Source organism: Varroa destructor, unplaced genomic scaffold (genome assembly GCF_002443255.2).
Source record: "Varroa destructor unplaced genomic scaffold, Vdes_3.0 BEIS01000003.1, whole genome shotgun sequence".
NCBI classification, from domain to species: domain Eukaryota; kingdom Metazoa; phylum Arthropoda; class Arachnida; order Mesostigmata; family Varroidae; genus Varroa; species Varroa destructor.
In genome coordinates this window covers 1,928,070-2,046,334 of record NW_019211456.1, presented here as the reverse complement: position 1 = coordinate 2,046,334, position 118,265 = coordinate 1,928,070, and the positions used below count along the sequence as shown (strand labels likewise).

The 118,265-nt window shown below is 38.2% G+C and overlaps 12 protein-coding genes and 4 long non-coding RNA genes across 36 annotated transcripts; 9 read left to right on the top strand and 7 right to left on the bottom strand.

Moving 5' to 3' along the window:
• Positions 1-943: 943 nt before the first annotated feature.
• LOC147756377 (uncharacterized) lies at positions 944-8,781 on the top strand. The gene is made up of 2 exons (XR_015325301.1): positions 944-1,613; positions 5,119-8,781. It is a non-coding gene; the product is annotated as an uncharacterized LOC147756377 (long non-coding RNA).
• On the bottom strand, positions 6,790-27,928 carry Glg1 (Golgi apparatus protein 1). 2 transcript variants are annotated; one of them, XM_022795976.2, is made up of 20 exons: positions 27,064-27,204; positions 23,731-23,926; positions 20,629-20,753; positions 19,519-19,692; positions 18,846-19,158; positions 18,542-18,722; positions 17,899-18,180; positions 16,723-16,924; positions 15,835-15,997; positions 15,420-15,560; positions 14,901-15,026; positions 14,501-14,719; positions 13,808-14,014; positions 12,833-13,015; positions 12,356-12,538; positions 11,965-12,114; positions 11,716-11,772; positions 11,241-11,394; positions 10,762-10,862; positions 6,790-10,055 (listed from the first exon to the last, which is right to left on the bottom strand). In XM_022795976.2, exons 4-20 carry the CDS (start codon positions 19,626-19,628, stop codon positions 9,888-9,890), a joined length of 2,940 nt encoding a protein of 979 aa, XP_022651711.1. In that variant the 5' UTR covers positions 19,629-19,692; positions 20,629-20,753; positions 23,731-23,926; positions 27,064-27,204; the 3' UTR covers positions 6,790-9,887. The 2 variants fall into 2 exon arrangements, with proteins under 2 accessions (XP_022651711.1, XP_022651710.1); XM_022795975.2 differs by lacking the exon at positions 23,731-23,926 and having other exon boundaries at positions 27,064-27,928.
• A 120-nt stretch (positions 27,929-28,048) lies between these two features.
• LOC111246422 (uncharacterized) lies at positions 28,049-31,510 on the top strand. Of its 2 annotated transcripts, XR_015325300.1 has the most exons (5): positions 28,049-28,169; positions 28,389-28,520; positions 28,979-29,058; positions 30,247-30,694; positions 30,887-31,510. It is a non-coding gene; the product is annotated as an uncharacterized LOC111246422 (long non-coding RNA). The 2 variants fall into 2 exon arrangements; XR_015325299.1 differs by lacking the exon at positions 28,049-28,169 and having other exon boundaries at positions 28,178-28,520.
• Positions 28,821-34,720, bottom strand: LOC111246421 (eukaryotic translation initiation factor 3 subunit D-like). The gene is made up of 9 exons (XM_022795977.2): positions 34,004-34,720; positions 32,876-33,115; positions 32,523-32,678; positions 31,881-32,004; positions 31,577-31,710; positions 30,960-31,208; positions 30,250-30,441; positions 29,913-30,059; positions 28,821-29,311 (listed from the first exon to the last, which is right to left on the bottom strand). Exons 1-9 carry the CDS (start codon positions 34,262-34,264, stop codon positions 28,961-28,963), a joined length of 1,854 nt encoding a protein of 617 aa, XP_022651712.1. The 5' UTR covers positions 34,265-34,720; the 3' UTR covers positions 28,821-28,960.
• Positions 34,721-40,041: 5,321 nt separating this feature from the next.
• eIF3d1 (eukaryotic translation initiation factor 3 subunit d1) lies at positions 40,042-45,472 on the bottom strand. Its single transcript, XM_022795971.2, has 8 exons — positions 45,106-45,472; positions 43,480-43,722; positions 42,937-43,095; positions 42,499-42,756; positions 42,061-42,309; positions 41,566-41,763; positions 41,202-41,348; positions 40,042-41,051 (listed from the first exon to the last, which is right to left on the bottom strand). Exons 1-8 carry the CDS (start codon positions 45,229-45,231, stop codon positions 40,689-40,691), a joined length of 1,743 nt encoding a protein of 580 aa, XP_022651706.1. The 5' UTR covers positions 45,232-45,472; the 3' UTR covers positions 40,042-40,688.
• Positions 45,473-45,678: 206 nt separating this feature from the next.
• Vps60 (vacuolar protein sorting 60) lies at positions 45,679-50,024 on the top strand. 6 transcript variants are annotated; one of them, XR_002671662.2, is made up of 7 exons: positions 45,679-45,953; positions 47,058-47,281; positions 47,614-47,742; positions 48,169-48,297; positions 48,466-48,597; positions 48,803-49,008; positions 49,610-50,024. XR_002671662.2 is itself a non-coding variant. In XM_022795973.2 (6 exons), exons 2-6 carry the CDS (start codon positions 47,102-47,104, stop codon positions 48,899-48,901), a joined length of 669 nt encoding a protein of 222 aa, XP_022651708.1. In that variant the 5' UTR covers positions 45,679-45,953; positions 47,083-47,101; the 3' UTR covers positions 48,902-50,024. The 6 variants fall into 6 exon arrangements, 3 of the variants coding, with proteins under 3 accessions (XP_022651708.1, XP_022651707.1, XP_086841844.1); XR_002671660.2 differs by having other exon boundaries at positions 49,223-50,024; XR_002671661.2 differs by having other exon boundaries at positions 48,803-49,391.
• Positions 50,025-50,244: 220 nt separating this feature from the next.
• LOC111246419 (ADP-ribosylation factor 4) lies at positions 50,245-55,114 on the bottom strand. The gene is made up of 4 exons (XM_022795974.2): positions 54,517-55,114; positions 52,872-53,040; positions 52,331-52,550; positions 50,245-52,082 (listed from the first exon to the last, which is right to left on the bottom strand). Exons 1-4 carry the CDS (start codon positions 54,581-54,583, stop codon positions 51,993-51,995), a joined length of 546 nt encoding a protein of 181 aa, XP_022651709.1. The 5' UTR covers positions 54,584-55,114; the 3' UTR covers positions 50,245-51,992.
• A 3,352-nt stretch (positions 55,115-58,466) lies between these two features.
• Positions 58,467-64,642, top strand: CstF50 (cleavage stimulation factor subunit 1 Cst50). The gene is made up of 9 exons (XM_022796562.2): positions 58,467-58,626; positions 59,112-59,337; positions 59,596-59,769; positions 59,954-60,128; positions 60,258-60,391; positions 60,602-60,777; positions 60,922-61,111; positions 61,356-61,506; positions 61,674-64,642. Exons 2-9 carry the CDS (start codon positions 59,112-59,114, stop codon positions 61,771-61,773), a joined length of 1,326 nt encoding a protein of 441 aa, XP_022652297.1. The 5' UTR covers positions 58,467-58,626; the 3' UTR covers positions 61,774-64,642.
• A 184-nt stretch (positions 64,643-64,826) lies between these two features.
• xit (ALG6/ALG8 family glucosyltransferase xit) lies at positions 64,827-72,163 on the bottom strand. Of its 3 annotated transcripts, XM_022796561.2 has the most exons (9): positions 72,029-72,163; positions 69,626-69,704; positions 69,100-69,293; positions 68,774-68,945; positions 68,308-68,520; positions 67,455-67,559; positions 66,770-66,913; positions 66,293-66,600; positions 64,827-66,046 (listed from the first exon to the last, which is right to left on the bottom strand). In XM_022796561.2, the coding sequence occupies exons 1-9, from the start codon at positions 72,103-72,105 to the stop codon at positions 65,746-65,748; spliced, it is 1,593 nt and encodes a 530-aa protein (XP_022652296.1). In that variant the 5' UTR covers positions 72,106-72,163; the 3' UTR covers positions 64,827-65,745. The 3 variants fall into 3 exon arrangements, with proteins under 3 accessions (XP_022652296.1, XP_086838704.1, XP_086838703.1); XM_086982578.1 differs by lacking the exon at positions 66,293-66,600; XM_086982577.1 differs by lacking the exon at positions 67,455-67,559.
• Positions 72,153-79,891, top strand: LOC111246645 (uncharacterized). 4 transcript variants are annotated; one of them, XM_086982584.1, is made up of 3 exons: positions 72,153-72,292; positions 78,168-78,326; positions 78,644-79,891. In XM_086982584.1, the coding sequence occupies exons 2-3, from the start codon at positions 78,208-78,210 to the stop codon at positions 78,966-78,968; spliced, it is 444 nt and encodes a 147-aa protein (XP_086838710.1). In that variant the 5' UTR covers positions 72,153-72,292; positions 78,168-78,207; the 3' UTR covers positions 78,969-79,891. The 4 variants fall into 4 exon arrangements, with proteins under 4 accessions (XP_086838710.1, XP_022652302.1, XP_022652300.2 ...); XM_022796567.2 differs by lacking the exon at positions 72,153-72,292 and adding an exon at positions 72,471-72,770; XM_022796565.2 differs by lacking the exon at positions 72,153-72,292 and adding an exon at positions 72,471-72,944.
• Positions 72,965-77,696, top strand: Impbeta11 (importin beta11). The gene has a single exon (XM_022796560.2). The coding sequence runs from the start codon at positions 73,023-73,025 to the stop codon at positions 76,077-76,079; it is 3,057 nt and encodes a 1,018-aa protein (XP_022652295.1). The 5' UTR covers positions 72,965-73,022; the 3' UTR covers positions 76,080-77,696.
• Positions 79,892-81,304: 1,413 nt separating the features above from the next.
• Positions 81,305-87,153, top strand: LOC111246846 (uncharacterized). Of its 5 annotated transcripts, none has more exons than XM_086982579.1 (6): positions 81,778-82,256; positions 82,470-82,519; positions 82,785-82,899; positions 84,405-84,548; positions 85,089-85,303; positions 85,711-87,153. In XM_086982579.1, the coding sequence occupies exons 2-6, from the start codon at positions 82,514-82,516 to the stop codon at positions 85,918-85,920; spliced, it is 690 nt and encodes a 229-aa protein (XP_086838705.1). In that variant the 5' UTR covers positions 81,778-82,256; positions 82,470-82,513; the 3' UTR covers positions 85,921-87,153. The 5 variants fall into 5 exon arrangements, with proteins under 5 accessions (XP_086838707.1, XP_022652857.1, XP_086838705.1 ...); XM_086982580.1 differs by having other exon boundaries at positions 82,700-82,899; XM_086982581.1 differs by lacking the exon at positions 82,785-82,899 and having other exon boundaries at positions 81,305-82,256.
• ACOX1 (acyl-CoA oxidase 1) lies at positions 86,682-96,057 on the bottom strand. 3 transcript variants are annotated; one of them, XM_022797116.2, is made up of 12 exons: positions 95,113-96,057; positions 92,304-92,448; positions 91,537-91,693; positions 91,051-91,171; positions 90,639-90,823; positions 90,290-90,510; positions 89,655-89,880; positions 89,260-89,444; positions 88,962-89,131; positions 88,448-88,551; positions 88,204-88,293; positions 86,682-88,006 (listed from the first exon to the last, which is right to left on the bottom strand). In XM_022797116.2, the coding sequence occupies exons 1-12, from the start codon at positions 95,237-95,239 to the stop codon at positions 87,749-87,751; spliced, it is 1,989 nt and encodes a 662-aa protein (XP_022652851.1). In that variant the 5' UTR covers positions 95,240-96,057; the 3' UTR covers positions 86,682-87,748. The 3 variants fall into 3 exon arrangements, with proteins under 3 accessions (XP_022652851.1, XP_086838702.1, XP_022652853.1); XM_086982576.1 differs by lacking the exon at positions 95,113-96,057 and adding an exon at positions 94,099-94,144; XM_022797118.2 differs by lacking the exon at positions 92,304-92,448 and having other exon boundaries at positions 95,113-96,055.
• A 150-nt stretch (positions 96,058-96,207) lies between these two features.
• Polr3G (RNA polymerase III subunit G) lies at positions 96,208-98,938 on the top strand. Of its 2 annotated transcripts, XM_086982582.1 has the most exons (6): positions 96,213-96,362; positions 96,527-96,695; positions 97,189-97,354; positions 97,518-97,618; positions 97,892-98,019; positions 98,177-98,938. In XM_086982582.1, the coding sequence occupies exons 3-6, from the start codon at positions 97,208-97,210 to the stop codon at positions 98,437-98,439; spliced, it is 639 nt and encodes a 212-aa protein (XP_086838708.1). In that variant the 5' UTR covers positions 96,213-96,362; positions 96,527-96,695; positions 97,189-97,207; the 3' UTR covers positions 98,440-98,938. The 2 variants fall into 2 exon arrangements, with proteins under 2 accessions (XP_022652858.1, XP_086838708.1); XM_022797123.2 differs by lacking the exon at positions 96,527-96,695 and having other exon boundaries at positions 96,208-96,362.
• Positions 98,101-101,778, bottom strand: LOC147756376 (uncharacterized). Of its 2 annotated transcripts, none has more exons than XR_015323030.1 (2): positions 101,394-101,778; positions 98,101-101,012 (listed from the first exon to the last, which is right to left on the bottom strand). It is a non-coding gene; the product is annotated as an uncharacterized LOC147756376 (long non-coding RNA). The 2 variants fall into 2 exon arrangements; XR_015323031.1 differs by having other exon boundaries at positions 98,101-100,999.
• On the top strand, positions 99,072-104,770 carry LOC147756375 (uncharacterized). Its single transcript, XR_015323029.1, has 2 exons — positions 99,072-100,969; positions 102,472-104,770. It is a non-coding gene; the product is annotated as an uncharacterized LOC147756375 (long non-coding RNA).
• Positions 104,771-118,265: the final 13,495 nt, after the last annotated feature.

Here is a 118,265-nt window from a genome sequence, read left to right as displayed (position 1 = left end):
AGAACAAGACTGCCAATACACATCATAACTTCTATCTAACGCTAGATCATGACGTACAAAAGCTGTATGTACCATAACCGCTAAATTCGGACAAGTTTCGTCAGCCATACATAGTTCCTCATCCTATATCATTAAATTTCCACGAGCATCACACATGGTTATCATAATCACCATGGGTACGGGCCCGTGTTTGCGGCTACGCACGCGTACGCCACCTATGCAAAAAGTTGTGGGCGCAACAAAGAACACTTTGTTACTCTGTCACGATCCTCCGTCAGAAAAAGGCTTACAAGTTAAATTACAGTTTTATTTCCTATTAGTATTATTTTTTCTACCTCATCAAAAAATAACAAAATTAACATATAATATAATGCTGTCGTTTTTGAATATTTATGGATTTCATTAGCCGTTGATTTGGTCTAATATTCCATTTGTCAATAAGGCAATGCGCCATTTAGAATAGTCTAGAATAGGCCTTCCAGCTTTTAAGCAGAGTTAAAGGTCTTAGAAACAAACATATTTTCCTTAAATATCTCCGTTGGCCATGTTAACCACTGTTCTTAATTGAAGCAGGTAAATGATCTGGTGTTTCTGTGATCTTACCTGGAGTTAATTGTTTTGCAAAAAATAAGTTGTGTCCTTGCATATCAGAGTGACGGGCTATGTTGTTACACATGTGAGCATCAATATAACATTGACTTGATAATTCCATCACTCAACTCCAATATGAATTGACAAACCCCTCTTTTTCAACGAATACATCTCCAGAACTTATGTGTAATCTACTCGACTCATTCAAGCGCCAACCTATTGCGTTATATATATATATATATATATATATGTACATATACATATACATACAAGGAAGAGTATTGCAAAAAAATCATTTGAAGATGTCATAATGAAAGTGGACTGCACGACGCCTCGAACTGACCCGTCGAATAGTGTTATGGCAAAATTAGATGAAAAACAATTCCTTTGCCCAATTAACGAGAATACATACATATATCGTACGCTAAAAGGCGAAGGGAAAAAGATGTGGCAAAACGCTCTGACCAAACAGAAGAATCAGATGGTGGCAAATCATCGCATACACTACTGAGACAGCAAGTAAAGGAGTAGAGGAAGAGATACGCATCCGGGTGTTTTTCTGTCATAAATGTTTTTATTTCAAGTGCTTAATATGCCGCCACTAATGCGGCCACAGAGTCGCTGCGTAGGAAAAAGTTGAGCATTTGGTTGAAAAAGGCGCGGTACGTCAAGCGGTACGGTCCCAGCTATGAGAAACAGAAGACTACAAGTGGAAAATAACGTCGTAGCACAAAATAGTATCACAAAAGACACTGCACAAACAACCGAATAACAACAGAAACATTTCGGATAGTCGTAAAGTTATGAATTTGAACGCAATCACACGTTCTGTAGCTGTCACCATACAATAGATTTTGGTCCTAGCCAACACAGTCGTAACCAACTAGCCCGCCCACTATAAACGTATGCGTGTCCAGAGACAGATAACACAAACACACATTAGTGCTTGACGCACGTGTTACATCAAATCATGGCGATTGAATGTTCCCGATGACGAATGTTGCACGCTACCTTTTCTATTGGTAAGTTAAAGGTAGTTCGTCAATAGCTTTTGATAGGCTAGTAATTCCCTAATTCTATAATGACTTAATCAATGCCAAAGAACGAGAAGGAGTTTGCGTTTTGAACTCAATAGAATTTCGGTACTTTAAGACGTGGGGAAGGGATTAGGATGAATGGGCCTTTTAGTAATTTCAACTTGACAGAAATTAATTCCTTCATTTATTCTTTAGCAATAAAATAGGGTCATGATAAACAACCCTGTGCTGTTTTCAAGGGCGTCGGATAGAAGGCTTATAACTGGTAAAAATTTCGTGGCACCTTATCGACACTTCTAGGTGTCCATCCGGGTTAGCGACATTTAAATATTTGCTATTCCACTCTACTCTAGTGTAGTAATAATAAGGCAAAACGTGTTGATGATAATGGTGTGCTACATGTATGCGTCTTATTTTTGTACTCGTTCAGGATATTGTGCAAATATGTTTGTTCTTGGCTGCTTATGCTAGGTATATTGGAACACATATGACTCTTATGTCACACTGTTAATTTAGATAAGTAATAGACGTAAAAACTTATATAGTCTACATGAAGACAACTACCGAACTTGGTCGTAATAACGAACACATAATGTCATAGAATGTGTATATATACACATATTTGTGCATCGTTTCTGCGGAAAAGCGCACGTAGGCCAGGCGACACTTGTCCCTTCTGTTTTTCGCTGTGTTTCGCACACATAATTTTCGCTGTTTGACTTTCAATGCGCAAATGGTGGCCCCGTACGTGACAAGCAAAAAAGGAAAGTTCCCGTAGAAATGTCAGGCCACATGTAACGATATATTTACAGAGACCATCCATCTAAGGAAAGAAAGAATAGAAATTCTCCTTTCCCTCTAACAGGCAATAGGTCATTGTAGACCTGCTCTTTTCAAAACCTTTTCATTGACGGCAGCGCTGCTGTAGTTTCCTCTGTGACGACATCCGGCTTTTATTTAATTTGCTCTTACTATCTGGCAGTCTCCATATCGTAGGATAACCTTTTGCCTTATTTGCTATCCCTCTCAATAAACATGTGAAACAATAAATAATGCGCGTTGCCAACTTCGAGTTTACCATGTATTTTTGCGTCCTTAACCTCAGCAGTAAACAAGTCTCGCGCATTGATTCTTTATCTATCGGACTCAGTACTTTATTAGTGTACCTAATAGCTTCTCTACTTTATAGAACTGACAAGTGATTGTTTGAGCATCTTCAACTTCGATTTAATCATTACGCTTTATAACCACGCTTTCCAATTTTACCCATCAGCATCGATTGCTTGGCTTTCGGACCTTCTAAGAAGCCTTTTCTAGAAAAGCGGTTTCTCACACAACACTATTAGCTACAACTCGTTTCTACATCATTTACGCCTCAATCTTCTTTTTCGGGAAGACGGGAGAAGAGTTTTAGAGGCGCCTGCAATCGAATTTCGCTGCGTTCAACTCAGTCATGCGCCGGACGAAAAGCCATTAAGAGCGTGCAGTGCTTAATTCATTTTGCTAGCATGCATGTCGCAGACGTTTGTTTGTCAATTACGCAGTCTGAGTAAAATTTACGCACGTTTTGCATTGAAAGGCAATAAGGAACAATCCGCGATGTTTTTAGGAACAGACATAGCCATCCAGATCGGCTCGCGTACGCTAAATCGGAAAGTGGCACAGAATTCGCACAGATGTGAACTTCTGAAAATAAAATCGACAAATTGGCCGAAATAATAGATATTTTATTCCTCTTTGGATATAAAAAAATAGACCTCTTCTAGTCGTCACTTTTCAGTTTGATGCTTTAATCCGTAGGATCGAAGTCCGACTCGGCGCGCTATGAATATACAAGCAGAAGCGAAAAGCTACGGTAAAATCACGTACTTGTGTATTTTGAAATTAATCGCTCTAAAACGAATACGCACTAGATTTTAAAACGTTATCTTCTGCCTCGTGAACGTAGCATATGCAGCCCGCACAAATTTTGAATTTTGTTTTAATACATGGCGATTGCTCCAGAGTCTCATATCCAAAAGCATTGATAAACCGGTTCGATAACCTCAGCGTTGCTTATATTCACAGCCGACTATCATTGAATTGTGATCAATATTCAAGACACGAACAATCAAGATAGACGAAGTGAAAATTTTAAAGACGATCAGCTGGCGCCCCGCAGTCTGTTGTGCACCGGTAGGCAAATGCAGTTCTGGAGGGTCATGAGTTGTGATTAAAAAAGACAGCGCTACTTTTGCTGACGAAGCCGGTTAGAGTTTTTTTTGGCGTTTTCGTTCAGAAGATAAAAAGATTGTCACACGGCATGTTTTAGAATTTATTTTTTGATAAATTTAAGCCTAGAGTCGCGCTCGATATCAAGGCGTCTAAGAACGAGCATATGTTTATGCAGTACATTTTATGAAGAATAAACTAATTAACATTATATTATGAAAAGTAAAATCGTTAACTTTATGTTGGTACAAATACACTTGCTAGCATTGTAAGCATATGGATAGTTAAATAAAACTGGATGAATTGTACCCAGACATTTGCGTGTGAGCGATATTATTTGCGCTTGCTATCAGGCGCCTGTCGACAGCTTTTCTTTAACAAGATTATCAATATCGTACACAAGTGACTGAAATAAACAATGAAAACGTGATTGTACGAAACGAGGTCAGTCAGTTCGGCAACGTCTGAGTAACATACTCTTTCTGTTTCTGGTTTTGCAGCTACGAGTTGCTATGTTAATTTATTAAGTGATTAAGAATATGTCAATCGGGTTAAAAAAACTTCAGGCGATTTTACCTTTTTTGTCTTATAGGTTTGTCAACCTAATAAGTATGACTAAATCGTAAATAGGGCCGCAGGAAGCGGTTTTCTGAGGTCGTTGCAGTTGATACGATATGAGGAAGTACGTAACAAATCTAAAAAAGGCAGCATTCATCTGCACAACATTCACTATTCGTAATAATAATTTCTAATAATTCAGTTGTTCATTCCGTCACGAATAGAAACGTTTCTTTTGCGGGAAATTCAATGGAGTCTATTACTAGCGGAATTTAATCCGAATGAAGGGAAGAATATTTACGTTTTTCAATACGTATTTTGTTATTTTTCGTAGCGAAACAATAGATTGGCTAAGTCGTTAAAAACCTTGGTATATTGCGCCAGCTAGCATTGGGTATATATATGTCCTTTCACCAACCTTCCAGGCTTTTCGGTATCACTAGATCGCAACGAAGTATTAAGCTAAAACAGCGGGTTTTCACAAAATATTGGTTTTTAATTATCACATTTATATTTATGAACTTGAGACTTAAGTTGACTATTCCAAACAATGTTGTGAGTCAACTCTACGATTCGATTTTTCGTAAATGTTAACAATGCTAAGAATCCTAAGTATATGACCGACTATCTATGATAGAATTCCACGGTGATTTAGCAAAAATGAGGCGCTCACATTTATTTCGTAATAACTTGATTATCATTTTTCCTCCGTTTGAAACAGCCGAAAAAATTCTGCTCGCAATTATTGAGTGGTCTAACAGTCGTGGCGTCGCTCCAAGTTGAGGGTAGGTACACGTAATCGGAATCGTTTGCACTTAAATTCATCTATTTCCTATATCTTTTCTTGCAAACCAGTCGGGCTTGAAAAATCTTCTTTAGCCAGATAGACGTAAAAGAGTGCAATTCAACCACGAAACACGAAATTTACTTTTAATTGCAACATTTAGACACTGCGAATAGTTGTTTATACACTTAGATAATTTACATACGAAAAAGGCAATCCCTAAAGTTACACAGATTAATTGAATTAGGTGTTCTTTTAGAGCATGGCTGGGGAGTTACGGGACAGAATGTCACTTGTCAGCTTTAGTTAATGGTACTCCAGTCGATGATTTTAACAACATAAGTAATTATGTAAATTCTTCTAAATATATGTGACGATAATAATTATACACTCTCAGGGTCGAAAGGCCATGCCTTATATAGTCAAGCATGAGTGATTGCATCGATCACATAGTATCATATCTAGTATCAACAGTACAATAAATCAAACCGTTTTAAAAATACTGACTTGATAGTTTATTTAGTATTTTATTTGTTCCCAACCAAAACATCCGTCGATCACTAACATCTGATAGCAAAAGTAACATGTGAGTAGAACAAAACTGTAACGCCGACGGGAGTTCTGGTTCACATACAGCTTTTTCAAAACAGACAAGACACCAAGCCAGAAATAACGGCCAAAATTTGTCCGTCTCTCTCGCGATTTTGTAATAAAAGATTTTAAAGACATTTGCATTTTCAAGATGTTGCCACGGAAATTATTTAACTAGTATCCAACCTTGTAGGAAATGAAACTTGCTCCGCTAAGCTGGGTACTTTTTTCAAAGTCTGAATGTACTTATTTCTGCAGTTTACGGTTTTGAGAGATCTGTTGTTCTTTGTTAATGAGATGCAAACCTATGATATACGGCCACGAGACTGTGCAGCTCTATTAATGGTGGGATAGAAAGAAAGTTACTCTATAGAATTCTTAATGATTTTTGCGTGTGATCAGAGATATCTCCAGCTAACGAAGCTCAGGTGCGCATTAGATCAGGAAACTTACGGTGCAATTATGCTCTGAACAATAGAGCTCTGAATCAGCTAAACTTCGTAAATGATTTGGGAACGTGTGGTTCTTGCTAACAAAAAACTAATGTGCGTACAGATAACGTATGCGCCTCTGTCCGCAATTTGAGCGGGTAGCGTCTCTTTTCTATCAAAAAAATTTTCATAGGACTTTTCGTAAATTCAGTTTCGGTGCAAGTCGAGACGGATGCTTATTGAGATAATTTTTGCATACGACAGGACCTAATTTCCATTAAATGCATGAAGTAACTTATTTGAATAATTCAAGCAGGCAAGACGTTTCGCAATAAAGCCAGAAACACAATGTCAGCGCGTGATCAATCTCAATCCAAAACGCATGTAAAACAAAAGTGAATCACTGTCTCACTAAGTAGAATAACGCGATAGGTATTAGCAAACCATCTCCCTTCACTGGTTTAATAAACATTCTCAGAAAGAAGCAGACGACGAAATTTGTATCAACATATTCTGAGACCATACGTTTTGCTCACGACTAAGGCGCAGATAACGCTTTCCTATCTAAAATAAGTAGGCTAAATACTATTTGACAGTTCCTTAGCATAGACAATATAAGTTTATTATTAAATGCTCTTTCATCGCTCCATGTTGTTGTTTTCTAATAGCATTTCATCCTGACATTTACCATTTTTTAACATTATTTGTTTACCTATCACCATTTCTTCTATACAATTATAATCTTATGTACATATTTCAGTAGGTCCACTATAAACATAACGCCATAAAGAATTTTGTATTATACAAGTAGTTTTGCCGTATTGTACAACTTATTCGGTCATACTCACCGGTGAAGACTGGTCTAAATACGAATTTTCACTACGTTCGTATATATCCAACTGAATAATGGGTTTGGGTTCCGTCGCCGTGAGCAATTTTACTTGGCCGATAAAATGAAACGCTTTCGTAAAATTATAACTACGAGCCAATAGAATAACTAGTGTTTTTACGATAGCTACAATATTTTATACATTTCAAATGTAAGGGCGCATCTAAGCTCCAATAATTTATTTTTCAAGATTAGTCCTTAAAGGTGAAATTATAATCGTACACGTATGCGTATTGGAGTTATTTACCAAAATATCCAAGTAAGTTCTTGCTTTCTCTTTGTCTGTGTCAATGATTGACCAACGTCGATGAAGACTGTATGTTAGATGTTCTTTACAGTAGCGTGCTGTGTTTTGTCGTCCGTCGCATCCTTTCTTCTAACATCAATAGACTATTTTATTATTCTATACAAGGAAAAGTAACTCCCGACCGCCAAAACCACTGTGATTTGAACGTGCGAAGAATCTTTCAACGTAATAAACCTTCGATTTGTTTCGTCTCTAAATGATGAGGGCTTAAGTTTCTAAAAGATAAATAATTTTTGTTTAGTAGTTTGCTGTTACGTCAAGCTTTAAAAGCCGATGCAATTAACGTACCCGGCCGCATTTGCTAGACATCTTTTTGCGTTACTTTTTCTTTACAGTTCAATGATAGATAAAGGTTGCTAAAGCAAGCCAGTCAAGTGGAACAGCCATGTTGGTCATCTTGATTACGTTACAAAAGTAACTATTGCGTCCCTGATCACTAACCAAGCGTTTAGTCCGTTATTTTGCGTATTACCGGTAAGCCTAATAATGACATATGACAAGGTGTTACACTGAACATGGCTTAAACTATTTAATATAAACCGACTAGCACGAAAATTAAGTCATCTTCACCACCCCCTAATATATTCAATCACGGTTCACGGTTGTCATACAATAGAGCGTATTCATCCCGTGAGATCACTGAACAACATCTACACGTGAACAACGACTGATAAACAAAACTTCTAGCCGTTTACTACCAACGCTTAAGTTTTAGATGATCACGTCGTACTGCTTCTACAGCGGGCTAACCGATTTTCACGTTAACCAAAAGTATAGTAATTATACGGAAGGGAAGAAATGTTTATAACCACTGACCACAGCCGATAGCGGTACTTCTTTTTTAGAGTGCTGTTTTGCACTTTTACATGTCATCATCACGATTATGGTATATGTGTATATATATACGTACATTTAGTTCAGATATAAATTGTAATTGCCAATGGTTATCTGATCGAACAATATACTCGCCGCCTGTGCAACAAGACTATTTGTATATCATGCTAGAGCCAGCAACGCGCCACCCTGTTCTATACAGGAATTCTTACCTAGCTCTCTAGAGACGGCAATATAGAAACGTCTCGCATTAACACAAACTAATTATATTGTTATTGACTCAGCTACTCTCCTAAGGCATGTAAATTATTATACCAACGCTTTAGATAAAAAATGCTTTAAATCGCGGTTAACTCTATTAAATTTTGACGGCCAGTTAAAGTTCGACGTGCTATCCCTAACTTCCACGTAAAACGCAATTTGCGTTGAGTGTGTAGTTCTTTACGACTAAAGTAAAGAAGCAAACATTGCTCTATCTCGCTCAGTCACTCTCTCTCTCTCTCTCTCTCTCTCTCTATATATATATATATATATATATAATAGGCACACCAATTCAAGATGAACCTGCAATTCTTCTATTGGAAAATTATTAGAGCGTATGAAAATGTTACAACAGTTCCAGTTTTCCATATGCTTTGCCTGGTAACATTATCCTATATTTCATTTTAATATAAATCTGATTGTTTCCCCATATAGTGGTACCCGCACCTATTATAGTTCACACGAACCTGACGAGACTTTACATCTTAGTTCTTTCTACGCGTAGCTTCTCGTTCCATTCCTTCCAAGTTACGCTTCCAACCTTAAACCATATCTGACCCACTTACTTCCGCTTAAGTCACCCTGACCTTATCAATATCATAGGAATTGTCATGATTATTCCCGGAGGTATATATAATAATTTATGTTCGACTCGAAGTTGATTACTATCATCTTCAGCGTTTTTAAGCCCTGTGCTTTTACATAAAGCACTCTACCTCAACGATATACAGCTAACCACAGCCGTACTAACTAAAATCTGAGCAATCCTAAATCTGCGCGCAGCCTGCCTGTCATACTTCCGACATCTTTCTAACATCTGTCAAACCCTAACGGTAAGACAAATGCGCTTAAAGATATCGAAGAGCAGCTTTGAAGCATCTAACAAATACATTCACTTGTCTTTTAAAAATACTTGTTGGCAACATTTGTTTGCCTTACTCACATTATTGATAATAATTAGCATACCTTTGTAAAATGGATGGTCGTCGCAGAGGTTTGATCCAAACGGTTGTCGAATTAATTATTTTTAGCTCCTGTTGACTGTCTATTATACTGATTTGACCTGTTTTCCCTGATATAATCGTCATACATATTTAGCTACGCTTCTTTAATGAATGGGATAACAATAATATCATAAAAGTCATAAGTCGTTGCACGCTGACGTATGCAATTATCGGTAAACACTGGTTCTACAGAGGCATTTAAGCTTTGTGTTGAATAGACGTTGAATTAACTGACAGGTTATGAACAATTAGGCGCGCAAATTCGAAATTGAACAGACTCAATTGCTGATGCAGTGATCGATCTTTGTAGTTTACATCTTGAATCCAACATCGCACAGTTATTGTGCGCGTGTCTAGGACTTACGATAATGCCTCGTTGAGTTTTTATTTTATTTGTTTTTTACTTGAGTAGGCACACGTTTCGTAATTCTCCCGCAGACAAGACCAATGCCGAAAAGCACTATAAAAACAGAACTGAACAAGACGAGAAAATAATTTCTGGCAGGACTTTGCTGCATTTGAGCCATTACATCCCGAAGATTCTCAACCGGCGCCACCTTTAAACGAAATAAAACGCACAGAATTGAAGCAGGATACAGTTGATTTTACATATTGCAGTTATCACAATAACGAACGTAACAGAAAAATTGCTGCGCCTATGTACGTATGATATAACTTGGAAACACGTGTTGGTTACATACATAATGTTATACTACATGGCAAGTGCATTTACTAGGTTTCCTCGTATAAGACTAATGTGTAGAAACAGCTTCAACGAATGAGAAGAAAGACGATCTGGTATTGTGAGTAGAGCCAGAGGGCAGTGCTTGGAGATACATAGTCACGACAACTTTAAGCTTTTATAGAGATAAACGTCGAGTTGTGTTAACTGTAAACCTCCTTCTGATATTTTGTCTAATAGAAGTACAAAATTTTTGAAAAACTTCAAAACGATCTACGAAGCAACCATTTCCCACATCCCAGTCCGCCGTACAATAGCACATCAAACGGATAAAAATATGTATTATATTGCAAACAAAAGGCAATGTGTTAAATTCGCAGGGACATACATATAGACCCTATCAAATCATTTTCATTCCCAGGCCTCCAGAAAAGCATTAATAGGCTTCTTAGCACTATGCAACAAAAGTTCTCCGAATGTTGTTTTTCATCATCATAACCACATGTGATACAAGAGAGACTAAATTAAATTTAACTAAACTAAATTAAATTAACTTTTTTTAGTAGAATATATCTCTTTACCTGAGCCGCATATTCAAACATTTCAATGCGTTTCGAGAGTAACGTTCTGCACTCTGGTTCTAATTTCTTCTCTTCTAACTTCGCCATGAGACAGGACAACACTGAAATACAATGAATAATTACTCTATATATAATTGCTAACTTGTGCCCTTACGCAATTCCTTGCTCGGTTGGTCACTAGGATATTATTTTCGATTAGTTTAGTAATTCGCTACTGGCAATGTTCTGCGACGGTCAGAAAATCTGATAATAAATGCATGTTATAGCGATTTCATATTCTGATATCGCGCCTGATACGACTGGTACCCAAAGCTGCCATTTAAAAAATATTTTTTGAGCCACTTTCTCCATTGCGAGTGCTTTGATCAGTTAAATCCTCTGCGTTATATTTATGGTTACGCGCCATTTATGCTAAAATGCAGCCAATATCTGATATTTCGGCGAATTCACAATTCACGTAATCGGCTCTTTATACGTACCATGTCCATGGCCTGGGACGGCTAGATAGCAATGCTTTGCAATGTCGGCACTGCATGCTTTATGTAGTACAGGGTCACTCTGAACATCTGCCTTGCCTTCATGTATGAGCCGAGCAACAGCGTTTCTACATTCTTCACTGTGTATGGCCCGTTCCTGAGTGTATCAACAACAGGTAAGGACTGTACCTGTGAGTAACTCGAATCTGTGTGTTTTGAGCCTACTGGCCAGCATGATATGGTCGTCAATCTCGTCATTACAGCACAAACATATCATTTTGTAAATGGTTACAACATAATTTTTCACAACACATTATACCGTTTATATTTTTGACGACCACAGCTCAAATTCGTTATTATCAATATAAGTACGTTCAGCAGTTTTCGCGAAGTTAACGGTATGTATAATAAATAGTTTATCAAATATTATAAAATAAATATGTCTACCACTATGTATAAGGGGGTTCGTAAAAATTACCTCGAACTGGCGTTTTAGACATTCCTCTGCATCATCAAAATCGCATGGTCGTTCCAGCTGCAGAACGAGATAAAGGTCAATTAGTGAATGAAAAACAACAAACAAGCTTGAAAGCCCAACGTCACAGACGTTCAGCACGTAGCTGCCAGAAAACGCTACTGAGTGATTTATGCAAATTATTACTCCCAAGATCTAAAATTAATAGCTTCAAAAATTGAATTTCGATTGATGAAGATTAGATGGACATACCGTCGTCTTGCAGGCCTTTGCGACAATGGGATCGAGCTGAGCTCCTTGTCGCATAATCGACACAACCACAGGTTCACACTCATCGCTCAATCGTTTTCTAAGGTAATTTTCTCGAAGACACCGCACCACCTGGCCTTCTAATTCCGTATCCTGTAATCCAGTTACACTATGCTGAGGATGACGTCTACTTAATTATCAGAGGCAGCAAAAACTATCATTCTATTGAAGAAGATATATGGCTGACGTATCAACCGATAGCGGCGAAGATGCTTGATTATACAGCTAGCTTGATTTTCTATCATTTCTGTCAGGACCTGCTACGACATATTTACTAATTACAGGCTAGAATATCGTATCCAACAAGAGACGTATCTATAAGATCGCAACTAACTTTGTCTTTGTGTTTCTGAATGATCCCAAAACAGAACTTTTCAACATCTCGCTTGCAATGCTTCTTCAATTTCGGGTTGAGACGATAGTCGCCATTGCGTTCAAGTAACCTTGCGTGAATGAGGGCCCGACAGTTGTCTGAAAGCGCGGGCTCTCGGCGGTACTCGGCGAGACAGTCTAATGCCTATAAAATAAATCAATATACGCGCGAGATTCCTCATGTAAAATGACCAGATAATCTAGCGAAAAACATAATGTAATGCGGAAAAAAAATAGTGTACGGAAATATATATTATTGCTTGAAAATCAATTTTTATTTAAATAAAAACAGTTCCGTGTGAAGCTGTTAAGTAACAGCACTGCAATGGTTTTTAATTACACTCTATTGAAAATAGCGGATAAGGACAGTAGAAAAATAGACATTTTTTTACATTGTATAATATCGTCGCTTCATACTAAATTGTGGATCGAATCAAACCTGTGAAGTGTCGGTATCGAAACAGAATCTCTTGATAGCTCTTCTACACGTGTGAAATAATTTAAAATCGATGGAGTTATCTGCTTGCATTTGATATTCTCGTCGAAACACAATGCGATGACATGATATAGATAACTCTTCCCGGTGAGAACGCAGGCACTCCAACATACGGCCTTCACCAGGCTGAAACAAACAAAATATGATACAAATTGTAAATACTCCGACCAAATGCCGTTATAAAAAATGAGTTCGTTTAAAAAGCAATGGCGGCTTTTATTTATTGCTTCATTTCTTTATTTTTCGTTTGTTGCTGATCATGTGTTACGTATCGTTGGTAAGTTCTGGCTCTACGAGTTTACCGTCGTTATTGTTTTGTCCAAATCATAATAATTCACCACCCTACGCTTGGACTACAAAAGTGGGTATGGCAAAACAGCACTTTCGGAATTTGCTATTCATTTTGCGCTGAAATAAAAAAACTTCCAAAGTCGTTAGATCTGGATAGATGTGACGTGTGTGATGTGTATTCTGTGGCTAAAAATACTATTCAAATGTGACTTGCTATATTCAAACATAGCATTTTTGGCCCAAATAAAATATACTAAGTTTTTTTTTTAACTTATCGGGTTTACATTATGTTATTTTTAAAAGAACAAAGTTGTCAAATAAGTCAGTTCGTTCTAACTATAAAGTTTTTTCCGTACGCGAAACAAATTTCCTGGATTGCTTCCACAACATTTGACATCGGCAGAAAATCCACTTGTTTTTGTCCACATAACCGTTCTTGGGGTCTGAAATCTTGATCTGCTAAAGCAACAAAGAACCTTCTAAGGGTATATAAGAAACAAAAGCCTCCCAAGAATATAATAAACGTAATTTAAAGCAACACGTTAACAGAAGTATGGTTATCGATAAAAATTTATCATTTTAATTTATAGTGGAATGGTTATAATTTCGAAACAAAGATCGCCATACCTCAACAAATTCACATAGCCGCTTCTGGTCACTTGCACATTCTCTATCTAACTCTGGATCAAGCTTGATGTTCTCATCACGTAGAAAGAGCTCCACACGAAGTTGCTGCCGACAGAGGAGCGATATCCGAGGCTTCTCTCGGCCCTCAATTACGTCTGATGTAAGGAGAGAGCTTAAACAGGTTACGACCTCAGATTTTGTTTTCACCTAAAAAAAGACCGCATGACAAAGAAATATAGTAAAACACAGCCCTTTTTTTTGAAAAAAAACTTTTAGTGTTATCTGAAAGATAGAAACGTGACTAGAAAAAAAAAGTGTCATTTCTAATGTGTAAATGCGGCTAAAAACGTACAGTTTAGTTTTATAGTATGTAAATACTATACTACAGAATACGCCCAATCGGGATTTTCGTCTAATATAAAGTGCACTAGTTTTCTTAGTCATAGCGGCCTGAGCTCAAACGGGTTTGCTTCTTAATCCCAAACTCTTTTCGTAAACGCGGCCATATTGGACTGACCAGGAAACAATAATTGTTTTTAACAACCATTCGGCATGATTCCAACTTCACGGAAGTTGTTGGCAACGTTCAACAGATCGGGCATTTTTCGTAATCAACACTGAACGATTGTTAGAAGATATATATAATTATTTTTGCCGTAGTAAAGTGAAATAATCCTGTACGTGTCATCTCACCGTTTTACAGTTCCTGATCACATCAGGCTTACACGCTTCCTTGAATTTCGCGGAAAAACGATAATCCTTAAGAGAAACGAGCTGGAAATGCTCAATGGCGACTCTACAATGAGGATCATTTTTGACCTGCGGCTCGTTCTTGTTCATTATTAAACACTGGATCAGATCACCTTGGTCAACGTCGTTAATTAGCGAGTCCATGCAAAGCTGTTTCACGACCTATGTATACGTAGGAGATAAGAAAATCGAACTTAATAAGACACTGTAGTCAACAAAAAGTTAATGGAGGTGTAGATGGCGGCCGCACGGTAACACGGCCGAACAGTAAGCGCATAGTAACACGTAACTATAAAAAAAAAACTCCAGCGCAAGACCAATCGTTGCAACAGTGCCTACGTACCCCATGGCAAATTTTAAACAATGGGTAGTTAAGTTCCAGGTGTTCGGCTTGTTCCTCCGTAAGGTTCGCAACTGCGGCTCGACAATCCGGCTCCAACCTCTCAAGATTCGTTTGAAGACAACTCACCTGAAACAATGCGTGTCGATACTTAAGACGATATTTTCGACAGTTTATATTTCCTAGTGTTCGTGATGGTGGAATAGTTACGTGTTTGGCTACAGAACTTGTGCACATGTATGTCACCTAGTCTCACCTTTCTAAGACAATGCTTAAGGACAGTACTAGATGCATAACTCAAAATATTTAATTACATCCCGTGGAATTGGAGAAACTCTGGCCACCTCCTACTCATTATTAAATGCGACACACGTTCTACGCTGATCTGAAAAATGACATGATATCGTATTTCCTAAGAGTTCATTATGAGAACAAGCGACGTTGTCAAGGTTTAATGTACAATCAGGAAACAAGGTAAAGCCATTAGTATAATCACAATGATAAGAAAAACGGTTTATATACCTCCTGCCCCTTTTCGAGGTTACTGGAGCACAGACTAGCGAGGTCGTTTAAGCATGGTTCTTCTACCTCTGGCTGAAGGTCGACGCTGGCTGCACGCTGTCGCATGACCCGACGCACCTCAAAAAGGCATGGCTTCGATAGCTTAAAGGGGATGAAACATCGAATGGGTTAGTAATATTTATAAGATGCCGTCGCTTTTATGCCACAATCTATTATCATCCGGTGAGCTCGAAATCCAATTAGAAAAAGTAGCTATTCTTAAAAATTTCAATCTTTGAAGTCGTCATGGAAACACTTTTTTGATGGACAAAATAGTAATTAAGCGTCATTTAAATACAGACGAGCACTGGTATATAGACACCGTCAGCTTTGTGAAATATAAACTGTAGATGTAAATTGCGCTATCGACACACACAGCAACGTTCTTATCCGAATGGTAGGCGTAACGGTAGAGGCATGGTAAAACAATCGGCCCCCTTTCAGGATCCATTTTGTTTGGATTTTGATGCCATTCTGCTTTCGCGTGACAGTTCTTAACGGCGTCAGCATGGCATGCTTCATAGAGACGCGGATCTAACCTGGAATACAGAAACACACAAGAGAATAGTTACATTATTCTAAACTCACATGCACACATGGCCTTGCCTTAAATAGAGCGCACTAACCTAAAAAAACAGTAGATTCTATATTTAAGGAATTTCTAATTGCATTACCAACTGCACTATACCAGTGGTTAGGTGAGCTCAAACGTAACCATCTTTTTTGTGATGGGATTTGCATAGAAGTGAAATCATACCCTCATTATATAGGGTCGAAACGCAAGAAAAACTCTCTTTTTATTTGAAATCAACATCAAGGTTGCCTTGACGCATTCAACAAGATCTATGCAAAATCGACTTTTTACACTATAATTGTAAGTAATAACTGTATAAGTAGTAATTGTAATAATTTTAAATATAATTGTATAAGTATTACAACAGAACACTTTCATTAACAGGTTAGAACCAAGCTGAGGCGATTCCTGCTTCTTTCTGTTCAAACAGCCTTGCTTTTAACAGTAATCAAGGCAAACTACATCTAGACATCGTGCTAAATATCCTTATATATATATATATATATATAAACATCGTGCTAGATATATTTTCATGGTATGGAATATTAAAAGTCATAGTAAGCGCTGTTGTTATCAAAATTACCATAGTAGGAATACAAGGATGGGCGACCAGCTTTATTCTTTAAAAACTCAAGTAATTTTCCTTCTGCACAAATTTTCGTCTTATAACTTTTTACGGGGGTGACTTACTTGAAGTCTCTAGCAATGAAATATTGGATCTGTAGAAGAGCTTCGCGGCAATCTTCGGTCATATGATTCTTTGAGTCGAGGTGATCCATGAGGCATGATAGAACCTGACCTTTTCCCGGCCGAACATCTTTGCATAGTACATCTACCACTGGCTGACAGGACTCTTGAAGCACAGGGTCTACACGCCAATCGTCACCAACGTCTACGCATGCATGTACAACAAATTAAGGTTATTCGTACTAGACGCGCAGGCGAAAAATACAAGATCGAGCTTTCAGTTGAACTTGGACAAACTCTGTGAGGCTATTTATCGTAGCGGGCACCCGCTGATTCGTTACCTTTGGCACCAGAAAAAGCCAGTTCTTTCTGGAACTACCTAATAAGCTCATCAAGGCGAAAAACAGTGGGACCTTTTCGTAGTTTCGGCAAAGGCAATCTATTTTCCAATATTTTCAGGTAAAACAAAGATTAAAATCTTTCTATTTTTGACTGAAATCGAGGATTTACGTTAATGGATGTTTTTTGAGACTTCTGAAAAATCCGAGGCAAATTTCCATGAAGCGAACCCGAAGACAATAGAATTCATATTTAAAGGGGTTAAAACTTTAACGAAATGGCTTTTCAAGCCATTTTTGATATCCCAGGATTTTTTTTTATACAGAAATGGACGGCCGTGTCAAAGTTGCAGAAGTCAACTGCAAATTGAGTAATCCAGATAAGTTCCAATGATTACTCTATTCGAGACTTTCGATGTCAAATTCGTTTTGCATTTGTCGATTGTTTGCCGTTTTCTATTTGGGCTTTTGGTTTGCTATCAAGCCAAAATTTCGCTAGAATTTCTTGTATGCAACATATTTAAGCGATCCATTAAAGAATCTATGTCTGTCAGTATCGCTGGAGATATAATTATAATAGAAAGTGATTTGCACATTGAAGAAGAAATATTTAAAAAATAACTAGTGAGTGCGTTAAACCCCGAATTGAAAATATAATCATAGTCGATGGTGGTGATAAAATAAACATCGTCAGGAGTGACGATGACAAAAGATTATTTTCACCTGGTCTTGATGTGCTAGACAAATATAGTCATAGAAGCTTGATGAAGACACTCACCGTCTAAAAGAATCGTTATTGTACTGCCGCGAGGCTTTTTAATAATACCGTTTGCTCACTCACCTGCTATTTTTAACATTTTTTCCAGTTCTCGCCTGCATTGATCGCTAACTTGTCGGTTACTATTTATTCCACCGAGGCCACCGATTAGGCCATCGTGTGCATTTTTGAAATGTTTCATTAGACAATGGACTGTTTTTCCATCCGTTTCGAGTTTCTTCTGACAGAAATATGTAATGTCGTTTTCACAAGCCGCAGCCATATCCGGCGTAAGCTGGTAGGACTCCATCAGAAAATGCCGATGAACCAGTAATTCAGCTTTGCACTCGGCCGCTACAGGATAGTCTGTAATTTGTAAAAAGTATATTTCTTTTAGTTATTGTGAACTTAAGTATGTGACAAATATTTTCAGGTTCTAATTTTCATAATGCCCCGTATATATTATACGCAAAGGGTACAGTATGTGTTCTATATATGTGTATCACCTTAGACCAAATTAGGGTATTGTAATGAATTCAGTCAATAATATGAAAAATTGATCACTTATATTGTAGAGAAGAACGGTAGTTCATTACAAGGACAAATTAGGTTGAGTTACCGTCCAATAATAACATAATGCACGCAGGTTGCAAATTTACTATCAATTATTACGATTCTGTTGTTTTGACTAAGAAAATTATGGTTGGCAATGCTGGCGGACACACACCATTATGTATGGAGTTCTCGAGACAAAGAAGGATCTGAGCGAGTCGAAACTCTCTGCGGTGAGAAGTGTCCTCGCGACATTTGTACTGACGGATATCGTCACGACACGCTCTGGTCAGACCCCGACTGACTCGATAGTCCTCTATAGTCAGTCGTTCCCGTTCAAGGAGCTTTTTCGCACACTGAAATATCAATAGCGAATGCACAACATATGCCTAATCCTAATCTAGAAAATATATGATATAAACAATTTCAAAAATATATACTAAACCTAGTTAATTTTTTTTTAACCAATCGATACGAACCTCAGGAGTCATATCTCTTTCTAGCCGGTGCTTCATGAGGCACTTGTAGACTCGACCTTCTCCAGATGTAACATGTGAACAAAATCTCTCGCGGTCGTCTCGACATGCGAAAAACAGAGGCCTATCCAAATGAAAATCTTCTCCCTGTATTTTCGAGATTCGCAGGATTTCCGTGCGACATTCGTCCTCCAAATGACCGGCCTGCTTTTGCAAGCACTCAATAGTAGCACCCTGACTATGAGGTAATTTTGAATCCATTGCCAAGCGTCCACAACGGAACTTCTCAACGTCGTCGTTGCACTCTTCAGCAAATCTATTTTTTAGCGGGAGCAATTAAATAGCTTGGTTAAGCCTTGCAGAAAGGGATACTTAAACGGCATAAGATACTTTTATATGTTGCTCTTCACATGCCGAATCACGTTTATCGACGTTTCATTTAGTCAACCAAGCTGCCTGACATGTAATTATTGATACAATCGTCTTGATTTCGTTTGTTGTTTATTTGATGGAAAAATGACATAATGCATAAGTATGCCAGTCTACAATAAGTGCAAAGCCCACCGAACTGAACCAAAAACGGCCGAGTTCAGTTTATTATAGTAATTCACTAATAATATAAAATTAATCAATTTATTGCATAACTTATTATCGATTTGTAATTAAGAATACGAACCTCTGTATAAGTCGGTAGTCGCTGAAAACGACGGTTTCCATACGGTACAGAAATGTGTGGCAATCAGGATCGGTGGCATTTTGCGTATGTTCAAGAAGACACAGAAGCATATTACCTCCACCTCCGTTTAAGCTGTTTCCACTTCCAATAGTTTGACGACCACATTCAGGATAGCTGCAATTATCCCGTTGCATATTATTTGATTTCACTTTCGCAACTTCAAATTTAAGACGAATAAAACCTCATATCCCATTAAGCAGTCTTATGTGTTGAGGCTAAGTAGTTCCCATTAGACTAATTCTAATAGTAGATATCAAGCACTCGTTCCAAAAATAATATCGTAAACGGGAAATGATTATATATATATATATATATATATATATATATATATAAGGAAAGAAAAGTATTTTTCTTCCTGTGAAGAATGTAGAAAACTGTTCTAATAATTCTGATTCTACCGGTGTGTTAATATGACGGACAAACTACGAATCAACGGAGGAAACTCGTGTCTAGTGGAAACTGACTATCCTGAGGACTTCATTGAGTAAGTACATCGATATAATGCCTGCAATCGCCGCTCCGAACGAAATGCTTGTTACAATTTATGGTGTCTATGTCACTAGGAGAGGCTGTTTTTGGTGGAATTTCTTATTCAGTATAACACTGTAGCAAATACGCATGTCTGAAATGCCTAAAATTTCATTTTTTTAACCATATTACTAAACCATTTCCATATGCTCTGACGAAATTGAGCTTCATAATCACGATTACTCAACTCCAATTGCCACAGTCACTCCTTATATTGTAACAGGACTGTGTTTTTCGTATTTATGAACAATATTGAATTATTTGGCATAGTTCTAACAGTTGGCTCCCAGCATGAAATTTTCGTCATGAATTCCAACCTGGATCACCACGTATTTCTAAGTATAGCAGGCAAAACGCGTTACCTACTCCGCTATAACGGAGACAGTATTAGTATATGCCAGCATTGAGTTCATTCCCAGGACTTGGATGATGTTAAACGTATTAAATGACTATTTTCTACTACTCGATGAAGCCTTGAATGAGACACGTACAAATACACTCTCACAGCGTTTTAAAACTAACCTTTGTAGAAGGGTATGGCATTTCGATTGAGCGATGTTATTGAATCGGTCGCTTTGAGTGATTTCCCGTTTATACTTCCAAAGGAGATGATGACACCTCGCTGAAAGGCCCGCATCTTCTTCCACCTGACAAGATAGCAAACATCAGTGCACATAATCTGGTTGACAACACGTAAAATTCTTCAATCATAGTCGTACGAAATTAAAAAGAACGCTAATTGATCAAAATAAAAAAGTTAAACGACCTACAAATGTTCCTTTCCATTTTTAGATTGATTGTAAGTCCTTCGAGCACTACGCCGTTAGCCTAAATGTAGATACTGAATATGCACCTTACTTTTAGTTTTATATCTCAAACAGATAACCTAAGGAAATTTGATTACAATGCGTGACAAAAATGACATCAATATTAAGATGTGCCAGAAATACAAAAAAAAATGTTTATTTTTTTTGCATTTAAATGCTATTTACACAAGTTGACCGAATATCGCATGACTGGGTGTGGAACGACAATTCCTGATCAAAAAGCTTTGTCCCGCTGATTTTTGTGTCGATAAGACAGTTATCATTTGAATATGGACATGACGCGAACCACAACATTTACGATACCGTGTTCGCTACAAATGCAGAGTATGCTGACGACTGTTATGCTTCAAATAAAGCCTTTGACCGGCCTAAATTCAAGCCATTCAAGCCTGTTTCATAAGGAAACGCATTTCAGAGTGAAGATCATAATAGATGATTTAAGCACGGTCGGCATCATCCATCTAGGAGATGCACTATACGCGCGTAAAGCAGGTAGTTGACAAATCTCTTTTCACTTTTCAAAACGAAGTGATTTCCGCTGGCAAATCTAATAATTTTATGCTCGTCTGCATGTGCAAACTACGCTTTACAACCGCTTTTGTTACCTTCGCAAAGCTGATCGTTCCGTTTGAAGAGTAACGTTATAGATCCTGAACGAAAAATAGGCTGATTTGAAATACAAGCGTGACGTTAGCTGCGTAGTTTGAGAGACTTTGTGGCTGCGTTTTAAAAAATGCGTTTCTTTAAATTTCTTTGAAATTTGAGTTTCTTCAACTGTCTGAAAACTCTTCACTTTCTTAGCAGAGCTGAAATGTCTTTTCAAGCAAAACTATGGTTAGAAAGGAAGAGCATAAAGTAAGAAGTATGTTGAAGCAGATTCATTATTGTATTAACAGAAAGGGTACATAGCAAGATTTAAACGAACAAGATTGTGATTTGATATTGCCACTCAATAATTTTTACAGCTTCTATTTAGCTCTCAGTAGCAGCTTGATCAGCACAAAGGTTACCTCATAAGGTATTAGGAAAAGGCAAATAGACTAACTGTTAAGGCAAGTACGTTTAAGCGACATGAATGCCATTGCAGCTTGTATTTGTATAAATAAAATACGTGAGTAAGCTATGTAAATGAAATGAAATTGTCTAATGAATTCGAACCAATTCCCGCAAAATCAGCTAATCCCATAGTTCTGCTTGCTCTATTTGCTAGACAAAACAAGTTATACAATATAGCTACGACAGTTATCGTTACTCATTACACTACTTTTTGATGTTAAGCAGTTGTCCGTGGTTTAACACCAGAATGCTATTTGTAAGCCAAATTTGTAAATCTATGAACACTACACATTTTTCGTGCTGAAGTGTCTTAAAACTCTCATATCTGTTGTGTGTTCCACGAGTTTTTAAAAAGCCTTGTTTTCGTTAAAGCTAATTAATTTGTGTATTCTTAATTGTAGTTTATTTATAGTAGCAACAATTCGCAGTTTCATCAACACATTAGTTTAGTCCAAATTTCTTTGTAACTTCCAACAACTTTTATCTTTCTGTCTTCCCAAGTACAAATCGAAACGTCTGCAGAACCACGGAATTATTAGTTCATGTGGCAGTATAACCTAAGAAATTTATGCGCATAATGTACTACATGATCATGTTTTTAATATGAAAATACACATTATTTTTATGGCAGTCTGTATAGGGTGTTGTTCGTTTATCTTAACCATCGTTCACTTCGTTGATCCTCATTATTTTTTAGCTACAAAGCTGAATTTAGAAAAAAAAACTCGGTCACGCTTCCATTATCAATCATATTATCAATGTCTTACAAATGGCACTTTATATATCCTTTTAGTGTTGAAATCTACCGGAAAGCGCAGTAAGATTCTAGGTAGCACGTTTAAATGCTTATACCGCGGCGCCGGAATGGGTTTGAAATCAAATTGTTAGTCAATCGCCTAAAGTATAAAGACGCTCGATTCCCCGCATTGAAATAGTTAGTTAATTAAAATATTTCTGCGGAACAGAACTAAAGTACGGCTGTATACAGATAATGCGCATCAGATAGTGCATACCCAAAATCCATAAAGCTCTTTACCGTTTACATAATTGCGGAAGTTTAGCAAACTCATCTACGACTTTTATCTAGGAAATGTAAGCGAATGTAAAATACGGAAGTGTCATCTATGTTAGAGATTTACCTCATACATAAAATCATGCCGACTTTCCAAACCTAACTTTTCTCCATAAATATTCGTATCGTACTTAATTATTTTCAATCATTTTTTTAGCAGTCACGCCTTGGCAAACTTAAAATCCCACTAGAAAACGGCGTGATATACTGGTCTATATATGTTTTCATACTACCTTGAGAATCAAATTGTCGTTAAGTATATTCGACGGAAAAAACAGGTGATCATCTCTAAATTGAACAAGGTCAAAGCAATATTTACGCTGTTTTTGTATGTTTTTCAATCTTGCATATCTTATCACCATGGTACGAAAAAAGGAGCGATATTCTTCATTGTTTCATTGTGAAGTCGACCCATATACGATGGTTGTGCTCATGAGGCATTCAAACCCCGTGAACGTGACGTATTTCTCCATATACAGACAAAAAATGTTCCCATTTACTACCAAAAAAGGCTTCGTCTAACAGAGAATGTAGGCCTCCATTTACAAGCGGCATTATCAATGTCGTAGAAAGCGTTACAAGTCGCCTGGGTAATGGCCTGTCTCGAAACCCGAAGCCTCCTTTCTTAGGACACCACTTTCGTGTGTTTGGTAATTTCCAAGGACGTACATTCGGGGCATATTTCACCAGCGGTCTGTGCCAATTTTATTCCGAAAAGCACGCATAAAAGAATCGTCCTGTCGGTCTCCACTTTTTTCCGACACGGCTCCGCAACAACGGCTCAGATTCGAACGACGCTGTCAACACTAACGGATAACCACGACTTCACTGTAGGCGTACGTGTAAATAAACCGTCTGTCGCCATCTAGAACGTTTTTCAGAAGCAAGCCAAATCAAAAGCAAAAAAACAGAACGAAACTATGGGTTTATTATATATTGGACTGTTGAAAAAGCATTGACCGTTTTTCTAATCTGATGGCTTTAAAGTTCCATGTCTTAAATAATATAAGTCACATTGGGTCGATGTGAATCTTGGCTGTCGTAGATATTCTAAAGTAGTTAGAATGCCTTTATTCCGATATAAGATAGAGCGTTTGAAGAAAAGTACAGTTTAGATAAAAATTCGCTATATTTCGTATTTTATTACAATAAAAAAGCATAAACTCTGCTCCAGATCATAAACAATTGTAATGTTTATGGTCACGGTGCACTATCGAAAAAAACGGACCAAAAATAAGTCGCTTTCGTTCTGTGAGTTTCGATGTGAAAGATGCTTTTCATAGTGGTCGATCAATTACGAAAGAAGTTGATGGAATTATTGCGAAAAACGAGCAAGAGCGACGCGTGAGTAGCAATGATATCACCAAGGAACCAAACATCCATTACCAGTTTTAAACTACTCGAAAAAAGTTGGCTACAAAAGATATTATATTTGAATGCCACACAAATTGACGCAAAAGACTTTACCTGATCGTATCTTTGTGCGAAAATTTCTATAGAACCGAAACGAACTCGAATTATTTCTAAGCGGTTGATCACGAGTATTGAAAAGTGGATCATATATGACAATAATGCGCAAATGAATAAATAACGAGAAAATGTGCTCTACAATCTGTGGTAAGGCCCATCCTTACACCGAAGATGGTAATGCAAAGTGCTCAATTGGATTGAAAAGGAATCGTGCAATATTATGAGTTACTATAGCCTGGCAAAACGATCGACTTGGATTTCTACTGTCAACAACTAATGAAATTGCAAGAAGACATTGAAAAAAAATCGACTGGAACTAATGAACAAAGAAGGCGTCGTGTTCTACCATAACAATGTCAAACCACATATATTTTTAGCTGCCCAGCAAAAATTAAAAGGACATCGATAAAAAAAATTCTAACATATTCCTGGGTCCCGCACCATCTGTCTATCAACTTTTTCGATTTCTACGTCACTCTTAATGGTGTTAACTTTGTGGCAATAGAAAAATTAAAAAATCATCACCATTTTTCACCTAGAAATCATAGAATTTCTCTATGAGATGACGATGTTACCAAAAAAGCGGCAAAAAGTCCTCGATGAAAATCATGCATATTTTGTTTAATAATATTATTTTAAAATATAAAAGATAAGTTTCAATTTGTGGTTAAAAACGATAACCATCACCCTGTTTTTATGTATATGTATATTTGAACTTTTTCAAAGTAGTATTTCCATCTTAAATAAGCTCTCACTAAATAATAAACATGTATAGTACAGTATAGATATCCTTGTACAATAGGGCAATTATGATCAGGTATATAAAACTAGAAACTATATACTAAAAATTGCTTTAAGTAAAAATCTTTCGTTTTGGAAAAGGAAAGTTTTGGAAATTGTGGATATTGTAAAAATGATTACGAGGACGAATAAGACTTACTTAAATCCTTGTAGCAACGCTTGTAAGCTGTAAAAATATTACCTTGTGGGTAGCAGTATTCATTCTTATGAAGAGCAATTCCTTGGGTTCAACAAAACTATACTGGTTTTCTTCGATTTGGCTTTGGCAATTGCTCTTTTTTTCGAATATTTTAGACAAAAAGGTATTTTTTTACCCTGCAGTATTAATAGTGTCATATACAGATATGACGTACAGTTTTCATTGTTCCAGTTCGAGTGATTTTCGTTACAATTGAAAATAATAATGGGGTTGCAATTTTAATCAACTGCTGTCAGCAACACAACCAGAAGAACAAAGTGTAATTGGTGAGCATCGTTTAAATTAAAGCTAAATAATTGTTTTGGTTGAAACATACTTTTTACGATATTTCAAGCAAATCTTTTATCACTGTTGAAGTATATACATATAATATTAGTCAGCTGCTACGCTCAACAGGCATTAAAAACGTCGTATTTTCACGCACGGCTGTGTAACCCAATAGTCCTCAAAAATATCTCAAAAAAAACAACTGTTGACTTCGTCAACATACACTACTTGTTCAAGTGGGAAAGGACGTAGGCAGACCTGCGCGCTTGCCCTTGTCGCTACGTCTGCCGGTCTGCGAAGCCTTTCTTTCTATTATGCTTGCTTTACTTAGCTACTGGAGTAATCATACAATCACCTGATAATAATAATACAGACATAACTTGACAGGTCGGAAGGTTTTTTGTTTTAACGGTTGGTTTGCGAAAAAATACATAGGAGGCCGATTACCCAGTTTTTGTTGACACTGGTTTCTTTTTTGTACCTCTTCCCGTTTTCTTTCAACATGTGCCTCTCATGGGACCAACAACATTTTCCGTTAATTAAAAGACTATGGAGAGATACACATTGGAACCCCTGATAAATTATTCCCCGAATACATCGAACGCTTGTTAAATCTACGTTCTTCTCATTTACATAACCGAACTTTTGTTAAGGTTTTGCTCTCGAAGAATCATCGCTAGTTTGTGATAGTCTGTCTTGATCTATATTGAGTCAGACAAATAAGACTCCTTGCTAGGACTGTTTATAAAGAGAGATATAGAGACAAATACCAGCTTAATCTACGTTGCTCTCAACTCGTTGTTAAATGTTAACTGCGCTAACTGATGTACACAAAAAAGGATGCATTAGATTTAAGTACGCGGTTGTTTAATTTGATACGGCTCCGTTACTCTCGTGCCTCAATATTCATTGTTGTCCACAACCAGTTCATTCACATAAAGAAAATCGTGGCTGAAGTTAATTTTCTCTTCATTTTTTGATTTTTGTTAAGCCCATAAACAGACATTATGTTGGTTCTCCTAAAGACATAACTACTGGGTATATCATTTATAAGTTATCAGACTGCCAAAACGTATGTTCACTTAGCGTAAGTTGTCCGCGTAACCCTCTGACAATGGATAACGATTTTATTTTAATATAACAGTACAGTCGTAATGATATATTTACAAAAGATATACCATCATACGAACATAAATACAAAAATGTTATAATAGTGTATCCGCATGCTAACGTTTTTGACAGCAGAAATGGTATCGAAGACATACCTTATGATTCTGCACGCAGTCGAGTACAGCGAAATTATTTTGCAGCAGGCCCGGTGAGCATATTCTCTTCAGATCTTCAGCGCACTCCGGGCTCTCGCCTAACACGACGACACCATCGGTTCCGCTAGGTATGATACCAGACCCCGTCAATTTGATGCTTCTCGCAGCTCCACGGTGACTACTTAGGAGATTATTGATGCGATGACTGTTATTGTTGTCGTCCAACGTATTCGACGCCTTAGCGTGACATAGCAAACAACTAAAGACGAGCAACACTACAATCACTTTTAATAACACTCCACTTCGTGTGATAACTACTCGCTTGGCGGAAGTTACAGTGGCGCGCGATGCAGCCATTTTTCAGCAACAAACGCTATTGTCTCTCACTGCGCCTTGCAAATGGGTGGCTAAAGACACCAGTATTAATAATAATGATGATAAATAACTAAGTCGCGCTGTCGCCAATCAGTCCGCTAACAGTCACAGCAATCAGATGAGGTACTTTGTTTAGGTCGGTTGTCCCCTGACTGCCCGTCATTCAATCCAGGAATAGGAACACAATTTACTATAACACTCTAGCGGACAGCTAGAAACAAAATACGCCGTTGTAAAGCTGCACTCACGTCACTCCGGCCACCGCTCACCCATACCACTGCAACTATTCTACTGCTGCGGATAGTTGCCAGACCATGACAACGCAGTCATAATTTGTTGATCAAACAGAGCGTATAGAAGTCCTTGCTAGTGTTGTTGTGATTTTCGTTTGTCTAGGGTCTCAGATAAGACAACACTCGGATAGAAGAACAACATGACCGCTCTCTGTTTTTCTCTCCTTCATCCCTCTTTTCATACTGCGCTGCTTAAGTTGCTGCCAGAGCCGATCTGTGTATGGATGCATTAATCCCATCGTCTGCTTATCCGATGTCTTTGTTTGCATCTCAAATGAAGCTTCTATGAAAAGCTCGCTGATGATTCAAGCTCACCGTTACACGCTGTAAATATGCACGGCTAGGAATAAGTAGGCCAAAGAGAGTTCAGACACAGCTGCCGTGATAGTCGGGGCGTGCGAAGCGGCAATTAGTTGAATTTTTTGTCCTACTTTATTGGTTAAGTTGGTTTTGTATAGACATACTCTGATAAAATAGATTCGTTTTAATAATATTTTGATAAACAATAGAATCGGATTGAGGTAATATATATATATATATATATATATATATCATAATTTAAAAAGTCTAACAATCTTGTTAGTGGTAAAATTCACTTACGAAACACGAGTAGCAATTAGAACAAAATAATTTTATTGCCCTGACATACATTCGCAGCTAACAAATAAAAGAGGATAGTATCGTTACTAAGATAGATCACAGCTTAGAAATCACGCAGCTGCACGAGGACGTAAATCTTTGAAGCAAAAATACGTTCGCATACCTCATTATGACTACGAGGAATAGAAGGTGTGTAAACTTTCAGAAATATCAGTAGAGAAAAATACCATAGCTGTCTAGAGATCGAAACAATTACTGAAACCATCATCTAAAGACATCACGTTAGTTAGCCTTAGAACTTCCCAACCGATAGACTATAGATGGAGGAATATATACGTAAGTGTTTTCGTATCAACGGTTATCACTATGGATACATCTCGTTGTATCTGTCGTTGGCAGCATCCATGTATGAAGGAGAGAACCCTAAAAATGACTTTAGATACGAGCTTGTGTATTTATTATATATACTATAAAAATGTTTCTGCTCAATCCTGATTTTTCGGAACACACGTTTTGAAAGTTTATTTCGTGATCATTGAATCTGGCGATAACATAAGGCATATTGTTGTGAAAGAACGACTATGTTTTTCCAAACTGCGAGTGGCTTTTTCACTAGCTTATCAATTTTTTTATGATTCTTCCTTAAGGTTTTCACTGGATTTGTAGCCTGACGGCACAGCATCCTGATCACTGTACTCGCTATCGTCGCTATCAAAAGAGTCATCGGGTATGTCGTACAAACGTAACACTGATTTTTGCGGATCCTTGAGAAAGAGGTATTTTCCATTTTCAAGTTTAAGACACGTGTCTACAATGTACCGTAGAATGCCCCATGCATTGTCCATGTTTAGGTTGATCTGGTCAGCAAATTCTTTTGGTCGGAACTGTTGCGTTCCCAGAATAACGTGTTTTGTCGTGTCCTTTGAATTGACTCGACTAACGTAACCAAACCTGATTTGATGAGAACCTGCAAGAATTGACTGTATACACACAAACAGGAAAAGAATGTACTGGATGTTTATACGCTCAGATTCAAATAAATTGGCACATCGACCGACACTCAATATAGAAATCGTCTAGCACGTTCTAACGCATTAGGATATTTTCGTTACAAACTAGTCAAGAGTCATCTTCGCTCTACATGAATGGACAGAGCAAAAGCAGTTAGACAAGTTAGCTTCCTCTAGATGGAGTCGGAGAAATTTGTTGGACAGAGGTCGTCGTGCTGTAGTAGTAGTAGTAGTAATACACAGCGGCATAATGACCGACAATCAAGAACGAAATCTGGGTGCATGTTGTATCGTTAGCAATGATACCAAAGTAATTGGCTAAAGTCACGGACATTACCTCTTTACAACTCATAACCAGCTTGAAGGAGTCTTTTTCTATTATATGCATGACACTTAAAGCACTATAGCTTCGAAATGTTGGTACGTATGTATATTATAAACAACGCATATTTATAGTATACACCAAAAATAAATATTGATGCAGATACGCCCCCTCGAAATAGAATTTTGTGCCGATACTTTATATATGTTCAAATGTTGCTCAAAATGGCCTGAACTTAGATAGACAAACCTGGAGAGTCCATTTTGCTAGCTTACACGAATTGTTCTTAAGCTCATGCGCAAGAACGGCTCCACGTTGAGAATCCAATTTTTGGCGCCAGTCAATATTTCCTGGATATTGTGAATCCCACTCGTTAAGAGCTTTAACGTTAATATACTGTAAAGTACAAAACCCAAACTGTTAATGGTTTATGTATTTGATCATCTGTACATCGTGCATATGCAATCGCTTACAGTTACATTTTGTAGTTGCGCTTCTTCTGATGATTAATTATGACGGATTAACGTTTAAGCCCATTGCAAACCATCAAGCTATCATAATCATATTTTGCATCCATTCACAGTACCTGAGTTTCCCCGTTGGATCCTGTTAGAACTCCATCATGCTCGCATCGAACGATGAGTCCAACGTCTTCGCCAATCTGGAACTGGCGGTAGCGGTACCCGACAGAAGCTAACTCGTGTGTGTCGCTGCCATCTTCGGCAGCAAACGGGTTCGGATTCTCAAATGATACCTTTTTGCCATCAGCCTTCAATACCTTAGCAAACAAATTTAGTTGCTGTTGTCAAATATATAATCTATATATCGATTGTGTCGAATGTGTATTAGTTTAATACTAGAATTAGAAAAAGCTGTAGGAAGTTATGGAGGTTTCATATCAACTTACGTGCGTGCATATATAAAGACCGGCGGTTATTAGCGCTTTCTGGCCTTACTGAAACAATTTTGCGTCATCAGCTATCTGTGTGCAGAACAACGATTAGAAGAGCTGCAGCGAGCATCGAAGTCAGGTATTGTTGCTAGTCGATACAAGATAGATGAGCACACTTTCAGCATAATCACAAATATAGCAAAATCATTTTTAGTCGGTTTTTATCACCTTTGTCTACTAAAGCATTAATTGAGCTTCCTTATTAGGCTTAAATGTCCATACTTACACTTTATAACATAGTTTATCGTACATTTTTCCTTGCTTGTTGAAGTTTAAAACAATCGATCGACAACCTTTATGAAGTCATTGTCTACATGGACTAGAAACCCTCTTTCCACACTTACCTGCTGCGAGAAGTTGTGGTTAATGTATGTCGCCTCTAAAGCGAGGTTTCTGGGCGAGTTAATGGAGCTAGCTTCGTCATGAGGTGGATCTGCGGCAGTTTCATTGACTGGTATGTGGAAGAACTCGGTGCCACGCTTATCAAGGAAAACAATATCGTCTATTTTATGGACAACGATATCCCATGAATTGATCGAACGAGTAGCGCACATCAGCGTCGACATAATGGCGTCTGTTGTATAGACACGCACCTAAGCGATGAATTCAATTAAACGAGCTCAACGAATCATTCCGGCAAAGTTATTTTGTCCTGACAATGTATGAGATATTATTATTATTATTCTTATGATTTTGCTATGTTACTTTTATTGGTATACTATAGACCTGAATACCATCCTCTTAGTTATACATAAAAGCCAACTGTGAACACTACGTTTCTTAACATCATTGCAATAATAAGTGTTATATTGTATGATCAATATTTGATTACTGTATGGTTTTCATCCAGTTACTTTTATATATAAACTATTATAATGTAATGTAGCATGCCTGACGTCTCGTTGTTTTCTTAACCACACAAGGTGGTCTGTCAGTTAAAATATTCTCATTCATATAATACCTTACTAACGTCGGCGCCTTCAACCATTCCGGTGATGAATTTCTTCATCGCCAGCGACCGAATAACTGGGTCATCGGTTGTCCAGACCGTGTGAAATATCCGATTCACCCGCCTCAGCGGGCGTTCATTTTTACCTGAACTTGCATGGATAACACAATCATGTAGAAATTGAACCCGTTTCTGGCGGAACACAATATATCGCGAAGTCAAATATAACAACATTTTTGAAATACGTTTTCCCAATAATTACATTTTGACGTTGATTTGGGTAAACTTATTTGCAGGATGTGTGCGACAAACTTACAGGTAACGCTTTGGAAGGTTTTATCAAAGTATTCCATTGTGCCGCAGCGATATACGTCACGGCCTTCGCCGATGCCAGATAACATTAGTTTCGTGAGCCAAGAAAATTCCATCTCTTCCAGAACCTATACGTCAGTCACATTAATGATTTAATAATACGTGAGACACAACGTTGCCTGATGTTTGAAATCGTACAAAACATGTGGTAATGGCCGAGGTGATTGCGAGGCTGGCGCCATAAGCTAGGTTTACATAGGTCGGCTGTTGAAATCTGGACAGTCGTATAGGAAACTCTAGGGAGTTTTTTTACATACTTTTTTTTTATATATACAGCAAGAAAAAGACAAAATGAAGTCGTAGGGACAGATGTGGAGGTTGCGTGGCTACGAGGCTGAGCGCGTGCAGCTTATGACTTCCGTGCCAGTGTCCAATGATGCTCTAAGGCTCGAAACCGTCTAATTATCTTTTTTATTTATTGGTACAGGATACAAATAGAAGAACAGCTCCAGGAGGTCCAGGAATTTAAAGAGCAAACTGTTTATTATAGTTAGGATTCAAAATGTTATCATAGCCCTAATTAATTCCTAAATGGTCCCTTATATTCTTTGTGCGTATGATTTTTTGGCGCAATGTATGTACTTACCTTCCAGGAAGGTCGAACAGAGACAGAGGCTTCCCGATATTTGAAATGGGGATTCTGGTTGTGTTGACGGTGATCATACCTTTGCTTCAAGTGCTTTTGCCATTTACGAATTTGTTGATGGCGATCGCGTTCCCGACCTTTGCCCAAACGAGTTAACTGCATATAAAATTTTAAAAAAGTGAAGAAAGTAGGCGGAATTGTTTACGTTTATTGCTACACAAAAACTATAAATCGTGCCACGCCCAATGAACGTGACCAGCAGCCTTAATAATACAAAAAGCTGAAACGTTTATCAGCCCAACCAACGAATAGATTCTCTACGCTTAAAATAACGAACGGCCGATTTTAAAAACCTGCTGCGCCTGTTGAGCTTGTTGCTGACGCCGAGCCTGGTTCAACTTCTGGTTCATCCTATTGAGTTTGCCTCGCTGATGAAGGGGCTTCGGAGTCTTGGTTGTGTGAACTAGCTGGAACGACGCGTCATCTTCTTCGTGATAGTACGCATATTGCATGTTCTGCGGCCCACTGTATGCTGAGTTGAACCTTTTCGCCGAACGTCGATCCCTGTACATCAATCCAGTCCAGTCAGCTACCTATAATGGATGATACGTCGTCAGTGATATCGATGAAATCAGACAACGCAAAATTTATTAAGTCACTATCATAGCTAACATAAAATCTATTCGATGTTCTTTGTGAAGTGTATGTTCGGCTTTATTTTTAAACGATTTTATTCCGTAATGGATATGTTTTATCTATTTGTGTAAGACTAGATGTCAACAGGTTATCCGAATGTTGATATTTGAACATGCGTCAAGGTTAAAGACAAAAATCAATAATCCCATTCTACTGAACTGACATGAAAGACACAACATTGAAACCCGCTGTCTGATCTACCTTACAAAAGCCCCATTTAACGTGTCAAATCGGATAGCTGTAAATGGACGTTTTGGTTCTATTATTATGTACTTTATTATGTACTTTTTAATAAACCAGCTCTAATATGACAATAAATGAATAATATACAATGGACACTTTACAACGCTGTAGTATACACTTACGTATTTTTCTATAGCTAATTCACCACTAGAGTATTCTCTCCATGAATATAATTATTGATTATAATTATTATATGCGAAAAGATGTTCTGTATTGAAGCCAGCGTATGATGCATCTCTGCAAAAGCTTAAAATAGGCTAGCAGATAGAACGTAAGTTTCGTCAATAAGGAAAAGTGATGCCCCTATTTTTACAGAATACACTTGTGCAATGCGTTGTAAGTTATGTAACCTATTTATAACGTAGAAAAAAAGCTTTTGCTAAAACTTACGCAAGTTATATCCTGTACATATTGACTCTAACCGAAAGCTTTCGGTGCTGTTCTTTTACTAAATCCATGTAACATGTCATATTATCAAGGAACACCTCTCTCATAGTAATACACAAACTCTCGTTTGTATTGAAGAAAATCCTTTTGCTGACCTTTCCAAGTTCATCTGTTTTGCAAAAATCCTGGTACGGCATATTAGAGAATATCGGGGGCAGTGACAGCGGTCCCCAGCCTTCTAAATTGTCTTCGATTTCTGGAAGCTCGAATTTCTGCCGCATCTTGCCAGAGGATATCTTTCGCACGAAGTGAAACAGAAACGTGTAGAATATTGATAGGCAAAAACAAAAAAGAATTAGCAGCAAGATGGCGACATCACACATTAACATAACGTAAATTGTGCGCAGCCAGATCATAGCACAATTTAAAACTTCTTTAAGTAGTAGTAGTAGCTTATGCACGTTGCGCGTTCGTGATATGTATCTGTACGCTAACGGTGATCAAAGCGTAGTTGTTGTATGCTTACGTCATACCGTTGACTTTGTACGAGAAGTTTAAACTAACTACATACAAAGATAGAAGATGCATCTGTGGAGAGGTCTCTAGAGGATGGATACGACAGCGTCAAAGTATTTACGTGACAATGACGGCCACTTTTGGCGATTTTCAAGTTGATCAAAAGCTTCCGTTGAAGAGCGGTATGTGTACTATGCAAACAAGTTCAAGCTAAAAAAGAAAATAAAAATGAAAAAATATATCGCTGGTCCTGAAATTAGGTAAAACAACTTCGTTACAGCCTTCAATAGGCTCGATCCCTTAGACCAGGATGCTTTCTTCAAGACCCTGCTATTGACAGCAAATCTAAGAAGTATTGTGGTAGACCGGATGAAACCGTATACGATGTACGTTCGCCATTCGTAATCGGGCAGGTTGCTAGATAGACAACAAGACTAAATAACCGCGCTTGGTGACGGTTGTATTTGAACTGTTCATTTCTTTCTCGGGTTCGGTTAGTTTCACTAACACAGTGATCATTTGCACACTATTATTTTTTCCTCATTTGATAACTACCATTGAACAGAAGTTCTCTTGTAACGCACGCATCAACACTTCAGCTAAGGTAACCATTACTGCCATTGTCCACAAGCACCAAAACGCACGCTTTAAAATTAGACTGAGTTCAGTTCAATACGAGGCTATTATTAAAATTGCTATGCGTACGCATAAGGCGTAAACTAGAATCACGATCACTATACGGTTCTAATATCAACAAACGAATCGTTTTTATATTATTTGGACGATCAGGTCTTAAATAGTTCCCGTTAGTAGCGTTAATGGAAACAGTGCAATCTAATTCTTTAGCAGGTCTACATATGACTTGTGTCATGTGTAATAAAATGTTGAGCTAAATTACGTTCGTGTTAATCATCAACTTGAGACCCAGCAGCATTAATCAATCAATTGAAGATACTATAAGTTCTCTCTGAAAGTGGTACTAAACGACTGTATGTATGTGCATGTTACGACCAGCCTTCTTAAGAATATAGCGAAATTTTAACAGTAAAACGGGGCAAAGATTGCTAGTGGCGCTCTAGTCAGTTCATATTGTGGTCGTACGGCTATTACCATAAGTCTCATATCGTATCGTCTTTCGCTTATCTGTGTTAGAATTAGGCGAAAATTAATTTTGAACTGTTTCTAAATTAAGCGAATTTCTAATACATGTTAATTAGAAGGCTGAAGCGTTGAGCTGGTTTTAAAAAAAAAAAAAAATTCCACAAAATGCCCAAATATATAAAGTATATGTGAATGTTTATTGTAAGAAAAAACTAAAAACAACTTTTAAACCGCCGTCACGTTTTAGACACGGAATTACATACCAATCTGGGCATATCAAATATTCAATTAATTACTCAATATATGTGTAACCATTTATTAAGAAAGAATGAAAAAGGTTCTGATGCCCATAGGCCAAACTGCATACTCCCGGTTCAAGGCCTTCATTAGCACTAAGAACAGCTTAGTACGCAACACAGAGATGAATACAAAAACGGCACATCATACAAAGGCATTTATTGTCTGGGACAAATATCCCATCATTAAGTGAAGGGTCTTCGAAACCCTTCAGCGAACGTTCGGCAGTATATGCAGTTCTTGGAAAAGTCTCAATTGTAGGCTCAGACAGTTTTCGTCAACTGCTACCAGTAATCAAAAGAGGTAGCGATATTAAAAATTGCATCAGAAAGGCACATCAAAATATACAATTCGACCACCAATATACGATTCAACGAAGTTGACGCCGGGTACTCCCAGCTTTTGTTAGACACAGGAGAAAATAAATTTCTAAAAAATGCCAACCTTGAAGTTACACAGCCTGAAAACATTGCGCTAGAACAAGATGCAGTTGCACAATTTATCGACCTGGTCTATTAACCAAAATCATTTGAAAATCCAACAGACATTTTCGCCAAAAAAAATGCTGTTTAGAATGATCTGGAATATGAGCAATACTTACACCGAATGATTCTTTGAAAATCTCAATGAATAATTTTCGTTCAATAAAGTAACCGAAAATGTCAACGTTGTCTTATCTTCCCAGAAAATTTCTCGATAGTTTTGAGATATCTGCACTACCGCTTCATAACCTACAATTAAAGAAAGTTTACCTATCATCCTTGTTGGACAGACTTTGCTATGATAGCCTTCGAAACACAATTAACAAACAATGAAAGAGGTTTTCATTTTCCTCAGAGAACCTGTATTTAATCGCGGTCAACTGTGCGTTACTCCTAGTCACGTGCTTAACTCTAAAGGCTGGAACAGGAACCCCAATAATCGATACCTTGTCTCCACAACAAAAACACCATCTAATTTATAAAAAAAGAAGTATCACAAAATATATATAGCAAACATAATGCCTAGGGGCCCGCAAAACCGAAAGATTAAATGAATTTACATTAAAGAATAACAACGGAAAATCTTAAAATAAAACGTTGGTTCTCTGACATTACTTGTACTGTAAATATAATTAGTTTTCTACCTCTAAATAAATTAAGTAAAATGGGTCAAACGGCAAAATTGGTTCAGAGCGAAGCCTACAGATCCGTCTAATTTATCCTATTAAAGATTTTGAAGAGCGAATTCGTTCCTTCCAAAGCGACCCCATGATTAGATTGATTTTTATGAATTGCAAAGAGTTTATTCGGGACAGGGGTGCGTAGAAGATTCTGGAAGGTTATTTGTTTTTCTCATTCGATAAAACGTAAATTTGAACAAGCTGACCATTTTTTGGCAATTAGCTCATTAACCATTAAAACATTTTAAAGATTTCTATTGCAAAGTTTTTTTTCAAGTTCCACCAGATAAACTCGAGATTGAATCTTTTCATCTTCTACATTGAGGAATTTAGTCATGATGTGAAGATTTTTGCTGCAATCGTGTATAGCTGATGACACATGAGCCATCTTGTTTCACTGTTTTCAAGTATATAAATGCTTTTTGTCGGGGGACGGCTTTTGCTCTTTGTAAAGAAAAGTGATGCTCATTTAATTGATTTACAAGACGGCCGATGAAAACTGCACTACCTCGACATACATGATTCATATCGTTTGATTAAACGAATACTTCTCGTCGGGGACAAGGATTAACTGAAATTGAAAAGCAGATTAAGTGTATTAGCGTATTGCGATCATAACATAGGGCACAGAGCTGGTTTAGGTAAGGTCTCATACTGGCGCCGCGTGCACGGCTGGAATTTACTTTAACACGTATGAATCATACGGTTTTACATTCGTAATTTTAAAATCGAGCCCACTTGTTTTTTCGCGCAGCCGGATATATGCGATACATTAACTTATTCGCTGCAAAGTGGATAGATTACTAGGACATTTTAACAAAGAAGCGGAATTAGCAGAGTAGCCAATTACTGTTGGAGTAGAATAGGTGCACGAAACTAACGGATCGTTGGTTCTAAATAAGAAATCGGCTAAATAGTCTCAATTGGAAAGTTGCAACCGGACAACAAATTAATATAACAGGATCTCAGGAGAACTGCAACCACACGTTTGTCACAATATAAATCTAGAATAGAGCAATAGGTTATGCTGGAGACTTGGTCCAAGATGAACCAGATGTTAGAACAGGCTTCTAAAAATTGCAGCGTGGTAGCAGTACTATTAAGAGCACGCATAGCGCAAGGTAACTGGTAACAAATCAAATCCTTTCCTCATTAATGGTGCCTGTCTGACAATGAGGTTTGTTTATTCTGTTAGGAATTTTTCATAAGTGCCTATAAGAACGTCGTTCAGTTTGATATAAACAAAATTTTGGTGAAAATAAAAAAATTCTCCTAAAGAGATGGAAATCATATATTTCAATAAAGGCCTGTGCAGAAAGGATATTTTTGTTGTCAATTGATAAATCTCGACGAGCTAAGTAAAAATGCTATGTATGTTCCTATACCTAAAGTGAATATTTCCACGTTAAAATAGCAAATATCCAAATGTAGCATCCTTTTCCCTTTATGGCAATAGGGTTCCGAGGAAAAAGTTTAATGGTTTATTCAGCAAGTTTGCTCAATACATGTCAGCTGAGAAGTTGAAACGGCTAATATAAAACATATGTTGGTCGCAATTTTTCCCAAGGTATTCTCTGGAAGATTTTTTGAAAGGATGACCAAAATATAGAAACCTGTTCTTCTATGCGAGCTCCATTTTCTTCGTGGCTTTGTCTGATGCCGATCAATAGATTTTGATGATTCTAAGTAAAAACTGACATTTCATCGTGAAAAAGCAAACAGAAAAAAGAAAATACGTCGGCAGTGTTTTTGGTACGACTTTGGACCACTGTGAGCTAAAAATTCGTCGCGGCTGATGTGGCAAACATTTGCAAACACTCAAAAAGAAATCTCCTGACAGATATACCACTTGAAACATTTTTTTTAACTAGATACCACCTTGTTAAAAGCAATTCTTTACATCCGTCGATAGGGTTCAACGAGCTGAGTACAAATGTAACATATCTTCCTATAATTAAACTTTTTTATACGGAAGCTTATGTGAAGTATACATCCCTTGACATGCATCGAAACCTTCCGGTGAGGTAAATCAAAATGCAATATATACACCCATACTTAAACTTGATATATTTGATTGAAAAATTCGCATTGGTTTGCCTATGTATCAATAAGATGAAAATACTTTCCAGTAGTGTTTTGAGTGAATCTTTTACAGATATCAATTGGCAAGCTGAAACAACAATTGAAGAACTTGTTTTAATCCCTAACATAATTTAAAAAATCAACAATACATATCAACAAAAATCAATATTTGAAAAATTTTCGAATTTTGGTAATCTCTCACAAACAGAATCAATATTCCAACCAAATAATATTAAATATTGGAATTTTAATTTAATTTGTATAATTACATCTTGACAAAAAAAATTGAAATAAACTCTAAATGTTGGTGATTTACCTGAGACAGAATCAATACACTAAACGAAACATCAATATATATAATTACGTCTAAAAAGATACTTTGTATAAAAAAAAAGCCTTGATGATGTTCCAGAAACAGAATTAAGTGGTTGGCCGATTTCGTTGTAACGTCTATTGGTCTATTGGAAAGGTTGGTCGAACACCACTTGACCCAGATACGTTCGTAGCAGGTGGGCTTATAGTGGACCCCGTTTGCATGCGTCAGGGAAACGAGTCGATCAGTCCACAGTGGAAGCGCTCCGTAGAAATGTACTAAACGCCAACATACCACATATAAGACAAATCTAGAGTTTTAGGCGAACATAATCTCCGTCTTGTATCAATAAACTATAGAACCCAAAACTGGAAGATTTGCTTACAAGGTTTACTATCCCTTAAACCTCCATTGGTAACCAAAAAGTTTGTCTTCGCAAATAATAGCACTAAACGTTCTTAAAACAACATCATATGTTGTATCATAACATATACTTGTCAGTTCTTTCTGTCTATCACAACGGAAAAGTCATACCTCGCAAATGAAAATATTATTACTAGAGAACTAAATGGAGCAATTCTACTTTGTATTCCCTTACAAAATCATTATCGATGTGCGGCTTAAAGGAGGGAGTACGCAGAATGGGCGAAAAACATATGAGAGTCATAAACTGCTGCTGTCAACAGCCCATTATTGTAACAATAATATTATAAGCAGACGTATTTAGGTTATGATAGAAAACACAGCATTTTTTATTGGCGAAAGGGGCATTAATATACGCTCCTGAACCTCAATAGCATCACTACCACATACGTGGAATCATTGTTGTCGATAGGAATAATGAAAAAAATTGTTTAAAATTCGATCGTTATTAAGACTCGTATTTTTTTAAACTATGCCTGGATCACGCTGCATTTGAGCGTATGCCGCGCAGATGTCACTTCCCCAGCTTACTATGAGGAATTTATAACAGCTTTCAATATACCACTTGAGTTCGCTTTCGCATTGATCGGTAACCTATCCGTATAGGGTGCTACATATCGATGCCAAAGTAAAACATAGATACACTGATTTGATTATCTAGCTGTCCATCATTTCACAGGTGGTGCTAGTCTACTAAAGTTCTCTTGTTGGTAATACCTAAATCTGGTATCGAAATCAATTGGCAAATCTACGCTTTTATTTATCACATCCAGTAATGAAGGTCTAGCTTTTCATTTAAGGATTTCAAGTATTCTAAGTAATGATTTCACGTATGGTAAATGCGTTTTGTATAGACTTATCGATAAATGAATGAATTTCTTTAAAGATCATGGTCAATCGACTCGTTGATTCATTCCACCGAGCTACGATATCAAACGGTAGCAACCTATTTGTTGGACACTTCGGGTTCAGGTTGTTCATTGGTCTGATTGTTTGTCGTGCCGTTGTCCTCTTCCTCGCTCGATTCGTCTTCGTCGCTTTCGAAGGAATCGTTAGGAATGTCATACAATCGCACGACAGGCTTATTCGGGTCCTTGAGGAATAAATATTTGCCATTGTCAAGCTTCAAACATGTATCGACGACATAACGCAGAACACCCCACGCGTTATCCATGCTTAGATTGATCTGATCTGCGAATTCCTTTGGGCGGAACTGTTGCGTTCCCAGTATGACGTGTTTCGACGTATCTTTAACGTGGACTCGGCTTACATAGCCGAACTTGATTTGTTGGGAACCAGCGAGGATAGCCTGCACATAAAGTCAATATTAAAATCGCTTGAATTAATCGCAACCTAAGTACATGCATTTACATACAGCCAACAGACTAATTATCCACTTTCGTTTTTAGTAATACATTGTCATCATCTAGCTATAAGCGATGGAGGCACGCAGACAAACCTGTACGGTCCATTTAGCCAGTTTGCACGAGTTATTTTTCAGCTCATTAGCAAGGACGGCGCCACGTTGTGAATCCAATTTCTGACGCCAGTCAATACCACCTGAATAACGCGCATCCCACTCGTTAAGCGCCTTGATGTTGATGTACTACGAGCAACAAAACAATTTGCTTAGACCGTGTGCAATATAATCTCATCTTCAAGAACACGACTATTCTATAATTCAACAAAAAAAAGAAAAATAAAACACTACACTTTTGTATGTAAAAATGCGAATTAATGTGAAACCCAATCTGCGTTTACACAAGTAAATGGATCCGGTTAGTTACGTAAGATATAGCATAATTGAATTAAATGTGGGATACCTGAACTTCTCCATTAGGGCCGGTCATGACACCATCGTGTTCGCACCGAACGATGAGGCCAATTCCATCGCCGAGGCCAAACTGACGATAACGGTAGCCCACTGACGCTAACTCGCCTTTCGCACCTGAGCTAACACTTTCTGAAGTGAATGGATTCGAGTTCTCAAAAGATACCTTCTCATCATCACTTTTCAGTACCTGTGAAAACGTTCATCCATCGATACGATAGGTCATAAAACAATTTTTATTATGTTACAGAATACCAATGATATGAAAAGAAATAGACGCAGTGTAAGATGTGCTACATTCGTCCACCAGATAAAGTCGCAATAAAAAAATTTATTTTTGCTAATATGTAAACATTTCACTTAATTCAAGGATTTTTTTGCCAATTGCCTTGGACTGCCACACCTATGGGAAACTTATAAGAAAATAAGTTGGTCAATTTTTATATAAATATTATTCATGCACGTGCCAGGATGTACATCAGCGTACCTGTTGCGAGAAATTGTGATTAATATAGGTAGCTTCCAATGCTAAGTTACGTGGTGAATTGATCGAGTTTCCTTCATCATGAGGGGGCTCAGCTGCTGTCTCATTCACCGGAATGTGGTCGAACTCAGTATTGCGCTTGTCGAGAAAAACAATATCATCGATCTTATGGACGACAACATCCCATGAATTTACTGAACGAGTAGCGCACATCAGCGTCGAAATAATCGTATCTGTAGTATAAACCCGAACCTGTAAGCCAGAAGCAAAATTGCAATGATATTAGTTGTAAAGTGCAAACTTCGACTGATTATACTGATATTATTGCTAAACACCCACTTGCAATCATTCCGAGAGCTAGAAATTGTCAACTTAAACTTACAGTATTGAAAAAATTATTTACAATCTATTGTACGATTACGAAAAATAAGGTTTTCGTACCTTACTGACGTCGGTGCCTTCAACCATTCCATCAATGGACTTCTTCATTGCTAGTGATCGAATCACGGGATCATCAGTGGTCGAAACTGTGTGGAACACCCTATTCACACGCTGCAGAGGACGCTCATTTCTGCAATTCACGTTCTGGAAACTTTTGTCGAAATATTCCATTGTGCCACAGCGGTACACGTCACGAGGTTCCTCAATGCCAGGCAGGGAAAGTTTGCCCAGCCGGGGAAAGTCCATCTCTTCCAGAACCTACACAGAATAGACCATAAAAGAAAACGGACCGGCAAGTAAGAATTAGTGCATTAATTATGCATAACTGTGAAGATAAAAATACGCTAAAATAAATACTTTTATTTCAGATATCTAAATAGCATTATTTGCTAAATTATAGCGTAGCGAATAACTGATATTGTTGTCGCAAATACTGACCTTCCACGTGGGCCGCACGCTAACGGAGGCCTCACGGTTTTTGATCTGGTTATTCTGGTTACCCTGACGATTGTCGTACTTCTGTCGCATCTGTTTTTGCCACTTGCGAACCTGCTGAATGCGTTCACGCTCCCGACCTTTACCCGCACGAGAAAGCACCTAACACAACAAAACATCGACAGTGCTAAAAGATGTCATGCAATAATTTCTAAGATAAAAAAATTAGGTTTTCAGAAGGACCATGATTAGTAAACTTATTCTAAAATTTGTTTCATTAGTAACTTATTTTCTATTAAAGTCTCTGCTATTTGTAATTCTAACATTCACATTACGCACTCTTCCGCTTTATAATGGCTGTAAAACGAATTCGGTATATTTACGTAGACTTTGCGTGACGTATTATGTAAAACGATTTCAATCATTTTTTGAAAGCTCCCTCTAATTTATATGAGGCGATAACGTGCTAGCCATTCCTATAGAGAGGCAGACAAGTGTCCCCTTGAAGCTTAGTTAGCTAAAGCCTACGGAAAATGGCCTGCCTACCTGCATCTGTTGAAGTTGTTGCTTATGCTGTTGGCGTTGTCTCTGATTCAGCCTCTGGTTGATTTTGCTAAACCTTCCACGCTGGTGCAATGGCTTATGAGCCTTTGAAGTGTCGACTAATTGGAATGACGAGTCATCTTCGTCGTGATAGTACGCGTACTGAGAGCCCTGGCCGGCGAATTGAGAGCTGTATTTGCTCACTGATCGTCTATCCTGATACGTATTCCCGGTCCAATCAGCCACCTAGATGTTTGTTAGAAACGAATATGTGGACACGTTGGTGAGCAACGCTAGTGTGTATTGGCACTACGAAGTATTCAAATATATAAATGCATCAATATTTGGCAAAGCACTTATGAGAATTTGTAAAAATGTTATTTATACACAACTTTATTCTCAAATTGTGTGTTGGCGTGTGCAGTCTAACAGCTAAATTTTAGGACTTAAGGTATATGTTGATTTAGACCAATAATTCTCGTGAAATTTAATTAGGACATTAAACAATGAAGACAAAATAGTAAGATGTTGGACAATTACCTCTATAAACTTCTTCGCCCAAAATAAACAAGTAAACGTGAATTAACATATTTCTTAATTTAAATATTATCTATATTCATAAATAAAGAGCAATGTTTTCACATAGCTCACTGGCTTAGTTTTATCCTCGACCCAGTAATAACGTGGCATTTTGAAAATTAAGGTCAGTTTTTTCTTAAAACAGTGAAATTTAAATTTAGCGGTCGTAGAGAATTAACAAGCTCACGGTAGCATAGTGATGGCTTAATTGCAATGGTAGCACGGGAGAACTGAACCAGGGTAATGGGATAACCGGTACAAGTTACAATATGGCTAGAAGATGACAGCAGAATAGATTAAGCGCACATTCAAAAGATAAATGAATTTCTGAAACCATGTAAAATTATTTGCTGAAACAAAGTAATAGGATTACACAGTTACGTAACTCAATAAATCGAATAATATAACGTATTTATTAAAACACGCAATAGACGATTGCAAGGGGACAGAGAGACAATGATCGTGTTTTGACAATATGATAGAACAATTTCTGTAGTGAGTCCGAGTTTACATTTCACATATCGTTGGGCAGTGTCGTATACGTAACGCCTTAGGCAGGATTTTGTGTGGCTTAATAATATTGCGGATCATGTCATGTAAAACAGCAGCAGCACATAACATGAGCTTTGGTGCTCATGAGTAACGGAAATCGGATAAAAGAAAACCGGAGAAACGGAGTAAAGGAAACTCTAAAGAAAAAAATTCACCCGAAAGTATTAAGGTAGTTATAGGCTTGCGAAAGTAAGTTTTCAAGGAAGATCTTCACAATCCTGGAAAGTTATCTGGATATAGCTTAGTAGAATAGTTTTTCCTCATTCATGTTTTATTATAAAACTTCTGATCTTACAGGGTACCAAACCAGACCTTTTTCTCGAAAGTATTAAGAGAAAACTCAAAACGATCATACCACGGCAGAGGAAGTCGCCAACATTCAAGTTCTATATCGTAGCCTCAAATAATATCTCATAATTAAACTAAACTAATTCAGTTGTTGTCAAACTAAACTAATCGTTTGTGGCATCTGTAGCACGAACCGGTCAACACAATTACCTTTCCAAGTCGATCAACTTTGGAGAACGGCTGGTAAGGCATGTCGGCGAATTTTTCCGGTATTGAACTCGGTCCCCACCCATCTGGGTTATCGAGGATATCTGGTAGTTCAAACTTAACAGGCATCTTGGTCTTCCTTATGTATTTGCTTGATATTTCATATACAAAACTACACTCACGCCAAAACGTGCGTACAGATTTCAGGAGGCTGGTAGCGGTTTAGAACAAAATGGCGACACCACCTGAGCCCGACAGAGTGGCGGGTCCGGATTTCCAAAACTGCTGTTACTTGAACCTTTTAGAGATCGCAGTTTTTGAATACTTCATATACAAACGACCCATATCGATGCCCAAACAGTATAAGGATACGAGGTTTAACGGAATAAAATAATTACGATTTAATTTCATATGAACAAAGTTCTAGTGTTGCTCCGCCCGATAAATGTGCATCAAAACAAATCGTCATATGATTATAGCTTAAGCGGCCGGAAACGTCAGGCTGTCAAGAAAAGCAAACTTACTGGATCTCAAAGTTAATAAGGCGTCACAGATTTTCGCGTTTGTTTAATGATAATGTTCGAATGAACAGCTTAAGTTTATTTGGATATAAAACATTCAATTTCAGTGTTGAATAGGGTGACGACTCACGCCATACAGCTTCCGGGTGTTCGAGCTGCATGCGTCACTTCACGAGCAATTACGTGACAAGAATCTGAATCACCGGCAATGATTTGAAGAGAAAGAGGGGTCTGCTGTAAATGACAACATTTTCTGCTATTTCTCTCTGCTATGTTTGAGATCGAAGTGTGAATCAGACGAGGCCCGTATCAGCTGCTCTTAGTTTAGAGGTAATTAATGCTCCGTCATGTCATTGATCCACAGTAGCTCAGTTAAGCCCAGTATGCTTCTGTCCCTTACTAATTATGGTAGAATTTAATAAAAGAAGTTCACCTTAGTATTTTTTTATCACCATTAATGTTGTACATAGTTCTAGGTACGCAATAAACGCGTTCAATTTGTTTCTATTAAAACGTAGTTAATTGTATGCTCTATGTTTAATTCTAGAGTCATATTTGTCTCCATGGTAATGCAGTGATAACTTGTTTGCTTGTTTATCTTAGAAACACGTAATGATCTAAATTAGAATCCGAACATGAATACACTTCGTTTCGCGTTGGGAACCTATCATTTAACGGCCTAAGCCGGACCTATTACTAAGCATAAAAAATATAAAAAACATCTTTCGTTTTAAATATGTATTCATACTTTTCATACTTGATAATCGACAGTGCTTTAATGGACCTGGTACTTGAGGTTAGAGATTACTAAACTATCATAGAAAGCAACACATTAAGGGCTTACGTTACATTTTTTTTAGTTCGAACGCGTTTCAGCTGTCATAGAAAGAACGGAGAAATGCAGAAATAATCGAAAAAGCTGAATTTAAACGAGAGCAGTTACTTTTAGAATCAATACTGTACTGTATAAGTCTATATGGAAACCTAATAGTTGTTTGTGAGAAAATGGCAGCTAACTAGAGTTGCTGCTTCACTGTCTAGAACTTGTGAGGAAGACAACTTCAAAGGACGGTGGAAAAATGTAAAAGAAAAATAATAGCGCTGATGCAACTCTTTGTAAGAGAAAAAGTGATTTATAGTTCGACTGGTGGTAGTTGACTATTACAATGTCATTTCTACTCAGTGTCCAGAATTGCTTGTATATCCACCTTAGGTAAATAGCGATGCAGATTCTGGTATGTTCCACGAACTACCGTTTCTTTTGACTACTGAAAAATGAAATTAATAACAGTACAGTTGACAGTGCACAGGGCCTTAAAAACTACCTGGACAAGTTATATATATATATTTATATAGACGAAATACACATAAATATGATGCGCAGGCGGCCGTACTCTGGACTAAAAAAACAAATGGGTCTGTTCATTTTTACAGTAAAATCGGTTCCTGCATTTTCTAGATAATACTACACAGAAAAGATGAACCGCCTGTTTGGAAAAGGGAAGGCCAAGGAGCCTCCTCCTAATCTGTCTAACTGCATTGAGGTCCTTGACCAACGAGCCAACAATATGGACGAGAAAATAAAAAAATTGGATGCTGAATTATTTAAATATAAGGAGCAGATGTCGAAAATGCGAGAGGGACCACCCAAAGACTTGGTAAGTTCAAAGCATTAAAAAGCTGCCAAATCGAAGAGACACATTTCAATATTTTCGCTAGATTTAAACTTAAAATGCGATTACCAGCGTGCCACAAAGTCTTATAAGGTACATTTACTTTTTATCATAGCAATAGCTAGCGCAAAAAATGACCATTCGATAGACATATAACGAGGGGCCTTTTGATTGAATATTCACGATCTTACGCTTGTGCTACGTTTGTTAATTGTCAAAATTCACTACTTGGGATTAAGTCAGTTGTCTTTACTTTGTGACAAGATTTATAACAATTAATTGTCCACTCTTGCTGCTTTATGCACTTGTTATTATAGGTGAAGCAGAAAGCATTGCGAATTTTAAAGCAGAAGAAGATGTACGAATCTCAACGAGATAACCTTATGCAGCAGAGTTTCAACATGGAACAAGCAAATTTCGCAACGCAGCAACTGAAGGACACAAAGGTGCTTTATGCAACTATGTACTATATTTAAATTTTTAATTTTGATTATGCGTTACTTAATATCTTCTTGACTAAAATGACTCATGGGATGTGGTACTAAAGTACTGGATACAAGAATTATGTTAAATGAAAGCCTTATCCCAAGTGCCATTACGGAAGTGATTAATATTTGTGTCTCCATAGCTAGTGAAGGCTGAAAGATGTTTGCGAAACAACTTAGCACGCTGAATGACATATCGGTATTAAACAAAGGTATGTCTGAACAGCATAATCTTCCATAAATAACAAAAAAATGTTCAAAACTTATTTTACAGTGAACAGTGATTATACGTTCTGAGCAATTTTTTATACGAACATATATACAAACTTATCATTTTTGCCAACTAAAATCGTTCTTTCAATAAAATGGATTGAAATCGTTTCTTAGACAACGATGGAAGCAATGAGGTTGGGTGTTAAGGAAATGAAACATGAATATAAGAAAGTTAACCTAAACGAGATTGAGGACCTTCAAGACGACCTTGAAGATATGCTTGAACAGGCCAACGAAGTTCAGGTATGACTGGTTAACCATAATTACCGCAACGCAATTTTATTATTTATTATAACTACAAATTCAATCGAGTAGATAGTCATTCCGGGCATGTACGAACTGGACCGTTCGGTATTAGGAATCTATATGTTTGTCACTTTCCTGTCGATGTGCCTTATATTTGCATTCTAGGAAGCATTGGGTCGTTCCTATGGTATGCCTGAAATGGACGACGAGGAACTGGAAGCAGAATTGACAATGCTGAACGATGAAATTGCACTTGAGGAAGACACGTCGTATCTGGAAGACGTCACAGCTCCAAAGGTAATCAGCCTATACGATTACGATGTTACAATAATAGAAAATAAGATTTATTTTTTAGCGTTAAAATTTAACAATTTACCGAAATAGTGATTACGAAAGCTTTGGCTAGTCTTTTGCCAATGTGACTATTCAGAACTAATTTTATTTGCTTTTAGTACCTAGAACATCACTAAGCTGTGCGTATTATTATAATGCCTGTTTTAAGGTTCCAAGCAAAGGTCCGTCACAGAAACAGAAGCCGCAAGCGGTAGAAGGCGGCATAATGGTGGACGAATTCGGGTTGCCTAAGTTACCCTCGAACTAGATTTTTCGCCTCTTCCTGACTGACGAATTTACCATGAAAGGTGGAAACAGCTGCCGGTCTACTTTAGACCGGCAAAGACAAAGTAATACCGTGGAAAACACAAGAAGGTCTGGCATAGCCTTAAATTTTACGTTGTGTCGTTTATCTTTATTTTGAAACATAATAGAGAGAGAGCATCAATTGAATTATTTTTTACAAACAGTAACAATTACTGGATTTAGTTGTTATTAATCTAAAGATGCACATCATGGCTAGGATGCTCCGCTTACAGTATCATTTCTGAGATAAAAGCAGCCTTTCACTAAAAATTAATGTTTGCAGCTCTTCAATGGCTCCATAGCTGGCGTTCGTATGAGCTGATGTATTAATTTTGCCGATAGTCGAACGAACTTTATCGTCGAATCGAAAGTCGACACGCAAACTAACTGTGCAAAATCTGTTGACAATTGATAACTGAGGCATCAAAATAATCGGATAATTTAAAAATTACGTAAGCGAATATTTGAATTTTTGGGCTAGGCTAATAAAAAGCTAACCGTTTACGAGGAAAGAATATAAAATAATTTTAAACATTACATATAAAAAAATACGCTTAAAGTAGTTGAAAACTGTTCAGATTTCGATTTCAAACGATTCGAATGAACGTTAATATGATCATTGTGTACATGTGATAATTTAGTGCATTGATATACTTTTCTGCTGTTACAGAACTTACTAATACGTATCGACCAGTGTAATGGCTTACGACAGGCATAATACAGATGCAAGTTGTTTATCACAAAAGATTGTTAAGTGGGTAATATTTTCCCACTATACGGTTTCAAATGTGGAAATCTCGTTTGTTAATCAAAATAAACAAACGTATGTATTGTATAAATAGAACGGGTATCTACCGATGCTGCGTAATTTTTGATGCGGTTGACTGAAAGCAGAAAGTGGCTAATAATTAAATTTAATAATAGCCTATCGCGTAATATCGTGTCGCGCTTCTGCACATACAGAGCCGAACTATAGCAAGGTACCCATATGAAGGACCGAAGATTACGAACTAATGCGGTTTTTACGGTTGTTTTAAAACGTCAAAAATAAATGCTATGCACGTATATGAATGGAACTTCCACAAGTTGAACATTCGATTGTTTAGCTAATTTTTGATGGACAAGATATTTAAGGGCAATAATTGCAGCATGCTAACTCTCAGTACTTATTTCGTATTACTACTAACAATTAGTAAAACTATTCAAACTAAATTATTAGTAATCGTGGTATCATATCGCAAACATTAATCTAAGCTCTGTATGTACTACTCTAACATATATGTATATATATATACGACAATTAAACCCATTTGTCAAAAATTGCTTTTATTACTGTAAAATCACATCGTTGGTTTTTCACGCTATCATCCTTCTAACTAAATCTATCCAGTCTTTTGACATTGTCAAATGATTAGAAAGGTGCTTCTCATCAAGGGGACCCACGGTGGCTAGCAAGCTACTGAGGTGGCTACAAACCGCAGTAGAAAAAGGATCCTCCATCCAGGGGATAAATAACGTGTTATTATTTGTATATACACGCACTCACGCATACTTTTACGCTTTTTTCATCGTATTTTTTTTATCCTCGCTTTAGGTTTCATATTCTACTTTCGTTATGATTTACTCTTTCCGCTTGTTAACAGCAGTTGTCACACGCTTATTACTCTGTCCTTAGTGCCCTCCTCGGTTTGCTCGTCGCTGTTTTCTTATTATTTCTTACTTGTGTTTGTTTGTTTTCTTAGTCATATTCATTCTACGTAAGTTTTCGATTGGTTTCAAATACACCTCTGCCGCTTACCCGCATATTCTGCTTTATCTGCGCTATCGACATGATCAAGAACTGTTGCCCTCCAAGTCAGCGTGTTAACTTGTACATTTGTGTGTTCCGCTCACTAATAATAGAAATGAAACCTGAATCTAAACGTCTCTGGCAGAACCTTAGCAACACCTTCAAATTAACATGATGATGTTAATTTTAGCCTCCAGTAGCCATACATTGTTGTGTGTGTACAACCATATGTAAACATTGTTGTTTTTCGCTAAGATATGAAGGGCGTTTCGCGGAAGCCGGTAAGCGTTTATGGATCACTAGGTATCACTAAGATGTGTGTTGTTTGATTGTTGTGCCTTACCTCTGCATATGCGTAATGTATCAACCACACGTAGAACATTCAACCAAATCAAAGTAATAACGAAATATCTCTTGAACGATAAATTCCATCGCAAGCTTATGCAAAAATATCCTTTAGACTACGTATGCGCCATAACTGCGCCATCAACGGTCTTTCGTTCTTTTCACACATGTTTTACTTCACGTATTTAGGTCCGGCACGACGTCGACTATTAGACTTTCGCCTAGACACGCTACGCCCTTATTGACTCTATTTTAATATCCCCTATTATAAGCATAAATTATATTTTGTAATGGATGTTATCATCTCTTGAACAGCATGCGTAACTATATATATATTTGGAGAACACGGTTTGGTGATAGATATTCCTGATTACCATCATAAGTAATGCCACTGCGGCAAATGCAGTTCTCTAACACTACTTACCCGAATCAAAATTTCCTTTAATTTACAAGAAGATATACCATTTCATAAAAAACGACCGCCTGGATGACAAAATCGACTCCACCGCTGGTGGACGTTGGCAATCACGTCGCTTACCCAACATCAAAGCACAGTAAACACGTCATGGCTGTTCATGCCAAACGACCTAGTCGATATAATGAATTTGAAGTGTAGAAGCACACCGCATGTTCTGTGATTGGTATTTGTTTTTTGACGACAATGCTGATAGCTAATTGTTCTCCAGAAAAATTGACCTCTGTTTGAAAGGTTTTGGGATTTTGACGGTAAAAATCTTCTAGTGTCAATCCCTACTACTATCGTCTTCAATATCTTTGTCATCAATTCTAACATAACTTCCGTAGAATCGCTTTCATAAATCGGTCCTTTCTCTGTTGGTAGCAGCTTGTTCTGTGCACGTGAACATCGTCTCGCTGACACGTCTGCTAACGTCATCTCTCCTTTTTAGCCAAATCACACTTACTTGCCTTTAGCAAGCTCATTGGACAGCCAATCAAGTCCTTCATAAAGACCTTGACCTTGTGTGGCGCACGTCGCTTGAATGTACCACTGAAATTTTTACCGAAGAACAATGAGTTGCACAACTCTTAGGACTATAAGTATTAGAGACCATTATACCTGTATTTATTTAATCAGAAGTAATAATGCATTATTATTATTATTGTAATTCTAATAGCTCATTGTGCTACATACAGCCAGGAAAGAAGCCTAAATAACTGGCAATTCTAAATTCCTTTTCCAGTTAGGGAAATTTAGGAAACTACGAAGTACATTACTTCAAGAAAAAGGCAACAAACCTTCTTCCCTCGAAGAGAGTTGAGACCGAGCTTTTCAGTCAGCTCGGCAGCATTCATCGCGTTGGGAAGGTCCTGCTTGTTGGCGAAAACCAACAACACGGCATCTCTCAGTTCGTCTTCGTTCAACATTTTCATCAGTTCATCCTGTGCCTCTGAGATTCGTTCACGATCATTGGAATCCACTACAAAAATCAAGCCTTCCGTGTTTTGGAAATAGTGCCTAAATATAGAATAAAATACTATTAAATCGACACACTGTGACACTTCTAAAAAAAGACCTTTTTAATAAATAAAAATCTGTTCGAAGGCTTACTTAAGCCTTCGAAAAACTCTGTTAAGTTTACTTAAACTTAACAGAGTTTTTTTAATGAATCCATTTCGTGCAACATCCGCTGCGTATAGTCCTTAGCTTATTCGTTGTAGAGTTTATTTTGCCTGTATTAAGTATACTCGTGAGTCTTGAAATTATTTTATATATCTTATTAATAACTATTAGACCTAATGAAACAAATCTTATCAGCTCTGGCATTCAGGCACTCACCTCCAAAGAGGTCGAATCTTATCCTGTCCTCCAACGTCCCATACAGTGAAGCAAATATTTTTGTACTCGACTGTCTCAACATTGAAACCGATTGTAGGAATCGTTGTCACTATTTCACCTAATTTTAGTTTGTAGAGAATTGTCGTCTTCCCAGCAGCGTCCAAACCAACTGAAAAATGGTAATAAGTACAAGCAGATAGGTCAAGCATCATCTGATAACTACTAGGATACAACAGACAAATATAGCAGGGATAACCTACTGACAGAGACCCAAACAGTCGAACAGATACATATCATTCAACCGTTTCAATATAGAATTTGATAGTTATTTTTGTCATTTCATATTTCGATATTAAAGAATATTGCAACAGATCAAGTCGAGTATTTAGCCTTTTTATTAAACATCGACTCGCACGCTCGCAAAAAGTGTTTATTGAAAAATCCGCTATATATATATATATATATATAAACGCAGCAATGAGATGATCGTAATAATACCGAGTAGAACACTACAACACATGGCTATTATAATAATGGTACTGATGATCAGGAGGTTCAGATGCAACCGGCTAGTATAATAAGTGCAAAATTATTATTTTTTTCTAACCACAACTTTGTTGTAAATCTTGATAAGTACGTTTTATTTTCATCAGCGAAACGTTATGGTAAAAAGAAAACTTAGAAAAGCGTAAATAACTGAAAGCGTCTGATAAATTTGGACTACGATCCAGTATTTTTCTGAAATATTTTCGACAACGTTGCAACTCTCCGTGCAAGAAAAAGCAATATCTTATAATCTGTCCACTTGAATGATATGAAGCTCATTGTTCTGTGTCGTCAACATGTAAATCAACAGTAAAACACGAGCGCTTGCCCTCCTCTTTGCCTAATATCTTTTGAATTTTTCTCACCAATACTTGCATAATACTTTTGATCACAATAATGTTTATAAGTGAACGCTTCGACGTTCTGTGTGATAACCACATCTGATTAAATTATTCCAATATGCGGACATTTCCGTTTCGAATGCAGATTGTTCATACTAGATCAGCATCAGTTAGAATGCTAATATGAATCGGTTATATACTATATCATAGATAGCCCGTTCGTATCAAGCGACCTGTATTTATCATCTATTGACAGCACAGTGTGCAGCTACTACAATATGTTGCATCGTGTCTCGTCCGTAAAAGCGGCTGCATTAGCCTGCAGTTGTCTGTCAAGTAGAATGGACGAGCGATTTCTAGATAACGGAGTGACTTAGGCCTTTATGATAGAATCCTTTCACTCAGCAAGAAAAAAAACGTTATAATAACATTTGTAAGCAAACCTCTAACGATATATAAATTAGTTCGGTGCGCGCTAATATGTAGCTAAGATTGACGAATGTGGACTTTGACTGCAAAAACATAACCCAGTATTTAAACGCAGTTAAACACGACAGACAAAGATTACTTCATCGGTTCCCTTCGAAGTACTTGGACTTTTTCTCGATGAACACACAAGTATTCTTACAAGTTTCACTTAAGCGATTAGCTGGTCGAAATATTCAACACATCGTGCTTCCTTCTACTCCCTCAACTTCCTTTCGCTCATTGTCATGCATACATAAACTTCCACGTAAAATGTTGCGTATACTACTTACCCATAAGAATTCGGACCTGCTTCTTGCCAAAGAGCCGATTAAACAGACTACTCATAGTCAAACCCATCTTGGCACGTAATGACAATCTTTGCCTTGCTTATCCTACAGGAAAAAAAACAATCACTACTGTCCGACCACTGCAACACCGAAAGTCTACACAAAACCACGATCAAACCCAGATGAGACAACAAAAGAATCCACACAAGAGGTTTTCACCCGCTGGCTACCTATTGGCGTTTTTCCGTTCGTCTGTCGCCTGTCGTTGCCTGAGTGCCCGTCGATTACGTCGCCGATATCGTATTGCGACGGCGGCAGTGCTGCTGCTCAATAATACCGCTGCCGATAGTTCACTGCTTTAAACAACTGCCACGTAAGTTACGCGGCAAGTACACTGATGCAGACTGACATGAACAGCAGTTACAAGCAAAACGGTTCAGATAGCAGCTTTTGTTGACTACACTGCCACGTTCTGATATATCCTGACAGCTAGCTAGCACAGCGACGACGATGTCGACTAAGAACACACCACCCTCTGTGTTATGGCGACGAGGACACTACGTTCACCATTAACGAACCACCCAACGTAGTCGCTGCTGCTACTACTGGCCGCCCTCAATGAATGCTGATGATGATTTTGCTGGAATCGGTGCTGATTTTGCTGACCGATAAAATAGGCGCGCTGGCGCTTTCTCCGCTCTTTGAAGTGCCAATCAACGTTCAACGATGTCTATTGCAGAGAGGGCGACGCTAGCGAACTCTACAATTTTAAATGTCCCATTACTTTTAGTACCCGCACCTAATTCTTACTTGAGATTGGTACGCCCAGCTGACGATGCCTTTGAGGTAGAGCTTCAAAAAATACGTAACGCATGCTGACGGACCTTAGCTGTATATAATATATACATATATACATTAGTGTTTTGTATATGCTAGTCTGCATTACGATATTATTTCGGCGAATAGAACTGTGTAACGGTCATTTTTTATTTACTTTTACGATTACTTTTTCGAAGCCAGACTTCCATTTGACTAATAGCGCCTTGAACCTACTTTCACAGAAGCCAGTTGAGTTCGATCGTTTTCTCAAGGCAGTTGAACCACTGAATTTAAAACGTGGTCTGATTAAAAACAATACGTGCTACCAAGGGGACACTTTTTGTCGTTATGTTTCTGTCAATAAAGCCTATCATTTTTTAATGTTAATCTGTGGGATAATTCATTCTTTGCTTACTTGACTTATTGCTGTAATGTAAAATTGCAGGATTTTGTTTTATTGATTATATTTGTTTATTTAGGAACTGCTTAAACATAAATGTCGCTTAAATGGTACGATCACTAGCATGAATTCATCACAAGATACAAGCATTAATTAGGTGAGGATAGGAAAAAGCAACAGATTTCATTGGCACAAAAAAGGCTTTCATTTGTCGTTTTGTGAAAATTTTAATGTTATTACCCCAACAAATACTTCTGATTAGCTCTATAAATATCAATATTATATGTATATAATGGTGTCTATATATTACGTTTAGATATAAAAATATAGGAAAAAATACCTACGTGTAGTAATTTCTTACGTTCAATTACAACTATCAATATATTGATAGTTAAAAGAAAAAAATGTATAACTATGACCCGATGAAACCAGAAGGCTCGGAAGGATGATCTGTTCTTTCTGGTACGATGATCTTACTTCCTGCTACTGCTGCTGCTCCTTCGCCTCCTCCATCTACCCCTTATGAATTTGTATTTTTGCAATAATTTCGGAAGTCTGGCTTATTCAATGCGTTCCTATACTCTTTCATTTGGTGTCCAGTCTGTTTAATCTGTAATCCATTAAGTTGCGTTCCAAAAAACTTAATGGATTACAGATTGACAGATAATAATAAAATAATTCCAAAAAAAAATTCTCTTCTTTTTGTTTATCTAAAACCTATTCGATCAGAAACGATGTAATTGATTTATTACACTAACAGGCAAAATGATTTCCTGTCCTACTGATGGCTGGAACGGTAGCTGGACTCGCATCCTTTTTAGCGAATTTTGCAGAAGCTGCATATTCTAACTGAGACAATCGGGCAAAGCGTTGTTACCTTTAGCAAAAGAAAGGCTTTTCATTGTGAGGAAAAGACCCCAAAACCGGAAGGGTTCACCATTAGTGCATAGCTTCGCTGTTGCACCTTAAAAAGCTTCACGGTCAGAGTCTGCGAGACATTTCATGCCGATATCTATGTAATCTTGAAGCTCTGAGCCTATTTGTTTATCTAACTCTAGTGGATCCCTTAAAGTAATTGGATCGAGGTAATTTTTCTTAGTACTGTTGATGAATCATCCAGAATACAGCGCCTCGTAAGGTGGAGTCGATTGTATGAAGACTTTTTCCAGAAGGGAATTCTCTTTTATGCTAATTCTGCATACCAAAGTTTCTTGAAAAATGCTTCCCCAAGAGCCTATGGGAAAAAACTTGGCAGACGTTTTATGTAAGAAGAGTTTCTCTTGACGCCTATTGATAAACCATAATCAATGCAAGGTATATATACCTATACCTAAAATTGATATTTTTAGGTTAAAATTGAAAAAAAACGTATTGGTCTCAGTAGTTTATTCATATAAAAATGTAGCAAACATGCGTTTCGACTGGTCCTTTAAGTAAACCACTAATAAATGTCTTTTGGAAAGTTGAAAAGATGAATATAAAGTTGAAAGAAATGCCTAATTAATCTTAATCAGAAAAGTTAAAATATTGAACAGAATATCCATAATTATGAATTAAGAAGGATATAAAAAAAAATTAAGCTCTGGTAACGTTCCAAGAAAATAGTCAGTGCATCAACGGAAACATAACAAATCATTATGAAATGCTTATTACATCTTCATTCGTCTACCTTCGACAAATGTCGGCCGGCGGCAAACTCTCTTCGTGGGGATTCCAGAAACCGAGCCAATCAGCTAACGAGACAATAGTTAATGCGTGCTTAACATATAGTTTTCGCTATCAGATTGATTGAAACTCTCAATGTAAAACAAGCGCGGGACAAGGCCTGCAAATCTGTGTAATCTATGTATATATATAAAGTTCGTAAAGTCTTTTAGGCGAAGTGCAAATCGATGTGTTTTTATTGAGGTGTTAAATTCTAATTATTTGTTATAATAAATCGAATCTGGAAAGCAGTCTACATGCGTCAGACTAAATCAGGTGTTAAACTTCGATCCATACTTACTGATTATCCGTTAGTAAATATGATTCGATACAACTGAAAATAAAGAGGATGACGTGTCCTGTGTAATTAATGTGCATCTCTTTAGGTACGTTCTCATGGTGACCAAAAGTATGTGGCCGTCGCCGGTTCAAATTCAAGCATTTACAAATGGCTACTATGGCATACGTTAACCATACCGCCTAAAAGCTTCACACGTCTGTTCGACCAAAACCCAAGTAAGTCCAGAAAGGGCAGTCTGAAGTAATGCCTAGTAGCCTAAGTGGTAAATGTAAAAATAAAATCTAAACAAAGAGGTCAACGTTTGTCCGGTAGAACTTCACTTATTTTAATTATAATTTTTCTACCCGGCTACTCTTTTAAAGTAACTACTCTACTATAACTCATTCGTTAAAGTCGGTAAACTGACAAAAACACTTTTGCTATAGTTCTATTTGGCCAGACTTATGTCCTAAACTAAATAGTTTTTAGCGTTTCAGATGTGCTATACTATTACACCTGTAGGCTTTAATTAGTGCAATACTAACCAGCTCCCATTTCATTTTAACTCTTGCCAAGGAAAAAAACATTTTATGAGGCTGTCTTTAAAAGATAAAAATTCCTGTTGCATGAAATTAAATTCTACTTTACCATATTATCTACGTCTAGATCGAATGCATCCGGAAGCCCTTTAGTTAGACCCGTATGACCTTTTAAAACGCCGCCGCTACCGCATTTGGTTATAGAAACCTTTAAATTTCGCGCTGTTTGCCGTTTTGGGCGTCGGCTGCTTCCCTCGGTTGAATTGGTGGGTCGGCGTGTTTTTGTTGATGTTATCTGGGAGAGAGAAGCGAATGGCTGCATGACCGGCTACTAGCGTTTCTACCAATCGTTTACTCGTCAATTTAGGAAGGTAAGGTTTTAATGCTTTACAATAAACACTCGAATGAGCATAGCGCATGTTTTCTAGCCTGAAAGAATATATCAATTTGCAATTTCAATAGTTCTGTATATAGTGACCTTTATTAGAATATATCCAATGCTGGTTAAATGAACGGAAGGAAAGCGAAACACATTAGTAGATGTCGGTAGCGCGAAACAAGACGTTTTCAAAACCTACCCTTACCGAGAAATCGTCAAACAGTTTTATGATTTGAAAGTTGCAGAAAATATACACAAGTGTATGTATGTTGTGGAGTAGCTGTATTAAGGGTCTTGTCTTTAATGGGCCAATCCACAGACCGAAATGCAACATTTTCTTTAACATGATTGTCGCGCCTCTATATTGCACTACTACTGTGTGCTTCATTCTGATCATCTTCTTATAAGCCAACAGTTCAGGATATTCGCTATTACTCTATAGTTTTATAGTAGCTTAACCAATCGACCTTGTTGTAGATGATTCAGCCGCAGCGCGGAGCAGCTCCAACGATCCGAGATAGAGACCAGCTTTATTCGCTGGTTATTTCGCAACTATTTTATGACGGCCATCAAGACCTAGCGGTACAGCTGGTAGCAGCCGTTAAACTTAGTTCAGCATGCCCTCCGAGTGACAGGTTACAACATGTTGTGCGACTCGGACTACAGGCTGAAGCCGATCAGAAAGGCCATCAACTTCTCACTGGTGAGAAGAAACTAACATTATTGTAGATTATGGACTAGGTTCTGTTCTTTATTTGACCATTTGCATATTAATTTAAGCAGGCGTTCTACCTGCTACAACTACCAACATTGACATATATATCAAATATTATAATTTCCGCTAGATTTAGGTATTTTTGAAAAAGTAGATACAGGCGATTGTGCATAACGTCAATTAACTTTAGTCAATTAACTTGTCAGTTAACTTCAGCTTGGTCTTAATTTAACTTTCGAATAACAGGTTGTGGCCCACAGGAACTGTACTCTCTGGGTCCCGGTCTCGATTTGGAATTTGAGACAGAGTCATCTCTAATGGTACCTGAGCCTGCCCAGTATGAAACAATCTACGTCACATCACATAAAGCGCAATGCCGCGCTGGAGCATTCAATGCTGACGGAACCCTTATCGCCACAGGTGCCTCCATGTAGTGTGCTATATTTCTAAATATACCGGAACTGGCGTACACAAATACGTGCCTAGAGCAAAAGCATAAGGGAAAGAGCTTAAGAACAAAAAAACGTTGAACTAAGTGTTGCTTAAATTTATTTCTATTTATTTCCTATTATGAACTTGATGAATTTATTTCTTGTTTTTGAAGGCTCTGTGGATGCTTCGATCAAAGTATTGGATGTAGAACGGATGCTTGTAAAGAGTGCGGCTGCGCCTGGCGAGGGAGCAAACGATACTATTCAACAACAGATGGAGACTCATCCTGTTATTCGAACGTTATACGACCACATTGAAGAGGTGACATGCCTCGCGTTTCATCCCAGGTTGGTAAACATAACCAACACAAATTTAGGCAGGTTATATATATATATATATATATATATATATATATATATATATATATATAGGATTGCAGACGCGTTACATTTGACTAAACCTGTGCAATTTTGCAGGGAGCAGATTTTGGTATCCGGGTCCCGTGATTATACCATAAAAATTTTTGACTATTCAAAACCATCGGCTAAGCGAGCCCACAAAACGATTCAGGAGGCGGAGCACGTACACCATGTGGCGTTTCATCCATCTGGTCAGCCATATACACCAATCCAAATATTATATAATAGAATAGGAGATCCGAAGATGGAGAATATCCAGAAGTATTTTGGCTATTATGAACGAATTGTGCGCACAGACAGCTTACATGGGAAACATAAAGATTAGCATTAAAATGAGTCCTTTACTTTTGTCCTTGCTGACGTAATTGCTTGCATCATACTAATATTTGTCTGTTTACTAGGTGACTATATGCTTGCGGCCGTCAATCATCCTGTTGTTCGTTTATACGATATGAACACAAGCCAATGTTTCGTATCATCCGTTCCCGATGACCAGCATACGGCAATAGTAAATATGGTCAGTTGGGCGAAGAACGGCCACATGTTCGCGTCATGTTCCGCCGATGGCGCGATCAAAGTATGTTCGTGTTTGATATATTTCGTTAGTAACGTTTAAATCCAAAATCGTTTTATTAACTTCGTATTGGCAGTAATGGCTATCTGAACGTAGTAATCGTTTTTTAAACTGTTTTATAGGATTTTTTATTTATTTCGGTTTTAGGTGTGGGACGGCGTGTCAAATAAGTGTGTATGCACATTTTCTGCAGCCCATGAAGGCGCTGAGGTTTGTTCGGTGCAGTTTAGTCGTAATGGGAAATATGTGCTGTCATCAGGAAAGGACTCCTTAGTCAAGCTTTGGGAACTGTCGATGAGTCGATGTCTTATCGCGTACACAGGCGCTGGTGCCACAGGTATATATGGCATGAATTATTAATATTGGTGAGAGTGATTAGTGCAAAATTACCAAGGGATTTGTGTATAATACAAATAATTTCTATAGACTTGATTAATTAAATGTGGTTAGCGATCTATAGGTTGATTAAATAACATTCTTAGCTGCTAAAAGTTAATCGTGGTTGGATAAGTACAGCTTGAAACAAATCACCATTAAAAAAGATTTGGTATTAATGTTCTATATGAAATATATTTTCATAGGCAAACAGGATTATTGTTCACAAACCGTTTTCAATCACACTGAGGACTATATTCTGTTTCCTGATGAAAAGACACTTTCACTTTGTTCATGGGATTCTCGTAACGCTGAAAGACAACAGCTTCTTAGTCTTGGTCATAACTCCACTGTAAGGTAAGACTTATGAACTCTATGCTGCAAAATCGTGCAATCGAGATTCATCAGTCATATTACGAATATGGTCTCCTAGAGAAACTACCCATCATTTGCCATTCTCTCTTTAAATCGGTATTAGAAAATTATTGTTTGAATGGATTTTTTACCTTTTCTTCATTTTGTAGATACTTCTGCCACTCTCCGACTAAACCAGCGTTCCTCACATGCTCCGACGATTACCGGGCTAGATATTGGTTCCGTAGGACCGATATCACAAATAAGTAACGTGTCCTAGATTGATTATCATCTAGAGATAATGCATTATGGTTTCTAATTTCTGAAATTACTGAACAGCTTTGCTTGTATACATGCATGTTTTGGTCCACGGAATTCGAATCGGGTGACAAGAACAACCACTTCTATTCCATTGTTATTATTTTACAATGTATATACTATATATAGACATATTGTGGATAATAAATATGTTAAAACGGTAATCACTTACAATCCACATTAATTTTATCATACATCTATTCACTCTCCTAGTGAACATAATGGTATACAAACATTTTCTAAAAGTATTTTACAAGTCGCAGTGAGCGGATGATAAGATACAGCATGAGCAGCGCTGATCACGATGACGTGTTCCGGTAAGGTACTAAAGTTATAATGCGAAGCCTTTTTTCAGCCGTACAATTCGCGCTGAGACGTCCATTAGTGAGGGTGTAATATAATTTGAATTAACGCCGGCTAATTTGAAGTACAAATAAATTTCACAGCTATCATCGATCAGGCAAAGTTATTCGCAGATGGCTTGTTTCGTTGATTTCAACTCCTTCTTTGACTTGAATTGAAAATGGAATTTGGAATATGCGTATTATGTTCGTAAATCGGGTAGTTTTCTTGTTCTCTCAGGACGTATGAGGTCAGCATATCCCTGTTAGTAGATAGCAAAAACTAGTTTATTGAATGCTGTGTTCCCTCTAATCAGCAAATGTCAGAACGGTGCCTTGCATTAAACATAATCTTTAAGATTAATTTTTATAAATCTATACATATATAATTCGAGTCTGAATCGCGACTTACTGTATTGTCCATAAATTACTAATTTAAGCAGGCAGATAAAGTCTCGTCCTCAGACACAGTAACATACGGAATCATAGGTTTGAGATACATGGAAATGCGTAGGAATGTATTTAAAATGCCTCTTGCACGAATGTGATAGCAATATATGATAACGTTTAAAGTGAAGAGAGCTTCCACTGCACCAGTTATTACAAAACTGGTGCAGTGGAAGTTCTCTTCAAATGTCAGCCCAAAGCAATTCATTCTGTGCTGAGAAGAAAAACGTGCGATTTGAATAGGTGCATCTAAAAGCAATCCACGTACGATATTGCACCGCTATTTAACATATATTCGTTAAATTCACATCTAAGAATTCCACGTATTTCCGTTTCTCGTTAACATAATTTAAGCCATTTAATACCCATGCTACGGATATGTGCGCCCTGACGTGAAAAATTCAGACTCGCGATACTTAAATTGCCATTCAGATTCGAGTATAGATGAATGAGAGCTACGCATGTGAGCGAGCATAAACGTGTGTATACAATGTTTGTTAATGCGTAATTTTATTTTAGTCGGACAAACTGGACAAAGTATGTTATTCATTTTCGCAGTTTCACCAAACCTCTGACCACAGGGATTGTGGGACCTGTTTTACTGTCTCCAATATTGCAATAATACGTCAAAGAATTTCGTCTCTTGTAGAGGAAGACCAAATTAAAATGCTGCGGCCACCCGTGTCTCTATTGCTTTATTTTGGTGGGATGCCGACTTACCTGATGTTTGAAGCAAAGTGTCAGTTTTTATTTTAGCTATATTATAATAACACAAGAAGTTACATTTTTCAAACTAGAGTACACGTTTCGATTAGATTTTATTAGGCTATCAAGTTTACTTATTCGAGCTTATATGTTAGATGCAGATTAGTGTTAAATCCAGAGAAACAGACCTGAAGAAAACGACCTCAACAACCTCACAAGCACTAATTCATGAGCTCAGATATATATCTGAGCTCTACCACACAATTATGTTTATTTGTTATATGTTCATGAATTGTTACCTTACTTATTTACACACAGGCCGGCCACTGGCATTACTTAATTCGAGAAGTCGCCTGCTGAGGGCATTGAAGCCAACAATATTTAAGTAGTTCACTTTCGTCGGCAGGGGCAATAATTTATTTTACATATTTCCTAATTTCTTTAATGATAGCTTTGAGATATCCTTGTTGATGTGTTGCAAAATTATGTAGTATGCGTCCGAATACAGAGAAATAATATCTGTGGCATTGGAACCTCTAGTTCTATTGAGGAACTTCAACGCAAGTGGACTAGGGAGGAATAAAAAGTCGGGCGGTTCATACTATATTATCCTACCGACGACACAACGTCGCGTCAGTAGGTCTTCCTTGTGAAATCTAATAAATTAGACGAGCTGGATGAAATTCATCGCAAACTAGATAGTAGAAAATTGGGCAGCCTATGTACGCTGCCCAAATTTGGTCGATCTGTTTTATGAAATTTCCAAAACTAGGTTGTATTAATTAACGTTAAAATCAATGTTTCTGCAAAACCTGACTACGGGTGTCAGCACAATGTATCAATTAAAATAAGCTTTAGTTCAGTTCACTAAAAAATAGTAAAACTTTGCTAGTAATATCTGTGAAACTACAGTAGCCGATAGAGTAAAATGTGCCTTTGCGTCATCAGCAGCTGAGGTCAATATGTATAAGTTGTCAAAGGAATCTAATTTCTTTTGTTGTTAAAAGTTGCCCCAGTTCAGTACTACAGTTTGCTTATGTAATAAGCAATAGCTTGTGTTAAGTTGAGCCTTTTCACGATTTGTCGTATCGAAATATTTTTTCGTGGGCATGTTGCATAGTATGTGTGTGAAAGTGTTTCTGCCCAACTTTGTTTTCTGCCTATTCGACACGAATAGAGGTACTGGTGACAAAAATAACAACCAAATCGTATTATGATTTAGAGTTTAGACTAGCTTATGCGATAAAGTGTACATGCATATCAAATGTGACCAAATATGATGTCAATAAAGAAACAACTGAAAAAAAGTTGTCCAGAATAAACAACGACCTAGTGCGTTATATATATATATACATATAAAAACTAAATCCACTAGTTCGATATTTTGATGGTTGTGGTAGTAAATACCAAACAAATATTTTTAGTTTACTACCACCACCAAAGTGAAACGTTGGTTTTTATCAGTTGATTGTTTAGATTAAGTTAGTATCAGTAATAGGAGGACGCCGAATGTATGTTGTAATACGGCCTTAACACACAGTTTTATTTTTCATTCAATAAATTTTTATTTGAAAAAAATAATAGACTGATAGTATTTCAAAGGCTATTGATCTTTGTGCTTTGTGCTTCGATACGGCAATATAGGACATATTCACAATTTCTGCACACTTAAGATATGTTTGATATAAACCTAAGTAGACCATTAAAAAATAGGTTTGTCTCTACTCACACGGTCGCTTAGGCAGAAGTACTAGTAAGCACTATCGTACCTAAGAGTGTAATCATCACCTTATCCACAATCAAAATAAATTTTTTTGAGCAAAAGCCTCTGCGATTTACTTTCTCCAATCTAACATGTCGGGAGTGCTATCCCTAGGGTATAGTTTTTAAGTCTTTAGGCTTCAGATACGAATCTATTTTTTGTGTAAAATCATCCAAGATTAAACATTTTCGATTCACTTTATGATCCTAAAATATTTGGGCTATATATGTAAGTATATATATATATATATATATATATAATAATGACTATGGTTATTGCATTTAATTTGATTATTGTTTTAATATTGTGTGTATATACAAAAACTTCACAGGTTTCAGTTTTTCTACTGTTTCATTCACACCCTTTGCTGTTCACTAAGCACACTGACATTCGGTGAACTTGACGTTTTTCAAGTTGACAAAATTTTCATAAAAACATTTGCTAAATACTGCATCTTTTATGAAAATGTCCACCCGGCTAAAATTTTAAACAATCAAGATGTAATAGACAACCAACTTGCACGCTAATTTTGCATTAAGGCATCACACAACGAGCACACCGAATCTTTGTTTTCCAGTACTTTTTTAATATTTTCTAGGTCAGAAATGAATATGTTAAAGTTGTACAAGAGTTATGTATCTCCATCAAAACGTGCGTTTTTCCAGAAATTTAACGAGTTTTTCTATTGTCCGCGTCTAATGGTATATCTAAAGTTTCGTCAATTTGACCGTCACCAAGCTTTAAGGAATTAGATCGAAAATTATGCCTGGCTTCTTTAATCTCATCAAATGTAACCACTAGTATTCGAAGGAAGCACGCGTGAACGCCGAAAGTACAATACACTGATGTTGCCATCAGCGGAAGGAAAGGCAATTGTGGTGTTAAAACATGACCCAGTAGTTCGGTGTATATAAACAGCGGAACTAGGCCAAAGAGATAAAGTTGTCCCCATCGAGACAGATGCTGATATCTGAAAGAGGAAATTAGAATCTATAGTTATATAGAATTTCTTACCCCATAGGCCACTTGTAATCCTTGAATGGATAATACGAGGAACACAAACGGTGCTTGAGAAAGAAGTGAGGTTAATACGCTTGAATTTAGAAGTTAAGGAGCTTTCCATCAATTATAAAAATATAGAAAATATAAACTTTTATGTTAAACAAATATTTTTGAACCGGTACGATTAAGTACACAGAGGCACGGAATTCTATACCTGTGAACGCAGCCTAATGCATATGTAATGTATATTCCGTAAAAGGCGGCCAGTACTGCCTTAATAAAGGTCTCTTCTCGTGTAATGATCAGTGGAAATAAGCAGAAGTGTCCCACAGCGGACAGCAGGACGTAAACGCCAGCCAGAGAGCGATTTATGATAGCCAGCGGAAGTAGACTGAGAAGTGGGATAAGAATGCCTTTTTCGTGTACGTGGAAGCCCACCAGGAACGATACAAGGCCACAATGGACGACTGACTGAATAAATTTCGTTGGATTCGGTCGGCGGAACAATGGAATAAGTGATGGCTGAAATATAGTTAAATTTCTGCATTCAGAGTTTCGATCTTAGAGGCTATTGGAGGCCATAATCACAAAATCTAGAACCAAGCGATATGCGTACACATATTCTATTACGAGTCAAAATGTTCCTCCACACGGCGTTACTTTAAAGGGATGTACGCGTAGTACTTCTTACCAGCATAAGTAGTATCGCTGCAACTATGGTGAGTGCAGGAGGAACGTCCGGAAGTACTGCGAATTGTGCATCGCCGACAAGGCCCGACGTCAGGGAGCTGCGTGCCACTTGATGGCCGGTACGAGTAGCTATGATCTCAAGCAGCTAAGTTTGTGATTCCAGCAATTAGCGCAATGTTGTTGTACATGAAAATAATGGGGATTATTAAGCAAGGCATGAAACAAATGAATGTTCACTATAGTCTACACATGCAGTACTCTTTACTTTTGTAATATCCTAAAAAAATGTTTTAAGATCATGTTAAAAAACTTTTCTCAGTATGTTTTTTAATGCGGCATAAGTTCTCCCGCGCGACTTTAAGACATTACTCAAATTAAAAAGTCATTATTTTTATTAGTTTTTCAAAGATACAAAAAGCATTAGGTTTAAAATGCACTTATAGTATACTTTTGAGTAAACAGGTTGAACAAACTGGACATGTATCAAATGGATGATCGAATATAAAATAGTTAAACGTACATTCATTACCTATTTAGATTCAAGGCATTCAAATTAGATCTTATTGTCATCATTCAATTTGCACAGTGCGGTCTGTTCACAGATGAATTATCTGATTAAAGGAGCGCAAGAATATGTGTTTGACGTTTCTACGCTATTGCTTGTTTAGATCTTATCACTCACTTACCTTATCGGCCCCAGCATACAAAGCCCAAGTGTTAGGGGCCCAGTAAGCATGGACCAAGCCTCGTTTCAATGGGAACAGCCGCGATAAAATTGATTTCAACTGGCCCTGTCGTCGTAAGATGAAATTCGAATGTGTAAATAATAAGCATATCCTTGGTGATAAAAATTAAAATATAAGATTTTAAAGGACTACGAATCTGGTAAAATCAAGGTCAATAAACCTTTTATGAATAGTAATAGAACTTTAATGCTATATTTTGTGTGTTATACACAAATCAGGAGTCAATGTTTTTTAGGTTAGGATTTAGAAATTGGATATTTTCTAGAATTAAACAACGACTTAGTCATTAAAAAGTAGCTGCAGTGTAATAAGAATATGTTTGTAAGGCTACATAGCACTATACGAAGATGAACCGTGCTGAATGCTTTGTATAATAATCTTCCGTTCAATTTGTTTACTCTTTTGCCTATTAATAGTAATTAGCAAAATAGCGGTTAGATTTTTGGAGTGAAAAAATGGAGAGGAAGAATTGATAGGTTATTTTAGGTGACGTCAAGCAAACTGAAATATTGACCTATTACTGGTGTTTTAAAAGAAGCTTTGTTAGATCTCCTAACAACACTGGCTCGGTATTTTCTATTTCATTTCATTTGGAGCACACTTTTACCTACATTAATTCCTAAAAAAAAAAAACTCAACAGGACTCGTAGAAAGTTATCATCAAAGGCATCAAACTTCGCTTAGTTTTTCACAAAGTAGCTTAACTTCAGGAAGAGCCTTTAATACACCTTCAGACGTTTTTAATAACATCGCATTCTTACTTTCCATTCTACAATAATACGATTTCACATACGTGAAGCATGAAGGGCAGAAACGAGACAGTGAATACGGTTAACACAACGGTACCAAGGTGTGCCAGACGATACGCAATGCGCGATACCGAAAATGGCTTCGCCAGGACATACGAGCTGAGCAGGTAAACGAAGAACGGTGGAGCAATATAGGCATAAATGTGCTTCATGTTCAGCAATATGCTGAACCACAACGCCCCCCACCACACCGAGCCCTAAAGAATATCATACGAATGATGATGATTATTTATGGTAATAAACATATTATTCGTAAGAATTACGGGGAAGGGGGGCAGATGCGAGAAACCACTTGCATGTCGATTTTTATTTGTGCCTTTATCGTATTAAAAATAACAAAATGAATTGTTACAAAAATTTCATTTATTGTCAAAGCGCTATACGTTAAGCTGTATCTGCACATTATAATAAATGACAATGAATCTTAGAATATAGAAACACAGAACATACCTGATAGGTTCTGGCGATTGCCAATAGCATAATGCCGGTGAGGATTCCATTATATTGGAAGTGGATATGATCTACAATGAGCAATCCCGGGTTCAGGATCAGGCCTACAAGAACCAGTGGCTGGAATAGAATAGGAAGACCACGAGTTTGCGGATACAGGATGCCGTGCCAACTGGAATAATTAATTAAGCAACTGAGCTTAGAAAATATTTGCGCGTTTTCCCTCTTTAGCGATGCGTGGGAATGCTGTCCATCATTCAAAATATGTGCCTCTCTATTTTTTATTTCAGTTCGAAGTTTTTCCACACAATTAAATTTCCACTTACACGACCGCGGCATAGATGAGGACAATATCTGTACAGATGACACTAAATCTCTGGAAAATAACGCAACGATCGCTAGCATAATTTTCATTTTCTATTTTCACTATTTCCGGATCCACCAGGACCGCCACTTGAGACAGTAGCCATTCGAGCCAAGCAAACAATGGAGGATAATCGAGCGTCCATTGTGAACTATCCTGTATTAAAAAGTAACAAGATATCACTTCGTTAGGTTTTCTTAATACTGTGGTATCACAAGTAATATTTGGAAACGAATTAGAATGATATAATATGTTACCTGGAACAATCCTTTTAGTGTGATTACAGGTTTTTTTTTTTAACTGCAAAAGTATATCAAGAAAAAACGATAGTTATGTCAAGTTGATTTATGGTCAATGGAATATATACATTTTTCAACATTTCTTGTATTGTAGGCCAATCGGCGGGTATCTGTTTCGCAGTTAATATCTATAAGATCAGAATTTCGAGTGGGTCTTTTTCTTCAGTTTAGCCGTGCCGGTAAACTCACCTCGATATACCATTCATTGATCGGACGACTATAGGTTATGGCCAACCAATTTCTGTGTACTTCGAAATCTGTCGAACGACTGAAATACATAGAAGAAATATACGGATTTTTTTTAATGGGTCCAGCAAAGATTGAATTATATCTCACAGTACAAACATAACTGACCAACGTGCAGAGCCGATATTAAAGGTAAGTAAATAACTTCGAATTAATAAGTTGCACCGCAAACTGCATTAACCAATGTACTGAGATTAATAGGCAATATGAGTAAAATACTGCAGAAATTCGCGTACACACAGGTTATTTGTGGGTCAAGAGTGGTTTTTATTATATACGTAGCATTTTTCAAGTGAACAAGCAATTTTTATTACCCCAAAGCTTTTGCTGGCAATAAAAATGAAAACTGAGTATGTCATAAAATTCGATTGAATCAACTTCAATAGAAACTAAGTTCGTTTAACATATTTAAAGTTACGGATTGTAACTTCCGAAGGCTTTCGGAAAGGCATGATAAGATGCCACTTATGCCTCTTATGGAAGTTGAGTGAAACTTTGGAGGCACAGTTTTAATTAATTAAAGAAAAAATTAATTTGATCACCTACTGAGTAGAACAGAGATTACCGGACACTTCATTATATTTATAATTAGCGTAAACATTTATATTCTTATCTTATTATTTGGACGAATATATTTTAGATTTTTCTCACGTCCTCAATAAATATAAGATATATATATATATATATATATAACAGCGATTCGATAGCAGCCCTTTTGGATAGCTATGTTAAATTGCATCAACTCATATATTCAAGACATATAACGTACATCGTTAATACATCCAAAATAAGACCTCAGAGAAGACAATGAATTCCACTTCCATTTAGATACAGTACATTAAAATAAAAGGCCACTAAACTTTCACACTGCCATTTTAAGATACCAAAAACAAACTCATGAAATTTCTGTGTATAAAATACATATGCGCGGTCTATTATTTTAATGATTAACAATTTATGTCATATAATATAAAATGAAAATCTGCAGTACGGACACCGCTATTTCAACAATCGAAGTATGGATTTTGATGATGGTTTCTAGATTATAATGGTCACTAGGGGGCTTCATATCAGGCGAAAGAACATCAAACATTTACTGTGAATTTTAATTTTACATGTTTCAGATATGTTATTGCGGCTTCGGTTATTCTTACTCTTCTTAAACGTGTTTTGCATTAAACGTACGACCGACGGCCAATCTGGCTGTTTACTCATTTTTTTTTAGAAATTCGCCTATTTAAACAAAATCACATGGCTATTAAATTTCACATCATTGAAACGCCATCGAATCAATATCTTTAATAATAGAAATATTAGCTTTATTTAGGGATCAGTCACCTTGCTCAAACTTATTCTTGTAGCGACATATGTACAAAAAGAGTTGGTAGGTTTCTAGTGTTGAGCACCAATCGCAAAATGCTTATACCTAAATAACTGTTAAACTTTATTTTTACGTTAAGAAAAGTATGAAATGGTAATAAAGAAGGTATCTTCTCACATCACACATTTAATAGTATTTTCATTGTATAATTCTAAAATACAATAAATGAAATCAATATGCTTGAGTGCTTCGAATAAATTCTAGATTGGACCTATTTCTAATTATCGTCAGTAATTTATAAACCGTCCATTTTGCATTGTCCACAAACACTTCTGATTAAATGTGATTAAATGTTTTCAGTGCTAATAGTAAAGTCTTGGGCGTTGGGGCAATTATACTTAAACTGGGTATCATGCCCTTAGCTACACTATGAGACAAATACAAAATCTTATGCTCAGCTATTTTTTGTGCTCCGGCATTTACTTGTCAGTGTTTGTGGAATGTCGGCGGGTCCAGGTAGGTGTAATATAAAAACAGGCCCTTTATTTTCCCTCTCTGTCAATTTGAATGCACAATACAAGAAAGATTTCACTTTTATCATCGATGCTGCTATTCGTTGGCATTTTCTTTTATGCTGATTCATCAAGACGCTGCCTCGAAATTAAGTAAATTAAAATTAATCTTGTTCTATCAGGCGGAATATCTTTTATATATAAAAATAATTCATCAAACCAGCGTTTAAATGAAGTCCAAAGTTAGTAGTCGCTTGGTTGCATAAATTTATTAGTCCATCAGCGCGCAGACAAGCACCCGCCGAGTTTTCAATCTGGTTACATATAACGCACTTTTTAGTCGCAATTACTTCTATAATCTACTTTAATTTAACGTATGCACTTACGAGCATATTTGCAAATAAACTTCTTTGTTGCAGCTAATAGGCCAATAGACGCCCCAGCTGCACCTCAAAGTTCTCTAAGTGCATTTCTTTCAAATAGAATGATTAGCATTCACAACTATGTACTCACTAAGTCCAGACAAGAAGGACTTTAATGCATGTTGCCAGGCCAACAATAGTCAACACATCGCGTTTAGAGTTCCACATTTCCACCTTCCACGTTTTAACCGGTTTATGTACGGTCCTCCTTCGAACGCACAAGTGGACAAGCGATCCGATTTTAGCCACGCAAACTTGACTTTAAATTTCGCGCTATTTGTGTTCATCAAACGGCGCGCCACACCTGCATCTCTAATAAAAGTCACATTGAAGAAATCAATAACTTCAAATAAAGGTATTTTGGTATCTTTTATAGAGTATATACTGAACAGAATCTATTGTCTCAGTTTAGCGGATTGGCAATTTGATTCTCGAAAAAAGTTTCTGTAAAGATATTCGTTTTCGTCTGCGAAGGTCCGTCTGATGAAAACAACAAAATACACGGTCTTTTCGATCAAATCATAATAAACAAAGCTGCACTACGTTTGGGTTTAGAGAGTATACATTGTAGTCATAATATTTTGCGCGTGCCATTCCGCATTTGCAATTTATTTATACGGCAAGTTGTTGGGCCATTTCTGCGCATTTGTCTAAGTATGCGTGATTTGAAGTAGTTAGATCTTTGCTACTAGGTACTGCGTGCGTGCCTACTACCGTCCGCGGAAAAACCGAACAGACTCATTTATTTGGAAGCTGAAATCTTGAGTTCTAGAAAAAGCCTTGGAGAGGGCGTTCTGCTTCGACAAGATGAACTTTCTACCGTGGAAGAAAGAGTAAGCACAACTTCCATCTAAACACCACGACGCATTGTGAGTTAACGGGGAGAAGCCGGGTTGCACGAGGGAGGGCTGGCTACTAATACTTCTACAACTACTGCTGCTGTTTGATCGTTTGAGGACCAAAGAAGACTGTGTGGGGGACTCGTACTGCAAAATCATAAAGCAACGGTAGGAACAAGCAGCAGCAAAAGTGAGAACCTTTAAGCGTATTTATATCAGATTTTTCTGAGGAGCTGGCGTCCAAAAATGGTGTCTTTAGAGGAGCTGACCGTTGTGTTGGGCCAAGCATTGTCCCAGCAGCAGGCCGACGTTAAAATTGCCGAAGCTAAATTAAGCAGTTATGAGGTACAGGCCGGCTATCATCATGCCCTCATGACAATCTTCTGCAGTCCTTTGAAAGAAATTAGCAACGAAATTCGGTGGATGGCTGTTGTCTGTCTGAAAAATGGCACCAACAAATACTGGCGTCGAAATGCCCCTGGTGGCATTGGTGAGGAAGAGAAGAGTGCTATTAGAAACATGCTCCTTCAGGCAATTACCATGGAGCTCAACCAACAGTTAGCGTTACAGGTATCTCTAGTTATCGCTAAAATAGCTCGTTACGACGTCCCAACAGACTGGCAACCGCTGGTTCCGTTTTTAATGTCGAACTTGGATTCACCGGCAGGTTACCAAGCGTCGTTAGCATTATACCACGTCGTCAAAACGTTAACGACCAAGCGAATGCTACACGATCGACATATGTTCTACGATCTTTCAATTCAAATCTACGACCCGATTATCGGTTGTTGGAAAGCTACAACACAGGCATTTGTGATGGATAATTCCAATATCCTTATGATTCAGAGGTCTCTGCTGTCTTTGAAGAGTATCAAGCTTCTTCTTGTTCACGGCAGTAAAAACGGCCTTGAGCAGCGGCTGGCCGACTGTTTTGCAGATTTGTTCGACTGGCTTCTGACGATGCTGAAATACCGAGCGCACTACTGTCAAGCAGAACCGCTCGCGACGGTATTGACGAAGTGGTGCCTGCAGTGTTCAAAGATCCTCCTCGAGGTTCAAAAGACACACTCTATGGCTTATGTTCCCTACGTAAAAAATTCGTTTGAACTTGCACTTCAGTTTGCCTTCAATAAGGACTGGCGGAATGTGATGTTTGAACGATGTCTCGTTAACGCCTTCAACCTTCTCAAGGCATGCATTGACGAGCCATTTTATCGTGGCAAGAAGAGTGAAGAAGATCCGGCAATAGTTGCAAAATATGCACCGGGCTCGGTTTCATCGAACGATCTTGTCGTCCAATTTTTCAAGGTCGAGGTAGTTGCCGAATTCATCCAGCGCCTGATATTTGATTTTTTCCCTATTTCGACTGATGAACTGGAACGGTGGGCAACTGATCCGGAAAATTATGCCACGCAACAGGGGGGCGATCTATGGAAATATTCAATTCGGCCGTGCATCGAAAGCCTGTTCCTCACCGTGTTTTCGGTGTTTCGTCCAATCGTCATGCCAATCGTAAAAAATCTCGTTACTCAACTCCAGCCGTTAATGGTCGAGCCAACGTATGAAGAAGCTCAACGGCGACAAGCCATATACACTGCTGTAGGTTTGGCTTCGTATAACCTCTACGACGAAGTCGACTTTGATAAGTGGTTTTTGCAACAGCTCATCCCCGAGCTGAAGGTGAACCACAAAAACTATCTGATCGTTCATCGAACGATACTTTGGATGCTAGCGCAATGGTCCGACGTGAAGTTATCCGAGGAATTGCGACCAGCACTATACGAAACGTTGGCCGTATTCATGGGACGCGAGCATGACATCGTCATTCGTTTGTCTGCGTGCCTTTCGTCGAAGACGGTCGTCGATCACTTTGACTTCTCTGCTGAAGCATTTGTTCCTTTCTTGGGCCGTTATATGTTCGCCTCTTTTCATCTATTAGTTGATTTAACCGAATGCGAGGGCAAATTAGTCGTGCTACAAACGATGGCCTACATTCTTGAGAGAATGGGTGACGCATGTCAACCCTTCATTCCGGAACTCGTCACATTCTTACCACCACTGTGGGATCAAGCGGAGGAACACAACCTTTTACGAGCAGCTGTCGTCGGTGTGCTTGTTCGCGCCGTTGACGCCATGGGTCCTGATAGTGTACATATGTATCCATTCACACTGAAGATTATTGAGCACAGCGTCAACGTTGAGGAGCCACAACATGTTACCCTCATGGAGGACGCGCTTGATTTGTGGCGCGCAGTTCTCGAACAATCCCCAGAAGAAAACGATGACCTGTTGGCATTAGCCAAATTCATCCCGCCGATTCTTGAATTGGGCTCCGAACATCTCGAGCCAATAACAAACGTAACAAAGATGTATATTGTACTGTTTAAGATGAGATTCCTCACTCTTTTTCCCGACAAGTTAACGGAAACGCTGGGAAACGCATATCAGGAATTGAGTGTACAAGGCTGCACCTTCATTTTAAAGATTGTCGACATGGCTATCCGAGTGGCACCTGCTGAAGCTGGCCAAATCTTCTATCGACTGCTTGGCTTTGTCCTCGACGAGATTACGGCTGATGCATACATCCGAGAGCTGACTAACACGTCATTTTCGATCTGGTGTCGTCTCTTGCTGTTCGCCGAACCGATAGCTATGCGTGTCTTAGCTGACCGTGCGGCCCTAACTGCTAGTGCCAACAACAATGCCCACGCTCACGGCGATCAAGCGATCACTCGGCAACAACCCCAAGCACCGATCGACATCGATGGCGAAATGAAGGTCGTTCTCGATTGGTGGCTTAAGAAGATGTCATCGGTAACAGTCGTCCAGATTCAAAAACTAATGGCAATAACTCTGTTGCGACTGTTAGTTGATCATTGGAGCCCTGTGATGTACAACAAAGTATGCGCAATTGCTTTAGCGGTATCTGAACTCCTTAACGATATCGTCGAGCCGGCGACTCGCGGTGAAGGTGACGACCAAACCTCGTCGGGAAGCCCAGGAACGTCGGGGTCAGCTTTAGTTGACCTTCTTCTCATCCCAGAGGATGCTACAGAAAACGCCTGGACAGAGTTGGAATTTGACACAGCGAGTCGACATAGTGCTCGCATGTTTGAGATTATCAAACGCGACGTAGCCCACACCATTGTCCTCTCGGACTTTCTCCTGCATCAGATGCGTTCATTGGCAGCAAAAATTGGCGAGAAGCAATTTGCCGAAGTTTTACAGGAAATTGATTGTGAAACGCGAAACACGTTAGAGGATCTGACTAAAGCGGGAATGTTTTGCACTTTGACTAGGTAGTGATAGATATTGTGATATCTAAGAAGGGGTTCGGGTAACCCAAATGGCGCAAATCGAGTGATAACAGTTTCCATTTTGCATTGTTTACGAAAAGAAATGTACTCTGAATTAGCTACCTGACACGTTTGCACAGCTGCTCAAATACGTTAGTGCTTTGAATGAGCACAACCAGCGCGCGACACGAAACTCGGAAGTTGTTCGACCCGACGCTCGGTGTTTTGCTCTACTACTATACGTAGATTTGCTTGAAGACAAGTGGGCAACTTCTGCATGACAAAGGGCTTTATAGCGATTTTTTGGGTGACATCGATAATTTGAGTTATACAGAACCACCGGTTAGGTTTTTCTGGCGTCGTTTTGCACGACCCATCTTGACAGCAGAAGTGTTTCTCAACAGTTTTAAAATTTGAGTTTGAAAATATTCTAGTAGAGGGTAATGTATTTATTTTAAATAATAACTCCGCCTGCAGAGTAAACTTACTTTCCGTCTAATCAACCTTCAACCTTTTAGGAATTTGGTTGAAGGCACGAGGTAGGTTAAGCCGGAGGGGTCCAGTCACATAACTGAACCAACAAACGTTAATATAAAGTGCGTTCGAATAGCTTCTCTTCTGTTAACCTATGTTGCTTCCTTATATTATCTAATACCAGGATAAGAGGATTGAGTTTCTCGGTGATCGAAATTCCACCCTGACAATCCCTGACAGTTTATCCTAAAAGCAAATCCAGATAGCAAAAAAACAAACAAACAACTTTACGTTTACTTTGTGAGAAGGCGGCGCTTGCTATATTAAGTTATGATCATATTAGTACAATTAAATTTTTCCAAGCCCACCGGGATTGCTTGGCGGCTGACCACTGTTTTCAATATGTATTATCATATTCAAGTAGATTCGTTGCCTGTTTGCCAAAGTTTTGTTTTTTGAAGCTAGTAATTGGAAAATAAGAGAGAAAGATAGATGAATGGTAGGTAGGAGAAATGTTAGAGATTATTAGGGCAACCGCTGTTTTAGTAAACAAACAGTTGGGTGGACTTACGATGAGTAGTGATCATTTTTTGTAAGCCCCTTTATCCTGCCCGGTTCTAGACGTACAGTAACAGTTTTATTCCGTTTGTTTCCTTCGGCTAGTATGTCCAATACGATAGGCAATCGTTTGAGTGTTGTGTTGACTTGAGTGCGTATGTTTGGGAATGACGCAATCGGCCAATATAAATGAGTGCAAGCAACATGCAAAGTAAGGCAACTATATATAGTAATATAGTGAATGATAGTTCGCGTCGAAAAAGTGACGTAAAAGGAATTGGGTGACTTTAAAGGAAACACGTTAAGTAAACGTCTGCAAAGTATGGCGGATAAACGGTCGATGGTGAGATAGACATCGTCGCTAACTATGAGAAACCGTTAAAACAGATTGTATTTTGTGCCCCTCGATGGGATCGACAATAGCTCCTGCAGTAACCTTATCCCTGCAACGTTGATTAATCTGTTGTTAATAATGTGTATAATACTATTACCACCACTAAAGTATCTAGACAGTAAAATCGACAGATCTTTCTGCGGATGAACTATGCTCTAATCATTTATGATAATAATATAAAGAAAATTCATTGCAATACATTGGGTGTTCTCATTTTTGCCTTGGTTTTATGCTAACATATGCTTGGCTAAATCGATTAGTTCTTTTAACAAGTCTAGAAACATACGTGAAAACAACTCGTATCGAGGCCGTGTACCGAAGGTAAAACTCTGTAGTTTTAAGATGCATATTATCTTAGTCATGTGGCATCTATACCGACTACAGGCTGTGGACAAGGTCTTCTAGTTGAGCCCTATTCCTATTTCAACCTTTTTCCGGTTAGGCCGGTTTCTTCTGTTGACATTGAATGAATAGCGTTGCATTAGCAGAATTAAATGAATTACTCTCAATACATATTAGTTACTCTAAAAGCAGAACAAGAAATCCTCAAGATGGTCTCCTGCCGGGTCACCAATATCTGTCTGTATGCTTGTTTTGTTGGTTTGCTCTCGGTAATCGTCTTTTATCCAACTGCACCTGCCCCGATTTGGTGATGGCGCCACTGCGTAGGGTAAACAAGGAATCGGTACGGTGCCAAAGATGTCTCGGCATGGGCCATTGGACATACGAATGTCGCGGGAAGCGTAAGTATCTTAAAAGAGACACACGCACTCAGCGCCTACGAAAAGCGGAAAAGGAAGCAAAGCTTGCCAAGGTCATCGAACAACAGTAAGTTAGAATTTAGATTTGCAAATCTGTAAGCAGTAGCGCGAAATCAAGAGGACGAAAGCTTAATTCGGGCAGCAAGCCATTGAATTCGACAACTACAACAATTGACTCTTGTTTTAATAGGTTTTGTCATTTTGTCGCCTGCTATGTTAGGCAAATGGCCGAGGGGGTTAACTGTGATCTCTCATCCTTTGAGCATCAGAACTTTAATCAGTTGTCACCTTACAGATGTTGCCAATAACTTCGGCATTTGATTTAATTATGTAGGTTTATGTTTCTCGGCGCCATAAGAACGAAGAGTCCGACTCTTTTTATAGGAAGCTACAAAAGTCTATGGAGAAAAGTGGTGAGCATCGTAAAAAGCACAGAAATTATAGGAAAGCTGAGCGTAAGGGCATGAAACGTCGCCGAAGGTCGCCGTCGACTTCATCCTCTTCGAGTTCATCATCATCCTCGTCGACCTCAGGAACCTCGAGTTCGTCTTCGTCTTCGGATAACTCGGAATCAGATCCCGATTCTGAAGGTAGTAGTGGCAGCTCCAGAAGTGATTCCCTATCATCCGACGAAGAATGCAGTTCATCATCTTCGGACGGATCAGACTATAGAAAACGGCAAAGGAAAAATAAAAAAAGTAATGACTAATAGCTTACGAATGTACCCATGCATGTCTACATATTAATTCGAAAGACATCCCATTTCTTTGTTTTGTATAAGGGATGGCCTGTACTACAAACTTCTCTAATAAGTCTAGGCCTCAAAATAAATGTTATCTGGACCGGATCGACTTGACCACAAGATCGAGACAACTAAGCTGCATTAGGTGTTATAGTAACTGCATCATAAATGGAAGCGTTTTCCCTTCAGTTTCTATTTCTATATTTAATTATTTTGTAACGATACGCACGTGTATTAGCACGAAGTTCAGGCATACATGTAAAGCATTTAATCATGGTTCCAAAGCTACAGTAGGACAAAGAACAATTAGAAGTACGATATCTTTTTAGACAGAAAATGTGTGTATATACAGTACTCTAAAGGACGAATAAACTTTGTAGCTTACATGCCTATGATTATGTTGTTGAGCCTTTCGAGCTCAATGATAATTAATTGTTGGAGCTCCGATGAATAGTAGGGGTATATTCGTCAAAGTACCACCGACGTTTGGGTAACTAGATTCGGTTGAATCTCAAAGGGCGTTCACGATGAGATTCAAAATACTCCGAAATCTTTATCGACTATTCAAATGTTATAAGATAGCATAAGAGCAATTGTGTGATGTGTACAAAATCAGTTAATGTTAGACATGGCTATTAGAACTTATTAGGTAGGAACGAGGGTCGAAAAATTATATATTTTCTATTATCCTTGGCAACATTCTCTATACGATTATAGTACTGTGACTTCGTTTTGGTTGCTATGGGTTACTACTATGAGCTCTCCCAGAGCGCTTACACAAACTAACACAACAAACCGAATTATTTTCATACTCGTACATATATTGCATGCTGACGGAGTGTAAATAATCTCTGTGTAATAGTAATAAAACCTATGTATTGTATATATAATTTTTAAGCTAATTTCTTGGTGCTAGGTGACTGATCATAGTTTTGAGACTTCTTTTGCGCAGAGAAGATATGCACGATGATGCTACGTTTTTGACAGAGCTCGCCGTCATCGTTTAACTCACGGAGCTCTCTCGCTTGAACTCACGGCAGCGTGAACACAGTTACATTTAATCCGGCAATGTTTATCCTGATCATTGTTGTCGCCCCCGGTATACACGGTCTGATTCACTCCAAATTCAAAATAAGGTTATCACTTTTCAATAATTTGTATCTTGAAACTAGATGAAGCTGTCATAAGAAGTACGTTATCCTCCTTCTAATTGGATTAATGTTTTTTAAATTTTTGTACAGTCTTATTTAATCTCGCGGTAGACTTTACGTCATTTTTTTAGACAAACCTTTTTTTTTTATATAACAACTTTAATCCATTTTAATAACACATACGTATTGGAAAAATACCAAAATATGCTGTTATCACTATTGAGTGAGGCAGATGACATGTTCAGACCTGAACGGTTAAGTAGAAGTGGTAGCTTAGGACATAACGGGTTTCATCAGAATAAACCGGTCACGTATTGCAACAAAAATAACTTTAGTTATTTTTATTATATTCAGTGAAATAATTCTATAAGAACTATTATTATTAATGCTGCCTAAAAGCAACGCCTATGGATTTTTTTTTGATAACATGGTCGTATATAGTTGGAAGTAGCACGGCAAACTAGGTCTAATAAGAATATGATCATAGCTGTACATACCGTACTAATGTGCGTAAAGAATTAACTGTATCTTCTTCGTAGATCTATGTATGATTTAATACATCGTGGTCAAAGTATGGGCATTTCAAATGGGTATGTTGATTTATGTTGAATGATATTGAGACTGACTTAAACTTTCCACCACGGTTACCGTGTACTTGCTGAAAATGGTCGAGAACAAACATAACATCATGCATGTAAAACAACGAGCCGACTTTCTGGCTTAAGCTAAAGCAGGTAAAGCATATGGTTACAACATAATTCGAATTATAGAACTTAAAGCTTGTTGTTGGCTGTGGGCAGAGAAAAGCGATTAACAAATTAGCCAATCTAATGTTGTCTACCCGTCCCTAACGGCTACCAGCTGATGGTCTCCTATGAACCGTAAAGCAACCGACGAGGAAGGTGTTACGTCTTTTGCCCTCTGGGCGTGTCCGTTACAACCTACCCCACCTAGACATTTTGCTGCGCCAATGCCGTAGAAATTGCGACACAACCCACATACTTTTCATAAAATATACGAAAAACACATTAGTTGTTATATTCGTTATTCAATAATAAAATTTTTATTCGCCTTTACTTTCATATAACATTGTTCAACGATATGAGGTCTCAATCAAAAATGTAGTATTTTGTTCAGAAATATCTTATGTAATATAATAAGAAATAATCGTCGGTATCATTCATTGATTAACTGATACAGTAAACATGCTATTATTAGACACTGCTGGAAAGTACGCTTATTGTGAAAAAGCTTATGCCTGGGTGCAGAAGCGCGCCTATATAGTAAAATCAAGTCTAACGGATCAGTTTAATGATATTTGTGGAAAAGAGTCCTTACAGAAACACACTAAATAATTGTATGTTTCTGTGTATGAGTACTAGGAATTATGCCGCCTTTATAATGCCTACTTGGAATTATGAAGCTTCCAATCCTGCACAAGAGCAGATATAGCTTATAGGCTACCAGAAAAATGGAAGTCGTATTTGTTCAACTATGAAGATGTATTAAGCTTTTATCAATAAATTGGTGAAGTACGTGACAGCTACATTTGATTGACGAGCGCAAAGGTGGCGCTTGTGTGGACAAGGAAAACCAAAGAGGCCTCACGCTCCCTAAATACTCCGGACCACAACAGTAGGTAGTCAGATGGGTGTAGCATGGGTGAGGGAAGGCACGAGGGGTTCAAGGACAGCCCCTTAAAGAAGCAGATTGTTTGAGGTAGTCAGTGAAACGCTCTTTCTGCCCAGCGTTGAGCACTATTCCAAGTGGGCAGCGTTGTCGCTAATAGTGTTTATCAATATTAAGCGTACTGTTAATGTGAAGTGATTTATTCGAAATAATGGTCGACCTAATTTTATGATTTATCCAAATGTTGTGACTGATTGCATCACTACTGTTACTGTGACTGAAATGTCTTAATCGGAACGCAATTTTAGGGTGGCTATAGGTGACAGATCTCTTCTTATTCGCAAGCCGCAATGTTCCCGGACTATTTTCAGTCATCGAAAAGAAAAGCGCGACGGAATTCTATTCCCACCTAAAGACAATGCATAACAAGAAGCTTAAGTTCGTTTCATGAAATTTCGCGCGATCTTCACAATGAGTAATGTTTAGTCCATATGCATGAAGTTTTCGAAGACCGGCCTTTAGCTACTCCAAATATTTCACTCATAATCTATCGTATATTCGTATATTGACAAAAAGACCGATGTACGTGTGTCTATTCGTACTGGATACCGTTGGTGTGGGGTGATTTCAGCTTGAGCCAACCGGATGGGCTGAATAGCTCCACTTAATCATATAACTTGGTTTTTAGGAATCTTTGTTTAGAAACAAAAACGCTGAAGACCAAGCACCGAAATGGCCGTAAGTATTTTTAATGAAGCCTTCGCGTATTTTTCATCAATGCATAAACTAGACGTTTAAACAAGATTTTTCCTGGTACCCAGTCGAATTTGCTAACTATGGGCTATCTGCATCTAGAAACGTGATCCATGCTTTGTATGACTTCGCTAGGTGCAAACCTAATTTTTTTTTTCTACGAAGCATCCTCAGTGTCATCATCACTGCATTCGAAAGCAATTGCTCACTTACATTGCTGCCGCTGCTAATAAATACGGCCTGCATTTAGGAATGCGTGCCCGTGGTTCCGGAAGTGGGAAGCGATTGGCTAGAAAAGAGTGTCATTGCCGGCTTTCGGGTCTGGCAATTAATGTTTATGAGCTGCGCAGGAGCAACTGTTGTTAGTGAGTTATTTACTGTATTATATTATATAGCTAAATTGTTTTCTTCACATTATTACTATACACTATTATCATTTTGATATAAACGTTTTAAGTAAACTGGATGCTGTTATACAGTGCAATATTTATCGCCTCTTACAATATATATGTATATATACTGAAATAAGAGTTAATAATATTAATGCGATACCAATGGAACGATGTGAAGCCACAGGTTAAACAGTAGCAGTAAATAAACAATGACAAAGGCTATCAACAAGAAGTATGGGTATTTTCCATGGTGGTGACCTCAACCCTTTAGACCTTCTGCGAGCAACACAATATCATAAGTAAAGCGCTCTAGATTAGATCCCCGGCTAAAATTTTAATATAAATTCGCTGCAAAGCTCTACATTTAAGTTCGTTATTACCGAATCGCTAGTACTTAAGGAACCCAATGGCGCTGTTAATTTTCAGCCCTAACAAATAAATATTGAAAGAGTTAAGAGTCAACAAAGGACATATCGGATGCAGACGAATTACGCAGATTTTTCTCTGGTTACAATTTAGCACCGTTATTCTGGCTACGTTTCCTACGAAGATGACCGGTTCGATTACTCTTTTTTGACCGAAGTAGTCGTATGTCAATATACGGATTCTACCTGCGCGATGAAAGCGACTTCAGATCGCCAATTTTTTTTAAAAAATATGCCATCACTAACACATTTGTTAGTGGGTCGGACTATTCTGAAATTTTCAAGCCATTAAGTAAGATGATCAATTTTTAAAAATCCTAATAGTCACTACCGACTTTAATGAATATATATAGCTCAGAAGGGAAATTATGGAGTTGTAGGTCCTTTTATTCGGAATGCTTCAGCGTAAAAACTACCTAAAATCTTGGCCACCTCGAAAAATACGCTACTACATAATGAAACCTTTAAATCTTGAACTTTTTCTATAATTTCCCCTTATAGATGCACGGGATTATGAGGTTATTGAAAAATTGATTACTCTCGTAAACACAAATAGTTAACGTAGAAATCGGATACGTGGAGAATAGATTACTGTTTACGTACGCGTCATGATAGACATTTACAGAGTATTGTGATTAAATATGCTGCATTTTATATAACCATTACTATATAGCCATTCAGAAATATGTGCTAATATGAAATCATGGTCGAAAAACGTTATCTCTAGCCTTTACTGTATGCAGATGTCCGCAAAGGGTATTTCTGACATTCGTATGGAAGATATTATATAAATTTTCTTTCGTTTGTTTTATAAATAGGAGTGCGAGTTATTTACATAAAATACAGGAGGTGAGCTGACACGCAATAACGGCTTATTTCAGCGTCTTTTTTTTCAATAGAAAGTGCAGTATCGTTGATGAAAGCGCTGGCAAAGGACGAATATGCCTTTCTTGATGACGACAGACTGCAAAGGATTTTTCTTTAAACTCTTTAGACACGCCTCACCTTTTGTTTGCTTGAAAGTGTGCCAACGCTCTTTGTTAATATTTGCAGTTGTGGTGATGTGCTGCTTCATGAAGTGCCGTGTGCCTCGAACAAAACAAGAGATTGAAGCCGATTGTCACCGGAGGGAGTTGACCCTACAGTTTCGTAAACAGCTTAACAAAATTGCAATGGATGACCTAACATTTCTGAAAGGTAGTGCCATAGGCTTGTTGAAGACAATAAGCTATTTAGATGGCAACGACGTTAATTAATTTTAAAATGTGGCTAGACTGATTAGCATTCTTTTGAAATAAGCTTATGCTTTACAATAGGTAGGTGATTGATAAGCATGCCTTACAATGCTCTAATTAAACGATCTTATTTATGTCGGACCAATAGGAAAACACTACAAAATCTGACTAACTTTAGCTAAACTGCTTTTCGCTATATTAATATAAGTATTTTTACGAAAAAAAAATATTTTAGACCTTTCCGGTTTACAAATAATATTCCTATCAGATTCTAAGCCGGCAGTTTTCAACTCTACAGTTACTGGTATATTTAATATACGCTTAATTAATGGAAAATCTTTACATTTTGTATTACTTATGACAAGACGAAACTTGCCTATTTATTTTGAAGAGTGTGTCTGTGACAAAGGTTTTGGTGGCTCCGTGCTCAGCAAGAAAACAGAAATGCAAATTCGTTTTGCAACGATAATCAGATTTTATTATGATAATTTGATAAATTTAGCTTTGGATAAAGTTCGAGAGACATTTGAGCATGAGGAAGAAAAACGACAGCGTGGATCGTGGGATTCGCTTCTTGAACAGGAGGGCAGAGAATTGTCGTTCAAATATCGAATACGCAAGCTGCTCAGGATGTTCCGATTTAAAAAAAAGGAAAAAGACAAGAATAAAAGTGCCACCGAGAAAGACGGAGGAGGAAGCACTAACGATCAAGCTAAGGTAACACTGACATGTACCGCTGATTCAAAAAAATACCATATACTGAGATCGCCTCAGCTACGTTCTCTAAATAATAATAATAGGTAATTCCTCTATTACATATGTATTGCATTGAGGTAATCGCGATTGTTATTGATAATGTGTACATAGCTATAAGTAGAATACCGAACTGTAATAGTGAGTGCTATATTTCAGATGATCAATTTGAAATATAGTTGGATATAGTCTTAGGCGACGTCTTCATAGCGTCCAGTTACGCAAGAATAAGGTAGTCGATCATAACCTTTCCCATCCACGGATAGGTTTAAGTCCTTTATCCATTCGCTGATTTGGTATTGCAATTAAGCGATTGATCATGGTCCTAACTAATTTATTGTTTGTAACATCGGAACATTGGAATCGTTTAGAGGGGAAGCGATTCCACTGGCGGCGATGGTGATGAAGACAGCAGGAACACAAAGAATGGTTCTAAAGGAAAGAATAGTCCGGAAGAAACCCAATATAGAAACGGTGATGATCATCGAAAAGATCATAAAGGTAGAGATCACCATAAAAAGGATCACGTGGAAGTTCACATTGATGCTGACGCTGATGGAATTCTTCGACAGAAGTCATAGTGTCTAAGACAGCGATTGTTCAAAAGAGAACGTTTATTAAATTTATATTTTGATATCCAATAGATAACATGACTATCGAAATCCTAGTAGTATCTTAAGCATGGTTTCCATTCTGGTATCTCAATGAAAACATGAACGCATCGGATTATTCGCTTGTGGCTATATCTACTGCTTCTAGTACATAAATACATTTTTAATATTCGTACGTGGATCAATACTTGAGATCAATCGTTTGCATAAAAGGTTGTATTATCGCAATACAACGCTTAACAAAAATAGCATGTGGAGTGCTTATTTACAGAATAATTAAGTCTTTTTTTTAACCCAACGAAGCATCTACACATGTAAATGTTGCAGCGTGGAGCTTGAACAATCTAACCCGCCTTTAGCAGAAACGTATAGAACAAACGTTTAGCTCCGCCTAATCCATGGCACCGATAATGCCGGGGAATGTTTTTATCTAGCTATTATATATCCAATTAACATTTTCCAGCACCACTTTTCCAAATTTGGCTATATTTTTGTGATATTTTTCAAGGATGCAATTTTTCGTAATGACTTGCAATGGAGTAGAACTCAAGGCATATCACTGTTTAGCTATATTAGGGTAAAAAGAGAATAATTAATAGTAATTCTCAGAAAATCGCCGTAGGATGAGCAGAGAAACCTTACAGATTAGCAACCAAAGTAAGTGACCTAACCATTTTTTTAGAAAGTTTGTAATCTGCATACATATCAACAAAAACAAAGAAGACAACTGGTTCCACTTTTGGAAAACAAAAATATATTTTTCTTTATTGATGTTCATGTACACATAGGAAATTAAATCAGCAGTATTAGGGACCATCGCATCCCCACATCTAATAACAATGCACAGTTGTTGGTTGTATTATACTTTCTTAGACATAACTGTGTGCAGCCATTTTGATTTTTGTTCACGTTTTATTGGCATACCTACCGGTCCAGAATTATGGCTCTGGCATTTGTTTTTACTTGCACGTACAATTACAAATGTTCCGTTTCAACATGCCGTACAAACCAGTACTCCTTCTCAATTGACACTGATAGAAAGTTTTTTTTAGTAATTGCGGTTTCAATTTGTCTATTCTAGAACACTGTTTATCCCGGATATCGATCATCAGTGACTTTGGCCAATATATTACTACCCGGTCTCTTAGTACCTGTTTGCTTCTACGATCAATGGCATTTCAAAGAATAAAAATGTGAACTTAAGTTTTAGTTGTCTTTAATTAGCGTAATATTTTATAAATACGATGTGTATGAGTAGATCATTACATAAATCAGAAGATGTACCGATACCACAATACGGAAGCCTCGACTCAAGCTACGTATGCTCATAGGCAAAACTCCAGATTCTTCAGTATACTAATGTTTCTCTTGCCACATTGTTTCCTAATACAGCAGTATTAAGATTGTCCTTAAGAAATAGGTGGATTATATTGAAGCGTAACATTCTGCTGTCGGGAGCGAAGGTTTCAAGTACAAGTTTGTCTATTTAGACTGTTGAAAACGCAGTACAATAATTGATCAGCCTAACTTCATGTGCATTAGCGACCCATCTGAGAGACCATTTGAGACCTTTCATTGTAGTTTTGGACATTAGGAAATTCTATATTTAAATTTCAATACGTCATGTTTCAAATTAGGGTGGTAATGGTTTCAACCTGACGGTTTAAAATGGCTATCTTCGATTCAAAATGCTAATGACGCACTTCCTATATAGGGCTTCTTTCTGGAACAGTTTATTTCTTGAAGTCCTTCTCTTGATGTAGTCTCAACGCGGTACAAATTTAGCTACATTATGCGCTCAAAGCTTGTTCTTAAATAGCGGTTCAAGGTACTTTCCATAGGCGTCTACAACTTGTTTACTGTTTAGCGGCGCCTGAAGAGCGCATTCGTACATTCTTTCGTAAACTTGTCCATCGTATGATCCCAGAGCTGAGGCAAGGACCATGTCATGAAGATCGAATGAATCGACCAAGGGCACAGCATTTGGACGAAGATCGTCCAGAAGACGCGTTATCAACGATGAGATTGCTGTCAGATCTTCTGCAGAAAGGCCTACCTGAAAAGGCAAGATTATTCAAACAAAATAGGAACGCAAAATTGGGACCGAGAGTTAAAAAGACTGGAGATACTGGACAAATTGAATTTGCTAATAAACGAATATTCCATAAAGTAAATATGCTTTGACAACCTAGAACATTAAACACTGGTATAATCAAATAGACAAACCATAAAACACTTTCATCAGCCACCTACTTGTAAAAAGCGTCCATGGTGCTCATAGATACCGTGAAGAAGATACAGCTGGGCAAGTTGAGCAAGTACAAGCCGGAGTTCAGGTGTGACCTAAACGAAAAACGTAACGATCCCGATCTGCATTATTCAAAACGCATTCTGTAATGTTTTGTTTTTTTTTTTTATAATAGGCATTCATTCATTTTATATCTCGCCATGCCTATGCAATCGTACACGATGTCAGTTAAGCGAATGGGAAAGCTACCTGGCTGCGTGAGACCCACTGTACGTAGTTTTTAGCGAGGTAATACTGGATGCATGCTTGTGCTGCGCGACATAGATCGACCTGCGACGAATTCCATGCGTTATCTGCCGAGAAGCCAACATTAGACGATGATTAGAGACAACAAAAAGGTAAAGAATCATATTATTATGGAAATTAGGCTTGGTTGATAATATGTAAATGGATATGTACGACACCCTTACCTGGAGTAAATATATGCACATTTATACATTTTTACAATACGAGTAACACGGCATAAACTGTAATACATGAAGAGGCTAGGCAAGTAGTGGCTGGTCAATGTACAACTGAACGAATTAAGTTTAAAAATTAAATAGGCAGTACTGAGACCGGGTGGCCCCTAATTACGTAGTAATTAATGATAACGAAATATTACATCGTCGTTCACGGCTGGCAAAGATCTATTTCGCGCGGATCAGCGCAAGCTCTTCGCAGTAAGCGAGATCACTAACTCCGAAGCAATAGCGGCTCTCACCAGCAGATAGACTGTCTGTTTCCTGTAGTCTCTTCAGTTTGGTATCGACAGAGCGTAGCTCTCGATAAGCAGCAGCAGCATAGAACTGAACGAGATGCGAGGCTCCGTCAAGACCATAAAGCTCGGTGTTGAAACGAGTAACCGAAGGCGCATTTGGATCTAACAGGAATCTGCTTGTATCAGAGGAAGGAAATAAGGGTTCGTACAAATAAAGACACGAACAAAGTAGCACTGTATTTAAGAATCCTCAATGATATATCGTATTGGGTCTAATATTATTGAACATATTTAGTTTTACTTGAGCTGCGAAGAATCTCCAAGCTTATGCTGTCCCGTGAGGCACTTCAGAAGGAACCTCGAAGTTTGCAAATAAAGGACGGTGTTTTCACCCTCATAGGTACAAGCTGCAACGGTCGTTGCATATAGACGAGGAAGGCCAGAGACCAGAAGGTAGCCATGTCCGCCGCACGCCAGTCGGCAGGTCTGCAACCCATTCATCATGTAATGTCATTAATGAAAGGCGGCTTTTAATACGCACAATGGTATATATAAGAAATCATTACCCTTACACTTCTTCTGAGATACTATTTGAAGATAAGACTAACTTCTACTAAGTTATAGGGACTAAACTGCTACACAGTAGTGTATGTTCAGTATTTTTTTTTATCTCAGGCTACATCCACCGTTCTGTACCTCAATGCCCCTCGAAGCCATGTCTGAGCAAAGTGCCTTGAGTCCAGATGAGATAGCGTGCAATTCAGGAAGCGTGTCGAGGACTCCACGCTCAAGATCGGTATTGGCTTGTTTATACATCTCCATAAGAATGGCGAACATGCCGCGAAGTACATGAGACAATGCGATCAGAGGGAACAACTTATAACGTTGTGCTTGGTAGTCGAGGATCTGTGTCTCACCAGCTCTACGAGAAGAATAAACAAAAACGTATTTGAACCTATGGTTAGGTATTAGAAAAAGCACCAAAAAATTAAACCTCTTATATAATTACCTTAAAATTTATTCCAAAATGTATTCTGAAATTGTTGAGATATGCATCCCATTGTTACTTCATACACTTAAATAGCGCATCTCATCCGTTTCCAAGATTGAAGGCTTCAAAATTCAAAAAAACGATATTTCCAGTGTAGATGAAATGATATTTGGTTTATTTTTTGGATTAATCTTTAGCATGTCCCTCTTAGAGTCTGGTTGTTTCACAGACTCCGTAAAATGAAGCCAACACACAGTAGACATTTTTGTAAAGTATAGGTTAGGCATCTGTATTATTACGATTATTCTCTGGTTTGATATCCGTCTCACTATGCACTTACCCAGCAACAATTTCTGATTGTCTACGGACAGCGGAGTATCGTGTAGCAATCGTGACAGCCCTTGAAATGTTGAACGCAAGCATATCGAGCAGAAGGACTCGTACGAATACCATTGTACCGTAATTAAGCTTATCCGAAGCCGGCTTGTGATAAGTGCCGTCAGGGGAGATCTGCGCGTTTTTCATCAACATGTTTTCACGGGGAATACGTACCTTATCGAGCTATTTGAGTAAAGACACACCAATAGTTAGACACCTTAATTTGTTGAAAACTGGAGTTTAGTATGCAGAAATAAATTATCTTTCTGGTTTAAATCTTTTCAGAAGAGCATCATTGAATATTCATCTACCTTAAGGAACCCGTTGTCGGCTGAACGCAGACCCATCTTGGGTCCAATCTCTCCAACGTTGATACCTGGCAACGGTTCGTGAGTTTCTAAATTTCGGAGCTGCACCATAAACGGATGAATTCCATGACCTTCCCCTTTGGTGTACAACTTAGCCATGACAACCGCGTGGTTTGCCGTTTTACCGACTGTGCTCGTGAAAAAAAAAGTTCGTTTCGAATAAGTTTTTTTTTAATTAATCAATTAGTATCAAATGTGTAAGATGCATGGCAATACGAAACCGAATAAGATTAATAAAATGCTAGTGACATAGTGATGCTAATAAGTATTTAAGAAAGTCTAGGCCAAGCGCTATTTTTTGGGGCATATTTAGTAATCCGCATTCTTTGTTTATCTACAATAAACTGATGCTCACGGCTTCCTGGCCACCACTTTATTGAAGACAGTTTAGGCGTCTCCAGGACGAACTCTTGTGTCTCTTCATCGTAAGTAGCGGTCGTTTCCAAACCACGAATAAATGTTCCATGACCCAGTTCCTAGATAAATGGTAAGCGCAGAGAAAAGCATCGTAATAGGTTACAATAACTGCCAGGCAGATAACGGTAGAAGCTAGGACAATTAATTCATTGTCTTACTTAATTAATTAATTAATTAATTAATTGTAATTACTTCTAGAGCCTGCCTCGACGTCATAAACGACGTTCTTCACTAGATACGCTAACTTGTAAAACATCAGTTGTCTAGCTTTTGGTAATAAAAATGTATAACGCTTCATTAAACACTACACTGACTTATTTAATAAAACTGATCACAAACATTTTTTAATTAAGGGTAGAACGGTCGACACATATTTAGCTTGAATGGCGTTAATCATTGAATACGATAGGGTTTCATTACTAACAGTTTGCGCGTATGAGCCAATGATTCTCATAGTGAGTGCGTCCGGTAACCAGCGAGCCTGCTGCTCTTCGGAGGCGTGGCCCATAAGAGCGGGCACGAACATAACGAAGTGAACGTGAACTGGTGTCGCATCGTGCAAAATAGCATCTGCCACCGTCCTGATCCGTTGTTACAACATATGAGAGAAATATGACGACGATGACAATGATGATGGGTGATAGGCACAATACGAGAAAACAACCGGAAACGAACGAATGATTTATATAAGCAGCAAAACAAAATGTTGATGTAATAAGGTCAAATTATGTACTTAAACATATGATTATCAAACGTTGCTGAGGTAAACGGGGAGCCGTGCTCATTTGTTCATGTGTTTAGAGTCATCGTTTTAGTGGCTGTGACTGATGTTTCGTGACCCCGTTGCTCTGCACAACAAAAGTAGCTTTTCGATCATTCAGCGAAAGCAAGGAAGCGAACAACGCAAAAAGTTCCATGGCCGCGAACCGTTATACCTACTGGATTGCGGAAATTTGTACTTATACGCACACATATACATCAAATCAGTAGATGGTACTACAGAGTAATGTACAGGGCACAACTGAGTCATAATAAAAGCATCTTCATGCTGTGTTACAGTTGACTGATTAAAAGATCAGTCTGATCAGATGACAGAACGGATCTTCTTTTCTTTCGCGGAAACACTTTCGGATAATTTTTACTTCAATCAGTTAAAGATATTAATGAGAAAAAGCCATTTCTTGAACTTACAAGATCTCGCGAGGGTCAGATAGATCGAGCGCCTTTTGGTAGATTTTCAGTGTTTTACTAAGCGCATTTTCGTACGCCTCTTCGTGTGAGAGATAAACCGATGGAACTTGATCGTGGAATTGTGGGTCATCATGAAAAAGTTTTTCTGCAAGTAGCATAACCCGCAAGATAAGCAAGTGAGTTGGATTGATGAAAGAAAGATTTATGCCAAAGTACTGACATAAGACAGGTATTGCAGGTTTGTTCTAAATCACATTAAGATTAATCTGGCTGCTCTAAGAGGTCTTCGACACACAATACAAAAGTATGAAATTTTGCTTTAAACGGACGAAAACGTCAGTTCCGTGAGTGGCCTGCGATTCACAAGGATAAACGGATCTTCCTTAAAGCATACTTATATAATGAATACCGCAAGCTGCATCCAACAAAACGCTAAATACGCCATCTAGAACAACAAAACGGCGAACATGTACACATAATAAGTGCTTACAAGTTTAACGTCCGGTACTAAGATTAAGCATCGTTTCTTACACAAAAACGAATCAGCCTAACCACACATATTCCTAAGTTAGTTTTTTAGTTAGGTTAAATGCAGACCTGTGTAACAGAGTGTAGTATTCTCTTTTCTAACACAAATAGGACATTGGTTTTCTTACTATAGTATACTACGTCATTGTGTCTACAGTTTAAGCACATCTTCCATTCATAATGCAGGGTGTATCATACACTGTGGAGCGTAAATAAAATCGCAGTACGTATAGTTGTTGGTTGAATTTAAAGCTTGCGAAAGCCTGCCATGGAATATCCTTCGCAGGCACTTAACGTTTCTTCCAATGACCGACCATTCCGAAGCTCACCATCTTGGCTTGCAGTAACCTCGATAAGTAATCATTACCGCATCTAACGGACGGGTTTTCCATTGGTCGTGGGACGAAAGCCTATTGGCTTAGCACTGGGGCCGAGATCTCACAAGCTTTCAAAAATGTGCCATAGAGTAGCGATACTTAAAGGTTAAAAGGTTTGATGTTGCCGATAAAATACATGCACATCTAGCTTTATAGGGTCCAAGAATATAAATTTTATTTTGAGTTTGAGTCAAGCGAGCAGAACATGATATAGCAGAAGGGATCAACAGGAATACAGATGACTAAATGTGTAACTTTAGTTATCTGTATTTCTGTTTTTTTTTTTCTGATCACAAACGACCCTGTGTTTTCTTGCATTTAGAAACGGAACGTTATTAAGAACTACACTAATCTCTTGTCGATGATCCTATTACGGGAGTATATTATCGACGGAATTATCTCATAGCATGTTTAAAAGTTGCGCGGCCATATTGACACGCGCCGTATTATCTACATAAAAGTGAGATACAGAACTGGCTTACATTATTTTGTAACTAAAAAAGTTTGGTTGGCTTTTATGGTGATACTTCAGGGCATCCTTTGCCTATGGCACGCTCTCCACCGATCATAATAACAATATTGAAGGCATTTACCGTCTGTAAGTATCATACATGTAAAATACTGGATAATGTTTCAGTTCAGTAATAGTTATGATTGGATGCAGGCACGGATGATCTGTTCTAATAATTGGCATAATTGTCTATAATTTTTAGAATCGTTGGATGGTAGACAAGCCATGAGTCTACCAACCAGAGATAAGATAGGTCCGGTTCACTAGGATTATGAAACATTGGCCTGTCTTTCTCTTCGGTTGTTGGATACATCCGTTGTTTAATCCACTAGTTGTTTGTGTTGCGTTTTCATCGTCATAGAACAATCGAACCACCTACCTAATGTGTACTTTGCTTCCGAGTCCCGCATGGAAAATGTTGGAAAGATGGTGCTCAATCAAAACATTGCATAGGTCAACGTTGGCACGTAGAAACGCAGCCCTGGCGACGAACGACCTTCACAAGATATTTTTCCACCCTAATCCACTTCGAAATAAACCAAAGTCCTCGCGGCTTGAATTTTTTATCATGCGAACCGGTTATCTGTCGCAATAGATTTTGCAGAACTTATCTATTACTAGGCTTAACCAAACTTTTGACGTTACCAGAAAAAGCGACCAATTCCAAGATGTTTACTAGTGCCATGTGTATTGACTGGACTAAAATCTGTCCACGCAATGTTATATCGTGTCAAAAGCCAATTATGGTAAAGAACGTTAAGTACACAATTGTACCTTCAGCAAGCCTATGCACGTATCACTGCTCATCTCACTGCCCGTAGATGGAAATTTACATGGCCAAAGTTAAAATTTTGCCAGATCCTTGCCGCATAAGGCGGCCCAGCAAACAACTTCTTTAGGGACTATGTTGAACACCACTTCTAGCACCTGGAGTTAACCACTTACATATATAAGGTGGTTTCAATGATCACTACTTGTACTCCGAAGATCTAAGAATCGCTCCGTGTTTTGCTGACCAAACATGTAACATGTCCTAATGCGTTGTTATAAATTGAGACACCCGTGGAAGCTGAGATTTAAGCTTGGCATTTGTTGATAATTGAGTAAGTTTACGCGCCTAACAATTGACCTGTGTTATCAAAATTAAGTTGTTTAAAAGGCGTTTATCTTTAAACGAACAAAACGAATGAATTCCAGAGATGATGGTAGTCAGAAATCTAGTCAATGATGGCATGCATAGTTCTTCCAAACACAGTATTTTCTGTACTTAAATATACATCGAATTTCATTTATTAACCTTTGCTTATACAACATACATATTTAGAGAGATTAGTTTAGCCATATATTAAATCCACGAGACATTTATATATTTCAAAAAACGAACGACGCTTACCAAGCTCTTTCCTACGTTGAGTTTTCTCCTTTCCGCCATCAAGTAGATAAGTTAGCTCCTGGGTGTTGAAAGTTGCCTTAGAGCGTTCCTTTACCAACTCTTCGCACACGGGTCGCTTTCTGTTCATCTCGTCCAAACTCTGATGAGCCGATGCGAATGTGAAATAAATAAATAAATAAAACCTACAACTTTGGCTTTCTAGTTAATAGTTCACCACACTTCACGGAAAGTTAAATATCTACGAATTAGTAGATCACCTGTATCTGCACCGAGCCTCCGTTAATAGATTTCTCCTATAGCTAACTGTCAATGCACAGATCATACAATGCCACTACCGGCATTTAGATGTGTGTAGCGTTCGTGAGCTTCACCTCTTCCTCGTTACGGCTATGTATATCTGCCTGCCTGCCTGCCTGCATATACGATTGTCAGTCAAGTTAAATCACCCCTGTGCGAAATATACGTGAGCAGAACTAAACGAGTAGCTGAAAGCAGCACTGCCACGAAGCACAATCCACGTCGTCTTCTGCTACAACTTCCGCTCTTCGCGGCAAATTAAGAAGCCGGACTTTACCAACTCTTTTCTTCAGTATGTCAAGTCCAGCCGCCAAAAATATTCACTAACACAGCAATCAGTAATGATCGCAGGCACTCACCACTCGTCTTGCAAACTCACTCAACTACAGCTACAGGCAATAAATTTCTCTTTGCAAGCAACAAACGGGAACTTGTCTCAGCAGGTAGGAAGCGTTTTATATAGCACCTGCTGAGTTTTGGTTTTGCGACCGCTGACAGAGCCGACCGACGGCTACATAACAAAGTTGGGCGAAAGCGGCGAGGAGGAGGATATTCACCGTCGAACATATGATAGCAGAGGCGGCAGAAACTGTAGCATTAAGAGGAACTCCAGGACTGATAATAGCATAAAGAGCGAGATGTTCCTTTCCTGTTGCTCAAGACAGCAACCTCACAGGTGTCCACATGTAGATACTGGATCGATATCAGTTGCGAAGAGGGAGCCCAGCTTTCATTCAAACAAAACAAGAATTGGGACTCTCTTGACATTTGCGAGTCCCAGCCGCCCCAGTGCAAGTGAACTTTCCCAATTGAGCGAGGGGCTTTGTTTAGTTTCCTACTCACCGGTCGTCTGCTATACTAGAGAAATCGAACTCACCACCAGCTGAAATGTGTAACTGTTTCAAACAACTTAGAGTAAGAACCAAAACTAAATAACGTTCAAGTCAAATAAGGTAAGCACATTCAAATGATGGTAACAGGGCGTGCGTAGCCAAAGAGAAGCTACTTTTTGTAAAGTTGAGTACATTTTAAGATATATTTACGAGGATCTTGCACTACCAGAGGTCGAGCCTGTTAGATGACGGCGGCCGACATATATTTTGTTTGTCCTAACTAGGCCCCGTGATAGCTTGGTGGGTAACGTATTTGCCTGATAATCTTGGGGACACGCTGTGATCTGGGTTCGAACCCGGGCACAGACCGACTTTGTTTCTGGCTGGGAACCAGCCGTCTGATGGAAATCCTAACGGCGATACCGGACGTAAAACTTGAAACACAGAGGCATGGTAAGGCTAAGTATTCGCGCAATATATCGACAATCGTTTAGCTCGTAGTAGCCTTCTGTGGTGCGTGAGAAATTAAGACTTACGTTGTATATTGTGATTGTTTCTGAAAGTGTAGTTATGTGAAATTGTTGGCAACTCATAACTTATGCAGGATGCACTAAGTAATTGTTTTATTTATATAAACTACTAATGTTATGACAGCCTGTGTCTACCAATCATTTAAAAGTTTGTTAGTATTCTCAAAACCATACAACAACAGAAGTTCAAAACCACAGCCCAAACGGGGTGGCTTTTCACAGGAGCAATTATCGAACATTACGTACGCCCACCTTATGCAAGGACTTGATAGATCATACCAAAACAGTGGTATGTGGGTTAAATTAACTTTGTTCTCGTTAATTACATAAAAACAGAAGCGGGTATGTGGTCCCATATATTGACATACTTTCTTGCAGCCACTAAGTAATAATTACTCCCATTGTTACTGTTTAAGCCGACGTGTTGTGCTACTAATGGGTTCGAAGCCAAAGCCATCATCGACCATCGATGCCGCCCGATTAGGTTTTGGTCGCGGTGAAAGTTTGCCACAGATCCAGACGGCTCCTCCGCCACTCTATCCACCAGTAAAGGTTAAGCCTGTACCCGCACCGCTTGATGAGGTTAGTATTACACAGGTAATAAGATCTTAGTTTATTCCAAAATGGGGTGCTATTAAAATTTATTTTCAGTAGCATGTACATATAGTAATTTTTTCGTTTATCGTGGTTTCCATTTTCAACATCAAATAATGTTCTAATCACTAGATTGTCAGTGATATTTCAGGAAATGACAACGATTACTGATATATATGACCGTGTCAGAATTGAGGTTCGCGAGGACGCATTCCATATCCGTGTCGCGGAAGAAAAACCGCCTATTGAAAGGTACGTCTTGTCACATTGTCGAAACCTGTTTTCGTTACATGCATATCCGGACTTCTTTCGAACTGCAATTTATTTTTCTATTATATTATCGAATAAACTCGTTTTTGACAGTTTTGCGATAATATGATTCCTTGTGTGATTTTGTCTGTGCACTTTGTGATAGTACCTTGTTATTATAAGCATAGTATGACATTGTGGGTTTAAAGTCTGTTTGGATGCATGCTGTGTAGATAAGAACATGTTATTATTAAATTCATTTAATTGAAATTTTAGGTACTCAGATCAATTGGATGAGGCGCTAGCTCAGGCCGGTAAACGTTACAACTACCGTAAAGAGTTATTTCCCTCCGTTTTGTGCACATCTCGTCCTAAAAAGAAGTCTGCTACAGCTAGAGCAAAAGGTAAGTTCACAGTAACTTGTAGCTTATGTGCTTATCTTATAGATTCAGGGAAGTCAATTAGATATGTACAAGACAACGATAAACACGAGTTTCGCTTTTATTGAATATCAGTGCACTCACATTAAGCCTCATGCACTGTTGTTTTCGTCATTTATAGAGATCAATTTGGATAAAGTGTTATCTGAGGATCGCGAGAAAGAAGAATCCGAAGCAGCCGCTGCTGCTGCAGTAGGGAATCAAACAAATCTTGAAGGCGAAGATGCGGCCGAGGACGGCGAAGACGTTGATGCAGAAGGAGGCGACGACGCGGAGGACGCTGACGAAAATGTCGATGACGATTACGCCGACACCTACTTCGATAATGGAGAAAACTTCCTTGATCCCGATGATGATGCGCTCGAGGAAGGGGCCGTGTTCTAGTCGACAAGCATATGAGTTTATAAAGAATCAAATAAGTCGTGTGACGAGACGTCGAATATGGTAGCTATAAGCCAGGACCACAACTAAGTGCGTAGTGATACAGTTTGTCGTAAATGTAAACAATCTGAGTTAACTTTTTTATGTTTCTGTACCGGCAAAGTCTAGATTAACCGATAACGTGGTGAGTTATAGGCGCTTTCCACTTTTTTGTATTGAGCGTCTGCCTGTGATACATACATCTAGAGAGACGATAAAATTAACTGTACAACGGTCTGCATCAAGGATAGTACTAGGTTAGCTCTACAAGGTACGTAACGTCCAGCTGATACGAGTAAACGTATAAGTAGCCTGCCCAAAATAGACATAGTGGTGGCATATTCGATTTACAGAAATCAAATACTCGCGCGCAATGTCTTGAAATACTGATTTTTTTCAAGTGCAAAAAAATAATATGACGGTTATAAAATAAAAGTTCAATTGCGTAAGTAAAAAAAAATAATTGTACTTTATGTATACGTATTGTGCAGATGTGTGCCCAAACAAGTGACGTCCGAAACTTGGCATCCAAACACTCCTAAATAAGCGGATGGCAAAATAAAAATTCTAGCAAGGGGCGCGGTTTCTGATTTCTAATTTTTCTGAATAAGTCTCTTTTCAGTAATGACAGTTAGTTCCAAAAAGGTTATATTTCGTTAAAGTTAGCTTGCAAACGTTAAAAACTTATTTTGAATTTTTTTTAAATATAGGTTTAAAAATGTAGGAAAGATGAACGTTTAACAACTTGTCAACTACGTGATGTTACCATAGTTTTAAATATTTAAGTGTTAAAAGACTGCTTTACTTTCGCAGTAGGCTAAAAATTGCTTCCCAACATTATTTAACTCGCAACAACAATGTAAAACTTCAACAAGGGATTACTCACACAACAAATCATGTCAAATTGAGACAATTTTTGACCATTTTGTCTAAAAATTTTTAATGAGTTGTTCATTAAAAGATCATGTTCGAGCATAGCATATAGACATGTTTGTGCGCGCTACATTAATTCAGTAATTCCCAATTTAGCGCTATCTAAAAAACTAACTTCAAATACGGATTTTGATGGCGCTTTAATGGTTTTTAAGGTAATGAATAGGATTGTGTCATTAAACGATCGTGCTGAGTTCGGCATACGTTAATGGTAATGGCAAATATGCCCTGTACTATGTCTAATCTAATCTAAATCAATAAATAACCGATTCAGCAACGTAGGAACATACATCTAAGCTGTGATATGATGCAGAAGTATTTTCTCCCACATAGTACCCAAAGGTACCTTTTTTAGTTTTTTTGGAAGTAAATGTATAATATTTTGGTTTGAAAGATGATCATTTAGCGCCTAAAGTTTATTTATTTAAAAAAAAGACGCATATTTAACGAAACTGAATGCCCATTTATTTTCTTTGATTCGGTGAGGCCTGGTTCTATATATGATTGGTTTTCCGCTGATCTGTTCACGGACAAAAGGTAAGTTAAAAGATGCTTTCTTTTAAGGTGGAACTTTACCCCAAGCCTTAGATAATGTATACTACTCTTCATTTTCATTGTTCATTGGGTGATGCTTTGGAACAAATTGGAAAGCGTCTTTCAGGTTGTGAAATTTCACTAAGAGCCCTTGAAACTATCTGTGTCGCAAGTAATGCTTTTTTAGTATGGCTATTGTTAATCTAAGTTCTGTGTAAAAAAATAAACGATGCGAATGCATCTGTTGTTACAAATAATAGCATAGAATGCAAGCTGGTAAATATATAGGTAGTAAACTGGAGTGAATACAGTATGGTATATCTCTATTACTCAGCAGCAAGTAGTAATGATTGAAATACAACAATAAACTACATGTTTTCAGTGATACAAATGATAAGGCAGTTACGGTTACCTCGCACTATGAAACTAGAAAAGTAAAGATGGTGATTTAAAGCGCTTATCGAGCAAGAGAAATACTTGATGAACAACTTGTATTATACCTTATGAACTTTCTATTATTAGCAAGTGCGTAGTGTTGCTTAATTTTTTTAATAGACGAGGACCTACGTCAGCACAAATTCCCCGCAACAAGCTACTATAGATGGATAATTGTTAGTTTCATCACAATAGATTAACGAAGTATTGAGGTGCACTAGAAAAACTAAGCGTTTCAGCCAATGTGAACATTTTAGTACTTTCAACTATTTACTCTAACAACTGAGTTATATAAACTCAGTTTATAAGTACGTGTTTTTCTTTGTTAGGTTGGTGTCCTCAGCGCTTGACGTACTCTGTCGCGTTGTTAACTTCCCTCTACGGGGTAGAGACAATTCGTCTCTGTTCGCAGGGAGAGATTAGAACATTTGAAACAGTAGCCAGAAAGGAGCATGGGACGATGCCATAGAGCATAAGTGACTGTACAGTGTCATGTCGTCATACACCGTATCCGTCGCCGTGAGGGAGATCGATGATGACATGAAAAGTGTTGTACGCCCTCCCCTGTCCTGCCTTGCCCCTGGAGCTTCAGGTGAACAACTGCTTAAAGATGTCTCGGACTCTTTTATATAGATCTCACAAACGAACATAAATATACGATCTAGATAAGTGCTAAATCGAGCAACCAGCTTTCGAGGATTACACACATGTAAGGAAGCTCTTTGTAGATTTGTAAAAAAAAACGTAAATTCCTAGTTTTTCCTAGGATTATATCTCAGGTTGGATGCCTTAAATGAAAATTATATCATAATGAAAGGCTTCAAGCATATTTATATGTAAATATGTCTAAAATTGTTTTATACTGGCGTGTATAATATGATAGCCTAGTTTTGATATGCTATGCTATATAATAAAACGTTTGATATAAAATTGTTCAAAAGACACATACATGAGGAAACAGTTCGAAAGATTTTATAAATGCCAATTGCACTAACAATGAAAAAGTGTTTACTTACGCCTTTCTGCCAAATCAGCATATATTCGCTGACTTCGTTTTGATGGCCGATGCGTTTCGTTTGATGGACAAATCTTGTCCTCCGAGTTGGTTGCTGCCTCCTTCAAAAGAACGATGGCGGATATCAACACTGACTGCGCATCTTTATGGAGAAGACTAGCCAATATCATTCCGCCGTTCACTCACCATCAGCACTAGCAGCCATTTATCACACATGCTTTCTTCTGGAAAGGTAGATGTAGACATCACCCGTAAGCAAATAACGCTGTGTACGCTTTGTACACCATAGCAGCTACGATTTCACCTCATTTCATGTTGGAAGAAACCAACCTTCCGAAGCAATGTCTAACAGCTCAGGTGTCCGACGTAAAACTTCAGACAGTTAATTTATGATATACCAGTTAAAGCAGCATGAAAAAATTTACAAAGCGTAGTATACGTCGACTATCGGGACTTGAAACAGCAGTTGAATCAGCATTCGAAGCAGGATTTTATTGGAACTAGTCAGCCTGTGCGGTCAATATATAGCTCCTAGAAAATTTCCAATGAAGCTGCTATTAGCTATAGTATACTATAATCTGCATTCATCCAGACCTAGACATTGAAAGTGTACAACTTCGACTCAAAAGGATTTCCCAAAAATGTATGCTCCAGATGGAAGAAAAACACATTTTTCATTAAATCTTAAACTATGCATTTCGTTAAGGCCAAAACGCTGCCGAAACAGCCCAGGCTATTTGCGTTGTATACGGTAATGGCGCTGGTGCTACAAGAACTGCCCAAAAGTGGTTTGCCAAGTCTGAAAATAATATGTTAGGCCTAAAGAATGCCCCTTGAGCTGGTAGATAATGTGAAAGGATTTTTGAGGGAAGACGGCCGACAAACAACTTGGAAATTAGCCAAGATGGGTTGCAGACATACAACCGTTGTTAACCACTTTAAGTCCTTTTTGTTTACACAGAAGGTTGGGTACCACATGAATTTTCCGAATGGAACGAGGAGTCACGACTTAACGCTACATCTCAACATCTCGATTGATATTGAACATCACGCGGTTACAAGGACCGTTTTATTTACAGAGTTGTCGCCGGTGATGAGAAGTGTTGTCCGTACATCAACCCGCGTCCATGATTGGTATGGGTGGATCCGAGAGGAAAGCCAAAGCCCGGAGTCCCACAAAGCCAAATCTTTACCCACAAAAAGGTATACTTTGCGCTTAATGGAACTTCGAGGGCTTGATTTACTGGAAATTGCTTTCTACGAACTAGACAGATAATCGGCACATCTGTTTAGCCAAATGGCATCGAGTCAACCTAGCTATGCAAGAGAAAAAAAACTTCACAAAGCTTTGGGAGGAAACCTACTGCCTCTTGGCAAGACCGCATACATCACTGGTGGAAAATGGCCGAAAGTTATGTATAATGAAAAAAGATGCAAAACATAATAAGTTTCTGTTACATGAGTAAAAAAATGTGGTGTTTTTTATTCTGTAAAAAAGCTTGGTGATTTTCATTCCAACCTAATATAAAAATTGTCACATGCAAATTCGGCGAACTTTGAAATCGAATAAGTTCTTAACTTCGCAATGCCAATAGATGAAATCCGGCTGGCATGTAGAGTCTTCTAGAAATCTATGGATGAAAAATCGGTTGAATTAAATTCAGAAAAATAAATTCAAAAAGAAAAATATCTTTCAATTAAAAGCATTTGCATTCAGTGGTGAAATTTCTGTTTTTCGAAGGCCACAGTAATGTGGGAATTTATCGAAGATTGATGAAGACATTAGGCAAGGGACATTAAGCGAAAACATATAGCGTAAATGGTGAAGTCGTTTCAAAAATCGACGCTGAAAAATTGAAGGCCAGCTAGGCATGACTATATATCGACACCCGAAGGACGCATTGCCGCAGCCAATAAGACTTTCTACGAAAGCAGAGCGTGAAGTCTAAGAACCCTGTTGCCTAAAATTGGCATTTCGCAAGTAATGTTTATAAGAGATTTAATTCAACTACTGCAAATAGGGAAACTGAGTTAAAAAAGGGTCTTTCAAATTCACTCCAGGCCGCGTAGAAATACACGTGGTGTATTCCATGTGCAATTTGCAGAAATGTAATTAATAGAAAACCCACTTTGAACATAGAGTCTGCGTAGACAAGGTGTAGGCTAACCTTTTCCATTAGAGAAACCAGGCAAGACAATGGCTCTAGAAGGAGATTGAGTTCGAGAAACGGCAGTGTCGAGTAAATTCGGAGGTAAGGTGATGGTACCACTTGTAGTGGACATCATAGGTCGTGTGTGCTGATGTGAGATGCTCGCCGTAAATGAAACAATGAATGGAGTCCGCTATCTCGGGTTCTTCAAGAGATTCGTGAACAGTTGGCACGACGATGAAAAGCTTGATTACAATGCCGGGCCTTATCGCCTTACCTTAAGTATGTCCTGGATTGAGCAAAGGAACATCCAATGTTGGTTTCAACCCACTTAGCAACGTACATTCCGTCTAGATATGCAAATATGCCTATACGCTCAAAGCTTAATTATCACTCGTAATTTAAAGTGAATTAGATAGCAACAAAATTTGTACTCGCCATTTGTTCCGTTAAATTCGATTATTAAAAGTAGTATTATTAGCATTATTAAGCCTTTTTCCTGTTGCAACCTCATGTTGTTGTCGTTGCTATTTTTTTGGGGCTTCCCAGCGGAACCAAAAGTCGTGGCGGGCTAGCTGTGTCCGAAAATCGATTTAATTTCCGGCCGTGCCCTTCACGTACAAGATTGGGAAATGGGTAAACCAGGAAAATCTCGTTTACGCCATGTCACAAAGGTTCTTTGAGAGTAGTGCTACCGTTTCTGGCAATTTATTGTGGTTATTTAAAGCGAGTCTCTCAGAAGGTGCTGTACGCCTAAATACTGTAGAAATCAACTATGTGAGTAGGACTGATTATGCAATGCCAGAGCGCTATGCATTATATACGAAGCAATTAAACTTATGTATAGCAATTCAAGTTTGACATCTTAGTTATTTACTATTTAGTAAACTCCCTGTCTGAGAACCCGGATAAGGACATCACAGTATGACATTATACGTATTTGGTACAATGTCATATTGTCGTATCCTAGCAAAAGGGTTTGCTCAATAAAAAATTACCGAAACGTCGAGCCTAAAATTACAATACCTAAGCTTAGCTGCTTTATATGAGATATATGGCGTTCCGCTGTTAATATACAGAAGTTGAACGAAGTAAGAGCCAGTATTTTTTCTGGAGATCATAGCCATATATATATATTTGTAACGCTACCTCTTACTTTACTGCATGCGTGCCTAAGTCTTTTACGACCTTTATATAGGTTACATCGTGTGCGCAGTTTACAGGCGAAGATGAATAACGACCTACAATAATGTACAAAAAATAATCCTACTAGCTTCTAATGTCTATGTCTAGTAACAGTTATATAATGCGATGTCGTGGGCATATGATGTTAAAACAACGATATGTGATCATTCGAGATTCCGGTACCTACCTCCAATGTTGAGCCTGCGATTGTTGTTAGTTTACGAAATGGAATTGTTGAACAAGACAGAGATCCATACTAAACCTTATTCCGTCTAAATAAATAAATGTTCCGTGTTTTTCGCTCTTTATAATACTTCCTCACTCAAGGAAATTATGCTAGTTTGATTGCACGGCCGATAGTACAATGCAACGACAGAGATGTCGGGGCTGATTGATTCGGTAAATCAAATAATATGGTGACGGTACTACTCTCTAGATTTACAAATAGATCATTCATAGTTAATTGCAAGAAGTGTGAAAAATGAAAAGCGTCGTCATTTTTTTTTCTAACTAACATATAAATCGGTCTAACAGTCAAGTTCATCGAACCTAATTAGTAACTAATAATTAAAAAACTGCCTCACTTTGAATCTGGTCTATACACGCTACAGCGACTAGAAGCAAATTCGAAAGAACTGTAGGATGCTAGTTATAGTTGGTTGTTTAGAGAACTCCCTTGTGCCAGGGAAAACGACGACACGAGGCATGCGTCCATCTCTTCAAAAAAATACAAGCTCTCTGCGATAAAAAAGCTCACTACTTTTATTATTTCGCTGAAAGCTTGCGACGCAAGCGTGGCGCAGGTATGCTTAAGCGTGTGGATGTACTTCTGCGGGTTCACAGGTCGACATTGATTCCGTACAAATAATATGTTGTATGTATCTTCCTACACATAAATGGCAGGTCTCAAGCGAAAAATGTTTCTAAAATCTGATCATGTGTTGTAGTTTCATAGGCTTTTGTGTGCATTCTGAAACCGACATTCGAAAATCTGATTTGATTACTTTTCGCTGGCAATAATGACAAGTTTCGGTTCCGTAATACTACTGCGATTCTGACCCCTTCCATTACCACCTGCACATCGCACAGAGCCGACTCATAGAGATTAGCAGTAAAACCTTTTTAGCTATTGATGCAGTGAACACAGCGGTGACCCAGCGTGCACTAGACAGTCCAAACGTTTTTTTTTTTCATTTGTACCAGATGAGACGGGCAGAGCAATGTCAGTAGATGCTTTCGAAACATCGGTGATTGTTTGTTAGTAGAAAATCAATACGCGACTATTGTATTCGGTTAAATCAAGCGTTGGGGTTCGGTTGATGTTTTTTTTATATAGTTTATTATGTGTGGTCAAAACACCAACTGATAAATTATGACACTAAACTTACTTAGCATAATTGTATTATGCTAATTAAAGCGGCAACAATGTGCTTGTACTGGTTCCTCGAGCAGGTAGCCGCGACGTTGGGTACGCGTTGCCTCGCCATTATGTCCTAAAGTTGGTTAACAGTCGCATATCTACGAGGCCTTACGCTCTCTGAGTCTTGCGAGATACTGGTAGATAGAGGCTGTAGGCTTTGCCAAGAACCAAAACTGAACTCGATAGTTGCTTGTTGTCTCATTGTTGTCGTTGTTTTATATTGCGTTGAGAGAAAGAAGAGACACCTAGCTTGTTGGTCGAGTTGGCAGTGGTCACTGCGGCGGAAGAGACTTCCCCATCGACGGCTATTGTGGGATCGCCATGAGAGCGGTTGTAAGGGGTAAAAATACGCATTGACGCAAGACCTAACCAGCTGTGACACCCCCGAATTCATCGAAGTCTAATTGTTCCAAAAAAAAATATGTGCTCCAATATGGCCCTTGCCGTGTTAATGTGTATACGCTTTTGCTGTGTAGACACATACAATTTAAACCGGGTATAGCCTAGCTTTATAACGGCAATTCTCAAAGCAAAGCTATTTGGACCAATTGCTAGCAACCGTGGGGACACCCGTGGATGGCAAGAAACCAACTGAGAGCAACAGCTGTCGTGTGCTCGATTCGGAAATGGGGAAAGCCGGCCCGGGCGAACAAAAGGGGAGGAGCGGGGCAAAGAAATCAAGAGAGACTCCTGTAAAAAGAACGAAGCTAAAAACCATGCCGGGTGACTTCGTGTCTTCCATACTTTGGCCGATCCGGAAGTCTTATAAACCGAATTACGTGCAAAGGAACAGCCCCAGAAGCGAACTAGATCATTCGAACGGTTGTTGTTGTTTCGGCAAAACTCGAAAATATTAGCCATGTAAAATCAATGTAGCCTAGCTGCAATGATTTACTTTTATTGGTATCGAGGGCGTAACATGTTTTGAATTCAATTACAAGGTTTGAACTACCGCGGAAAAAGGCGTTTGAAAAATCTCTTACTCTTGACTCAGTTAAGTAGCCTCAAGCTATGAGTAAGACGTAAAGGAAAACGCGATAGCTATCTCATGGGACCAATAGAAGCTACAGGAAATCTTTTTCTATCGCTCTGACCAAAGGCGCCGTGATTCAGTCGATGTTATGGTGATGGAGGTCAAAGACGAAGTTAAGGAAACCGTATCTCTTCATTTGAAGTAGATTTGTGCATCCGGTAGTTTTCCCGTAGGGGCAGCCGAGGTTCATCGGTGAATCGAAAGTCGGCGGGGAACCTTGGTCTTTGTTTTTTATTTTCAATCTTTGCAGACCGGATGTAAACGTTATTAAGTAAGAGAAAAAGTTAACCAAGATGCCGGCGATTTTAAACAACAACAATATCATATGGGTAAACAGTACCAAAAAGTCAGGAGAGAGGGTATTTTCACACACTGACTGTAACCTAAGCAGAGTAAACCCGCAAGAGCCAGGTAAAGATAATAATAGTTCACCAATCTAGGTGTGCACATGCGGTCATTCGTTCCTCAGTCATAACTCTGTTTAAATACACTTCAGACTGATACATATTTACTTTGACAGCCCCTTTTCTGTACACAAATCTTTAGTGCTTCGTTTATCGGTCATGCAATAGCATTTGTCTTCGTTAATGACTTCGTCCTTCACGCTGCTAACCTAGGTCCTTTGACAGTTGGCGTAGCGTATCACTGTTAGCCTTTGCATTCTCTGCGATCAGGTAGTCAAATGGATATTCGAAAGTGAATTTGTTGGAATAACTACGTATAACTTCCCTAAAAAACAATATATGAGAACTGTGTTTGCAGACTTGTTTTGACCCGATCCTAATAATTTTTTGTAACTTCTACTATTGTCAAGGCCTACCTACCAAGAAAAAAATGTCGATATCACCGTAAATATCTTGATTACGTAGTACGATTATTAGTGGCTGTTGACGATGGTGACAAACGAGAAGCATTAAACAATGTTTCTTGCCCCTCAAAACGCATAGTTGGCGGTGAGCTTGAAAGCGTAATACGTCTTTCAGAAGTTGTCATTAAAACTATCTTCGACCTGCTGTAATAAAACTTTCTGATTTTTTTGGGAACAATATCGGCTACTAAAACTGTCGGGAAAAGGCTTCCACAATATGAATCGTTTCGGCATCTTTTGAGTGCCCGTCTGGTTGTTGTTTCTTTATTTGGAAAGATTCTTCAATATGGAGCATGTTAACTGTGCTATTAGTCATGATGGATATGTATTATATATACGATATTAAAAAGTACATTGCTGGATATATTAGAGCTATTATTTTTTTCATTAAAATTACTAAATAACCGATTGGACTGTCGTTTCGTATGCGCAAAGCCGTAAAAAAAAATGGAACTTCAAAAATTCCATCCTAACGTCAACTTTTGTAGCTTTTTATTAACTTTAAGGTTGATTCCCGTAATCTGAGCATAATCATTCGTAAAGCCAACTTAAATACACTTTGAAATCTAAATAAATATCATCATTATTGAAACATAAATATCGAGATAAAAAAAAATCACTGTATTAGGAGAATACGGCTTCCTTTGAATTAATGTAAAGTACCGTTTGAAAGACTCAATGAGGAACGGGTACAAACATTTCTTCAATGACTTCGGTGTGATCCTAAGTAGAAAAAGACGAAAGGGTAAATCATTGGCTCAATATTTACCTTGAGAAACTGTAGCTATTGAATACGATTAATATACATCAATACTCTAACGTTTCGTATGGAAGTAACAAAACAAGATCTGGGCTTCTATGTTCTAAGTTCCTAGTCGTCACTTTCTTATGTCTTATATTTTATTTTAATAACGTTTAGCTTGCTGAACGTCATCAATATGGAATGAAAAGTAGAGACACAAAGTAGGCGAGAGACAATGTCAATAGCGTTGTTTTATTTCATTGGTCGGTTAGATGCAACGTTCTTATTGCAGCCTTTAACTGGCTTCGAAGGCGTTGATTGACTTAAAGACTAATTATATTTTAATATCAGGACTGAGATACTCGTGCACCTTACTCATTGATTTCTCATCCATATTAGACACGCACAGAGGACGCTACCCAACACTGATTTGCTTGTTTCGGCCTAAACGCGGTAGGTGAGTACGAGTTTTACCACCCCACGTTACTATCATCCCGTTCGAATAACTTAACTACCTTCTACATTGTCCTGCTTCAGTTCTCCTATAGGCCACCAAATAGTTTGACTAAATTGTAGTTATTTTGTTGCGTTCATTAAACTTAAATTTCATTTAAAGATTCAATAAAACCATTATTTCAGAGTATTTTTCCATTGTTTAGGAATTTCACTACTGTTACGTAGGACGTCCTATAATTAGATTGTTAGTTACCATGATTTAGATATTGTACTGGTGTGTTCCTGTCATCCTGTGCTCCTTTGCTAATTGCCATCTGCTCCTGTATTATTAATTATATGTTCTCATTGCAATTAAGCCGTCGTTGTGCTCGGTTATCCTATTGCAGTTATTCCATTGTTTTTACAAACCTTAAGTTTCAATATGTAATGCAAATGTTAGATTGGTCGAGGAGCCAAGCGGTTGAGTAAAATTAAAATATTCATACTTTACGGAAATTTAGAACGGTGCTGGTAGAAAAACGTCAAGGTCGGCTCGATGCTAAAAGTAATTATGACTCGAAAATCTGATTAGGTTTTTATGGTGTAAAGCACGAAGGACAAAGTAAGTTTCGCACTTGGATGTTCTACGAATTTTCAGCCGTTCTCGAGGACATTATCCAAAAAGACTGAGCTCTTCTTAGCTTAAATTAGAGATTATAGAGACGTTCTTTACATCTTTCGCCATAAAATTGATTTTCATCGGACACGTCGTGTTCACCATCTTGTGTTTTCGTTCAGATCATTGATGCCCTTTACGCTAGTTGTTGACAATTCGGAGTGTAGAAGGAATTACGAATTTACTTACCGGTAAACGAGAAATTTACGTGAAACATTCAGCGTTACATAGCCCCATCCCACTTTAGCCTCGTAGAGGAGCACGCTAGAAATAAAAGCGTTACATTCTAAAAATAAACCGTAATTTTATTGACTATTGATAGTACAAGCCGAGGTTAAATTCTTCGCTTCGAGCAGAAGCCTCGACTGAAGTAGGACGCTTTCAGATGTTCGCCATCATGCGTCTGACATGCAGCAATCCGTTCGGTGAAGACGTGTTCTGCCCAAGCCTAGAGGCGGATAATTGCAATAGGTTTCGCTCGCTATGTAATTATCAGCATCACTGGAGGTATATTGAACAAAATGAATATGCGCATACAACGTAAAAGCTATTCTAATTAGAACAGTCAGTCAGTGGATAACCTACTTCTACATTATCATATTTGGAAAACCTGTATAGAATATTGATACAGCCGAGCCGAACAAAAATTCGATTGGGTAGGGATTGGCACCTGCGTAGGTGATCCTGGGCTGTATCTGCTCGAAGCAGTAACAATTATCAAATTTAGGTCGACCGCAAAAAGAACGACAAAGAAAGCGAGCTATACGTCTAGCCAACGAGAATCCATGCTTCCCGATGATAAGTTCATTTGCTACAAGCTTCATGCTAGCAGAGAAATTGATAAATTTTTGGCCGCTTGCTCGTTCACGATGAGACTGAAGCACCTACGTTACGAAAAAGCTCGTGTCCTATGAACAAAAATAACTAATATGCACTGCACACAATGAATTAATTGAGTAATTTTTTCAATTCTCTGCTATTATCGTCAATATAAAGGTATAACAAATAGGTGACAAACAAATAGGCGGTTCACCGTTAGAGCAAGCTAAATATTACCCCGGCATCCGGGAGCCTTGGCTTCTGAGTGTCGCCATTTTTCAATGGTTTACGGTATGCTAAGCCACATGCAGGCTGTTGATAGCGTTTGACGATGGAGACTTTAAACAACATTTTTAAGGCTTAATGTTTATTCCAACAAAAAGGAAAGGTCGCCACTGTCATAGCTACAGCTTCTCGAGGTACGTATGGATAAAGCTAATTGTCGAGCTCTGAATCCGACGTTTACAGAAATTGACTTCACAATAGAACCATCATTGAACGACACGGCTTCTCCAGAGCCTTCAACGTGTTTTGCCCTGTCCGTCTGGCTGGCTGGCTGGCTGGCTGGCTGGCTCACATTGAATCAACTGGAGGTGGAACCTGGAATCGTATACGGTGCACAGCTCGAAACTGTTGTGTAATGAAATTGATGAAAAAAAAAACTTGACGCTGTTCTCCGTGTCAAGTATCCAGGGATATGGACGTGGAAAGAGTAAGTAGACCAGCGTGAGAACGACACTAATTGGGACAGGTGTAGAGCTTAGATTGAAATATGGTCCAGTTCGATATCTGGTGCGCCAACCAGCCTTTCGGTGAAAAGTACCAGACTCATGAGAACGCCTAAGCTAAAGCCCGCAGTCGTTTTTTTATGTACAACGCTATAGCAATATTAGGTAATAATAGAAAACCCTGCAACGCTGGCGTACCGTTGACAAGAGTACTGCTACGGTGTCCATAATAAACTCATTGGCGCATGAAGTCCTTTGGTGATCACTCAGAGCAGCACAATTGCAGTATCTCTACAGATGTGTCTCGCTACGGTCTGGCTGGTTGTCTCCCAAGCTGACGGTTTCTTGCCATTATAGAACATTTGAACAGCCCGGGGGGGGGTCTTCTTGGCGCGGCAACGTGATCAAGTGGTAATAAACAAATACTGCTTTCACATGCAATGCAGTTATGCCGTTTTCGTTCTGTGTGATGACGCCTGGATACTTGTTTTAACCTTCAGTGTAAGACGGCAAGCGATACCTTCCATGAAGCCAAACAAAGCCGGCTATAAAGAATTAATCGCTATTCAACTATCGACAGCCCGTTTTATGAACGACCCGGGCTTCTCAACTCAACTCCAATTTCTAACGTTGTTCCGAAATCAAGGTCCGGGATAGTAAGGTCGGTCTAGAGCAGTCGACACACGCAGCAGCAGTTGATCGAGTACTGGTTCGGTTACATCCAGTAACATCTATTTCTATCACAGTACTAAGGTCATGATGTTGTTCGTTCATTCGAACGTTTTCCTGGCTCACTCCGCTGGCCCGCTCAAACCCAGCTCGGCTGAGTGGGCACACCAAGGATACACCAGAGGTGTGACGTTAACCTCCCATTAAAATGCCACCAAGGAGGTGTATAAAGAAGAGAAACTCGACAGACTGCTTCGCTGTTCCCCGTAGCAACTGTCGCTGAACTATATCCGTCTACGTCAGCCCAAATGCAGCTCTGCCAGTCTCTGTAGACAATATATGCAAGTTTAATAGTAGTTGTAGAAGGGGCTGTAGCAAACTCGAGGATGCAAGGAAATGTCGCCTCGCTGCCTCCAACGGAGTTCTGTCAACGTCGACATAACAAGTGACTGAACTGCCCGAGCGGCTGTCACAGTCATAAATGCTATTACTAATAGTAGCACTAGCACTGCACGTATCGATGAGTAAAGGTAGGGCTGAACGCAGTTGTTAAAGTGACGTTGTCAGACATAGGACAGGGTACCGCCATACAAACTAATATTTTTGGACACTAAAGGAGCAGGCAAGATCCCCGTTATTGCAAGTTGGCAGTTACCAGGAGGATCAAACGGAACGTGCTTTACCTGCGGCACGCGCCTATAGAGTAGAGATCGAGTAAGCATAGTCCTTCCGCCTATACGTTGACCGTACAAAGCGAGAGAAAAATATGAAAGGATCGATTCTTACGAATAGTTACATGTGACAGTTCGTAGATCCCAAGTTTTCTTTAACTACGGTTCGGACTGAACGTCTAATCTAAGCACAGCAAATACGGGCCATGAGAAGCAAACAGGCGCTAAGTAACAGTACTGAAAGTCGCCGTCTAAATTTCGTTTTAGGGGGCTGTCCATTTTTGCCGAGATTATCTGGATTGCTTCTCATAGCGTCATATCTCCCCTACCCATCGCTGTGGCGCCTTGTTGAGGGCCTGAATCAAAAAAGGCCAACACAGTTGTTTATGAAAATGATAGGCCAACACGGAATTAGTCTCATTTCAACAGAAACAGCGCAATAACGCATACAGCTTGAATAAATACGATCCTGCAAAAAGTATATACGATTCATAGACATCGATAAAAGTGATCTCCCAGTTTGTCCGTACTTACACAATGCGCCTTTTCCCTAAACAAGACGCAAAATAAACCCCCCGTCCCCCGAGCCTGCCTGGGTAAGCAACAATTGAATAAGGCGAACGTCGACATTGAAAGCTTTTTTCTGATCTCGTGAGAAGTCTTTGTGCCTATGTATACACACCAATTCGTCATCGCGTTTGCCCGTTTTTGCTCGACTTGCTTTTGCTATACGAATGAAACACAACGTGAACGTCCCCAGGCTTTCAATCTAATACTTTCCCAGCTGTGTACTAGGTGTAGCGATTCAATCATACGGATTTTTCTTACGTCGATGAATCTGGATTGCAGTGAAAAAGCCACCGCGGGGCTTAAGCCCGTACCAGCTTTGAGAATGCTTCAAATGCAATACTCTCGAAAGCTCTAAAGGATAACGACACGTATTGGACAATCCTTTCGACGAATCAATTCAATATAGATAGTTTTAGGGTATGCAATGCTGCATAACGCCATTCTAAAGATTAACCAGAAGCTAGGTTTGTGTGTACCCCTAGAATATATGGAATCGCGACTGATGGTAGAAGGTTTGCCTGTCGTGAATTTCGCGGAGTTCCTGGACGGAGAGCAAAGCTAAACACGAAATGAAGACATATTCCTCAAAAACAAAGTTTGACGTAGGGAGTATAAGCTAATCTGAATAACACACACGCGGTAGAGTGTGTTATATCCAAGAAGAATTTTTGACATTAAACCAATGGATTAGATAAAGAACAGAGTTATATACAACAACACCCTAGCAGTCCGATGCATCTTCATGTCAGTTGAGACTACTGCTCAGATGATTGGTATCAAGCAGGTTTTTTTTTTCTACTAAAGGCTTCCGGATTGATTAGAACTATAAACCTGATAATGAATTTGTAAGTAGCTAGAAACAGCATCATCACTTATATACGATTAGCATGATATTCGGTATTTGTGCCTTTTATGAACTTATTGTTAAATAACTGAAAATGTTTAGAGCCATTTCTGAGAGTATACGTCTCATCAAACGTTCTACGTTTAACAAACTTCGATCCAATGCGGTTGGTTGAAGAAGTTAATTTGTTAAGGTAGGACATAATCGATTCACGTGCGTCTGACCTATTACAGTTGTAACAACAGTCACCTGCAAGAGTAACTGCATCTAGGAACCTCTCTGGGGGGCAAAGACGATTGCACTTGCTTTGTTGCAATATCAGTATTAACTTTTCCAGGTTCTTAGAGCTCTTAAGTGCGGACGTTTTGAAGAACACTTGGTAAATTTGTTTAGGGTCGTCTGAAAGTACTCCATTGAAGTATGTTCAAAATAGAAAGCAAACGCAAGTTTCTCTACATCACTTCCTACTTCAACTCAGGCCAAAGGGTTTAGTATTCGTTATACATTAAGGTAACGTTATCCAAACGCTCTCTCTGAGATAGTTTGCATGTGCTTTCATAGATATCTTAAAGTTAGCTGTATTTATTCTCTAAGGATAAAGATGCAATTTTTGTTTCTAAATGCATCGCAAGAATTTCCGACCATAGGCCAGGTTGTTCACGGCATGGCATTGAAGTCATACCATAGTGATAATCTGGCCTTATTAGTCCGCTTCGTGGACCCACTGACCTTACCATCTGCAACTGGGCAACTTTCTCCGAGTTTCTTATAAATTAATCAAAAGTTTCCTTTGTCAACAACAAAGTTTATATCTAGCTAGTGCGACACATGCTGAGTGAGCGCCACCACGATTAACTCATATCTTCAACACGAAGTTTATACGAAAAGCAAATGCTAACCCCAAGCGGCAGCGTTTTATCGCCGCGAACTGCAAATTTTACTCTGTTTACGTCCGACTTTTGGTTTACTAACGCAGGGTGAAACGGCAGCATTTATTTTGCCCTTTATGATCAATCTTCTTATTTAGTAAAGATCACTGATATGCGCAAAGCGAACAATCGAACAACAAAAGAAGGAACACTTCGTGGGGTACGGTACACACGAGTCGGCAGAAAAAAATTATGTAAAATCGCACGTTCGATGAGCGCCACAAAACAACAGAGAGGGCATCAACCAAGGATCATTGGTGCAAGGTGTCTTCACACCTCCTGTTAAGCAACATGTGAGGTTTTGTCAGGACTTGCAAGAAAATCCTTGGATAAGTCGTAAGATGCTGTAGAGTTGAGTGACTTATCTAGGTTTCGATAGAAAATCCTCTGATAATAAGGAGATTCATAGAACCGGCTCATGTTGGACTTACACTGAAGTTTAGGGTGTTCTGACGGAATGTCCTACCATGCGTGTTCAACTGCTATACGTTTGGCCTGTTTCGATGGTAAAAATGCCAATAACCAGATATTCCAGAACTGTTCAAGCCGTTGTCCTTTGAAGGAAGCGGATAATTTGAATTGCTTTTTAGTAGCTATACTTTGAAAACCTGTATTTTTTGGCCTGCACTTGTATTGATGCAGTTATTCATTATTTGCTAAATACTTTATATATATATGTATATAGTCACTTACGCATACTGAGCACAAGTTGTACGATTATCTCATTCAGACGCCGGTTTACTCGCTGCATACGAAACGGGTCCCTTGTTTCGGACCATGCAAGGGCATTGAACCTGACTATCAGCGCTGGCAGGCATAGCAACTCGACACATTACAGCAGAGACAGATCTGCTGCGAATGCTAGCTGACCCTCGGTGCATTAGATAGTCGTGCGCAAACTTCGCGAGTGTTGTGAATGATGTAGTCGTCACACACGCACGACTCCTTGATGTTTTGAACTGAGAGGACAACCCGACACGGTCCAGAAGGAACCGCTTCTCCTAAGGTGATACGTACAGGTTTACATCATCTCCTTGGACCTGCGTATAACATGCTTTCTTGTCAGGTACTGCTCCCCGTGCAAATCGCTTTGATTCATTGTCGCTTTGCTGTCCACACGCTGTCGCGTGTACGGGATTTGGCAAAAGTCCATAAGCAATCTTGAACAAGCCCAAACGAACCTAGACACCTGCTGCTGTGCGGGACTATGACCATTAGCTATACCTCGAGTAAACAAAATATTGTAGCTTGGCCTATCGCTCCATCCTAGTTCCTTAATTTCGAGGATTTGCTCTCTTCTCGACGTTGGCCAAAGTCAAAACTGTACTCACGTACCAGTATCGCCACAAATGCAACTTACTTGCTTTATATATTCTCTATATAAAAACAACAACGGAACTATCTAGAACTCATCATACGACTGGCGCACGCCGTAACAGGACGTATTATATAATACATCTATCAAGGTCGATCTTCACAAATGAGGTTCTGGCTGACGGGAGAGTCCAAATCGGCGATCTATATTTTTAGCAAACGGAAGCACATTTTGCAAAATATACGCTAGCAGGTTACAAATACGACCTAGAATAGGCTACATACTAGCCAATATTGTTGTTATTGTAGTAGAATGTTACGCGTCTATTTTTTTTTAAATATATCTTTCGAAGACGTGCGCGTCTTCGTGACTAGCCAATTAATCTAGCTCATTAAAATTATAAATAATTCAATACGCGTTTCCTATTATATGACAAGATATAACAATGTCAAAGCCACGTGAAAAGAATAATGGCTTCTGACAATAGTCTGCAGTCTGATTCGCTTAGTGTTTCTTTCTATGTACAGACCACAATAAGCACAAATCGTATGCAGTCATGTGACTAAGCGTTGTTTCGATTGTGGACGATTTGAAATTACGGCAACAATATATAAATTAGTTAATATATATTTAGATTGTTGCTTATATATAGTACAGAAAACTGTAGTTAATGCACAGCTGTCAGTTAATGATCAAGATATTGTGTCAGAAAAACGAAGATCCTTCTAAATAGATCCAGGTAAATTTTAATATCCTTAACTATTCTAGCTAATTCTAACGGACTCAAACTACACAGACTCTCTGCCTAGCTGGACCATTGTCCTAATTGTTTGTCCAAAGGACAAAAGCTCGAGATGCGCACTATCGATCGCTGAACGACCACTAAGACAAACATGAGCACAACAACGAGTATGAAATGAACGTTTATAAAGTGAATACTTTTCGGAAAATTACAATGCTTATAGCTTCAGCGTTTCAGCGACGTTGTGGGACCTTTTGCCGCCATGATAGTGGCCTACGTAAATAAGGACACGCATTATCAGCATTGCAATTAAAATGGGCCAAGGTTTTATAATGCCTTTTGAAAATTTGTACTAAACGGAATCTATTTTTTTGTAAAGTGCGGGCTGTAACTCCGTTGAATTAATTTATGTCTCACTCATAAAAGTCCTGCTTAACCATTGGTGCCTATCCAACTTGAGTTTATTTCAATAAGAAAGTACCTACTCAGAAAAGTACGCCTACAGTTTCAAACCGTATATATCCGCACGGCTATATATATATATATATATATATATATATATATATATATATATATAGCGATATTATGACTAAAGCCTTTCGACTGGTTTCGTAATGGATCAGAGCCCCGAAAAATACGGCTGAGAATATCCACAACATAGTACGAAATTTGTAAGACCAAACGTTTTTCTTGTCCATATAATTTTCGTTGATTTCGGGAAACTTGCAAATATGATGGCTATTTCTATCTGGAAAAGGTATCCGACAGTCTATCGGACAAAGATAGAAGAAGCCTTATTCTAGATAGAAAGGTATTGACAAGAGTAGCGTTAAAGAGTTTCTCTGCGGGCGGTGATTTTCGCTCCTCTATCGCTCTAAACAGTGGTCGAGAAACAACCGTTTGATGGGGTTGTAATCTATTAACAACCTTGAAGGACTCTTGAACGTGGTGAGCAAATGTAGTTGCAAGGCGCCGGTGTGAGTGAACAGGTGAGCTCCTAAGTGAGCGCTTCGCGATTATTGTTACATGTAGCAACAAGGTTATTCGATTCTACAAAACAAAGTAGCAGTAATTATA

Coding starts and splice junctions, on each gene's coding strand:
- LOC111246846 (XM_086982579.1), top strand. Junction 82,900..84,404: donor CGCAGGAGCAACTGTTGTTA/GTGAGTTATTTA, acceptor TAATATTTGCAG/TTGTGGTGATGTGCTGCTTC. Junction 85,304..85,710: donor GCACTAACGATCAAGCTAAG/GTAACACTGACA, acceptor GGAATCGTTTAG/AGGGGAAGCGATTCCACTGG.
- xit (XM_022796561.2), bottom strand. CDS start 72,105: ATGTGGAACTCTAAACGCGATGTGTTGACTATTGTTGGCCTGGCAACA. Junction 69,294..69,625: donor TCAATGAATGGTATATCGAG/GTGAGTTTACCG, acceptor TTTTTAATACAG/GATAGTTCACAATGGACGCT. Junction 68,521..68,773: donor CAATCGCCAGAACCTATCAG/GTATGTTCTGTG, acceptor GATATTCTTTAG/GGCTCGGTGTGGTGGGGGGC.
- Glg1 (XM_022795975.2), bottom strand. CDS start 27,420: ATGGCTGCATCGCGCGCCACTGTAACTTCCGCCAAGCGAGTAGTTATC. Junction 15,561..15,834: donor ATTCGGATAAGAACGTTGCT/GTGTGTGTCGAT, acceptor ATCCCCTTTAAG/CTATCGAAGCCATGCCTTTT. Junction 14,720..14,900: donor TGTTTAAAATTTGCCATGGG/GTACGTAGGCAC, acceptor ACGTATACATAG/GTCGTGAAACAGCTTTGCAT.
- Vps60 (XM_022795973.2), top strand. CDS start 47,102: ATGAACCGCCTGTTTGGAAAAGGGAAGGCCAAGGAGCCTCCTCCTAAT. Junction 47,282..47,613: donor AGGGACCACCCAAAGACTTG/GTAAGTTCAAAG, acceptor TTGTTATTATAG/GTGAAGCAGAAAGCATTGCG. Junction 48,598..48,802: donor AAGACGTCACAGCTCCAAAG/GTAATCAGCCTA, acceptor GCCTGTTTTAAG/GTTCCAAGCAAAGGTCCGTC.
- LOC111246419 (XM_022795974.2), bottom strand. CDS start 54,583: ATGGGTTTGACTATGAGTAGTCTGTTTAATCGGCTCTTTGGCAAGAAG. Junction 52,551..52,871: donor AAGATTCGACCTCTTTGGAG/GTGAGTGCCTGA, acceptor TTCTATATTTAG/GCACTATTTCCAAAACACGG. Junction 52,083..52,330: donor ACTCTCTTCGAGGGAAGAAG/GTTTGTTGCCTT, acceptor TAAAAATTTCAG/TGGTACATTCAAGCGACGTG.
- CstF50 (XM_022796562.2), top strand. CDS start 59,112: ATGATTCAGCCGCAGCGCGGAGCAGCTCCAACGATCCGAGATAGAGAC. Junction 60,778..60,921: donor CCGCCGATGGCGCGATCAAA/GTATGTTCGTGT, acceptor TTTCGGTTTTAG/GTGTGGGACGGCGTGTCAAA. Junction 61,112..61,355: donor CACAGGCGCTGGTGCCACAG/GTATATATGGCA, acceptor ATATTTTCATAG/GCAAACAGGATTATTGTTCA.
- LOC111246421 (XM_022795977.2), bottom strand. CDS start 34,264: ATGATCTGGCTGCGCACAATTTACGTTATGTTAATGTGTGATGTCGCC. Junction 31,711..31,880: donor AACCTTCCAAAGCGTTACCT/GTAAGTTTGTCG, acceptor ATGCAAGTTCAG/GTAAAAATGAACGCCCGCTG. Junction 31,209..31,576: donor AAGGCGCCGACGTTAGTAAG/GTATTATATGAA, acceptor TTCATCGCTTAG/GTGCGTGTCTATACAACAGA.
- Polr3G (XM_022797123.2), top strand. CDS start 97,208: ATGGGTTCGAAGCCAAAGCCATCATCGACCATCGATGCCGCCCGATTA. Junction 97,355..97,517: donor TACCCGCACCGCTTGATGAG/GTTAGTATTACA, acceptor GTGATATTTCAG/GAAATGACAACGATTACTGA. Junction 97,619..97,891: donor GAAAAACCGCCTATTGAAAG/GTACGTCTTGTC, acceptor TTGAAATTTTAG/GTACTCAGATCAATTGGATG.
- LOC111246645 (XM_022796567.2), top strand. CDS start 72,745: ATGAACTTTCTACCGTGGAAGAAAGA. Junction 72,771..78,167: donor TTTCTACCGTGGAAGAAAGA/GTAAGCACAACT, acceptor GCCACTGCGTAG/GGTAAACAAGGAATCGGTAC. Junction 78,327..78,643: donor GCCAAGGTCATCGAACAACA/GTAAGTTAGAAT, acceptor CTCTTTTTATAG/GAAGCTACAAAAGTCTATGG.
- Impbeta11 (XM_022796560.2), top strand. CDS start 73,023: ATGGTGTCTTTAGAGGAGCTGACCGTTGTGTTGGGCCAAGCATTGTCC.
- eIF3d1 (XM_022795971.2), bottom strand. CDS start 45,231: ATGCCTGTTAAGTTTGAACTACCAGATATCCTCGATAACCCAGATGGG. Junction 42,757..42,936: donor GCGTGCGGCCCACGTGGAAG/GTCAGTATTTGC, acceptor TATTCTGTGTAG/GTTCTGGAAGAGATGGACTT. Junction 41,764..42,060: donor ATCACAATTTCTCGCAACAG/GTACGCTGATGT, acceptor ACGTTTTCACAG/GTACTGAAAAGTGATGATGA.
- ACOX1 (XM_022797116.2), bottom strand. CDS start 95,239: ATGAACAGAAAGCGACCCGTGTGCGAAGAGTTGGTAAAGGAACGCTCT. Junction 91,172..91,536: donor TTGGCTCATACGCGCAAACT/GTTAGTAATGAA, acceptor CCATTTATCTAG/GAACTGGGTCATGGAACATT. Junction 88,007..88,203: donor ACCATGGACGCTTTTTACAA/GTAGGTGGCTGA, acceptor TTGCCTTTTCAG/GTAGGCCTTTCTGCAGAAGA.